This window comes from Ctenopharyngodon idella, chromosome 14 (genome assembly GCF_019924925.1).
Source record: "Ctenopharyngodon idella isolate HZGC_01 chromosome 14, HZGC01, whole genome shotgun sequence".
Classification (NCBI taxonomy): Eukaryota; Metazoa; Chordata; class Actinopteri; order Cypriniformes; family Xenocyprididae; genus Ctenopharyngodon; species Ctenopharyngodon idella.
The window spans coordinates 1766578-1910756 of record NC_067233.1 but is presented as its reverse complement, the minus strand read 5'-3'; the positions used below and the strand labels follow the sequence as shown (position 1 = coordinate 1910756).

Here is a 144179-nt window from a genome sequence, read left to right as displayed (position 1 = left end):
ATAATTCTGCTGTGGGCATTTTACAAAATAGCATATGGATCTGTTAACAAACTGTTTAACCCCTAAAACTTATTTAGGCAGTTGCCTACTAGCCTTAGTCACGTTCACATCAGGACACTGTGGTCTCTAGATCATATGACTCAAAGTAAATTTTGCAAACGAAGGCATGAATGGTACTGAGATTGGAGTCTGTTCAAACCCCACTAATAAAACATTTCCGTATGACTTCATGCTGAAGAGATTTGGAAATGTGTCCTCCTCCCAATTTCTGTTTCATCAGCCTTCTACTATTCTACAGGCTCTTTCATACTGTCCTTATAATGGATAACCCTCAAGAAGCCAGATGGACGGATTATACTTGACACTGTAAAACCATTTCGCCCATCATTACAACCATTTCATTGTTGTGTAAAAATCTTAGCTTCAACATTGATTATATGGAAAGCACAATGGCCTGTTCTCTTCTCATTATGGTAATGTTTACACCACAGACAACTTGAACTTGTTCATTAGCGCAACTCGCAGTCAGATAAAGGTCATAGTTATAATTCAGCCGTCATGCTTTGACTTGACACACCGCATTATATCTGCGCTCATTGTGCCAAACAGTTACTGGAGGAGGAAGAAATTAAGCAAAACCACAGCAGCTGCCAGCTGTGAGATCTTAAATATCAGGTGCTCAGTGTTTGATTCATGCCTGTGGCCTCTAGTTAATGTACATGTCAGGCGGTCTACTCGTTTTATAGCCTTATATTTTGTGGTCGGATTTTGTTTGCCCGAACAGCACAAGTATGTGGAAAAGGCAACCTTTTAAATTCAAGCTTCTCTGAAGCCCCCATACTTTTGGGAATAGGAAACTGTGTGATGTTTCTGTTAGATTCACAGGTTGTAATGTACGTTTGCCTCAAGCAGTTGTTCAAGCATTTATGTGTGTCTAGACTCCAGACGTCTTTTTAGGTGAACATCTTTGAAAGCATGTGCTTTCTCTGCTCCAATAGGACTAATTAGTGTAAGAACGATCAAATGTCTGTCCACCAACGTGATTTGGACCCTTTCTACAGCATTGCATAAAGACAACTAAATAAGCTCAGTCCATTTTCTCTATTTTTACTCGGACTGTAGTGTTCATTGCATTTATAAAAGCTCAACCATTCAACTCTGTTACCAATGTTACTGCAAGAAAAATAACCAAAGATGGGGGAAAAGCATAAATATAGCAGCAATTATTGGGGTTCAAGCTCTTTAAATGCATTAAAAGGTATTATGTTTTATTAAGGAAGCCTGTAACCACCTAGATCATAGATGGAAAAGACCATTTACAGGCAATTTACAAAGGAAATATATGCTTTTTAACAGTTATAGCGCCACCTATTGTCCAATCTCCATAAAATTTGGCATGCTTGTTTAGAATCATATGTCGCATGTTCTCACCAAATGTTGTGAAGTTTTGAGTTTTCGTGTAGGATTTATAAGCTTTTTGGTATATTTGACCACACACATTTTTTTAAATGACCCTGTTATCGCTATCCAAAGGTTAAAGTTCAAAATTTTTTTGATGATTATTGACCTTGAGAGTCCAGAAAATTGTACTGCAGTGGTTTTATTGAGTTTGACCAAAAACCTAGTTCACAAAAGTAGTTTTAAAAAAAAAAATATTCTCAAATATTTACCGAACAATTTGATTGACGGTGGTAGTTCTGAGGCAAAGTTGTTCAAAATGAGGAGATCTAACATATGATATGAATATCATATGCGCCAGATGTTGCGTGATATATAAGGGGTAAAACGTGATATCGTCATGTGGCCAGTCGCTGTGTCCTTTTTTATACGACCACAGACTGAGCCCGTACATCGGTGTACCAAGTTTGATGAAATTATCTCATTACATTCAAGAGTGATAGCCATTTTAGTAAAAGTGGCCACGCCCACATCAAACGTTTTATAGTCCCGTCACAGACGTGAATCGAAATTTTGTCTTTTTTTCAATAATTATTGACAATCAGACTCCAGAGAATTTCTGCACTAGTTTGCAAAAGACTCGTTTTTCAAAAAATCCAAAATATCCGAAAATTTTGGTCAAATGAGGATCGAATCCGAGATGTGCATTTTGTTCGTCTTGAGCCAAGTATTCCAACTATATATGACACTTGAGTCTACGACTAAATTATGAGTTATGAGCGATTTAGGAGTTATGAGCGATTTCATACTTTTGATGACTGTAGCGCCACCATCAGGTCGATTGGGGTGAGTCTTGGTGACGTTGTAGACGGGGTGGTATTACTACTAAGTTTCAAGTCTCTATGACTTACAGTTTAGTCTGACCAATCACTTATATGTCAGAATGCTGATCTTTGAAAATCCTAACAATTACAATAAGGTTTAATATTTAGTTTATTGTGAGTTTCAAGCCCTTTTTTATTTAGGAAGCCTGTAACCACCTAGATCATAGATGGAAAAGACCATTTACAGGCAATTTACAAAGGAAATATATGTTTTTTTAAAGCTTTTTAACAGTTATAGCGCCACCTATTGTCCAATCTAGTTTATTGTGAGTTTCAAGCCCTTTTTTGTACTTTTTTGTGGAAAGTATCAAAGCTGAATACACTTCTTCAGCAAGTTCCAGGAGTAAAATATTCTCAGTCATCTCCTAACTGACCATCTGATCCTCCTTCATTACACCTTGCACAAGTGGACAAAACTTATCAAGGTGTCAGAGATGTAATCGTGGGTATTTACTCTCCGAGTTACATAACCCATCTCCACCCAATCCTAATGGCTTCATTAGAATCATAGATGCATTCGCCACTCCTCTACCTCAGGGAAAACTGTTAGGGCATCAAATTTGTCAGGTTTAGATTAGAACATCATGTTTATGCCAAAGATCTTCACAATTGCAGTGTTGCATAATGAATCATTAAAACACTAATCTTTCAGTATAATTTCAGACAGGTATAGATTGCGAAATTCACTGCAAGTTTTTTTTCCTGCTCTTTTTGTTTCCATCTGTGTTGTTTTTGTTAGAGATTTGTCTGTCTGTGAGGTTGAGAAATACTGTCTGTTTCACCTGACGTGTTTTCAAATGAAAAACTCCTCTGATCCTGGCTTTGCCACATCTCATTTGAAGCGGCGTGACGGGTGACCTGCAGTGAAGGCACGGAGAGATGTGAAGTCTGTTCAGACAGGATTACAAGTGCTGACTAGAGCTTTCAGCATGTCTACTGACACCTACATAGACATTTCTTGAATGATCAGTGCTGTTTCATTCTAGTCCTAAATCATTTCAGGTAAAGTTTTAAAAAGAGACTGGGCAAAAGGTTCCTTTAGAAAGAAAAATTACCAGTTTACTCTTGTGGGTATCTGCTCCTTTGAAAGAAGGTAAATATTGTCACACTTTAGTTTAGAGTCCAGTTCTCACTAACTACAACTTTTACCTCAATAAACTCCTAATTACTGCTTATTAATAATAGGTAAGGTAGTTGTTAAGTTTAGGTATTGGGCAGGATTAAGGGATGTAGAATATAGTCATGCAGAATAAGGCATTAATATGTGCTTTATAAGTATCAGCCAATATCCTAGTAATATGCATGCTAATAAGACACTAGTTAATAGTAGGAATTGGACCCTAAACTAAAGTGTTACCATATTGTAACCCCACATGTGTTTGGTTAACTGATTTTCTCCACCTATACCACTAATAAAGCCATATATGTCTTCAAAAATGATTTGAAGTGGCACCATATTGGCGGTTATGATCACAAGTGTATTCTGATTTCTCCACCAGCAGCAGTCATGGCATATTTGAGCCATGTCCAATTCTGGGCAAACAAGTCAATGTTGTGCCTCATTCCCATCAGAAAGTCATTCACTTTGCCCCTCTTCCGGGAAATAAAAATGAAGCAGTACCCTTGCCCTCGGCCCCCCTCTTCAATCCAGTTATATAACCATCCCACCTTGAAAGGCAAGAGCACCAGTTGAACAATGTGTTCAGTCAGCGGCTCATCCCAAAACCGCCTGAGTGCAGAAATCACCCTGTTTATTTGCCCAAAGACAATACTGTGCTGTTCAGTCTGTTCAGGCGCTAATTATCTCCACTTATCACGTCGTTTGATAGCAGTTTTGGAGTGTCACAAGAACTGTACGAGGTGCTCTACTACTACTTCTGCAGCCCCCTTTGTAAACCCCTTTTGTTGTGACTGTCATTCTCGTGATGGCCTTCTCTGCTTCTGAATGTGGCTGACATGTTGATTTAGTTTGCAGCTGATGTAAGTTATTAGGGCCCAAGCCCTGAAAGGATCCTTAGGATTCTTCTTCTTCCGATTATTCTTTTTGGTCAAGGTTTTGGGGGCTTTTGGGACCCTTAACATGCTCAAAAATTCTTAAAAATTTGCACACAGGTCAGAATCCGTGGCCATTAGAGCCGAGCCAAAGCTGGTACACGGGTGTTGTGGGGGGCTCTACAGCGCCCCCTAGAACGGAATACAGTCTACACATACATACTAGCACGTATTTTTATGAAACTCAGTACACATATACATCTCTTCAGGATGAACAACTTCCACACTCGATGTCATTAGCTCCGCCCAACAGGAAGTCAGCTATTTAGGGTTTAAAAAAACGCATGCTCTGGAATTTGATATACTCCTCCGAGGGGATTCATCCAATCTTGACCAAACTAGGTCAGCATAAAGTCAAGACATTAAGGATGCTAAATTGCGAACGGATTTATGATATCTCGAATGGTTTGCCACAAACTGGCAGCAGTAAGTGTCACTTTCAAAATGCATTAAAATTTGCTTCAAACCTTATCTGTAAAATGTCAAAACACGCCAGATGTAAACCTGTGAAAAGGATTCTTGATATCTTAAATACTGTTTCCATGGAAATGTCAAATTTTAAAAATTTCTTGGGTGTTTTTGAGATTCTTAGCATGCTTCAAATTGCATTAAACTCGACACGCACATCAGAGATGTCGTCCAGTAGACATGGGCAAAGCCTTATAAACGGGAAGGGAGGATGGGCTCTATAGCGCCACCTTTTGACAAAAGTGAGGGGTTACTTTTGTCTACAGTCACCAAACTCTCATCGAGTCGGACAACTTTCTAATTTAGAGTCATTAACTCTGACCAACAGGGCAAAATTTTGTGAACCTAACCAGTACGTTTGGTACTAGTATGCTGGTTCTGATTCTGAAAGTATTTTTTCCATTCATTTCTCCCATATGGATTTAAAAAAGTCTTCATTAAAGCATGCATCCTAAAACACCTTAGCAACCACATTAGCAATGCCCACAACAACCAAGCAACAAGTTTGGCACAAGCAAGCACCACAAAATGTTTATTTAAAGAGTAAAAATTAAGTTGAAAAAATGAAGTAATATTTTGCCATGTAATGCATGTGTAAATCCACCGTCGAGGATGATATAGTTTACCTTGGGGTCCAACCCTTTTCCTCCGTAGGTATCCTGTTTATGTTTCTCAACACTGTAGAAATATCAGGAAATAGCCTCAGATTTACAATCTATTGTAATCTATTGTCAGTAGATGAAACACTGACAGACCAAGACCATTTTAATTATGGGTCAAGCAATTCAAACGCAGAGCTTTTAATCGCAACAGTGTGACCAGTGGTGTAGAAATCTCGTTCCCGTCCATTACGCCACTGAATGTGACCAGTATCAGTTTCCTTCTGAGGATTGTCCTTGAGTCTGCGTGGCATCTGACTGATCTTCTGTGTGTGTTGTCTTGATTCACAGCACAACTGTGGCCTGGTTTCATGTGCCTATGAGAACAGAAGAAAGAGGAAATCGGGTTGGCTGAAGGCAACCGTGGAAGTGCCTGGAAAGGAAGCCAAAGGAAAGGGCGTTATAACAGCTCCATCACAGAGTACAATAAAACCCCAGACAGGTTCATATTCCCTCATAAATCTGCCAAACATCAATATTTAGTCTTTAGTACAGACATATACCTTAGACTGTGTAATGTAACAAAATTTTGTTGGTTGTGCGTAACATCGATTATAGAGTGGCTTCAAACGTGGCTCATTCATTCAGATTTCAGAGTGAGAACTATTTATTTGACAGATAGATAGATTAAAAGTAATGTTACATTATTGCATTACTCCCTAAAAGTAACTAATTTAGTTACTTTTTATGGAAGGTAATGTGTTGCATTACTTTTGCGTTACTTTTTCTTACTAGGCTTGCTTGTTTTTTAACAAAAAAGTTCTGTTTTTGACAAATGTAAAGGCCGTTTCACACCAAGGGCCCTATCATGTGGCCATCGCAATGCAGCACCAAGTGTTTTTTGCTAGTTTCAGCTCCGATGCAGATATTATTTTCACGTCCTGCGCCACGTTGTTTAAATAGCAAATGCATTCACGCCCATCTGTTCACCCATGGGTGTGTTGGTCTGAAAACGAGGTGCATTGTTGGCGTGTTGCTATTTTGAGGAACTGAAAATGATTGCGCCATTGACCAACAAAAACCTGCTCTAAAGTCAATGGCGCAGTATTTTTTTGTTATTTAAAGAGTGCGTTAGTAATATGCGCCTATAGGCGGGTGCTTGTTACACACACAGGGACACGCAGCACCACACAAACATGCCAAATATTAAAAATAAAAGGATTCCTCTCTGGAGAAGCATTCAGTCTTTCCGCTTGCAAATTCCGCCTTGTAAATAGCGAATCCGCCATGGGGCGAGCGCAACTGGCTTTTAAAAGGAATGGGAGATGAGACTCATGTTACATGTTGCATGATGCATGTCATGCCCAAAACACACCCATGACTCATTAAGAGAATAGGAACAACTCTTTTGGACCATGAGTCTGGCGTGCCGAGCAAAATTGGATTCAGACACGCACTAAGTGCACCTGCGCCACGTGCTTCAGACCATGAGCTTAGATCAGTAAAATATGGTTCCCAAAAGTGCAAATGCTAAAGAAAAATGCAAATTCATGCCTATACAGTAGAGGGCGCAGCTCAAACAAATCTTTCAGCTGTGCTGCCATTCTGGATCGCAGAAGAACTTGCGTTACTTATTTGAAAAAGTAACTCAAGATATTTTGTTGTAAATTTAAAAGTAATGCATTACTTTAATACTTACTTGAAAAAAGTAATCTGATTACTTAACTTGTGTTACTTGTAATGTGTTACCATAACAGTGTAGATAGATTTTGGTCATGTTATAAGTGGGGTTCTCCGGCACCGAGCAGCTCAGCAGCTGTCTGAGATACCATCACCACTCTCACTTCAGAGAACAGGTCAGCTCTGCTGAGAATGGTGCCACAGTTTGCACCTATTTTTATGCATCTTTGAATTCCAACAGTACAAGCTGGGTTCTTTTGTATAGAGCGGTCATAACATTTTTTAATATGGGTGGGCGGGGCCTATGGTGCGATGATGTAAAACTATTTATCGATGTCTTGCTCTGGAGGAAGTCAGATGCAAATGTATTTGCCCGTGTGACGTCACAAATCCCACAATATGAAAATGAGCTGTTTTTGTAGATTAAATGTTAGATGTTTTAAGCTATGAAGCTTGCAGGATAGCCTCTTAACACGTCAAGGAAAATTTGTTTTCTCATGTCATGACCCCTTTTAAAATCCCATTGTTATCATTGTGAGAGGGTAGGGTGGATAAAGAACTTGATTCAGACATTCAGGAACAAGACCAAGAAAAGTGACATTTAAGACGTTTTGTGTAGCACACGTGTCTGTTTCATAACTACAAATATTGGGCTAAGTGCAAAGCATTTGTGATGCTGCACGATTTGTAAGTGTTGTTGAAACAGGATCATAAAGCAGTTACATAATTGTTTGGGTGGGAGTGAACTTGTCAGGGTAGAGGGAACTGGCAGGATTTTATCTCAGGGCTGATAGGTGCTTTCCTTTTGGTTTTAATGGGTACTTTCACTACTCTTTCATGATTGCAACATCATATCAATAGACAAAACAACATTAAATCTCTTGCTGTCAATCATGAAACACTAATTAGCCACTGAATGTTTTATGTCAGCTCTGATCTTGATTTTGCATTGCTGGTCTGTGTCCAGTCATGCGACTGATGCATTTGACCACAGCTTTAGGGGGAACCAGGGAGATCGTAAGCGATCTCTGGACCGTCCAGGGGTCAAAGAAGCAGCAGGAGGTCATGATCTTTAACTTATCGAGTATCAGTTTAGCAGACAGTGTGTCTGAACTGTAATAGCCATTTGGTGGTATTACTCTCCTTCTATTAATCAATTTCTTTAATCATTTTTTTAAGGTTTGATATGGCCGTGGGTCATCAGGCTAGTTTTAAGCTGTTTTTGATTGGCCATTGGGCTAGTTTTGTTATGTAGACCTGGCAACCATGATTATAAGTGACATGCAAGTATAACACAACAAAAGTCTTTCTCCAGAACAGAGAGATCAAGACCCCTCTGCTTTGGTTTAATTGCAGGCTTGTTAAATGAACCTGTCCCATTGGTCTTCAGGGCTGTCGAGAGGGTCTTTGATGTCCACTGAATGAATAAAAATGAAGAGGTCCATCCAGAGAAGTGAAATGTTATTTACCTCATCAATCAAGATTTAGTCTGTTAAGGTTATAGCTGACTGTAGCGAGGTCTTGCACAGATAATAAATGAGTCTTGGCTTACCTGTGTCTAAGGAGGGAACTTCTTCCTGTTCACTAAAAAAACAACGAGGGTCACAAGTTAGGGTTGGGTGGCATTAGTTTGACATTTATTTAGATTTGTATATCCTCTGTGTCCTGCAGAATTATTAGATTTACATTGAAAGAAGGACCCAAGCCGTATCGAGAAAAGAATAAGAAATAGACACTTGAGGGTGGACTCTTGAGTAACTTGAGTCAGCAAGCAACCATCCAAAACACCCTGTTTTGGATGGACCCAAACCCAAATTTGGGTCAAATATGGACAAACCCAATCGTTGGGTTAAACCAACGGTTGGGTTTGTCCATATTTCACCCAAACATGGGTTGAAACAACCCAGCATTTTTAGAGTGTAGGGTGTTAAAAACAACCCAAATTGGGTTGAAAATGGACAAACTCAGTAATTGGGTTGTTGTAATTGGGTTAAATGTTTGCTCAACATGTTGGGTATTTTTATTTAACTCAACTATTGTTTAAATATGACTATATGTCTGGCTTAAAATGAACCCAAAATATGTTGGAAATTAAAAATCAGACACATAATTACTAGAGGAAACAATAATAATCAAAAGGTGAACATTTATTAATAAGAAATTGAATAAATGTTTATTTTTTTTAATATTATTGGACAAACCCAACCGTTCATTTACATTTTTAAATTACATTTTTAACCCAACGGTTGGGTTTGTCCATATTTGACCCAAACATGGGTTGAAAAAATGGGTTATTAGGTCGTTAAGTTAAAAGAGTCCACAGTCTAAGAAATGCTGGGTTAAAAACAACCCAAGTTGGGTTGAAAATGTTATTTTAACTCAGTGGTTGGGTTAAATGTTTGCCCAACATTTATTTTTATTTAACCCAACTATTGTTTATAAACTATTGACTATATAACTGGCTTAAAATGAACCCAAAATAGGTTGGAAATTAAACTTTAACTTTAAACTTATTAATAAATGTTCATTTCCAACTGTGGACTCTTTTAACTCCCCATAACCCATTTTTTCAACCCATGTTTGTGTCAAATATGGACAAACCCAACCATTTGGTTTAAAATGTAAAAATGTAAACCAATGCTTGGGTTTGTCTATATTTGACCCAAACATGGCTTGAAACAACCCAGCATTTTTTAGCGTGTACTGCCTGCTTTGACCCGCACTCAAAGAACAGTTGGGTAAGTCATTTCGCTATGTCATGGAGACTATTTAAAAAATAATAATAATAATAATAATAATTGTATGGACTTCCACTATGGCGCCAGAGTTACCATAGATATCACACTGTTTACAGCTGCTCGTGAATAATCAGGAGCTGAAACACGATTATGAAAAATAACCGTTACATTTCCAACACTCGCTAAATGGTAATGGTAAACATGGGCAGTTTAAGACACTATAAATAACCTGATGACTCTAGATGACCTGTGTAACATCTGCTGTATCTCTTGTGTTCGGTGTCAGATGTGTTGAGCAGAGCAATGATCCTCCCCAACACCACATGGCTCTTATTCATAAAGGCCACATGAGGGGTTTATTCATGTGGAACTGGTCCAGCATGTGCCCATGTGCAGCGCCTGTCATTGTTCTGTGTTTTGTGCAATCTGTAGTTTGAAAAAGTCTAGTCACGCTCCATTTTAAGCACTCTTGTCTATTTTGTGTACATACTGTTATACTTTATTAAAGCCCCAGGGGATTTTTGCTGCCAGTTTTTCAGCATGCCTGGTGACAAATGTTAAAATAACAAAAGTCATGCCTAAATGTTATGATTAGTCTAGCAGTGGAAGCTCGCCCAAGGACTTTTTCCTGTTGTGAATCTAATGTTAGTTTTATATGCACACCAGAACACACAGAGATATTGTAATTAGGAATCAGGGACATCAATTTAAAAAGACAGTATTAAAGCTGACCCTATTTACCCTGTTCACATTGTTCTTTTGTATATAATTCATTGTGTTCCCACTTCTGGAGCAGTTTGAGCTACAGTAGCTCGTCTGTTGGATCGGACCACACGGGTCAGCCTTCGCTGAGTCTTGGCCACCCATGACCCTGTCGCCGGTTCACCACTGTTCCTTCCATGGACCACTTTTGATAGATACTGACCACTGCAGACCGGGAACACCCCACAAGAGCTGCAGTTTTGGAGATGCTCTGACCCAGTCGTCTAGCCGTCACAATTTAGGTCCTTGTCAAACTCTCTCAAATCCTTACGCTTGCCAATTTTTCCTGCTTCTAACACATCAACTTTGAGGACAAAATGTTCACTTGCTGCCTAATATATCCACCCACTAACAGAAGCCGTGATGAAGAGATAATCAGTGTTATTCTCTTCACCTGTCAGTGGTCATAATGTTATACCTGATCGGTGTAGATAGACCCCAGACTTTTGAAGAGTATAGGTTTATGACCGTTCTGTTCACATTACGGCAGTGAGGTGTCAGGATCAAAGAGCCAAGGCAGAGATGGAGTTCATAGATCTTGTGCTCAATCTGTGCTCCATGTGAATGAACTCATTAAGACTGAGTTATATGGGGTAATCAAGCATAGCCTGGTTAAATGAAGGCCTCAAGCATGACCTCAGTGTCCCGTAAGTGTGTGTGTTTTTGGTTGAGTGGAGATGACTGTATGATCCCAGCAAACCGCACAAAGAGACGGTTCAGCCCAGCTCTCTCTTCACACTGCTTTCATTATCCCAGTCAGAGATCCTCACACTGTCAATGTCTGGAGTCTTCTTTCAAAAACATTTGAACATCTTACTGATTTTCCTCCATATAGTGGACTTCACTGGGGTTCAACGGGTTGAAGGTCCAAATGTCAGTTTCAGTGCAGCTTCAAAGAGCTCTACATGATCCCAGACGAGGAATAAGAGTCTCATCTAGAGAAACCATCAGCCATTTTCTAAAAAAAATTAAAATTATGTACTTTTTAACCACAAATGCTCGTCTTTTTTCTGAAGTGAACTAATCCTTTAAGGCCAGAAACGCTGGCCTCTGTTTAGGGATTTGGAAAAAGTTGGAAAAGTATGTCTTTTTTGTTTTTTTTGTCAAGCCAGTGTAATGAAGGTGAAATGAAAAGGCTCAGCAGTATCCATCACTGCCGTGGACACACTCATCACCTCCTTATACAGTGACTCATTCGTTAAGCCTAGAGTAAACATCAACCCTACTAATGTCCCGAACAGTCTCTTAGATGACCCCAAAGACAACAGACAGGTGTGGACCATCAACAACAGGATGACAGACCTCAACACCTCCACGCTCCCTGCTGATTTCCTACTCCCAACCCATCCACAAAGCCTCCCGCCGGGACAGATGGGGTAGAGGGAGGGGGTCAGAGCCGAGCACGTCTGTTTCTGTTTCAAACACACTGTTTACATAGCTGCACCCACAGAACCAAGAGCTAAAGATGATCTAAAGTTACCCATGATAACCTAAAGCCTGCCGGATTAACCTTCACGCTGAAGCTCTGGATCGAGTGGGAGTGTACGGCCAGAGAAGAGGCTTTTCCGAAAGCTTCTTTATTTATTTATTTTTCTTCCTGACTTTGGGGTTTTAGATTTGCTGAATGATGGTCATTTAATCTGCCTGTGTTTGAGTTTTGGACCAACGCTGAATTTTCACATCAGATAGCGAGGGGAGGATGGTGTGTGTGTGAGATGTAAACAAGGACACATGGCTCACGTTTAACACATTTCAGCTGTCTTTTCACCTAGAACGCGCCGTTTTGCCAATCCCTTATGATATGAGTTTTAGGAGGGAAAAAACTGGCAACAAATAAATGCTGAACAAATTGTTTTATTTGGGAAAAGATACTTAGTTTATTTACATCTGTAACAAAAAATTACAGATCTTTTTTATTATCTCAGTTTTGTCAAGAAACTCTGAACAAATGGAGGCAGTTTTCACACTTTGAACTTTCACACCGTCCTCACAGAACGCATCTTTGCGTCTAGAAACGCAGCGCTCAGGAATAGATTAAAAAAAGTGAGGGTCTTGAAACCATTTTAGAGACGTGATGCAATAACGGAAATAACATAAATAGCTATTATAGCTATTTATAGCTACTATTTTTGACATGGGAAAAAAAGAGGAAAATCGCACTGGCTATCCGGACACAGCCACAACACAAAACATTTGCCATGCCAACTTGCTACTGTAAACAAAAGCTTGCAACACTTGCCCCACCTCCAAGTTCTTCTGATTGGTCCACTGTTTTGGAACTGATATTGATGAGCGGCGCTGCGTGGAAAAGTTGAAATTCTTTTAACTTGACACGGAGCCTTAAAAACGAGATTAAGATGTGAGATGCGAGCGCAACGGTCAAACACATCCGTCTAGTGCATGTTTAAATGGAAAAACAATGGAAAAGTAGCGCACTGGAATGGAAAAACACGTTCTGTGTGAACGGACCCTAACACAACCAACTTCACACAGACGAGAGCTGATAAAACAACTGAGAATGAGGGCTATAAATATGCAGACTCAAGGGAGAAAACAAGGAACAGGTGGGGTTAATCAATCAACAAATGAGTAACCATGGAAACAAATGACAACTAATGAACAAGAACTATTGGGGCTGTTTACACGACACCCTTTTCGACTAAAAACTCAAAACTTGTTATGTTTTTTAGCCGTTCGTTTATACGACAGCAGCGTTTTGGGGGCCTGAAAACACAAACTTTTGAAAATGGGTTTCGAAGTGCAAGTTTTTGAAAACGATACCATTATCATCTCTGTGTAAACTACAAAAACGCAAATTTGTGAAAACTGTGACGGCATGTGCATGCGTATTAAGTGTTAATAAGTGTTAATAGCAACAGTCTATAGGTGCGTAGTGTTTCTTTACAAAGTGACATCGCCATCTACTGGCCTGGCAGCAGAATACAGCGATTTTTGTCATTTTCGCAGATCCGTGTGAACAGGGAACGGTGTCAACTGTGAAAAACGCAAAGGAAAAACATTTCCGTTTTTAATACATGATGTGTAAACGTGCCCTAACACAGATAAAACAGAAACCTCATGTGACATAAAGTGGCTATATTGTGTTATATAGATTTTATTTAGCATGTACAATGTAATTAAATACATATACATATTTTATTATATTTTAAGAAAAAGTTCTGTCTTCCAACTTTGTCACACATTTTGCTTAATGTGTTCAACTTTAAAGTCTGTGATGAACTTACAGATTTGATGTATTTTGTCTAAATTGTGATAAACACAGTCTAATATTTACAAAATATCTCAACTATTATGATGGCTTCCATCTTACTGAATATACAATATTAAACAAAGTTTACTTGTGTAGCAATAAATATTGTTATTTACAAAAAAAACACAAGCATTTTTGCAAATTCTGCCTCTTCTATTTTATTTGTGCCGAGGAATTTTAGGAGAAACATCTGAGACAAAGCTATTGAAACATCTCCAAACTCTATCAAGGCAACCTGTTCGCAATAAAATGTTCTTCTGGGGAAACAACATGCTCTTCTACAATACAGGAGCACTGAAGGGTCAAGTGGAATGGGTAAAAACACAGTGGCAGTGGACAGAGGAAGTGTTGAACTGTTTTCATTGGCTCCGTCCTGCAGGGTTCAGTCAAAGTCTCTTCATTTTAGCACATTTTCCACCATGAGAGGTCAAACAGAGAGCCAGGCAGGAGGCTGGTTATTGTTGTTAATAATGCTAATTAGCATTGATTGCTGCCTTTACTGTCTACAGCGCTTTACTGCTTCGACTACAGCTTAGTCTCTTCTGTGTGCTCAGCCTGACAAAACAGCTTGGCAATGATAAATTGAGTTTCCCCTCATCTCTGTGCAGACCACCCTTCACTGGCCACGGCTCCCTTTGTGCTCTTTACATCGTCTCTTTTCTGGCCAAACACACTGCAGCTCTTTGGTCTGTTGGTGAGATCAGTGTGAAGTAGCTTGACATAAACACACAGTCTGTAACGCAACTGGCATAAACAGAGTCCTTTCATTTGGACGAATTCACTCAAATGTTTTTAATTAATTAATTTATTTATCACCTGATTTAGCAAAGGAATTATGCAGATCAGACATATTGTGCTTTACTGATCATCATTAACTGTCATGATCACAATTGTACAGAAACATCTTTTTAAATCATTTTAGAGTATCAGTGCAGTGTTTATCACATGAGGCAATTTTGGTGAATAAGGTGTGATCTGTAATAATCCTAATTTACATGAAAAGAAGGCATGTTTGCAGTGAAAACAATAATTACATCATTTATATGTTTATGCAGCAGCTTCAGTATTGCATAAGACACAGGTTCTTGAAATATCACATAGCGCATCTATTTAGTGAATTTGCACTTTATTATTTCTGCATCACCTACTTTTATCACTGAAGCTCTCAAATCTCTTTGCATAAGCACATATTCAGTGTGTCAAGACGCTTTATGTCAGATCTGATGTAAATGATACCAAAATTACACCGAAAATGAAACCGAACATGACAAGTTTGATTATGTGGAAGTGTGCGTGACATCTTCCATGTTTACCATATTTGATGTGCTGTGTGTATGTGCGTTGATCAATGTTTACATGTTAATAAAAGCCTAAATTAACCATCCTCGCATGGTGGTCAAACATGACCGATTTTTGTATTATTTATTTCAATTAAATGCATGTACTTGTACAACTGTTTTAGTTAGATTTTTCTTTAATATTTTGTATTTTTAGAGGATTTTATGGTACTTAAATATATTTTTGCAGTAGTTATAATCCATTTATTTGAGTATACACCTGAAAATGAAATTTCCAACATAAATATTGAATGGATCATAAATCTTTGGACTTCAGTTTAGTCTCTTTTTAAAGACGACACTTGTTAAGAAAAATGCACAAATATACTGTTTTCAATTTTTATATGAAATATATGTATTTTCCAAAACATGTTTTACTCTAAAACTGTGAGAAAATCAAAGTCATAAATCTAAACAAGATGTGTTTCTAAATTTGAGGTTGATATCTCAAAAAATGAGCTTTCAGTAAGATTTTGTTTGGGCGCAGTACCAAACGCTTCCACTAGATGAAATTCATTTCCCATTCTTTCCAATGCTCTCATTTTTATCAGGACCATTTAACCTTTTTGAATCAAGTCCATGATTTGTTTTTTCACATAGCAAGTGCCAAAACCTTTACCAAGTGTTGTACCATTGTAAATAAACAAAATGTAATTTTTTTCAGTCAAAAATAACTAAAAAGCACCAAAGTGTTAAATCTGAAGTGATCGTGTCTCTTCAGAAGACTTGGATTAAACCACTTGATTTATATGGATTACTTTTACAGTGTCTTTATGAACTTTTTGAAGCTTTATTGAGATTTCATTGACTTAATCTGAATAAATAATCTTTCCTTTGATGTATGGTTTGTTAGGACAATATTTGGCCGAGATACAACTATTTGAAAATCTGGAATCTGAGGGTGCAAAAAAATCAAAATATTGAGAAAATCGCCTTTAAAGTTGTCCAAATGAAGTCCTTAGCAATGCATATCCACTCACAAAAATACATTTTTGAAATATTTATGGTAGGAAATTTACAAAATATCTTCATGGAACATGATCTTTACTTAATATCCTAATGATTTTTGGCATAAAAGAAAAATCGATAATTTTGACCCATATAATGTATTGTTGGCTGTTGCTACAAATATGTTGCTCCGTGGTCCATATGTTCATTTTTTTGAGTAAACAAACCCTTAAAATTCAGCTTTCTACTTGTACAGTGTGTGTTTCTCTCACTTTTCTGATCTTGACAGCCTCTGGTCACTGTATGCTTTCAGTATTTGCTAAGCTTTTGTGTTTTACAGAAGAAAAAGGGTTGAGCAAACGATGACGCAATTTTCATTTTTGGGTGAACTATGTGGGTGAACGATTGTTTCAGTGTCATCGGATATCCGCAAAGGTGATGCTTCTGGGAATTCAGGATCAAGCGGAAAGCCTACACCAGTTCGTCAAAGGTGCAACAGCGTCGTGTTTAACCAACATCTTAGCAGTCCGTGCAGAAGGTGGACTGCATTGTTATGCGACAGTTTAGTGCTGATGAATAGAAGGCCTGGGGAAAGACTGGCGATCCGCAAACCCTGGAGGCAGGGGAAGGGGTGGAAATAATGGAGGGTTAATCCCAAAAGCAGTTCCTCCGATGCCCGCCTCCCAGACCCAGCATGTCTCCCATTCAGATCTAAACACAGAGGACCTACCCGGGGTAAAAAGAGCCTCTAGTTTTGTCGAGCTGGGATGGATGCACTTTCTGATGGGAGCGCTAATCTTCCGGGCCCTCGGCTCCAGGGGCCAAGCGAGCCTATACCCTGCCCTATAGGGCACCTCGCCAGCGGCTCCATGAGGATGACATCATCAGCTGGCATGGCAGAACTGGGAGAGGGGTGTAATGAGGTTGATACGGACACAACAGAGGGCGCACAAATGAGTGTGTGTTGCCTGAATAAACAGAGTGTGTCAGCACGAGTAATAAGGGTTTACACGACACAAACCACGTACGCTCGGTTCCCACCTCTAAAATTAGGAGCTTGTTTTGTTTCTGCTGTTTGTCATGTTGATTGTCCGATCGTATGGCGGCAGTATGGCACAGAACATACAGATTTGCATTCCTACAGCACTGAAAAGAATTTTAATAAGCCCAACGTGGAAAACGTGCACACATTTGAAATACAATACGACAGTGAGCTGAGGTAATGAGAGTGAATAATGCGTTCAGACGCTAAATTGACGGGTTTGCGCTCATCAACCTTAAAGGATTAGTTCACTTCTGAATGAAAATTTCCTGATAATTTACTCAGCCCCCATGTCATCCAACATGTCTTTCTTTCTTCAGTCGAAAAGAAATTAAGGAAAACATTCCAGGATTTTTCTCCATATAGTGGACTTCACTGGGGTTCAACGGGTTGAAGGTCCAAATGTCAGTTTCAGCTTCAAAGAGCTCTACATGATCCCAGACGAGGAATAAGAGTCTTATCTAAAGAAACCATCGGTCATTTTCTAAAGAAAAATAAACATTTATATACTTTTTAACTACAAATGCTCGTCTTGCTCTGCTCTGTGATGCTCCACGCATTACGTAATCACGTTGGAAAGGTCACGCGTGACGTAGGCGGAAGTACTGATCAAGTGTCTAAAGCGAACGTCAAAGACTAAGTCAAACGCCCTTTACAAAAAAAGGTAAAACAACGATGTCGGACGATTTTGAAGTTGGAGGAGAAAATGTTTTTCGCTCTACCGCGGTACTTCCGCCTACGTCACACGTGACCTTTCTAACATGATTATGTCATGCGTGGAGCATCACAGAGCAGTGCAAGACGAGCATTTGTGGTTAAAAAGTATATAAATGTTTATTATTTTTTAGAAAATGGCCGATGGTTTCTCTAGATAAGACTCTTAATCCTCGTCTGGGATCATGTAGAGCTCTTTGAAACTGACATTTGGACCTTCAACCCGTTGAACCCCAGTGAAGTCCACTATATGGAGAAAAATCCTGGAATGTTTTCCTTAATTTCTTTTCAACTGAAGAAAGAAAGACATAAACATCTTGGATGACATGGAGGGTGAGTAAATCAGGAAATTTTCATTCTGAAGTGAACTAATCCTTTAAACTTATACCACCTCATAGTAAGTAGTAAGACACCTAACATAAATTGTAAATTAAAGTAATTTGAAATAAACAAATAATAACTTAATCAAGTCACCAAATGCACAGAATCACTGGTTGACGTAGAGTTCAGTGAGTGTTTTTTGATTTGGAGTTGAGGGTGGGAAGGACAGCGTCTATGCAAATGACTGTCTATACATGATCACCCTCCACGGTCCTCCCCGTCCCTGCTCTATACATCGCCTATTTAGTCATGTCCCTTTTGTGTGCCGGCCACGCTTTGTCAGAGACTTTAAAAGACTTCCTTTACGAGGCATTGGTCTTTGAATATTAACTGTGTGATCACTGTTGCCACACAAGGAGTATTCTTCAAACCTTCTGTAAAAACAGGTGAGAGTCTCTTCTCTACCCATTTAATTATACAGAGACCCTTGAATTTGCCCAGTGGTCCACAGCAAAACTCTGGTTTTCTGCCATGGCTGAACATTAAAGACATACAAATTGATAATATGACTTGTGAGTGTTTCCTAGCGGATGATGAAAACCAAACATTCCCATTGACTTACGTTGATGGAAGCCCCTGACCACACATTTTTACATTTATTAAAGTGATAGTTCACCCAAATATGAAAATTCTGTGTCTCTCCAAACCTGTATGACTTCTGTGAAACATAAAAAAAGATGTTTTCAGAAAATTCTCAGTGTTTTTCTGTACAATTTTACAAATAAAGGTTTTCTATTGGCATTAATGGTTTCACCTTTAACATCCATTGAATCTTTCCATTAATCTCCAGGTTCTTTATAATGGAAAATGGTTCTTTAGATTTTTAAAATGTTCTTCATACTAAAAAGGGTTCTTTTAAGAACTGTTCACTGTAAAGTGGTTCTTTGGGGAAACCAACTTTATTTACCAAACTTTATTTTTAAGAGTGAATGGAAGTCTATGGAGTCCCTAAAGGGACATGGTGATGGGGAAAAAATTGAAATGCTTTTGTGTTCGCTTGCAAAAGTATTGCATTCCCCCAAGAAAGCAAACTAGAGTTAAATATAGCAAATATTAATGTTGCATTCTTGTTTGCTCCGACAACAAAGGAAAAAATATTGCAAAACATAGATGGATTATGAAGGTTAGAAGAGAAAAAGATGTCAAATTTACCATCGCTCCCTCTGCAACTGAATTAGAAACCCCGTCGCAGCATGTTTAAATGTTTTATGTAATTTAATGTGGGGCTAATACAACGATATACAAAGTATAATGCTGTAGATCATTTTAAAAATGAAAATATAAAAATATGATGTTACGATACTAGCTACTGCAAAAGTGTCACCGTAGTCTTCATAAACGATACTGTAGTTCATAATTCTGACTGTAGGTCATTAATGGCTCGTTTCCACTTTTACACTGTTGTTTTTCATGTCCGCGGGTTGAAGCGACCCCAAATAACATGATATTTAGCCTCTGAAATGCGAATTTTACCAGGAGAATCCTGCCAAAAACGCAGATTTTACCCCCCGGAATGGGATTTTGAAATGCGATTGGGCTAGTTTTGAGTAGAAATTAGGTGGGTTTTGTTGTAAAAACCTGGCAACCCTGAACACAAGAGCCTTTCCTCAAACAAAGCTTGTCTTCTTCTTGTGACAAACAGCCACATGCCAAGAAGCAAGAACAAGATCTGCTATATGTTGTTTACTGTTCCGGCATACACCACACCTATCAAGTAAGGGTACTGTTGACTGTGGAAACGCAAGCTGGATCAGGGTTTACCATCCCGAATCGTACTGTACTGTACTGTACCGATCGGTGGAAACAAGCCATTATACCGCAAGTGCGTCACAGGAGTGCATTTATAGTCATTTTATAACAGCTTCAGGCCCAATCAGAATACACAGTGTGTTTTATAAATCTAGTTTCACATGTCTTCGTGTGCTTAGATAAAGGTGTAATTAAATTGAGACGGGGTAATTGTGTACATGGGTGTGATCTAATAACACGGTGTGGTACAAAGTCATGACTGCACTGAGAACAAGGCGAATTTAACAGGTGTGTGTACAGGAATAATCCCTTTCATTATGTTTAATGAAATCCCACGTGGAGTCAGAATATGTGTGTCCGCACATGAATAATCAGACCTCCCATGAGCACATGCATCACACCCAAAGGGTCAAGCAGTGTGAGGACGAAAATATTGTGTTTGTTTCACTGGCCTATGCCTACAACATGCATTCATATTTTTTGCTTCACTATCTGAGAGAAACAAGAACATACTTGCTTTGGCAGTACACTGATCAGGATCTGACGATTCAAAGCGCACTGCTTTATTATGTGGGAAATGCGGGATACAATGCCTTCACAAAAGAGAGGAGAATAGGAACTCTCTTTTTATCAGCTTCCATTTCCCAGGCTTCAGTCCAGGAACAGCTTATTCAAACAGAAGTGTATGAAAAAATCCGATAAACTAACTTGCTAGACTCACTTCACAGGTCTGTAATGCTCTGCCTATATTTAGATCTCTGTCTCAGAATCTGTTTCACTGTTTTCTCTTCAATGATGTTTCTCGTCCTCAGTGCATCACCTGTTTAATTGTGAGCCCATTTTCGCTGGTTCTTTGTCTTGTTTTTCCATGAATGCTGCCTCTGGCTTCCTATAGGGACACCTGGGTTCCATTAAAACTCTGTCTGTGATCAAATGCAGGTGTGTCTCTGGCCCATTTCACCAGTCTTCAAACACTTCCAAGAAAACACACTAGATGCAAACAACAAATGCTGTACCAGTTATTGTATAACATTGACTTTTGTTGTAAACTCTTCGTAGGTCTTGCCCATTTGCAGTTAGCAGTTCATGTAGGTTTGTCAAAGAATACGCTTGTGTCAGCGACTTAAACGTGAGTAACAGACCATACATTCTTAGTGTGTTTTGTTGTTGGTCCATTTGGCAAAGAGGGACAAAATGAAATGATATACTTTTCACGTAATGACAAAGAGGACTGGTTTGTACAGATATAGTGTCAGACAGTACGCCCACGGACCGCTCACAGCGCCTGCTGCACGGTGCATGCAAAAGTGGCAAGGTACCAATCGGATTGGAAAGCTGCTCTGCAGGAGTTAGGCTGTGTGAAAACACCTCGCTGTGGACGCTTGAGAGCGCTTCCATTGCTCCGTGGTCCAGTTCTGATGCTCACGTGTACACTGTTGGCACTTTTGGCGGTGGACAGGGGTCAGCATGGGAACCCTGACTGGTCTGCAGCCCGATACGCAACAAACTGCGATGCACTGTGTATTCTGACACCTTTCTATCAGAACCAGCATTATCTTCTTGAGCAATCTGAGCTACAGTAGCTCGTCTGTTGGATCAGACCACACAGGCCAGCCTTCGCTGAGTCTTGGCCGCCCATGACCCTGTCGCCGGTTCACCACTGTTCCTTCTTTGGAGCACTTTTGATAGATACTGACCACTGCAGACCGGGAACACCCCACAAGAGCTGCAGTTTTGGAAATGCTCTGACAGCGAAATGGCAGACTTGATGTTGACTGGCGATTGCTTCAGTTCCATGAAGTCAAGAAGACGGGGTACCTCAGGGTTCAGTTCTTGGACCCCTCCTCTTCTCCATATACACTACATCAATGGGTCCCATCATGCAGGCACATGGTTTCTCCTACCATTGCTATGCTGGTGACATGCAGCTCTTCCTTTCATTTCATCCAGATGATCCCACAGTAGCTGCACAAATCAAAAACTGTCTGGCGGACATCTCGGCATTATTATTATATTATTATTATCACAATATTATTATTGTGAAAAATCTTACTGTGGTTGGTCACTTTACATGTCAACTGAATTAGAGTATTTTTCCCAATAAGTGGGTGGTTCTTGGCCAGAATAGGCAAACATGTGGAGCATGTTTAGTCAAACATCTCACTCAGTGAGGCTACAGTCACAGTAGTAAATTAATAATCTGTCTTTTATCTCTCTCTCTCTCTGTGAAAGCTGCAACACCTAGAGGGTGTCGGTGAACTAATATTTATGTAACCGAGTACATCAAAGCAAGATTAACATGTCAGATTAAGTCTTTTAGACACCTTCTTAGTGCAATTCCATTACCCAAAAATCTCTCTGCTAATATCTGTGTTCATTATATTTTGTCTCAGCAGGAAAACACCATAATTGTAGTGGATGCAGTGCATACATGAATCCTTTTTTTTGTCCCTTATTGCATTTGTATTGCATCTGAACTGCACATTCATAGACAACTGCATGTACACTATATTGCCAGAAGTATTGGGACACTCCTCTAAATCATTGAATTCAGGTGTTCCAGTCACTTCCATGGCCACAGGTGTATAAATTCAAGCACCTAGGCATGCAGACTGCTTCTACAAACATTTGTGAAAGAATGAGTCGCTCTCAGGAGCTCAGTGAATTCAAGCGTGGTACAGTGATAGGTTGCCACCTGTGCAATAAGTCCATTCGTGAAATTTCCTCACTTCTAAATATTCCACGGTCAACTGTTAGTGGTATCATAAAGTGGAAGCAATCGGGAACAACAGCAACTGTAAAATCACAGAGCGGGGTCAGCGCATGCTGAGGCACACAGTGCACAGAAGTCGCCAACTTTCTGCAGAGTCAATAGCTACAGACCTCCAAACTTCATGTGGCCTTCAGATTAGCTCAAGAACAGTGCATAGAGAGCTTCATGGAATGGGTTTTCATGTCCGAGCAGCTGCATCCAAGCCTTACATCACCAAGTGCAATGCAAAGCGTCGGATGCAGTGGTGTAAAGCACGCCGCCACTGGACTCTAGAGCAGTGGAGACGTGTTCTGTGGAGTGACCAATCACGCTTCTCTGTCTGGCAATCCGATGGACGAGTCTGGGTTTGGCGGTTGCCAGGAGAACGGTACTTGCCTGACTGCATTGTGTCGAGTGTAAAGTTTGGTGGAGGGGGATTATGGTGTGGGGTTGTTTTTCAGGGGTTGGGCTTGGACCCTTAGTTCCAGTGAAAGGAACTCTTAATGCTTCAGCATACCAAGACATTTTGGACAATTTCATGCTCCCAACTTTGTGGGAACAGTTTGGGGATGGCCCCTTCCCGTTCCAACATGACTGCGCACTAGTGCACAAAGCAAGGTCCATAAAGACATGGATGAGCGAGTTTGGTGTGGAGGAACTTGACTGGCCTGCACAGAGTCCTGACCTCAACCACCTTTGGGATGAATTAGAGCGGAGACTTCTCGCCAACATCACTGCCTGACCTCACAAATGCGCTTCTAGAAGAATGGTCAAAAATTCCCATAAACACACTCCTAAACCTCGTGGAAAGCCTTCCCAGAAAAGTTGAAGCTGTTATAGCTGCAAAGGGTGGGCCAACTCCATATTAAACCCTACGGATTAAGAATGGGATGTCATTAAAGTTCATGTGCACGTAAAGGCAGGCGTCCCAAAACTTTTGGCAATATAGTGTATATCAGCTTGGTATCTTATGAATTCTGAATAAAAAAGGGTGGACATTTCCAGATACTATTCTGGCCCAGCAGTGCTGAGGGATCTAGGGGCGTAACCTCGCAAATGCCTGTTCTGATGAGCTGTGGCTTTCAGCATGCTGTAGGCTTGAGTTCATCTGGGAGAAAAGCTGTAGATGTGGAGGTGACGGGACTCAACACTTGCTCTGTCACCTGATATCCTCTCATTTCCATGTTTCTCCTGAGTTTGGGGATTCTGTTTTTTTCTTTCAGGCGCTGACCAAAGCTCCAAAGCTCATTGTGCTGTTTCCCATGAGCAGTTCTCAGCTCACTTCATCTTGGGTTCTCATCACCAGAACTGATCAAAGTCTTCTCCAGCGCACAGGAAGATTACAGCGACTGGCTTTACCTTGATAATGGAGCTGATGAGAAGATCAGAGGCTGCACATATGAATGTTCTCAGTGTATGAGAACTGATCCACGATCAGTTTTGCCCTTTGTGTCTCAGAGGAGGGTATTTTTAGCCAAGGATGAAGCTGACCTGAGATCAGTGCTGTTACACTGAAAACACTGACGGCTTTTGTTTCTCTCATAATGGTTTCTCTGTGAAAAACTATCTATCTATCACGTGTTTAGCCAATAGCCAACACTAAATATTTTAATTCGTATCACTTAATTATCATTTAATTTAGATAATTAGCCTATATAACATCGAATCCTTTTTTTGGTCGTGAAATTAGAATCCTACTATGGAGAAGGCCTAGCTAATGAATATTAATTAAGGCACGTTGACGTTTCTTAACACTCCTAGAGCGTCAGGTAAGGTCATTTAATTAATATTTGTAATAATGTTTTAGTAGGACTATCCACTACTTACCAGCTAGGCGAGCGTCGCGTTGCGTAATTAATATTCATGAGCTAATCCTTGCCCGTAGTAGGATTGGTAAATTCCTGTGGGGGAAACCCAATGAGCGTCAGGTGCTGCTGCGCATGCGCGTGAAAGTTGCAGAGAAAGTTTGAGAGTTGTCTTCAGTCTACTGGGTTTGTTAATGGGACTCCCGGCGTTTAGTAAGTGTTTGGAATTGTTTTCTGTTCACAGACACGCGAGAGACTTTCTCACAGTGGACAGGAAATTATTTTACAGCTATTTTATTTTGTTCTAAATTGGATTACATCCGTAATGATACGAAGTAAAACGTAAGTATTGTTTTTTTTGTGTGTTTCTGTATTCCTGCTGCACAGTACACCAGACTGATCTCTGAATTTAAGTTGTTTATAATTTTAAATTTCATTATCGAACAGTATTTCTCATTGTAGCTGTTTCCTTTGCCATTTTAATTTGCAGATATTTATTTTAAAGCAGAAATTTATTTTAAAAAAATCTGTTCTACTCATATGTGCTGGTGTTTGATGATTTTGTTTATATCCAGGATTTTTCAGAATAACAAAGTGTTCAATAAGCAAACAATGACGTTTAATTAAAGACGTTGATTAACTGCAGAAACAACTTTCCAATCCTTTCATAAAGTGACTCAAAAAGCTTTAATCTTTCGTGAATTATTATTTTGACATGCAGTTTTGATCATTTGCTGTATTTTCCTCCAAATGTTTTGTTTAACAAAGGTTGATAGAGCGCGCTCAGGTGGTATTGAAAAGAATTAAAAAGATCTGCTCGCTCACACCGGGCGCGCTCCTGCGTTCAGCCTGCAGTATTGCGCGTGCACATTAGTAGACGTCCGTTGCGTGCCCGCGTTTCAGGCGTCTCTAACGACGAAAGTCGTGTTTTTGACGGCATTTAAAGTAAATTTCTATTCCATTTGTCGGTTCCTTTCTATTTCGTTTTCATTCACATTATCCAGTTGCTGATGTATACCGATTTATGAGTTATAAATGTTTTTTTTTTTTTAAGTGATCAGCAATGATGATGACAAATTGATGACAATTGTGAGTTCTTAAAGGGTTAGTTCACCCAAAAATTAATTTTTTGTCATTAATTACTCACCCTCATGTCATTCCAAACCCGTAAGACATTTGTTCATATTCGGAACACAAATGAAGATTTTTTTTAAAGAAGGCTTTCTGTCCCTCCATTGACAGCGTACACAACTACCACTTTCAATCAGTGTTGCCAAATCTGCGGTTTTCCCGTGGAATTGGGCTACTTTATGACTGTTGCCACGGGTTGTTTTTCATGTCCGCGGGTTGAAGCAACCCCAAATAACATGATATTTAGCCCCTGGAACGCGACTTTTACCTGGGGAGACCCGCCAAAAACGTGGATTTTACCCCCCGGAACGCAATTTTTACTGTGGGTCGCAAAACACGTACGCATGCATCGTGTTGCTCTTGTGAAAGCACGTTGGAGATTAATATTTTGTAAATAAAGTGGTATATTTTTTTTTTTTTTTGCGTAAACAAAGTGCTTCATAAACTAAAAGTTAAACCACTGGAGTCACATATATAGATTACTTTAATGATGTCTTTACCATCTTTCTGGGGCTTGAACATGGTAGTTGCGTAGACTGTCAATGGAGGATACAGAAATCTCTCAGATTTCATCAAAAATATCTTAATTTGGGTGTGGAATGACACAAGGGTGAGTAATTAATGATGCAATTTTTATTTTTTTATTTTTGGGTGAACTATCCCTTAAAATATACATCTACCAATTGCCTTGTCAGCTGATAACTGGACATTTTCTTTTTTTTAATATACACGGGTCAATGACGTGACGGGGCTTTAGGCCTTAACAATAATAATAAAAAAACAAAGGTATGACATCCAAAGTATGTAAGGTTGTACAGCTAGATCTCTTTTATTGAATCCAATTTAATTATATTTTTCTACATATAAAGGTATTTTAAAGATTTTGAAGTGTCAAAAGGTCATTCGGTTTAACCATCCAAAGGCCAATACAGCCATTTCATCTGTGATTAAAAAATCTTAAAATGAAAAAAAAATTTGTTTATTCTAACATGATTTTCTAACATCATATATCAACATAGTGCAAAATGGTATTAAAATTATGTGTAGAAGTCGTTGCTTTGTTATGAGAAAGAATGTCCGGAAAAATGAATTTCATTGATGTCATTCGGAGTAACCAATATAAAGGGACCATTTTGGATCAAGTCATGTGGTCAATATCATGTGACATCATTCAGACACCTGCAAAGGACCACATGGTCGTGAAGCAAAGTAACTAACTCTCTCTTAACTATTTGAAAAATTCATGTTTTCACTTGATCATACGCATGTCCCGAAACATCAGGTCATTCGGTACAACCGCTATAAACATGGAAAATGTTGTAATATTTTAAAAACTTCTAGTAAATATAAAATGTTTGATTGTCCTTTTGCTAGCTAGCTAGATATCAGCCTGTTAGTATTGTTTAAAAATATCGTCATTCGGTAAAACCAAAATTTTGGTTAAACCAAATGACTTTTTTTGGTGACACATTTGGTCCATCCTGTAATAAATGACAAAAGCAGTGTTAATTGATTATGAAAACCACATAATCTAATTGTTAACACTTAATAAAACTTCAAAATTAATTATATCTCCATTATATTTACACTTTTATAAACCTTATTCACCACATAAATATCCAACATACATGATCCTCCTTGAATACTGTTTTTAAAAGCATCCCGGATGCGCCCGATGAAGTTGGTTAAGAGGATGAACAGTGTCTAGACAAAGTTTTAATTGTGTAACAGTTTAGGTCATCACATAATTCCCATATTTTCATTTACGTTATATCATCAGTTTTGATTACTAAGTGTGGAAAGTGGTGCAGACTCTAGTATTTGGAAGTACATGGATTACAGCATGCTCATGTTTTTGGCAGCACAACCTCTTGTTTGCTCTGCCAGGAATCCTGAATCTGTGTCATCTTCACATTTTCTTTTTTTTTTTTTTTTCTTTCTGTTATTGTCCTGTGGCCTCATTCACATTAATTAACCAGACTGCAGGAAGGAACATCACGTAGGGTGTGTAGATACTCGGAGCGCAGCACATGTGGCAGGAGCTTCTCAGAGGAGGAAGGAAGCACAAAGGGCTTGAGCGCTCTCACGTGCTGGGATTTTACACTTTGAAAGTGTAACCTCAGGTTAAACACTTCGCTGGCAGCAGCACCAGTGCTGAACACTCATTACAGACACCCTCGTGTTAATTGGGGGACAAGAGCTGCCAGGTGCCTGAGCCCATAAGGCTCACTTTGGGTTGACCCATGGCTGTAAACAACCTCATTGTGTTGATCGGAGCTTGTGTGTTTAAAGCACGCAAGTGAGGACGAATTGCATGATGTCATCTTATTACCGTAAATGGCTTTGGATTTGAAGATGATTTCTGGGTAGTTGACAAATCATTTTTAGGTTGAACTGTATTGGATACGCATGCATGTTTTTTTTAAGTATATGAACTTTCTATTCATTCATCAAAGATTTCTTCAAAAAATGCATCACAGTTTCCACAAAAATATGAAGCAGCACAACTGTTTTCATGTTTCTCGAACAGCAAATTAGAATGATTTCTGAAGGATCACGTGACACTGAAGACTGGAGTAATGATGCTGAAAATTCAGCTCTACTTTTTCTTTTTTAATATATTTAGTTAAAGGGGTGGTTGATTATGATTTCACGTTTTCAACTTTAGTTAGTGTGTAATGTTGCTGTTTGATCATAAACAACATCTGCAAAGTTACGACGCTCAAAGTTCAATGCAAAGAGAGATATTTACTTTTAAAGAATTCTCTGTTTAAGGACTACAACAAACGGCTGGTAGGGACTACAACGAGCTTCTTCCCGGATTAGTGACATCACTAACCCTAAAATTTACATAAACCCCGCCCACGAGAACACACAACAAAGGGGGCGGGGCCATGTTGGGCTGCTTTAGAGAAGAGGAAGAGTTGTTGTAGTAGAGTGTTGTTGACATGCCGTCATTTTACACCGGACTGCTTCACAAACGAGGGTCAATTCAACACAAAAGATTAACATGACGGCACATGCTAGTGGATGAGCTGAATCAACTCCACAGCAACTACATAAATTTATCCACTAACCATTCAGAAACGTCTAAAAGTTGTAACTTCTTCCTGAGTCTCTCCATCAGTGTCGACTCCGGTTTGAACAATGTAAGGCTGAACACTTTCGTCATTTTGTCTGCGTGAGATTCTCCAGCTTTGTTGTTGTTGAGCGACCGAAGCACGAGCTGTTAAAGCTCCGCCCTCTTCTGGAAAGGGGGCGGGAGCAGCAGCTCATTTGCATTTAAAGGGGCACACACAAAAACGGCGTGTTTTTGCTCGCACCCAAATAGGGGCAAATTTGACAAGCTATAATAAATGATCTGTGGGGTATTTTGAGCTGAAACTTCAGACACATTCTGGGGACACCAGAGACTTATATTACATCTTGTGAAAGGTGCATAATAGGTTCCCTTTAATATATTTTTTTAGCAATAATTGGTGTGCTGTATGTTAGCTTTTATAGAGTTTGCAGTGTAAATGAAGTTGTTTCAGTCTGTCGATCTTCTGTCCCACTGCAGATACACATCACAACCGTGAGGAACTCGAGCGAACGGATGTCGTCTTTCTCCTGGACATTTCATTTGTGCTATATCATTACTTTGATGACACCCAAGAACAGGAAGTGAGATTCATGGCCACCGTCCCCATCCCGCCACCCCCGATCCCTCCTCCTCCTCCTCCTCCACCTCCACCCCCTCCTGCCCCAGCCAGCGGTCTGACCCGCGCAGACTCGGGCCGCAAACACCGGCTGCGCAATCTCAACTGGGAACGGATCCCCAAAGAGCGTGTGGAGGGCCGTGAGAGTGTGTGGAGCGGCTCTCTGGATGAGGACAGTGACCTCTCCATCGACCTCAACTCTCTGGATGAGCTCTTTGGCCAAAAAGAGGGCGGCAAGCCAGACCGGGCCAGTGGCTTTCGGCGTAATTTGCTGAGGTGCGGGTCTCCACAAGAGATGAGTGTGGACAAAGTAAGAGCACTTTTTTTTCATTATCTATCACATTGAAGAAGCTATGGAAGCTTCTTGCAAAACTACATATTTTCAAAACAAATTTATTGGTCTTGTTGAAGCCCTGTGTCGTTATGTTGGTTGTAGTAGAGTGTTGTTACCATGCCGTCATTTTACGCCGGACTGCTTCACAAACGAGGGTCAATTCAACGCTGGATTTGCACAAAAGATTAACATGACGGCACATGCTAGTGGATGAGTTGAATCAACTTCACAGCAACTACATAAATTTATCCACTAACCATTCAGAAACATCTAAAAGTTGTAACTTCTTCCCGAGTCTCTCCATCAGTGTCGACTCCGGTTTGAACAATGTAAGGCTGAACACTTTCGTCATTTTGGCTGCGTGAGATTCTCCAGCTTTGTTGTTGTTGAGCAACCGAAGCGTGAGCTGTTAAAGCTCCGCCCTCTTCTGGAAATGGGGCCGGGAGCAGCAGCTCATTTGCATTTAAAGGGACACACACAGAAAATGGCGTGTTTTTGCTCACACCCAAATGGGACGAATTTGACGAGCTATAATAAATGATCTGTGGGGTATTTTGAGCTGAAACTTCACAGACACATTCTGGAGACACCAGAGACTTATTACATCTTGTGAAAGGGGCATTATAGGTCCCCTTTACCGAATGTTCTTGTTTTTAAAAACAGCTGGATGGAGCACAACAATGGAATACATTCTAGTTTCATAAATATTACACTTTTTTATCTTTACTTAACGCTCATGGCTCAAGATGCTGAAAAAACAGAGAGATGCAATTGCCAAAGACCCCCATATGCATGCTTTATAGATTTCGAAAATATGTGCAGTAATTGTCTTCATTGTTGAAAGCAATGCATTTTTTTTTTGCAAAACTTCACCTTGCTACTTTTTTGATAAAGGTATAAGCTGCATGATTGTCTTTATTTATTGTTGAAGGCAATGGACATCAACTTTTTTGATGAATTTGTCTGGATTTGTGAGCTGATTTCCTTTATTTGTATTTGCAGGTTACACTGCTTGACTCAAAACGCAGCATGAATGTTGGGATATTTCTGCGGCAATTGAAAATGTAAGTTTTGGTTTAATTTAAATATATTAGCCAGACCAATTATAAGGGCATCATTTGGTAAATATTGTGTAAAATAAGTCTTCATTTCATTTCTACAATTAATTGTATGACATATACATTGGTATTATATTGGCAACCCTGCTCTATAGATATTTGCATTGGCCATTTAAAAAAGAGGGAGTGATACAGCCCCATTTGTTGCAAACAGGAAATGAAGGTGTCCTAGAGGAAGTGTCTTAACACTTTAGACGGGCGGTAGCTGCAGCCTGTGTTTATTTTTGAGTCATTAATTGCCGTCAGACGGAGGATGTGTGAATGAAAAGGGCCCTTGGGGGCAGATGACAAGTGTTCAGATGTCGTCCAATCAGAACAGCTGGGTTTGACGGTCAGTGAAGGTGGTCAAAGGTCACACCTGTTTTGCGCCCAAATGAGCCGTGTTGAGAAATGAAACCTGATCTCTGAAGCAACTTTTCAAAATATGCTCTGAGATTCATTTCAAATCACGCATTTCCAAAGAAATGTGATCCATTCCAGTGACACAGAATGAAAGCAGCAAAGACAGGAAATCATAAGCCATCAATCATTATTCATCCCTTTCAATGTAATAGCCATTGTTTTATGAAAAAAGGTTGGTGTTTTCATGTCGGCACTTGCTCTCTGAGTAAATATATGGGCGCAGCAGTTCCCATTAGAGTTTGAAAAGCTCTTCCTTGGGACTGATATCTGTCAGAACATGCAGACAAACACATTTCCCTGTGTGTGTAACCCCACATAAGTACACACTTTTGAAGTGTAGGAGTATGAATTATACTCAGCTGTGGCCAAAGCAGGTCTTTGTTCTGTAATACTTTTTTTTTTTTTATTATTTAATTTTGAACACCATTAAGAAACCATAAGAGCCTTCAATACTCTCTGACATTTAACAATTACTTGTCATAAAATTAAACAAACTAGTCGGGTCTTGCAAACCATGAGACAAGCAAAAGAACCAGATGTGGACATGTCCACATGTCCTTCCATTCTTCTGGCTTGAGGAACCAAGTGAAACTGGATCTACAAGCAACTACGACCTCATTTAGGTCAACAAGACCAATGTCTTTTGTGGATTTGTCAAAAATCATACAGTAATGCATTTATGGGGCTACGGGGGGCAACTGGAGAAATGTTAAAATGCATTGATTTGACATTGCCGTTTTGTCTAGGGGGGGTCACAATAAAAACCAGAACCCTTGACTCTTAGTCTTGATACAACTTAAGAAACTACAAGATATTCTGGGCTATTTTGGACCAATTTCTCCCCTTCTGACAATCCTAGGTAAAGTCCCGATTATCTTGATGGTTCTACAGATTTTCCTGTGGTGCGAGGTGCGTTAAGAGTGGACGTCTGAGTCGCCCCGAACTCGAATCGGGTGTAGTGACAAATTGGGTCCCCCCAGAAATCGGGTCCCCCACACGATCCCATTGGTTCAAATTGCTTTTAATAGGTTATAAATGCTGTTTCAACTACGTTATAGTGACCATTTATGTCTGTATTAGTTAGCTTATGTACTAGCATAGCATACAGATACCCGATTAGCCTGATAGCTTAGTTTATACACTTACCCTACGTGTATTCACAATCATCTTAAATGTAATTGTGTTAAATTTAGTAGGGATGCACCGATATGAAAATTTTGGCCGATATCGATAACCGATAATTCTTTATATTTGAAAGCCGATAACCGATATATTGGTCGATAAATCTAAATCCAAATTTTTATATAATTTTTGAGAGCCTGATTAAAAAAACAGAAGTCTCACCATTAAATCCATGTCCCAAAAACATGATTATAATGTTCTCATTATAATATTATGTAGCTTATATGACAGACCTGTGCTGCACATGTTGTAGTCATATTTCAAGACATTCATAACCATCACTTCAGATGTGAACAGTGCTCATCTGAAGTGTCTCAGCTGACGGAAATAATCCATTATTTATCAGCTTTAATATATCGGCCAAATTTTCTTATCAGGCCGATAACGATAACATTAAAAATGAACATATATCGGCTGATACCGATATGGTGGCCGATATATCATGCATCCCTAAAATTAAGTGTATTTCAAATATTTCAGTTAAAAATAAAACAAATTAATGTTTAATTATTCACTTAATAGGCCATTATAATTATTATTTTTTAATAAACAGTTAATCAAGTGTAAGAAATTACGTTTAATTGGTTTTATTATGCGCTAATTTGTTTGGGGAGACCCGATTTCGAGGGAGGACCCGATTTGTCAAGACACCGGTCATGTTTACTCTAAAGTCACGTTTGATGCGAGAGACTTTGCAAGATTTTTTTTCTGTTGTTTGTGAATTGAATCTTGTTAGTGTGTGGTGTGCTTTCCTGGTCATGTTTATGGTCTCTCATTTTGAACATTTTTATGAGATTTTAAAAATCTTTTAGTGTGGCCCCAGCTTAAGAGTACTAAATGTACTACAGATGGACAGAAAATGCTTGAAAGTGGTGTAATTTTCGCAGTTGTTTCCTCTTCCCTCAGTGCTTCTCGGGAGATCGTGGAGGATGTGAGACGAGGAGCTGGAGAGCGTTACGGAGCTGAGAAACTGGCTGAACTCTGCAAGCTGCTGCCTGATAATGAAGAGGTATCGTGTCTCTGACACACACCACACTTCAAAGAAACACACGTCTGTCCTTCCACATGTTAGAGAGAATGCGACGTGATGCTGCTTGTTACTCCACATTCAACACGTTCTGTTGGACTCTATAGAAGAGTGCTGAATAATAAAAGTCTCTGTGTTTCCTTTTGTCCAGGAGGCCAGGTTGAAAAAGTTCAGCGGTGACCGTAGTTTACTGGCAGAGCCGGATCTCTTCATTCTCTTACTGGTGGAGTTACCCAGGTAAGAGTTCAGGACTGAATGATCCAGTATAAACACACAATCACTGAGCGCTGATTAATCCTCATCATCATCATCATCACTAGCTTTCGCATGCGTCTGGACGTCATGATCCTCCAGCAGGAGTTTGACCCCGCGGTGACCTCTCTCTGTGTGGCGGCCAGATGTCTGCGGGAGGCAGCTCGAGGTAAATATTCAGCCAGCTTCCTCTCACTGAATTGGTTTGGAGCTGTTTCAGCTCTGAAAGCTTTAGCTCACCTCCTAAATCAAGCTCACATGTGAGCCACAAAGTATCAGAGATCTTGTGCTTGACTTTTCAGGAGTTTTGCTGTTATATTTAATGGGGACATATCATGAAAATCTGACTTTTTCCGTGTTTAAGTGCTATAATCGGGTCCCCGGTGCATCTACCAACCTAGAAAATGTGAAAAAGTTTTGGTAAGCCTTTCTCTGGATCTTATTATAATATTACCACCCCTTAATCTGCATGTTTCCACCTATGGCGCTGCCATTTTGTTTTCGCAAGCAAAAACAGTGTACCAGTTCTAACGCCATGGCAAAAGTTCGAGCAAAGCATGCTAACTGTTCTGTCGTTGGCTGCACAGACGAGCACTGAACACTATTTAGAGTCTCGTTAGCCTGAAGTTGACCCTGGCAAGCTCGATTGCTAAAAAAGGAGCATTTCTGTCCGAGTGATATTTTGGAAAAAATATTAGACCATTCACAGCATTTGATAGCAATCATAAACGTTAGCCTGGTGTGTATGACTCTGTTTGACAAACAGGTACACTATGGTGTCCATGCAGGATTTGTACAAAAGATAGACGGCACATGCTAGTCGATGAGTTGAATCAACTCCACAGCAACTACATAAATTTATCCACTAACCATTCAGAAACGTCTAAAAGTTGTAACTTCTTCCTGAGTCTCTCCATCAGTGTCGACTCCGGTTTGAACAATGTAAGGCTGAACACTGTCGTCATTTTGGCTGCGTGAGATTCTCCAGCTTTGTTGTTGTTGAGCGACCGAAGCGCAAGCTGTTAAAGCTCCGCCCTCTTCTGGAAAGGGGGCCGGGAGCAGCAGCTCATTTGCATTTAAAGGGACACACACAAAAATGTTTTTGCTCACACCCAAATGGGGGCAAATTTGACAAGCTATAATAAATGATCTGTGGGGTATTTTGAGCTGAAACATTCTGGAGACACCAGAGGTCCCCTTTAATGGTGCGAGTGGAAGCTGCTGAAGGCTTTGATTTGATTGTTTTGTCAGTTCATCAGTGCTTGATGCTCATGTGTTGTTTGTGCAGAGCTGCTGAGCTGCCCCAAGCTTCACTACATCTGCGACTGGTGCTCAAGGCGGGGAACTACATGAACGCTGTGAGTCTTTGATCTGCCGCTTCATGCTGTTTTTGATAAGCAATGTCTTCGTATGAAGTCAGTCTGAGGTCTCTTGTGCTCTCAGGGTGGTTACGCTGGGAATGCTGCTGGATTCAGGATTTCCTCTTTGCTCAAACTGGCCGACACCAAAGCCAACAAACCAGGCATGAACCTCCTCCATTTTGTTGCCATGGTAAGTGTTGTGATGTCACAAGAGCCTCGCTTTCAGTATGCCTCTTCAAATGAAAAGAAACTACAAAACTACGATTTTTTTCCCCCCCTTACTACAGGAGGCTGTAAAGAAGGATAAAGACTTGCTGATGTTTCCCAGCCGCTTGAGTCACGTCGGTCCAGCTTCAAGGTCAGGATACAAACGAACCTTTTGAGAGCATTTAAGCTAGAAGAATATCAGTGGATGAATGTCATGAAGCCTGTCTGGGTCATAATTCACCCCAAAATCAAAAGAAAAAAATTATGTTTTACATTTAATGTAGAAAATAATGGTTTTAAAAATAGGCTTTGCTTGTTGTGACATCATTTTCATCAGTGAAGTTTCATCAGAAACGTCAATGCTCAGGTTGTGTTTGTGGTCAGGTTGTCAGAAGAGTCTGTGGTGGAGGATCTTTCTCGACTACAAAGCAGAGTGTCAGATCTCAGAGTCCGAGCTCAGGCCGATGCTGAAATCCAGCTGCAGACCAGAACGTTTCTAGAGGTGTGTGTCTGTCCAGATCTTATTCACAGATGCTGATGTTCCTGTTCAGCGAGTAAGTCCTTAATTTCTTCCTTCAGGGTGCTGAGGTGAGGCTGAATGAAGCTCAGGATGAGCTGGAAAGCTTACAGAAGACCAGCAAGGCTCTGGTGGAGTTCTTCTGTGAAGATGACAAGACCTTCAAACTGGAGGAGGCCTGTCTGATCTTCCACGGCTTCTGCCATCGGTTCCAGAGAGCCGTGCGGGTGAGCGGCCTTGTAAATAGAAACTACCAAATGAAGTTTAAAATGACAAAGTACTTGCCTGAACCTAGAGCTGCAAAAATCTGAGTCTGAAAGTGTTGTTACAAGCACACGCAAAGTTTACCTTGACATTTTCATGTAAATGTGATTGATAGCAACCACTTAACTGATGTTTAATTGGTTAGATTGTTTGGTAATATTATTGAGAATATAAATATTCTCTACTATCCAACAGGAAAACTATGGAAGCTTGTTTCCGCCGCTGAATAAAAAAAAAAAGTATTTGCGACTTTTTATCTCACAATTCTGACTTTTTTTATTATAATTACCGGATATAAACTCGCAATTCTGACTTTTTTTTTTTCTTGCATTTCTGACTTTTTTTCTCGCAATTCTGACTTTATAACTCGCAATTGCAAGTTTATATCACGCAATTGTCTTTTTTCTTATAATTGCATGATATAAACTTGCAATTCTGACTTTTTTCTCACAATTGCAGTTTATATCTCACTATTCTGACTTTATAACTCGCAATTGCGAGTTTATATCATGCAACTCTAAGAAAAAATAGTCAGAATTGCGAGGAAAAAGTCACAATTACCTTTTTTTATTTTTATTTTGTGGCAGAAACAAGCTTCCATAGAAAACAGCAACATTTGATCTGTAAATGCCAATCATATTGCAAGATTTTTCTTCAAATCAGAAGAACCATAATTTCAACTATACAGTCATTCAGATGTTTAATGTTAAATTTGAAATGTTTCATGTACAGTATTTTAAAATATATTAAAGAGCTAGTTACAGATAATGGCAATAAAAGGCATTTTAATAAGCAAAAATAAAGGTTAAAAGGCCAAAATAAAGGCATGCATTTTACTTAATAAAATGTAATAATTTTTATTAATCTCCATCAACAGTATGTGGTAATGTATACTACATTTACTTGCATGTATTAAACATTTTTATACATGAAAATCTTCCATGAACATTTTAAGTGTTAACAGTTACAGAAATCAAGTTCACAAATCTGACTTGTTTCCTAACAGGAAAACACAGAGAGGGAGTTACAAGAGCAGCGGCGCGTGGCACGCGAGCGTGAGAATGTGGAAAAGCGTCGTTCCCTGGCTCTGTGCACCGGACTGGAAGCGGAGCGCGAATCGAACGACCTGGAGCACGCACTACAGAGGAGCTTAAGTTACACGGGGAGCCGCCGCAGCCTGCGCAGACTCTCGCAGTACTTCCTCCGCTCCAATGAGAGAAACATGACATCTGACAACCAACAGCAACCAAACTCAAACCTTCATCCCGAAGGATTCAGTAGAGACTCCATAAGACTACATAAGAATGATAAGGAAACTGAACTCAAACAAGCTCAGTGTTTTAGCACAGATTCAGTGTGTGGCCTTCAACAAGATGCAATGGACTCACCAAACCCTAAGAAAAGCCATTCTAGGTTGAGTACAAGGACAGTCCCCAGTGATAACACTTTTGTTGCTTTGGGAAAAACACGTATCACGTCACATCAGCAGGGGGCAGTGAATGTCTTGCCACTCACAGGACTATCCCCTAACAAAGTTTTGAAAGTTGAGAAACTGGTTCAAGACACCTCTGAAAGGCTGACGCAGATAGCGACAGATGCCTCGGAGGATGCTGAGAAGAAGGATTGTGTAAATGGCAAAGAGGCTCTGTCTCAAAGAAGAGGCGCTCCACAGACAGAAGCCGAGACAGCCACTAGTCTATTGGGAGAGACGTGGACAAGTGCGTCCTCCCCTGCTAAAGCTAGTCCTCCTCTTACCCAGGAGCCGCGTAGCCCAGAAAGTGGGCATGTTTACCCGCGGGTTGGAGAGACGCTGGAGTGCCACACGCTAGTGAAGGGCCTACGCTCCTACGAGAGCCTTTCGCCAACTGTGACACGACCAGCCCCAAATCACTGCTCCAAATGGAAGAAAGAGCGGGAAGCTGAGGAGCGAGATGGCGCAAGCTCACCCCATGCGAAGGATGATTGCCGTCTGGTAAAGACACCCACTAGAGGACCAACTAAAAGACTGCTGGTACCCCGAGGAGGGCCCCCAAACTGTAGCGGGACTCCAAGAGTGCACACGAAGCCACAGTCGACTCCTGCCGATAGCTTGTCGACTAGTCACGTATCGCGCCCTTCCCCTGTGCGTCCCACATCCATACGCACATCGCTAATGACACGCTTCACTGGTGTCCAGAATGAACTCAAACGCAACAGCAGTGCAAGGCAGAAGGTAAACACCCCGTCTGATACGGGGAAATTAAAGAGTAACACTGCCGAGAAGTCGAAGCAGGATGAGGACAAGCATCGTGAGCAGTTTGTAAGAGGCTCACCACTTCGTGTGTCCAAACGGCTAGCGCCCAACTCTGAATCCCCAGCTTCCCGCACCGTACACAGTCCCACCGCTGCTACGACTGCAAAGACAATCCGCACGGCCATCATAAGTGCAGCCAAAGCCAAGACAAGCAAGACCCCCGGCACTAGAATCCCAGGCCCCAAAATTCCCAGACCTGCCGCCCAACCCATGTGGAGATAGTATCTGGTTTCTTGAACTCTTGAGTAGCAGTTGATTGACATTTTCTGTGCATTTGAACTAAATTAATATACGTGCGAATGGTCAACTGTTGTCTCCTTGCAAATAAAGGAGCCATTCATTCAGTCTGCCCAGAATGGACAGTCCACAGGGCGCTGTAATGGATCCTAGCAGAATGACCGCTACTTTCAGAGTTCTCCACTGATTCAGGTCACTTTGAGTTTCGCCTCCCATTTCAGGACCTTGATGGAAACTGTCGGGAGAGTCTCACTCTTCGGCTGCACGCTCTACCTCTGAACACTCGAGTGCCCTGTGCAGGTAACAGCGCACATCAGAAGGGTTCCTGCCAGAACCTTCTTTCATATGTGTTTTGTTTGTGATGTTAGAATGTCAAAGCGAATAGAGCTGCCCTGGTCAAACAGAACACTCGTGTAACTTCTGTGGTCCGGTTGATTTTAACTTGCCCTTTGATTCAGGTCAAACTAATGGTGTACTTAAGTTACAGGTACAAAATAATGATGCAAAACTAATATGTAATAATTCAAGATCCCAAAGCAAATATGTTGAAGTAAAATTGTGTGTGAGTTCAGTTTCCATTTGTACATGTTGAGCTTCTTCAACTTTGTTGCACTTTACAGATGAAAGAGATTTAATGCTGGCAGGTCTCTGTGATAATCTGCTGTACTTGTGTGTTTTCTGTATATGAAATGTTAAATTAACAGAATCAAAAACATCCTTTGTAATATTTGTATTTGTAAATAAGAATTTGAAATAAAGGAAAGTCTGTTGAGATATTCTATGCTTCTCCTCCTTGTACTAAATAATTCTTTTAGTGTACTGAATTGTTGGTGATTTTAATGCTGGCTAATATAATGAAGGTTAAGCAATAATCACAAATGAGGGTAGATTTGAAAAGAAGCACTGCCATTGAGATGCATCGCTGTTGAGCTTGACCTTTACCCTTAATGTCCTGCTCAAAAAGTCTCTTAAAATGCGCACACTATCCATCCTAAATAGTATGCGAGTTTACAATAATCGTGCGTATTATGTTGAAAAGAGTATGCCAAAAGTCTACTATTTCTGGTAGATTTTCGAAGTGTGGATCTGTGCACACTATAACGGCTAATATTGCCCACAACCCATTGTGCATTGGAGGAGGATTTGGTTCAGAACTACAAACACGAATAAAGTGTTAAAAAAAACTACAAACATGGTGGGTGTGTGTGAGCTATGGTTAAAATGAGAGGTTTAGATAAAGGGTTTTGAGTGATTAATAATCAACATTTAACCTAATAAAAAAATATGTATTTAATGGTATCTCTGTTATATTTCATCTGAAACAACAATGTGGACTTTTATGAAGATCTGTTAGGTCATTAAATGAAATGTAAAGGATTTTAACTGTGATAAGATGATTGACAGGCCAGTTTATGTTGACAGGATGCGTGTAACTATGCGACAAAGCGTCCCTTAAAAGATGCGATTTAATGGCGTTATAGTATGTCCCAAAGCTTGTCTCATCTCACTCAAAAGTATGTACTTTTTCTTAATATTCTTCGTAATATAAGTAAGCGAATTGGGAGGTAGCATTAGTGCTTATGGAAGGGCAATATTCTTCAAATAGTCCTTTTTGGCTGCTCAAATCGGATTTAAAATTGTCTTTTGTGTCACTCTTAACACGACACACAACGATAATGTCAAAACTGGTGACAGAAATGCCTAAATGGTTCAGACGTAGGCCGTGTAAACCTCACTCCCCTGATCTCAAGAGGCGCTCTAGACGCTAGAGACAGCGGTCTTTAGCCTCCTTGTTAGAGTGCCCGCCTCCCATGCCAGCGGACCCGGGTTCGAGTCCTACTTAAAGCAGTCGGTTCGAACATGCGAGGTTATAAGTACATAGTGCATAGTATATAATATGTCAATTGGGACGCAACTTATGTCTGAATTCACAGTATTCATAAAACAGTAGGCTAAAAGTACCCAGATGACCTACTACTTCCGGCGAGATTCGGAAGTGCAGATCCAGTGAACACTTCACTCTCCCAATTGGCCAAAACCTAAAAAATGGGTAGCTTTTGACATGACCGACCCGAGTTCGAATCTGCCTTTTTCCGAACTCATTCTTCACCCTTTTCCCATCGCATATCAGCTCAGAGAGGCGTTTATTTTAAGTAAAAATGAAGAAAATATTTAAATATAGTGCCTAAAAGGTACTTAATAACGAGAATAAAGTGTTTATTGTGTAGGGTTTAGAACAGTAAGGACAGTAATGTTCCAATAAAGCAGCATCCATTTATGATTTTAATAAATATAATCATAAACACTGAATAAGTTGTTATTATTGCATACTGTTTTATAATGTACTACAATACACAGTGGTGCAAATTTGTACTAAGTATAAATAGCATCTAACAACTATTTGCCATAATAAAATGCTGATTTTGTGAAGTTTCATGGAGGTGGTAATATGGCAGCTACATGTTTGTTTCTCTTCTCACTCTATCAGTGACTTATGCCAAAAAGATAAGGTCAGGGGGGGACAAATGAACCAGAAGGTCCTGAAACTTCCTCTTATTTTGCAGTCCTCATTAACAGCTCATTGTTTTGTGGCCCTCGGTTGCACTCAAAGCCCCCTGTACCCTCATCCGCATCTCTTGACACAGTCACTCCCAACTTGTAAACGTTGCCATGGTGATGCTTCAGGCATGGTCAAGAATCCACAGCTGAACAGTGGGAGACGGAATGGGGGAAGATGCTAGTCTTGGGGTCTCAGTGGGAAAGGTCCTTTTATAGGACATAATGACGCCAGAACTCTTGGGAAAGGCAATAAACCGCTGCTGTATGTCTGTGTATCCATGTCATTCAGTGCGTCGCTGGTTTGATCAGTCTTCTCAATGACATCAATATTCTGTGGGAAATGTAACGACGCTTCTGGAAAAGTCACAACTAGAATGTAAGAGGCATTAGACGTCTCTGAACTCAAATACAAATGAGTTTTGATTCATAATATGTGCTTGTCAAGCATGTCATTTTTTGTGTGTCCAATATGTTGTTTTGACTTAAAAAATAAAATAAAATGTCTAGATCATCTAGATATAGATCTAATAGACTTTTCTTAAACAACGGTTAAAAAGGCTAAATGTGATGTTAATTTTTACAAAAGCAATTTGTTTTAAGGATGTTACAGAAATTAGATTTTTGCTACCTAAACATGTAGCCCAAATATAAGAATTTTCTGAAATAATTTAAGTTGCTGATTCTAATAAAAGTGTTTTGAAGAAGGATCTTCCCCTGCTTCATGACACGAGGTTGTGTTTTCACTCTAACGGAAACGCGAGATCTTTTCGGGATCATTATCAGACAGTTAAAATCCGATTAAACCTGGATCATTTCCATTACGTAAACACAGATGTTTTCTTATCAGACTTTAAATTGTTAAAGCAAAGCTTTAGCTTTTCAGTTCATCCCAGTTAATTTACCTGAAGTAAGCGGTCTTCTCTGACGGTTTGTTCTGTGAGGACGCGCGCTGATAGAGGAGCATGTTCATTGGCTGCAACCAGATATTATGGCCAATCATAAACGCAGAATATCCCGCTGCATTTAAAAAAATAATAATGATAATTTAAATGCAGCGGGATATTCTGCGTTTATGATTGGGCAATTATATCTGCAGGTTTCTATCTTTAATGTACTCGAAATATTTCTATCTTTACTACGAAATCCATATATATTTTTTTCTGAGCTAAAATTAAATATCATACATTTTTACCATGATTTACAATAGACACCCACTAAAATGTCATTCAGTGTAACAATCTATTTATGCCATATTAAAGACTAATTACTTTTACCCTAAATGCTAATTTTACTTTGCCACTACTATCCAAGTTTTTGCCCATTTGTCAGAAAGAATTTTTTACTCGTTTAAAATGCAATCAAATTTAGCATGCTTTTATAGCTATATTTTACAGGTCAGAATAAGTATGTTGTTTCAATTTTTACATAAATATAAGACACTGAATGACAATGGAACATTATTTCACACACATTTTGACATTTTATTCTCCCAAAACTTATCTGAAACCTTAAAAGTAGACGTTTTACTTGCATTTAATGTGCTTTCTATGTATGTAAGATTTCTGTTGATGCAGACATTTAAATGCATAACATCCCCTCGAAATCCCCCTTCACAAAAAGTACACTAATATTCTAAAAAACCAGTAATGGTTTTATACAAGACCATTTAACAAACAGTACAGCTAGACTTTGAGTGAATATATGTTGCTACTGTGCAGCTTCTTATCAAGATAACAACCTAACAACCCAAATCTAAAGGTACAGCGCCATCTACTGTCTGAAAATGAACAATAATGACTGAGTGCAGGCAATGTTTCCACACATGTACCCAGTATTTAATTAATAGTTACATTTTTGATTTGATTAGCCTATGGAAACTGCTCCAGCATTTTATCCCAGAACATTATGGCCATATGCGGTGGATTCTCAATACGCGAGCTTAGAAATGCTAAATAAATCAAATAATATCATTTGTATGTTGCAGGAAGTAATGAACAATTATAGGGTTGATGCAGGGACTGGTCTGTGTCCGAAAATATATTTGTACATCACATCTGAACGTACTTCACCAAGATAATTTGGACGTTGATAAAGTCATCGCTGCAGTAGAGAGCGCGAAAAAACCTTTGAGTTTGCGAATCGATTCGAATGAATCAGTTCATAAGAGCGAGCGGTTCATTCGCGAATCGGACGTCACGCTCGCTCTTCTTCGGTGGTATTGAGCAGCGCTATAAATACCGGCGCACTCCATTCTGCGCTCCCTCATTTGGCGATGTCGCAGTGGAGGAGAGACAGAACATATGAAAATGAGAAAATCAGATGGCTACAAGAAGGTAAATCTTTCTTATAACAAGTTTGTAGTTACATAAGTGTTTGGTCAAGGTACAATTTAATAGATCACGTTCGAGCTGTGGTGATAACTTTGGCGCGCGCGCGGGTTTCAGCAGCACGTGGTGGTTTCTTCGACTTTTTTTTTTTTTTTGGCCATGTGAAATTCAGATACTTTAAAACTATTTTAGAATATTCTCTTGTGGAACTTGTTATTGAAACTCCAGTGTGTATAAACAACACTGCTAATACAGTAGCATTGTATTGATTGTTTGTTGGTCTTTTATTTTCAGGTGGCTGAATGTGGTACTCTGAGCAGATGAAGACTGTCCAGCTGATGTAAGTATGCTCTTCCTCTCTGTGTTTTTGAGGACCCAGCGGTAGTCAGCTGTGCAGGCCAGCCCATGCCTGAGCTAGTGTTACTCTGCTGGAAGAGAAAGCCACTGCCGTCTGTGCTCCATCAGGATTGGCTGTTTTAGTGAATCCTGCTGTGCAGCACTGGCCGTGCCGCCTTCTGAGAGTGGACTGTGCTCACTACATGAGGCAGCCCTAGTCTGGGGGCGAACACTCGCGTCACATGTGCTTCAGGTAGATGCAGACTTGATTCTGAGTTTCTAATTGATATTATTGTTACAGGTCACACATGACCCCAAAATACCTTCATCCCAATGGCCAGGTGTGTTGAGAAAGGTGAGTGTTTAGTTTTGACCATTTAAAGTCGGCATGAAATCAAAATGGCCCCCATTTCATTAATGCACAATGTTGGTCTTATTGTGGATCAATGCATGTGTTCTGAAATGTTAAAGTGCATTTTGCTTAGTCACATTAGGGAAGTAAAATGGGTTCAATTTCTTTCCTTCTCTGCAGGAAGAAGGTACAAAGAGTTGAAGTCCATAGAGATCATCCTAGTGCAGGTAAGCTTTATTCAGCGCTTCAGTGTTGTGATCCAAGTTGATACCATCATAGCAGAAGCATTTCTCTGTTGTGATGTCTTTAAATCTTGGAAGAGGATCTGCAGGGTTGGCACTGATTTTTGTTGGGTCGGTCTACAAAAATCTGACAAAGAAGCCTGCTACACCTAATTTTGTTTACTATTAATGTCATAATTTGTGTTTGACAGTGCTTTCTTTCATTGTAGGAAAGGTGAGTGAACTTGCGGAATTAAGATCTGGTCCTGCCCTGTTTTTACTTTAAATTATCAGTGCTTCGTTAAGTTTATAGAAATTTCCAAAAATTGTATCTCTTTAGTTTATGTAAAAGTGTGATACAAATGACATTTGCATGTGTATATGTAATATTTCAGCTCTTTTTAATAAATTTGTTCACACACCTGGTTTTTGTTCTTATGGGGTCTGGAGGGTAGATTAAGTGTTTCAGCTTAAGGCTACAACAACAAAATGTGAAGGATAAAGAGGGTTTGAATGCCCTGTATTTAAATAGATTGGGTTTGTTCAAACATTCAGCCTTCATTGTCCACATGTACACAATACACCTGTTATTACACCCAAATGTAATTTGGCTTCATTTGAGTCTGAGCCTGATGTACCAAGAAAATGGTACTATATTTCTTCAGATCTGAGGTTGTTTGTTTGTTTGTTTGTTTTTTTTTTTTTTGTGGGTTTTTTTTTTTGTTTTTTTTTTTTTTTTTAGGGCTCAATTTGAGCACCTTTTTATGGCGTGTTATATAAACACTGTTAGACCATGTAAGTTCAATAATGTGTTAGAATTTGTGACTATTTGAGGAAAAAGGATGGTACAAGTATGTAGTAATGGGGAAAAACAAATCTTTTAGAGACTTTGAATCAATTGCTTTGCAAAATGATTCTTTCGAATCGCTCGAAACGCCACACACTGGCCAGAACAGTGTAAATGCAGCAAAAACAGGCCAAACATGCACAAACTTTTTACAAATCGGTTACAAATGTTTTATTGAAGGTCTAATCTATTAAACAAGAAATAAATCTAATACCATTAAATATAAAGAATTATTTTATTAAATTGTAGTCCTTTATGGAGAGCTTAATCAGATCAATAAGAGACTTTTAACTACAACTCTTCCTTTATTATACAGGTGTGTCAAATGTCTACAAATTTATCAAATCGATCCGAGCTCAGGTTAAAAAAAAAAACATACTGACTGGTTCAGAGATCATCGCCCCCTAGTGGGGAACCATTGAAATTTCGAAACGGTGACGTCACCGTCGACCGTTATGACGGTTACGCCCACTGAGTGGCAGCACTGGTTTTCAGCGTGAATGCCGCAAAAAACACACAAAATACATCCAAAACGAGAAAGAGCTTTGCGACTGACTGTACAAATAGCCTCGACACAAAATCTGAGGTATATTTTTACAGACTGCTGAAAGCTACAGAAAAAAAGAAGCAAATAGGTCGCTGCAATTCACAGAAACAGCTGGACTTCAGGCAAAGAAACATGGATTTGCAGTTATCATTTTGTCTCAAAATGTTGGCTTTTGGGGTAAAATCATACCCTATATATTGTGTTGACAACTCATCAATTATTTACCATCTTATATTCTGCATAATTGGGTGTTTTTAAATGAACACTGACAAAAACTATACAAGTTTTAGGGCTGGACGATATGACAAAATATATTACATTGATATTAGTGATCACCCGGATTTAGACCTACCTATATTGTAGTTATTTAAAGAGTTCACAGGCAGATTTGCTTTATGTATTTCCCCGGCGTCGAAATCAGGCACATATAAATGTCAGGAAACGCGATTTCTGGCTGTATGTCAGTATCCACGGATTAGGTTTCTTTGACATGTCGTAAGGAACACTTTCGAGCCCAACCTTTAGTGTAATCGTTTGTTTTACTCGCGTTTTCGCAGTTTCCTCTATTAAATCCAGTCATCCAGCAGCTCTTCTGCCACTCAGTCCAGCTGAGGGAGCGCGTTCCGGCGGGAAAGTGACGTCTACGCATACCCTCTATACTGAAATCACGTGACTTTGGCAGTTTGATAACGCTCCGAATCTCTGGTTCGAAACGATTCGCAAAGCAGGTTTCGAAGCCTTAAGTAATTGCAAAAGCGCCCATAACTTCGTTTCAAAATTATTAGCCTTATTTCATATGTACAGTGTTGCATCAAATGAATGTTTTTAATGGAAAAAGTTTCCATTTACCCCATATTACTGTGACAACATAACCCACTACAAGATTAGTGTTTGTTTTTAATAATAAGCTATTTTCCAAAGTGCAATAACAGTAAAATGAGACATTAATTACTAGAGAAATGAGAAGTGTGAGTTATTTGTCTCCCTCTACTGGAATTACAAGGAACATCAAATGCAAGTGTTGTTGTATGAGAAAGAGGACAACTGTGCTTGTGTTCATGTTTGATCCAACTACTTGTCTGTGTACAGCAGAATATTCTTATTGGTCTTTGATGTCTGAATGTTAATGTTATTTTTGTTTGACTGTGGGTAAAATTTCTAAATCGTTTTAAATAGTTGAACAGAAAATGATGGCTGTATGACATTTGAAAAGCCAAAGCTGGTGAAAGGTTAAAGTAAATTGATCAGGAAGGAGTTGTTTGGAACATATGGGATATTTTTCTTTATTTAGATACAAGTACAATTGTAAACATATATGAGAAAGAGATGTATCTCGCGTATAAACATGTATATATATATATAACCCCAATAATAAAAGTTGAGCAAGCTCAACATGCAGGCCTACAAATGGAAACTGAACTCACATATAATTTAACTTGCTTACTTTTAATTTTAACATCGGAAACGTGAATTGCTACATATTAGTTTTGCGTCATTATTTTGTACCTGTAACAGCAGATCTGATTAATGTAAAATACATATTATTAAGTGACTGAAAACTGCCATACCTGAATTTATTTTTTTGCGTTTATTAGCTTCTACAAATGCACCACGAAGATCAATTTTGAGGTAAAAATCTAACAAATAATACCAGATTCATCATAACAGAGGTCCTAGAGTCGCTTTTCTTGTATGAAAGAAGTACAAATTACTGTTTTGCCACATAAAACCGAAAGCCGCCATTTGCTTTTTCATATCAAACTATTTCAGTGTTAACCTGAGAGACTGTATTTATCATTATTTTGAAGAGAATAGTGCTCCAAACAGTGGGCTTTGTCTGTTTGGATTCCCGCCACAGCTTTTTAAAGCGGAAAAAAGAGCACTTACGTGATTTTACGCGCTAAACTCTTGATGTGATCTACACACTATCGGACTAATACAAGTAAACGTTTCCTATGACTTGAAGATCGACGAAAGTGGGCGGGCCTATGTGGGAAACACGTCACTAGCACCGCCCCTCAATTGTCATGTGACCTCGATGTTGACGTACTCTGCTGTGGGACATTGGCGCGGTTTAATCCAAACCCGGCAGCTGTTCGTACGTACGGTTTCTTAATTTTCTCTTGAAGCAATGTCCGAACATCGAAGATACAGATGCGAAAATGATTACAAACCTGATGAGAACAGGTAAGAATTTTAAAACTTGCTGGGTGTGGTTGTTTTTACTTTTTATGGTGTGTGACTTTGAAGCTGCACGGTTTGCTAGCATAGCAAGACACTAAGCTATTGTCTACATTTAGTCTGTTTTGGTCTTTAAATCATGCGTTTTTGCACTCCTTTTAGCTTTTCACAGTTTTTTTATATCCCTAACTCTTGTCGACACCTTTATTCAGCGACTGAATGAGGTGTGAAGTTCTCCCGCCTCGCGTTTGGACTGTAAATGAGTAGTTGGCGCCATCAGAACATCAAGATTTTACCACAGCATTCACCTCTCTCAATGTGCACTTTTTATTTATTTGTTTTTATGTTGTAGTGAGCAGCTCGATATCGTGTGTGTTGACAGTATAATATTTTGCGTCTCCTTGAAAACAAAGGCTAACTTAGACAGTAATATTTGCTAGTTTTGGTTTAATAAGTTGATTTTTGGGTGCAAAAAGATGTTTATAATACAGTAGATTTGTGTATAATATGATTAATGTTTTTACATGAATTCATTATTTACAAAAAATAAACTGCTCCTATTTCTAATGCATGTACAATGTTAAGATAATGTGTAAAATTCATTCTTCATGTCTTTTGTCTTGAAGGAACAAAGGCGCTTCAAGATGGTCCCATTGTAGGAAGCGTGGTGCCGATGGTGTTCTGAGGAAATCTAATGCTGAAGAAGAGCCGTCCAGAGATCAGAGATGTTCACAGAGCTCACGCAGACCAGAAAGGTAAGATTTCTCATCTTGCGTTTAGTGTCTGACTCAAATCAGACGCCGCTTTCTCAAGAGGATTTGTTTTGAAGTGCTGTGGTTGACATTTTGTTCAGTGTGTATCAGATGCATAAATTGAATGAAATTGCATCTGATCTCATCCTGGCATTCAAATGATGACTGAACGAGCCATTTTTGTGTGCAGTTTTACAACCCCAGAGAGTGGCGGACCCGTGTCCAGAGTGAAAAACTGGGGCGATGAAGTGGAGGCCGAGGAAATGCGATCAAACGTCCGGCGTGATATGCATCGGTCAGTTGCCTCTCTTGATTTTTAAGTATAAATCAGATTTATATTACATACATGACCATATTTCTTGGCTAAATATCGGGTTAGTTTGTGAATATGAATGCACAGGCGTAATTGATTCTCTTTTTCAGATACAGAAGAAGGATTCTTGCGGCTGATTTTCCTCAAAGAGACAGAAAAATCTCATCTGGAAGGTTTGTGATTGTAACATTTTCTGTGTTTACATCTCCAAAAAGCTGGTGTAACTTTTCCATGTTAAAATACTTTTTGCTCTCCCAGTTTAATATGCAGATAAGTAAGCCGTTCATTAGGGATGTGACGGTGAGGAAATTTTTCCACCAGTTAATCGACGTGTGACAACACTGGATCTGGGATCTGGAGTTGGAATCTTATCGCTTTTAATTCGCTTACGATGCGCGTCTACTGGCGCAGAGCGAGCATTTGCTATTAATTCCTATGGAAGCTCAACTGAAAATGCTCTCTTTGCTCCACGCACCATTGTGAATGCCGTGCACATTTTACTTTCGCTTTAGAATTAGCACCCATTCGGGTGCGGCAATTGCTTGAATAGTGGGTTCATTATTATTCTCACGAAAAACACAACAACAAATCAGTACAATGACAAACTCGCCTAAATATTTCACTTTGAAACCAAATCTTCCATCATCATCTTGTCAGTCAGGAGTGTGGCGAAAGTGACTCCTGCTGCTGATCTGTCCCGTGACTTGAGCAGACACGTTCAGTTTTTAATTGAAGTGTCTGTTCTCTAACTGAACTTAATGATTTGTATTACTATAAAAATCAAAACGACAGTGATGTAGGGCGGTGATGTAATCGATGTTGCGGCACCAACTATCGCAGCAAGCCTACCATTCATATTAGGGCTGTAGCTAACGATTATTTTAGTAATCGAGTAATCGTTCGATTATGCCCTCTCTGAGCCAGAGACAGATGCACTCAGTGCTTGGCATTTATCACAACTATTCAGTGTTTCAATCACATGATGTTTATTTTAGGTTTCAGATATTTAAATACACATAAGTACTAGTAACAATACATTTAGAGTTTGTAAAATATACACTGATGTCTATGGAAGCTGCAGTAATAATCCTTTCCATTATAATTAGACGACGCGTTATATTCATATCAGATACATATTACATACTGTGAGTAAGGCAAGCAACTATAAAGTTTACCCTGTTCTTCTCCCAATTCACCGGACGCTTACATCCATCCGTGTATTTCGAAAGAAGTGGAAGAATTCAAGTGTAAATCCGACAGATCTATTCTCCTGACCGCGGCATAAACAAACATGGCGCGCGCATATAGCTCAACTAACGCGATCATTATAAAGGTGCTTGCACAACAAAACACATTCACTTACACATATGGCTTAAAAATAAATATATAATAGCAATAACACAATAAAAATTGATTCAAGTAAAGTATGAAAAACAAGTAATGGTTTTATTGAACAAAACTGTCAAAATACATAATGTATTGAATTGTACAACTAATGTTCTTTATGTATTATAAGAAATGCCTGCAGAGGGCGCCAGTGGCCTGATGGTTTTTACACTCTAAACACGATCTAATCCTTGTTTAATATTGGCTTACAACATTTATTTCAACTGTCCAATTAATCTTTAATATTTGGCCATTTCTTTACGACAGAAATGCTACAACCACAGTAATTTATTGAACAAGAACATGTGGACTTAAACGAGGGCTTAAACTTATTATATACATACATACTGTATAATATATTCTCCTGCGTTTGCTAAGGTTTACAGATGACTTACCATACAAATCTGATTAAATGTCGCACATTGCGTTTCCAGATGAACATTATATGCAGAGATCCAAACTCACAGCATATGCAGAGATGGAGTTTGAGACGCGCCACTCATGTAAATAACAGTTCACATTTAGCAGCATTTACTGTGAATGGAGCCGCATGAGACGTACGTGGATAACCTACACGTATATTAAACCTGCAGCACATACATTTAATTAATTCACAGCCTTTGTAAAGTCACAATAGCATTATGCTTTATTATGATTTTTAAACGGGTTTAATATCGTGCAGCCTTAGAAAACGGTCTAATAATGCGTTTCATGGATTCTCATCTGTGGAAAGCGCCACTTCCGGTATTTTACCGGTTACTCGACACAGGCAAATTGAAATCGAGGATTTTTTTTAAAATCGAGTATTCGAATTTAATCGAGGAATCGTTACAGCCCTAATTCATAAGTTGATTCCTCTGAAGAGCGTAAATACTAAGACTGTGTTCTCAAAACATCGCTCAGGGGTGTGTTTCCCAAAGCGAACTATGGTCGCAAGTTCCGTCGTTACCGATAGAGTTCAGTGGGACTTACGACCATGGTTCACCAACAATGCTTTCGGGAAACACCCCTGTTTGAGCATCTTGACCAGCTCAGCAGTTCTCTTAACTTCCCTTAACCCAATATACTTTGGTGTGACATAATTTTGAGCAAAATTCAGGCCAAAACAAAGTTTTTGTGTTTGTTTTGGGAGGTCGAAACAGCTTGCTAAAGCTAATTTTAACAAACAAGTGTATTCTATGACAAAGATTGGTTCAGTCACTCCATATGTACTTTAATGTTTAAATATTTATAAACTTTACTATGTACTTGCCCATTTCATCGTGTCCGCTGTGCTCTTGCTGAGAGAGCCCGCCCACACTCTCTTCTGATTGGCTGTGGTTTTTGATTGATTTTATCGCTTCTCGTTTTCGCGTCGCGTCTAGTGTGGACAGTCAAATTGCTCGTCGCTGGAATCTTATCGCATCGCGTCTGGTTAGGACACGGTGTCAGTGTCTCTTAATTATAATTACAACTTAATTTTCTACTATAAAGCGGCTCTCCGGAGTTTTTGTGTTTTTATTCGTGGCCGTCTGACCTCGATGGACTGAACAGAAGAAATGAACCAAAGGAGATTTATACTTCAAAGAAGGTGGAGCCTCAGAGCCACACCCACCTATTACATCATCACCATAGACCAATGGTATTTGGAAGGTGTTTACCAGATGGAGTGAACTTTTCTGGAAAGTTTGCTTTTTGCAAGGTGTTTCGAACTCCTAAAACAAACTTCATTTTCACCTGATTTTGTTCGAAACAACGTCACACCAGTTTGTTCTTCGATTTCACTTCAAGTATATCAGGGCCTTTAGGTGTCACTTGTACAGCAGTCTTAACCCAAGCTTTTCTTGTTCCCCCAGTTCAGACTCCAGAGACTCGAGAGATTCCAAAGAGTCTCCTGCTAAAGGCGACATGGAGACAGACGAGACCACGCTCGTAAGACGACAGAAACAGATCAATTATGGGAAAAACACGCTCGCGTATGACAGATACATCAAAGAAGTTCCCAAGTGCGTGAGATCATGGTTGTTTTTTCTAAATAATTACATGTATTAACCTGCTACCTTTCGGATAGTCTTATTCGTAAAGTATTTAAGATTGTTTTAACCCTTATTTTAGGCATCTGAGACAGCAGGGTGTTCATCCAAAGACTCCAAACAAGTTCAAGAAGTACAGCCGGCGCTCCTGGGACCAGCAGATCAAGCTGTGGCGGGTCAAGCTTCACGCGTGGGATCCTCCTGCGGAAGAGGGAAGCGACCTGCAGCAAATGTAAGCTTCCACAAAACAGTCATAGTTTCCTGAAGGAAAAGAACCCCATTACATGTAGTGTTGTAGTGGCAACACAATGATTAGTTGTGGTTTTAGAGATTCCAGTGTTCATTTACTCTGTTGTTTTTGTAACAGAGAGGAGATTGACTTTGATGAAATCATGGACTTTGAGTTTGATGTGGAGTGTTCGGCCGATACTGAATCTCAGTGTCCAGCAACCAGTGCACCATCGCTGTCTTTGACGGAGGTAAGTTTCCCAATTTACAGTTCAGTTCCCAATACTGAAGTAAATATGATCAGTCCCACCAGGAATTCATACCATTTTTGTCAAATTGTATTTAATTTTTTATAATCATGTCCTCTTGTGTTGCAGGACTCGTTCACAGGAACCCCTAAAAAGATGATGAAAATCGAAGACGCTGAAATGTCCTGAGCAGCTACACTGACATCACGAGGCTCCATGAGAGAAATCCTGAGCAGCTGAATTATCTTAATGCACTGTTCGTCTCACTGTTCGTTTTGAGGATTATTGTGAAACGCTTCCAACAGGTTCTGGTGTTTTTGTGATAACACAAGTTTTGACAGCTTCTTAAAGAGAAGGTTTTGTCTTCATCACTGAATTCACCATGTTCTTTCCACCTTTTCCTTTTTTGGGTCTTGAAAAGAAAATGTAAATGTGTAAATTTTGGAATTGTTTAACTTCCTGTGGTGGTAATCCAGTGCTCAGCGGACCTTCTCTTGTATTTATCAGTTTGTTGAAACTCACAACAAATTTGCAATGTTAAGTAGTTTGTGATTTTAAATGTTTTTGTTGTTTTTGTTTTTTAGAATTATTTTTTTTTTTTTGGACTTGTTAATTTCTATTTTATGAAGAACTTTTTGAAAATAAATATTAAACTGGAATGACCAGATAAGTTGTCAGTTATTTGTCTCACTGTACACACGTTTATTCACTCATTTACTTATTTTAATGTTTTTTATTTATTCTGTTTATTTACTAGAATCCAAACACCGAAAGTGCCGAATCGCCCCCGGAAAAACACGAGATATTCTCCATTCGTTTTAACTAATCGAAAAAAACAATTGAGATTCGGGAACCTCTGATTGGTGGATCTCGGGTCCGGTGGGTCGTAACCTGACACAAAAGCTTGTGCTTTCTGTTTTTTGCACGATGATAAATTGTATTTTAAGTAATTAAGTAAATTATCCGGTATATGCTGGAAACCTTTCGTGTTTCTGCCCTAAAACTGGATGGGCGTCACAGACCATAAATCACAGACACCCCAAAATCGTAAAAAATTTCCGCCATTTTGAAGTTTCTAAAAAACCTACTTTCTAAAAAACTGAAAGCAAAGTCTTCACCAAAATAGGCACACAACAGATATAGATATTGCTGGCAAAAAGTAATCAAAAGATTTTTGATTAGTCCAAGGATTTAAGTTTAAAATTGGTAAGCATCTTCTTTGGTGGACGTCCTAACATATCCTGTAATATGACTACTTAAAAAAACATGGCCGGCAGCAGCCAATCAAATTTCAGCGGCCATTAAAAATTGATGTGTGAAATTAATATGCGTACCAATTTTTGTGAAAATTAGCCTAAAGGTGGCGGGGCTATAATAGGCTAATCAAATTAGAATCAAAATTCTCGTTTCTTCTGAATCATCGCTTTAAGCCCGAACAACAAAATAAATCAAATTTTTATGATTATATAAAGACTTTATCCACTTTTTCGAGCTCCTGCTAATCTATAATTTTGCGCACATCAGCTCTAGATGATGCATACAAAAAGTTATCAAATAATCTAATAAACAGTTTAGGATAGGCCTATATATATTTTACATTTGTCAAGTATTACTTATTATGCCTATATCTTGTGTGCACAAAGTTCAAACTCCTCAAAACCTTGTACATGGGTCAATGACGTGACAGGTCATTTTTTTTGTCCAAAGGCCTTAACAATATTAATTAAAAAACAGATATGACATCCAAAGTATGTAAGGTAGTACAACTAGATCTCTTATTGAATCCAAAAGGTTTTAATTATATTTTGCTACATATAAAGGTATTTTAAAGATTTTGAAGTGTCAAAAGGTCATTCGGTTTAACCGTCCAAAGGCCAATACAGCCATTTCATTTGTGATTAAAATATCTTAATGTAAGAAATGTATATATTATTTATTCTGGCATGATTTTATAACATCATATATCAACATAGTATTAAAATTATGTGTAGAAGTCGTTGCTTTGTTATGAGAAAGAATGTCCGGAAAAATGAATTTCATTGATGTCATTCGGAGTAACCAATATAAAGGGACCATTTTGGGTCAAGTCAAGTGGTCAATATCATGTGACAGGACGTGACATCATTCAGACACCTGCAAAGGATCACATGGTCATGAAGCAAAGTAACTAACTCTCTTTTAACTATTTGAAAAATTAATGTTTTCACTTGATCATACGCATGTCCTGAAACATCAGGTCATTCGGTACAACCGCTATAAAACATGGAAAATGTTGTAATATTTTAAAAACTTGTACTAAATATAAAATGTTTGATTGTCCTTTTGCTAGCTAGCTAGATATCAGCCTGTTAGCATTGTTTGAAAATATCGTCATTCGGTGTAACCAAAAGTATCATTCGTAAAACCAAAATTTTGGTTAAACCGAATGACTTTTTTGGTGACAAATTTTGTAAAAAATGACAAAAGCAGTGTTAATTAATTATAAAAACAACATAGTCACATTGTTAACACTTAATAAAACTTCAAAATTAATTATATCTCCATTATGTTTTTTGTTTTTTTACACTTTTAAAAACCTTATTCGTCAATGACCCATATACGGAGTCATTCTGAGCTTAGTTTAAATGAATTTATGATGCTTGAGAGGCAGACAGCAAATTCTAAACTATCAGACATTTCAACCTCTGAAACGTCGCCTTTTCCTAAACTTATACCGAGGTTAATAAATATAAAAATATTTTGATTAAAGAACTTTGACTAAACAACTTTATGCAACAGGCGAATGCATTATTAATTATAGGCTATAGCCAATAAATGAAAACTAAAACGTGGTTTCCACTGCTAACTGATTAATAATAGGTAGTAAATGATGCCTAGTAAATGAAAAACAACTCTCTCTTTATCACTTGACAGCTGAAAGTGGTAACATAATCAAATCGGTAAAGCCCAAAACATTTGGCTTGTTCCAAGTGCAAACCGAAGATTATTAATCTTTTATTTATATTTTGCTGTGCCATAAACCGCAGAACACCACTACACACTACTCGTGAACATTTGGCCCTTCAAATCCCCTCGTGACGCGAGCGTTGCGTTTTTTTCCCGGGCTTCGTATGTTTAGTTCGACTTTTAAAAAATGCGTTTCGATGCTCTTGCCTATTGTTCCATTTTAGAACGCATCGTTACTCGTCTTAATTAGCGCCAGCAGCAAATAAAGACAAGACACACTTGCAGAATCTCCGATGAGGCGAGTAGAAACAGTCGCGTGAGAGTCGCTAATCTTCAGAGAAAACTCGCGCCAGTTTAGAGCGGGAAAAAAACGAGATTACAGAAGCGTATCCAGATTTAACAGTGTCCCGATTTGACAAATCTACATTGGACATCATGTCCGTGACTTTGTGTTCCACCTGTAAAGACGGTGTAGACATGAGCCAGGAGGATCCTGTAGAGAACAGCTCAACAGGTGAGATCGAAATTACTTTTGAAACTGAGACATATCTATACAGATCATGTTGTCCCCCCAGTATGAAGCGGAAGGCGCAATGGTCTTTTCTTCTCTATTGTATTGTATATGGAGTGAAACGGCTTCTCGAACAAGAACAAATGTAGGGCGGGGCTTGATTTTGTCTGTGGGGAATTGATTGGATGTTTGTGGTTTGCTATTGGTGGATCTCATGTGAGTGACAGGTTGCCCCGCCCTCATCATCAGAGACAAGATGTCGCAGAGAGAGGGAGGCGAAGTAATTCTGATTCAAGATTACGAGGAACATGAATTGAAATCAATAATGATGTGCACAGAGAGAAATCATTTACACAGTGGTGACACAGAATATTGTTCAAATTACATTTAGAACATTTATTTGTTTTTTTGGCAATTAACGTTAAAAACAGCTATGAATGACAGCCAATCAGAATCCACTCAACTTTAAAGAACTTGAGCATTTGAAGCGACAGAGGCCATGTCCCAAATGCTACCGTAAACACTAGCAGTCTTCCTACGAGTCTGCACTTTCGTGATGTAACGCCGCTTTGACAATGTTGTTGTGCGTTGCTGTGAACGCTAAAGCATCATTATAATTATCTTTATAGTATCACCACACTTGAACTTGCAAAATTTCTTCCCACACTTGCATGCATGAATGGAAGTTAGCGGCGCTCAAAGACTAGTGTGACCATATGAATATTACGGTAAAATGTTATTTAAATTTAATCTGTGGTCAGAGATGTTTCTAATATTTGTGTTTTCCTTTATTTTAGAAAAACTTACAAGTCCCCACAAGGCAGGAATCTGTTTATTCTTGCACAGAGCACAGAAGGCTGTGGAGAACGGCTTCCTCCGCTTCTGCTGTCAGGACTCAGAGGAGTGTTTTGTGCCTCCACCTTCTAAGCCACATTACGCAGGTTTAGAGTCCACAGAAACACAGACTGAAGACACTACACCTGGCTCGGACGTCACGTGCATCTCTGAGCAGCGAACAGAGAGCCTTAGCGTTCAGAGCAGATGTTCGGACTTTGTGTTGCCGGGTGAAGTGCCTGTTGAGACTATTCCACACGAGACCGGAGCCAATGTCACTACACTGGACATCACGTCCATCGCTGAGGACAATGTAAAGAAGACTGACAAACGCATACGTTGGAAGAAGACCCGATCATTCTTCCGGAGAGCCCGTGAGGCTCTGAAGCTGCCGTTACTCTGCAGTGGCGTGGACGCGGTGGAGTCTTTGGTGCCTCTAACAGACTCGACAGACTCTACAGAAGCTCAGTGTGGCGACTCTACACAAACACTAGACCTTGAGGAGCTGAGCGATGGGATGTTATCCGGTTCGGAAAGCATCCCAGAGACGGTGCTGCCAGGTGAAGTGCTTTTTGAGCCGGCAGAGGCTTCAGGTATGGAGGCCTAGCTTGTGGAGATCATTTAATTTGAGGTCAGAAATGTTCCTAATAATTGTGTTATCTGCTCTTCTTTGTTTTAGAAAAACCTAAAGAACGGACTATGAAGGAAAAGATCTGTTATTGCCTTAAAAAAGCTTGGACGGGTATAAAGCAGCACTTCCTCTTCTGTGCCGTCACCTGTGCCAGATCCCTCAGACTAACAGCCGACTCAATCTGCAAGTGATGCTAATGATGAGACATTATTCAGCTGTCGTGGTTTGAGCACACCCAAAAATAAAAAATTATAATCATATAATTTACTTTACAGCAAAAACATTCTGATCCCTGAAAGAGCTTGTCGTATTTTGTAATAATCCTAAACTGAGTGAAAGAATAGCACAGGGTATCATAATCTGAATTTTTAAAATGGATTTGCAGGCATTCTTGTTAGAGACCAAAAAGTGGCCTTCATATACACCGATCAGGCAAAACATTATGACCATCTTCCTAATATTGTGTTGGTCCCCCTTTTGCTGACTCCTCTAGACCCCTGAAGGTGTGCTGTGGTATCTGTAGATGTTCGCAGCAGATCCTTTAAGTCCTGTAAGTTGCGAGGTGGAGCCTCCATGGATCGGACTTGTTTGTTCAGCACATCCCACAGATGCTCGATTGGATTGAGATCTGGGGAATTTGGAGGCCGAGTCAACACCTCAAACTCGTTGTTGTGCTCCTCAAACCATTCCTGAACCATTTTTGCACAAAATGGCTCTGTACTGGCCGGCTCCTGCGTCAGTCCTTATTTTTGTTTCAAAAAGTATTCTCGTCTGCTTCATAACATTAGGGTTGATCCACTGCAGTCACATGACTGTTTTAATGATGTCTTTAGTACCTTTCTGGACCTTAAACATGGTTGTTAAATTGCTGTCTATGGATGAGTCATATACCTCTCGGATTTCATCAAAAATATCTTAATTTGTATTCTGAAGATGAACGAAGGTGTGGAACGACATGAGGGTGAGGAATTAATGACAGAAATTTCATTTTTGGGTGAACTAACCCTTTAAAGACACTAGCACTTCAGAAGCACTTCTGTGCCACCTAAAGTGTGCATTAGATGTGTCTTTTATCTTATTTAACCCTAGTAATCGTGATAGTTGCATTGTTTCTTTGTGCTGCTGAACACAAGGAGATATTTTGAAGAATTTTGGTAATCACACAGTTAATGGTAGCCACTGACTTCCATAGTAGGAAAAAAAAATACTATGGAAGTCAATGGGGTCCATCAACTGTTTGGTTACTGACATTCTTCAAAATATCTTCTTTTGTGTTCAACAGAACAAAGAAACTCATACAGGTTTGGAACAACTTGAGGGCGAGTAAATGAAAGAATTTTCATTTTTGGGTGAACTAACCCTTTAACTATACATGTACTTACAATAGGGTTAGGTTTAGGATTAGTGTCAGTTGCATGCAATTATGCAAAATTTATAGTAATTACTATAGTAACTACTGTACATGTAACAAACACACTGTAAAATGAAGTGTTACTCTTTAAACAGCCACATATAAACCACATGTGGGATTAATAAAGATCAATAATAACGCTGGAGCATCAAGTCATTTTCACCGCCTTTATTTGATTCAAACTAATTAAAGTACTGGAGAGATGTGCAATGATTGGTGGGTAAGCTTTCCTTTCCACTTCCTGTGAAGTGATGTATCCATGTTCCCTTATTCCCTGTGCTGTCCACTTCGCAGGGCACTTACGGTCGACTGGAACGCACTTGAGGTTTTTAGTGGTGCATTCTCCGTGGTAATATTATTTCTTAGACTCAACTTTTGACCATTCTTGTGTAAGACTCCCTTGTGTAACTTATTTCCGTTGTGTTATCTGCACATCATAGACACACCAAGACAAAATAAGAACTAGTCCTTGGACACACTTATACACTCGAACATCTTATTATATTTCTTAATATGCCATATATGGTAGGGGTTGATCTTTGAGCACTGTGATTGGACGGTCTGGACATCATGGAGGATTCTGCTTTAAATATGACCCTTCTTCCTTAATAAACTAGAGAATGTTATGGTACTACACTGTCTTTGTTCTGCTCGATCATTCTCCCGCAGCGCCCGTTTCCAACTGATGACTGAGTTATTAAAAGCTCACACACCCTTTATGATATTCTGCTCTCTAGTTATGGTCTGTGTGCCTCCTTCAAAGTAAATCTTCACCTATTTTATCTCGTTTTTCCAAGATTCGAGGGAGAAAACAGAACCAAACAGAACAGCTTCAATATACAGCATTTATTAAACCGTTACACATTCAGGTTATAATGAATGAGACACGAGTACAATAATGCTGACTAAAGCTCTGTCAAGCTGAAATATGGTGCCATTCCTGTGTCACTCCTGCAGATGTTTATTTAACATGGGCCTTTCTTCACAACGTAGATGTGTTTCCTTGATGATCTAAAAAAAGAGTGAGATTAAATTGAAGATTAAACTCTAAAAAAAAAAAAAAAAAAAATTTTTAAACCTACAGTACTTTGTTTAAACTCACTGGCTGGCAGCACGCAGCAGGCATTCATTCCCGTATGTTCTTCCATCAGATCCACACACGGGTGAATAGTGCATCGGGCACACGATAAGCTGGTGACATAAACAGAAAATAACATTTAAAATAACAGTTATTTGAACATGGAGGGAAATAATTCTACAGTCTTTATATACTCACCTCTCCATCAGATATGGTCACTGTTTGTGTCAAGAAGAAAAAACAAGGATTAAAGTTTATCATGATATGGAAGAGGAAATAACATACACGTTAATTAATTGTTTTGTCCATCCAACCATCCCTTAAATCAAACTTAAAAATGTCTGAACGTGACTTAAATCTTACACATTTTTCATTTGTCCTACTTTAGCAAAGGTGAATTAAGACTTTGAAGAAGGTGCAGACTTTATCGAAACAATAAACTCTTCATTATGAAGCAAGACTGTTAGTATCAGTGTATATTGCAGGTTCTCATGTGACAAATGATCCTAATATCAGTTGTTTTTGTGAATGAAATTATTATATTACTCACCTAGGACACAGAGAAGGACGATGACTCCACGTACAAACATTGTTCCTGACCTGAGAGTGAACTCGCTAAATCTGACAATATGATCAGTGATAAAATGATTCCCGTATTTATATCAATACTGTATCCACCTCTTAATGTGGGAGTGGACCGTCCATCCCACCGATTCATCACACACACACACACACACACACACACACACACACACAGAGGGAGGTTTACTACGCACTTTTAGTTTGATAGATTTCTTTAATTTAGCTGTTAGGTGTGTGTGATGTTGATTGATTGATTGTTTGATTATGATCACCTGAAGATTTATAGCATTTTGTATATAACCATTGAGAACAAGTGAATTGTTACACTGATGTTTGCACTGTTTTTATCTCCAGTTTAAACTTAATGAAACTATTTTTAGACTGCAGACCTTTTTCACATCTATAAATGAAAAAGACAAATAAATAATCACTTGAGTTGGGTGACTATGGATAACATATAGGGTACAACGGGGCTAAAGGCACACCTTAAGAAAAACTGTGCTTTTCACTACTCTCAAAGTATATGATTGCAGGAAAAATATATATGTTTGTATTGGACATTGATGGAGCAATGTATTTTGTGTGAAAAAAAATCATAAAGTGGTAAATTTTGTTTAAAAATCTTATAAATGTATGAGGTGGTGAGGGGAGCCTTTTACCACACATGGGGTAAAAGAAACACAGTATTTATACGAGTACTTTAGCTAAAATAATGTTTTTATTTTGATAAATAAAAGAATTCATTTTTCAATAAATATACTTAATTAAAATAGGTCTATGTGATATATATTTTTATATATAAAATATAAATACAGAAACAAAATTATTTTAAAAAGTAAAGATTCTGAAAGCATTGAAGGAGATCCCATAATAGCCTAATATAGATTTACAGTAGTAACAATAAATTATATTTTATTATGATATGATTAATATATTTTAAAATATGATTGTTTCATTATAAATATGGGTATTATCTCTAAGATGAATACCCAATTTGATATATGATATTTGCCATCTGAATCTAACCATGTCATGTCAAGAAATGGAAAAGTTAGTCAGCTATTCATTATCATGTTAATTATTGTGCCTTTTGCCCCAACAGCAGGGGCGCTTTTTACCCCAAATGCCATACTTTTACATATTCTTCCGTTATTGAAAAACTGTTGCTTGAATTACCTCGAACAAAACTGAAAATCATTAAGAAGACCTTTGTCTGAAAATACAAACATTAAATTAATGGATTCTTATTTGCTACTTTAATCTACAACATTTTAAAAAAACATCAAATATTAGATCAAATTACCTCAGAATCAACTTTGCACTGCTGCCCGCGATCGAGTCAAGGATCAGACAAATTTGCACATGCATTTTGAAAAGCGGATATTTAGGAAAGTGCTGCGGCAAGTTTTTGTGCCATCTAGTGGTTTAGAGGAAAATAAAATCAAAGGCGCCTTTTGCCCCATTGTACCCTACAGTTTAATCTCTCTGATTCTGCCAAATCATTCAGTTCCTGTAAAACTGCTCAACTGTTTTCTTCAGCGCTTCTTTAAAGAAAATGTTCTGTACAAAGTACAAAAACGTTACACATATTATTAAATATTTTTTGCACATTTAACAAAAACAAATATACAAAAACACGCAGTTTTTGTGTGTGTCCCTTTAAATGCAAATGAGCTGCTGCTCCTGGCCCCCTTTCCAGAAGAGGGCGGAGCTTTAACAGCTCGCGCTTCGGTCGCTCAACAACAACAAAGCTGGAGAATCTCACGCAGCCAAAATGACGACAGTGTTCAACCTTACATTGTCGGACACTGATGGAGAGACTCAGGAAGAAGTTACAACTTTTAGACGTTTCTGAATGGTTAGTGGATAAATTTATGTAGTTGCTGTGGAGTTGATTCAACTCATCCACTAGCATGTGCCGTCATGTTAATCTTTTGTGTTGAATTGACCCTCGTTTGTGAAGCAGTCCGGCGTAAATTGACGGCATGTCAACAACACTCTACTACAACAACTCTTCCTCTTCTCTAAAGCAGCCCAACATGGCCTCACCCCCTTTGTTGTGTGTTCTCGGGGGCGGGGTTTATGTAAATTTTAGGGTTTGTGATGTCACTAACCCAGGAAGAAGCTCGTTGTAGTCCCTACCAGCCGTTTGTTGTAGTCCTTAAACAGAGAATGAGCGTTGCAACTTTGCAGATGTTGTTTATGCTCAAACAGCAACATTACACGCTAACTAAAAAGTGAAATCATAATCAACCACCCCTTTAAAATATTTAGACAACAGCAGTTTTATAAATGATATTTTTGCATAAGTAGAGAAACAGTCCTCAAGTTCGACTCACAGACTCACTATTGCATTAAATCAACAGCAGTATTTGATGTTCTTTAGTGATTATGAGTCATGAATGATCACCTCAAAGTTGTACAGAAGTATGAAATTATCTTCTACAATGTAATAAAAATACATTTTTAATGTCTTAGTTATAGCCATAGGCCATCAAAAGTCTGTTTAAAACCAGCTTGTCCTGTTTGTTGTAAATATTTAGGGTAATGATTTCTTTAGACCATGGGACGAAAAGTTTGTTCTCTGATATGCCTTCGAGATATCACGCCACTGTAGAAGATGATGATTGGCCCGTGCAGTGGGAGTAATGTTGTGTTCGACTGTTTATCAGTGTAATCCTGTGATGTTTTAACGGCTTGGCATCATTTGAAAAATTGTTTTTGTGCCATTGGACTTTGACTACATGATTTGAAAGTTTCCTCAGTTTCTTTTCCCCATCACTCAAAGGCTCTACTAGAAGTCAAATTAGACCATTAAATCAAACTTTGACATTACCATTGAAATTCACACATCAATCCATCACCCATTTCTCTTTGAAGCAAAAGGTAAACATGCACAATATTCATATTACCTCACTGAATAAGGTCTCGCTGTCCTAGCTAGAGTTTACTCTTGATTCTAGTGTCATTACAAACAACCGCCAAGAGTTTTAATACACCTTTGTGTCCGTTTGTTTGACAGATTCAGCTGAGAAATGAGTATTTAAACTCAAGACAAAAAGTACAAAAGCAACGGCTTGCTACATAAAAGGATTTATTTATGAATTAGAACACTTTTAAAAAAAGACACACAAAACAGGGAACAACTCCACGTACAAACATTGTTCCAGACTTGAGAGTGAACTCGCTAAATCTGACGATCAGTGATAAAATGATCCACCTATTTATATCAGTACTGTATCCGCCTCTTAATGGGAGTGGACCGTCCATCCCACCAATTCATCACACACACACACACACACACACACACACACACACACACACACAAACACACACACAAAGGGAGGTTTACTACACACCTTTAGTTTGATAGATTTCTTTAATTTAGCTGTTAGGTGTGTGTGATGTTGATTGATTGATTGTTTGATTATGATCACCTGAAGATTTATAGCATTTTGTATATAACCATTGAGAACAAGTGAATTGTTACACTGATGTTTGCACTGTTTTTATCTCCAGTTTAAACTTAATAAAAATATTTTTAGACTGCAGACCTTTTTAATATCTATAAATGAAAAAGACAAATAAATAATCACTTGAGTTGGGTGACTATGGATAACATATTCAGTTTAATCTCTCTGATTCTGCCAAATCATTCAGTTCCTGTAAAACTGCTCAACTGTTTTCTTCAGCGCTTCTTCAAAGAAACTGTTTTGTAAAAAGTACAAAAATGTTACACATATTATGAAATATTTTTGCCCATTTATCTGTCTTGTCTAATCCAAGGCTGTTCATTTAATGATTTTTTTTTTTTTAAATTATGATGTATAAATATCTGCTACAAAAACAAAAACATGCCGTTTTTGTGTGTCCCTTTAAATGCAAATGAGCTGCTGCTCCCCGCCCCCTTTCCAGAAGAGGGCGGAGTTTTAACAGCTCGCGCTTCGGTTGCTCAACAACAACAAAGCTGGAGAATCTCACGCAGCCAAAATGAGGATTGTCAGTAACGGTGTTCAGCCTTACATTGTTCAAACCGGAGTCGACACTGATGGAGAGACTCAGGAAGAAGTTACAACTTTTAGACGTTTCTGAATGGTTAGTGGATAAATTTATGTAGTTGCTGTGGAGTTGATTCAACTCATCCACTAGCATGTGCCGTCATGTTAATCTTTTGTGTTGAATTGACCCTCGTTTGTGAAGCAGTCCGGCGTAAAATGACGGCATGACAACAACACTCTACTACAACAACTCTTCCTCTTCTCTAAAGCAAAGTTTACACTACAGGACTTTAAACATCGGCAGATCGCTGTGCTGTTCAGACTACATGACTTGCTGTGGAGTCTTGAAGTCGTTGTGTATGTATCACAGATGTATAGCTTTTCTCACCATGTCATCCACTGATATTCGGATTCTCAAATATGTGCAAGTAAGTGTTTTGTCATTTAAAAACCTATATAATGACCTTGATCTTAATAACATGAATTCATCCATTTGTCCAGACCTGAAATACATGTGGCCGGTGAACTGGGAGAACAATAGAGTGAGTGAGCTTTATAGTTACTTACTCAGTGTGTATCTGATATGAATAAACGTCGGCAAATTATATTTGAATGGATTGTTATTGCTAGACATCAGTGTATATTTCATTGGCTGTTGCGTCGCGACACGTGACACCACAGGATATGGAGTCGGCCGACAGCTCCAGATATTTAGCATGCTAGATATTTGTCTGGCGTCCACGACGCGCCAGCGAGCCTCTTTGATGTGTCGTTGAGTAGTTCACACATAAAGATTGGCGAGCGCTGATCACTCGCTGATTTTCCCCCGATCACTGCCTGACCTGTCGGCGAGCTTGTTATCAGGCTTAAATCGGGCTTAAAATCCTGTAGTGTAAACTTGGCATAACACTCCCTTTGTTGCGTGTTCTCGGGGGCGGGGTTTATGTAAATTTTAGGGTTTGTGATGTCACTAACCCAGGAAGAAACTCGTTGTAGTCCTTAAACAGAGAATGAGCGTCGTAACTTTGCAGATGTTGTTTATGCTCAAACAGCAACATTACACACTAACTAAAAAGTGAAATCATAATAAACCACCCCTTTAAAATATTTAGACAACAGCAGTTTTATAAATGATATTTTTGCATAAGTAGAGAAACAGTCCTCAAGTTCGACTCACAGACTCACTATTGCATTAAATCAACAGCAGTATTTGATGTTCTTTAGTGATTATGAGTCATGAATGATCACCTCAAAGTTGTACAGAAGTATGAAATTATCTTCTACAATGTAATAAAAATACATTTTTAATGTCTTAGTTATAGCCATAGGCCATCAAAAGTTTGCTGTAAATATTCAGGGTAATGATTTCTTTAGACCATGGGACGAAAAGTTTGTTCTCTGATATGCCTTCGAGATATCACGCCACTGTAGAAGATGATTGGCTCGTGCAGTGGGAGTAATGTTGTGTTCGACTGTTTATCAGTGTAATCCTGTGATGTTTTAACGGCTTGGCATCATTTGAAAAATTGTTTTTGTGCCATTGGACTTTGACTACATGATTTGAAAGTTTCCTCAGTTTCTTTTCCCCATCACTCAAAGGCTCTACTAGAAGTCAAATTAGACCGTTAAATCAAACTTTGACATTACCATTGAAATTCACACATCAATCCATCACTCATTTCTCTTTGAAGCAAAAGGTACACATGCACAATATTCATATTACCTCACTGAATAAGGTCTCGCTGTCCTAGCTAGAGTTTACTCTTGATTCTAGTGTCATTACAAACAACCGCCAAGAGTTTTAATACACTTTTGTGTCCGTTTGTTTGACAGATTCAGCTGAGAAATGAGTATTTAAACTCAAGACAAAAAGTACAAAAGCAACGGCTTGCTACATAAAAGGATTTATTTATGAATTAGAACAATTTTAAAAAGGGCACACAAAACAGGGAATACTTCATCTCAACATTATAATCATTAAAAAGAAAGAAAAGCAGCAGGTGGTTCCGGCCTTCATGTCAGAACCCAAATATACATGACTATTATATATTTTCCTCAGCATTCTCCCATCCTGGAGATCACCGTGTTCACCTTTTTCTCCCTACAACAAGACAGCCAAACAACAAGTTTTCAATAAAACACTAATAAGAACAATACGAGCATTTAAAGTGAAAAATTATAAACTCAATTTACATATTATCCAGACACAGCATGCACTCGTTTGGATAAGTCACTCCATCAGTTCCACACACAGGGTTATATTCCCGAGTACACATGGGAAGGAAGTATTCAGAGCACTTTGGCTGTCAAGAGAAGCAGACAGAATGCATTAAATACATGTAGTGGTTAAATATTATATAATAATGAAGAAGTTATAATCATCAACCCACCACTATAGAGCCATCAGGGATCACAGCTGCACTTGCCATAGCTGTTTATAAGAACATAAAAATGAAACACACAAAAACATAATTAACCACGTGATATGAAGAGTCTGCTTTATAATTATTGTGGTTTGAAGGATTAAAGATAAAAATATCGTTTGTTATAAAACACGTCTCAAAACATCAAACTTTGATGGTCCTTATTGACAAAAACAGTTGTAAACTCACCTGCCAAGCAGAACACTAGAAAAATCCGTCCCAGCATGATTGTTTGTATACAGCGATGTGTTGACTATGTATTCAATCACTTTCAGGTGTGGTGAGAGCCTTTTATTGCTGTTTTTATTACGGTTTATTACTCCCACCCACAGAGAAGTTACACATTTACAAAGTGCGTCACACTCAATTCCTACTACGCCCAAGGCTTGGCTTTTGAATATTCATTACGCTGCCCGACCTTCTGCCTCACTGATTGGCTGACAACCAGACGTGAGTAAGTGGGAGGGTGTCAGCGTGACGGATAACAACTAAGGATAATACTAATGAATATTGATTGAACGCTCACTAAGCAACGTCAACAATCATAATCGACTCGCATGTAACTGTAATACGCACACCCATATACAAATAATTAATATATATAATTATATTAACGATCTGTCAATTTTACACTAGAGCGCGACTTTTATTTTGAAAATGGCGGACTCCTCACTGCTACGTTTGCTAGCTGTAGCTTTGTTTACATTCGCACCAAAGACACTGAGATGAGTGCACTTCATTCCCACACGGAAATATACATTTTATACTATACCAGTAATTAATAAAACGTTTTTCCATTACAGCAGGTGGATGAGGAGGTACGTGTTGTGTCATTTGTCCTATCTAACGGAGAAAAGATTCACTTCAGATAGTCAGTCAGATGAAATGAGAAGCTCTATGTCACTAGCACACTGTATGATCTATCTATCTATCTAAACAGCAGTTGCATAACTATAAAGAAGTAACAGTGAGTAATGATGACATAGAGGAGCAACTATTTCTCAGTGATGGTTGTACTGATCCATACTTTCATCCTCTGTTCATTCTGTTTTAGGGTTATGTCAAGATGGACCAAACAATGCGGGATAAGCTCTCACAACTGGTTGAGGAGTTGACAACCTCTGGAGAACCACAGTTGAATCAAGACAAAATGAAGGAAGTGAAGAAAATTTGCAAGTACGATGGAGAGTTTTGTTCACAAACAGTTGCTTCCACAAATTGACATTTCAGACAGCCGTGCCATTATCACAGTACAATGCTGGTTAGTTAAATAGTATTTGTCACCAGCTCTGCCCAAAGCCTTTCTTTGGAAATAGAGAACTGATTGTCTAGTCACAGGATGATTGACTGGCCTTGCCCAGCATTTATTTATCAGTTATTAAGGTACACACAGTACATTTATAAACAAGTAGTTTAAAATCAGCATGTGCCTGTGTGTTTGTATAGTGTTTTTGTGTCCATAATGCAGCACTGGATGACCATATGCGCCTCTTCTCTTTTTAAACCACAGAGTTTCCAATGACTACATCGATCATTTCTACCACTTGATTATGACCCAGCTGAACCAAGAGCACGCAGAGATCCGTCTCTCCGCCTTCCAGATGGTCAGCGAGATCTTCAGCCGGTCACATCACTTCAGAGGTCTTCTCATCACAAACTTTCAGGAGTTCCTGGAGCTTACAGTCGAGACCGACGCCGAGCAGCCGCTGCCTCCACCCAAAGAGGTGGCGAGAAAGCTCAGGACTCTTGCCATTCAGACAGTGCAGTCATGGCACGCCATGTACGGAGAGGCGTATAAGAAACTGTCACTGGGATATCACTTTCTTAAGCAGATTAAAAAGGTATTCATCTGGCTGCACCTCTCTTTCATTACAGTATTTAATAACATCAGTTTGCACCCTGGAACACGTCACTGTTGTTATGTAATTGGGTTGATGACATGACGGGTAATTTTTTTGTCCAAAGGCCTTAATAATTAAAAAAAACAAAGATATGACATCCAAAGTATGTAAGGAAGTACAACTAGATCTCTTTTATTGAATCCAAAAGGTTTTAATTATATTTTCCTACATATAAAGGTATTTTAAAGATTTTGAAGTGTCAAAAGTGTCGTCCAAAGACCAATACAGCCATTTTATTTGCTATTAAAATATCTTAAAATGTAATAAATGTATATATTTTTATTCTGGCATGATTTTATAACATCATATATCAACATAGTGCAAAATTATGTGTAGAAGTAGCTGCTTTGTTATGAGAAAGAATGTCCGGAAAAGTGAATTTCATTGATGTTATTCGGAGTAACCAATATAAAGGGACTATTATGGATCAAGTCATGTGATCAATATCATGTGACATCATTCAGACACCTGCAAAGGACCACATGGTCGTGAAGCAAAGTAACTAACTCTCTCTTAACTTGCTCATTCGCATGTCCCGAAACATCAGGTCATTCGGTACAACCGCTATAAAACATTGTAATATTTTAAAAACTTGTACTAAATATAAAATGTTTGATTGTCATTTTGTTAGCTAGCTAGATATCATCCTGTTAGCATTGTTTGAAAATATCGTCATTCGGTAAAACCGAAATTTTGGTTAAACCAAATGACTTTTTTGGTGACAAATCTTGTAATAAATGACAAAAGCAGTGTTAATTGATTATAAAAACCACATAATCTCATTGTTAACACTTAATAAAACTTAAAAATTAATTATATCTCCATTATATTTTTTTACACTTTTAAAAACCTTATTCGTCCCAAATAAAGAGTTTAGCTGTATAATCAAAGCTCATGAACAATTGAAGAAGAAATAGTATTTTATTTCGTTTTCCAATATTATTGTTCATTTCTACACGAATATTGCGTGTTATAAAGAATCAATACATTTTAGACTATGAACTGCAGATTATGCGACTAATTTTCGTGCACTTGATGTTATCGGTTAACAAAATTTGTCACAAAAACACATTGTGTCTTTCTCTCAGGTGGATTTTCAGGATGTTGAAGCAAGAACACTGGCGGAGAGAAAGAGACAAGAGGAGAAGCAGAAGAGATTGGAACGAATTTACAAAGAGAAGCTTGAAAAGGCCAAACAGGAGATGGAAGGTAAACATTTTTATGTTCACAAAATGGCAGCTCTACTAACAAAAAATAAAGCGTCCAAAAGTGGGTTTTTAGGTTCCATTCAGTGATCAGTTCTTAAAAGAACCATTTTATTTTCTTAGCCTGAAGAACATTTTAATAATCTAAAGAACTTTTTCCAATGGAAAGATTCTATGGATGTTAAAGGTTCAATGCAAATAAAGAGTGTAGAAAAAATATTAGCATCCACTGACTGTACTTTCATTTATGACATACTGAGGCGATACTGACATGCTAATAAGACCGAAGACCTGTAGTTGACCTGACAAGCAGGTCAGCAGTAGGATGGAAGTGCTAGTTAACGTCAGTGATATAGCTGTGATAAGTCAACACAGTGAACTCTGTTTGTACAGTATGCTGCTGAGGACGTGCAGTTCTTCTGATAACTCGGCCACGGGTTTTGTCCCAATGTCTATGAAAGAAAAAAACGTTTGTCAAAGACAATCCGTCCATCTACACATAAGTACTTGTTACCTTTTAAACATGAAAATAAATTAATAAAATTAATGAGAACTAAAATAATAATAAAATAATTATAGAATTATTTATACACTACCGGTCAATGTCAAAGTTTTTTAGTCTCTTCTGCTCACCAAATCTTCATTTATTTGATCCAAAATACAGCATAAACAGTAATATTGTGAAATATTTTTACAATTTAAAATAACTGTTTTCTGTTTGAATATATGTTAAAATGTAATTTATATCCTGTGATCAAAGCTGAATTTTCAGCATCATTACTCCAGTCTTCAGTGTCACATGATCCTTCAGAAGAACATTTCTGATTATCATCAACTGTTGCGTACATTTTTTTCAGGATTATTTGATGAATAGAAAGTTCAAAAGAACAGCATTTATCTGAAATATAAAGCTTTTGCAACATTATAAATGTCTATACTGTCAGTTTTGATCAATTTAATGCATCCTTGCTGAATAAAAGTATTAATTTCTTGAGCATCAAATCATCATATCAGAATGATTTCTGAAGGATCATGTGACACTGAAGACTGGAGTAATGATGCTGAAAATTCAGCTTTGATCACAGGAATAAATTACACTTTACTATATATTCACATAGAAAACAGATATTTTAAATTGTAATAATATTTCACAATTTTTACTGTATTTTGGATCAAATAAACACGGCCTTGGTGAGCAGAAGAGACTTCTTTTAAAAACATTTAAAAATCTTTCCGTTCAAAAACTTTTCTACATTATATCTTTATATATTTACACACATTTATTTTATATAAATTAAATTTTTAATGCCATTATCCAACTTCTCCTCTGAGGGGCTGTTAACATGACATCATTTAAAAAAACAAAACAAAACATTTTTTATTCATTTTGGCCGTTCATTTACACGACAGCAGCATTTTAGTGGCCCAAAAATGCAAACTTTTGAAAACAGGTTTCAAAGTGCAAGTTTTTGAAAACGATACAGTTATCGTCTCTGTGTAAACTACAAAAACGTGAATTACTGAAAACGGTGACGTCATGCGCATGCATGTTACATGTTCAGTCTATAGGTGCATAGTGTTTCTTTACAAAGTGACATCGCCATCTACTCTAATGTTTTAGTCATTTTCATGGATCAGGGACATAAAAAAATAAAAGAATACATAAAAATTCTTACATATAGTCCCTTTAAGGGCTGGCAATATGTTCACAATGCACAGTAACATTACAGTCATTGAGCCAATGGAGTGGAAGTGCACTATCGGCTTGTCCAAAATTTTGTCACATGTGCTCGCTGAGTAATTAACTTCAAATTCCTGGAAGTGGAACTACTTATCCATGATAAAGAGCTGGTGACATCATAACACTGAAGCATCTGCGTTGCCATGTTTGTATTTCCACACATTCTTGATAGTAAAGTAAACATTACTCATCCAATCTCTGTTTTTGTATCGGAAGTCTGGCTGTACCGCAGAATTTCACACATATAAATAGTTGTTTATGTAAAATTACGTTCATCGTCATTACAGTATCAAACATCAGATCAGCTGACAGACGACACATCACACCGACAGACTCGTATTATAGCATTTGTTGTACCAGTTTCTGGGATTAAATCACTTTCTAGTGCTTTAAATAATATTTAAAGAATATTTAGATAATGTGCATGTAAACTTTGTGTACATTTTAAATTCCATTACCTGTATTACTATAAGTCTAAGTTTACAATAAAGCATTTTAAATTTTTTACTGAATATGTTAAGCTTCCAAAGCTCCGCCAAGATTCAATATTAATCAATATCAGTATTGTTAAGCAGATCATTTTTATGATGGTTAAACATCGAGGGACAGTTTCCAGGACATGCGGTAAAATAAATGAACCATATCCTGGAAAAGGTAATCTTAGATATAATATTGTAAAAAAGTAATTTCAATTAATAACTTCTTGACTACAAAGATTTGGCCAAAAGTAGTTATTGACTTGCTTGAAAAGTAAAAGGTAGGTCAAATAATATATTTACTTTTATTTCTTTTTTAAGTTTTCTTTTTCTAAGTTTATTACTTATTATTAAAACATTGATGTAATTTTTCAAAACTCTAACACTTTTCCCTTTTAAAGTGATATATTTATGTGTACCATAATGAAAAGTATATCACATGTTTTGTACTATATATTTAATAATTCATTTCTGTGAAAGCCCTTGAAAAGGTTCTGAACATTGGACAGCCTGTGATGAATGAGTTTTGAAAAATGATATGTTATTTCTGTAATTAGTGCCAGAGTAAGTATTTGCAAACACATTGCATTCTCATCCCAGATAAAATGCTTGTTTTCCGTCTCTTTCATTTAGAAATGACGACTGGGATTGAGGAAACCTTGACTGAGATGAACAACTGCATAAAACTGCTTGCAACCGATGACTTAAACCTGTTTAACGAGGAAGCAGCAGTTTCTAATACGGGAGCCGAGGACAAATCTGACCAGCCCTGCTGCAGTAAAGACCTGAGCAATGAGCAGAACGGAAAGATGACAGAGAAGAAGAACGATGGAGGGCAAACAGACGAGTCTAGTGACGAGAGTGACATGGAGCAAGTTCCTGAAGAGGATGCGTTTCTCCGCAGCACTGGTTTAATGTCTTACAAATATCAGCTGGAGCTCGATGTGTGCACAGGTGCGTCTGACTGATCGTGTTCATAGCCGGTCTGATGATATGTGCCCTCCGTCATGTCATAGCATGGCATGGAATTGGAGCTCATATTGGGAGGTTTTGTGAATAACCATCTGAATCATGTCTGCAGATTTAAAAGTGAGAGAGACAGAAGAGAACGAGGCGTTGGTGAACACAGTGAGGGATCTCCATAGACTCGTCACAACCAGACACCTGCCTGTGGTGCAGTCCTGGATCCAGGTAAACCCTTCGACCTCTTAAGGGAATCATTCATCCCAAAATTAAAAATCTGTCTTTGTTTATTCAGAAGGAGATGTTCAGCAGAATGTCCAAGCTGCTCTCTTCCACAAGACATTTTTATTTTTGCATTTTTAGTCCAATTTAATGTAAATTTGTTTCTAAATTGGCCGTCTGACCAATCACAGCAATGTAGACCAATCACAACAGACTGGGCCCTCTGACCAATCAGAGCAGAGTAGGCTCTCAGAAAGGCAGGGTTTAGAGAGACTGAATCCTTTATCAAACCATTTCAGACACTGTGAGAAAAGAGCTGATGCTGCAGTGGATATTGTGAGAAAATTAAAGTGTTTTTGACCTTGGATGAATGTAAACCTGTTTTAGGAGACACCAAAACAAAATTAGGAACCTTTAAAGTAGCATTATATGGACACTTTAACTTTTGGTTGTCTCTTTCTTGAGATACAGTATTCCATGCAGTGTGCTCTGTTTTTCTTTCATACATCTCATAAATGTACTATTTACCTGTATGAAGTTGTTTATTGTGCGATTTTTAATGTCTTTTACAGGTCTTTACAAAGGTAGGCGTTGAGGAAGAACTGATGAGGAGAGCCACCGAGTTAAAGAAGTCACTGGATCATGCCTTGAGAAAACATGAGGATCTTCATATAGACTACAAGAACAGAGAGAGAAGAGTGGTGAGATTGTTCTTCCAGACAGATTTGGGGGTTTTTTTTGCACTGATTTTGAAGGAAAGTCTGCCATTTTAAAGGGTTAGTTCACCCAAAAATAAAAATTCTGTCATTAATTACTCACCCTCATGTCGTTCCACACCCGTAAGACCTTCATTCATCTTCAGAACTCAAATTAAGATATTTTTGATAAAATCCGATGGATCAGTGAGGCCTCCATTGACAGCAAGAGAATTAACACTTTCAAATGCCCAGAAAGCTACTAAAGACATATTTAAAACAGTTCATGTGACTACAGTGTTTCAACCTTAATGTTATGAAGCGACGAAAATACTTTTTGTGCGCCAAAAAAATAAAATAACGACTTTATTCAACAATATCTAGTGATGAGCGATTTCAAAACACTGCTTCATGAAGCTTTATGAATCTTTTGTTTCAAATCAGTGATTCGGAGCGTGAATCAACAAAAGATTCGTAAAGCTTCATGAAGCAGTGTTTTGAAATCACCCCTCATTTGATATTGTTGAATAAAGTCGTTATTTTGTTTTTTGGCGCACAAAAAGTATTCTCGTCGCTTCATAACATTAAGGTTGAACCACTGTAGTCACATGAACTGTTTTAAATATGTCTTTAGGACCTTTCTGGGCATCTGAAAGTGTTAATTATCTTGCTGTCAATGCAGGCCTCACTGAGCCATTTGATTTCATCAAAAATATCTTAATTTGTGTTCTGAAGATAAACGAAGATTGTGTGGAATGACATGAGGGAGAGTAATTAATGACAGAATTTTCATTTTTGGGTGAACTAACAATTAAAAAAAGTTACACATAGGTCCATAGAGGACAAAAATGTCCAAGACCAAAAACTGTCATAAAAACTTGTAGTTTGGGAGTAAAAGTTTAAAAAGTGAAACCCAAAAAAAGTTATAGAGGTTTAAATTTATGAAAATGATCTATGAACATAATTTTATATAAAATATATATTTTATGAAACATGTTGAACTCTAAAACTGCTAGAAAATGAAAGTCATAAATCTAAATAAGTTGTGTTTCCAATTAGAGGTTGATATCTCAAAAAATTAGCTTTCAGTAAGATTTTGTTTGGGCGCAGTATCGAATTTTCCCATTAGATGCCAGCAAAACTCCACTGGTACACACAGTGGTTGGATTTGTCATTTGCAGTAGAGTTTTTCTCTTTCAAATATTACACACACACAATTTTTTTTATTACACACATACAAACCTCACTCTGACCTCCACACCAACACAACCACACAATTATAGTTGCATAATTTATCCAATTGCGAGAGGTCCCGGGTTCAAATCCCGGACGAGCCCCCAATTTCATGTTACGCCCTGTCTATAATATGCGGAAGCAGAAATCATGAATAAAGAGAGTATTTGCTTTATATGCCAAACCTAAGAAAATGGCACTATTTGGTAAAAAATAGTACAAATTTTAATTTTGAAGCCTTGCCAGCAGAATGAAAGTCTATTAACAAGACTGCATCGTTTTATAGTTAAATGACCCTGGGATTAAAAAAATTGCAGTTTCAATGAGGACATTTTTGTTCTTCAGGTCCTGAGTGGATAATAGATTTATTAAAGGAAATGAGGGTGAAATAGTAAAATTCCAATAAAAATACACACCTGTGCCAAAATTTATGCAGTTGGCATTAATACAGGCAAAATGATCAAAGCAACAAAACTGAAAAAGACAAAAATGTCAATAAAGTCGCACAAGGGTTAAACAGTGCTTAGAGTACTAGACTCCCTGTAAAACTGAGCGCCTCCTACATTGAAAGCATCTGTGTTGTGTGGTTCTGGACCTTCAGTTGACTGACAGCGGTTTTCTATTTGTGATGTTATATCAATTTTGATAGCTACATTTTAAATTTTGACCTCTACATCAAAACCAGATCGTAATCTTTCCTACTTAAAAAGGACCTGTTCGTCTTTTAGTGTGTAATGTTGCTGTTTGAGCATGAAAAAGCTCTACAAGGTTCCAGTTATTCTCTATATCAGTGTCACAAACACCTCCATTGTAGTCTTGAGTTTCTGTAATATCCCCAGAAGAGGGCGCCCTTTCCTCACACATTAGTTTTGTCTAAATAGTGTGCTTGAGAAGAAAATGTTTGCTGGTCACGAGATCCATGTGTACTACGAGATGAGAACAGTTGAGAATATTTGTGTAGTGTACATTTTTGGATTACACTGTTGTTTGGTCGAACATCTTTGCGTCGACACCAGGAGATTCGCTCCAGGCTCACGTGCTCATGGAGATTTGCTCACTCTAGGGTGGAATGGCACACAGCGAGCAGTTAGAAGACACATCATTATGACACATGTTATTTAACTGGGCGAAAAGAACAGACAGTGTAGAGAGAAAGGAGGGGCGTGACATTGACAAAGCACTTGACGGCACGCCAGAGAGGTTTATCACTCTCCATGACGACTTTCAATGCAAAAAGTCAGTGCTTTGTGATAAAGAAACAGCTAAAAGGCTTTTATCATAATTAGTTTTTCCTTTTTACCCTTAAAAGCATTCCATTACTTTATTCCCTGTATCATTGCTCTGACATGGGCAAAATTGCTTTCAACTCCTGCTGACTGAGAAAGGTGTAAAATGACTATTTATAATTTTTTGATGTGCCTTTAGCACACCATAATGAGTTTCAGGTTCAAAAAATAATAAACAATTTGTGTGAACTAACTTCGTATATCCACTAATATCACCAGCTGGTTACATTGAGATGCTGATGAAGAAATGTGATGACAGTGTGTAAAATGTGTAAAGCAATGACAGTCATACATTTGATTGTGACTTTAGTGATCAAATACATTTTTGGGAGCAACTAGCTCACTGTGTGAAACTGCAGTTTGGTCTCTCTGTGTGTTTATAATCATATTAATAATAAGGTGTACTCAGGATACCTAATGCATGACAAAAATGTACTCAGTATCTGAACTCCCAGCACATGAAGGCCCATTATCCTGAATTATCCAGTGTTTAATCATCACCATGTTAATCACCATCACATGCTGGTATTTTTAAACACAGTGTAATTAAATAATTAAACATAGTGTTGGTAGTAACTGATTACATGTAATCAGGGGCCAGTTGTTCAAAAAGTTTAATCTGGATCAGAATGATCTGGATTTGGAAATCCTATGTTTTGCTATCCAGGATCAGGTAATCCATCTTACTTTTGTGCTGGTTTTTCAAAGAAAAATTGGATTGGATCACCCTGATTCAGATACACACTTTTCCAGATTACTAAATCTGGATTACTAGTGCTCTACGGAGCCCCTGAAGGGACATGTTGATAGAATGTAGTTTACAAGCAGTGATTAAAAAAAAAAAACACTTTGAATGAAATATAATATTTTTTACAGCTGTTTGGGGATTGTTTTATTGCACCAAAATCTCTTTTTTACTTTATAGTAGGCTACCCAAAGGCTAAATATTGTCTACTTCTAATTTATTACTTTTAACAGTTAAACCTATTAAATGCAAAATATAAAAATGTGTGTATGTATATTACATGATAAATGTTTTAAAGTTTTATTACATTTTTGTTCCTGAAATCCACCCTTCTGATGGGATCAGTATAATCCAGATTTTTTTTTTAAAACTAAAAAGTACTAAAAGTTTGTGATCTAATCTGATTTCAAAATCCTTTTTTCTTTCTGAACAATCCATTTTCAAGATTTTATCCCATCCGATAGCCGAAATCCGATCAGATTACTTTTGAATAACTGGCCCCTGGATTACATAATCAAATTCCAAAAATTTAGTACTTGTAATTAGATTATATTACATTTTAAAATGCTCATAATCAGATTACAGTTACTTTTTATGGATTACATGATTACATATTATTCACACAATGGCAATAAATTATAAACCCCTTTAGAGTTATGTCAAAAATAATCAAAAAGTAATCTAGGTTACATTACACAGCAAAATCCCCAGAGTTAAATCAGCTCTGCTCAGAGTACATATGGTCCCTCTCTATATAGTTTTAAAGTAACACTGAAGCAGAGTTAATGAAGTTAATGAGATAATTAAGTGATTAAGTGATGTTTGAGCATTAGTGATGAACACCTGCTGTTAACAAGCAGAATCACTGAAGAGAAACACAAGAACTACAACTGACTTCCAGCCACAGCCTAAGATGAACTCAACTGAAGACAAAAGACATTAAATCTCTTAAAATCTGATTAAACAACTCCACAAACAGCATATTATCTCATTAAATTTAACTCTGCTTCAGTGTTATTTTAACTCTATGTAGAGAAGCACCATATGTTCTCTGAGCAGAGTTGATTTAACTCCGGGGATTTTGCTGTGTACTTGTAATCAGATTATATAACATTTTAAAATCCCCATAATCAGATTACAGTTACTTTTTTATGGATTACATGATTACATATTATTCACACAATGGCAATAAATTATAAACCCCTTTAGAGTTATGTCAAAAGTAATCAAAAAGTAGTTAGAATATATTAACTAAAATTAGTAATCTAGATTACATTACTAACTACAATTTTCGTCATGTAAGTTGTAATCAGTAACTTCAGTTTGCAAGTAATCCACCCAGCACTGATTAAACATTAAATGCAGTTAAAAAGTTTTTTAATACTGTGCATGTTCCTGTGCTTACTGTTGGTGCACATTATTATTCCAAAACAAATAAATTCCAGGACAAAGATGGGTTAATTACTGAAAACAATAACATGCTATATATATACATATACATACGCAACATAATGTGCTTTCAAAATGAGATATGACAGGAAACTTCACTCCAGACTGCCTAGAACGTGTCCTCGTGACAAAGCGCATTTCATTCTGTTCTCCGGTCAGCTTGCCCGCTAGTCCATACACCTGAGTTATTGGTTTGCCGTAATAATTTGCGAGACCTTCCCCGTAAGAGAGGAGATTAGCATATAAATAGCAGATGCACAGAGGACCATCACAGCTGAGTACATTTAATTTTTGGTTTATAAGATTGAATGGGTTTTTAAACGCATAGCTATCAAACTTGGCCAAAGACAAATGAAGTGTAGGGCTCAGTTGTCCGAGGCTATACCTCCTCGGCTCATTTTTTAAAAGGATAACAGACTTGCTTAAGGAGTGTGCCTGGCCGACGCTTCCCTGGGCACAAAGTAATTGAGATTGCTTACAGAGTTAATTAGACCGTACAAAATATATTGGAGGGCGCGAGGAGCACTTTAGCCCTGCTGGAATGTGTTTTTCCTCGTAAGTGGGGGACATTTAACCGGAAACTCATTATCTGGACTGGTCTCAGGGTAGAGGCCGGAGGCCACCGCGTGATCAATAGAGTTCACTGCAGATGTCTGCCTGCTGTCCACTCGTTGTCTACATATTCTACATTATTCTAATATGTACATGTCTGCTGATGGGTCCAGTCAGAGAGCTTAGAGACTGTGTTATTATAGTTTTTATTATTCTATGGCAGCCCATTGAACCGTATGGTAAACAGTTGTGAAATTTGGCACACAGATAGAGGACAGTCTAAACATTAGCATCAGCTGTTTTGGAGTCTCTAACTCAATCCCTCTAGCGCCACCAACTGTCCAAATTTGCACTCATGTTTATGCAAATAACTTTTGAACCGTAAGGGCTATTCGATCCTCAAAATTCTTTGGCTCAATATGGTAGAAATTTTTTCCACCATTTTAAATTTTCAAAAAAAACCCAAAAACTACTTTTCGAACTTTTTCTAGATGGTTCGTCACCAAAATTGTCTCAGATCGTCTTCAGAACATGCTGGCAAAAAGTTATTAAAAGCTTTTTGATAAACCCAACCGTTCTCGAATAATGTGCGAAGGAATTCGATGAAGAGCACGCCAAATTGGATGCAAGGCTATATCTCTGCAACGCTTTAGTGAATTGAGTTTAATTTTGATACATGTCATCACAAGCATGACTTGAGGCTATGTGCAGAATTTTGGCACAGCACCACCTACTGGTCAGGAGATATGAATTTTTTTTTTTTTTTTTGCTTATAATTTCTGAATAGTTTGCCCAAAAATCAAAAATAAAACTGGCCTTTTTTTAATTCAGTGCAGTCGAATAATACCAAATTTTTCCATATCAGCCATTTTTAATTTTGTTGTATAATGCTGTATTTTGGAAACGCATTAGTGTATCGTTATGAAACTCTGTATGTGTCATCAGGACCATGAAGGTACTTTCGGAATAACCACATTCTGGTCAAAATGTATAATGAAATAAAAAAATAAAAAATGCGAATAGCTGTTGATTAATTTTGCGTATTCTAATGAAACTGGTGTTAATAGATTCTTTGGGTAATGCCGAGAACAATGATACCAATTATGACACTTTTGGTAGAAATTGTTGTCCACCATTTTGAATTTCTCCTTCATCTCCTTGAACTCCTCCTAGACGGCTGGTCCGGTTTTCACCAAAGTCGGCTCAGATCATCTTTAGACCATGCCGGCAAAAAGTTATTAAAAACTTTTTGATCGACCAAACCGTTCTCCAATAACGCGTCGATAAATTTGATGGCATGGTGCCAAGCTGATTCTGAGGCTGTAACTCTGCAATACTTTGGCATATTGACACCAAACTTTTTATGTGTCATTGTCTCCTCACGTTGACCACACCATAATAATTTACAGACAGCGCCACCTATTGGTCAAAAGTGATAAATGATTCATATCAATAGTCATAAATGTGATTTTTCAGCCATTTTGACAAAAAAAAATCTAAAAATGTCTTTAATTGTTGCAGTTAGTCTGATGCTTAAACTAAACAAAATTAAGAAATGTTTGGCAACTAGCTGAAACTAGCTGTTTATTTTTTATAAATATGTTTTATTTTATTTCAGTTAACATTTATTTTATTTCAAGTAACAAAAATGTTTTTTATGGTTTTGATTTTAGTTTTAGTTAACTTTACTAACGCTTGTTAAAGGTACAATATCCCAGCATTTACATTTACATTTCTAAATGTTTTTTATCTTGTTAATTACACATTTTTATACCCATTATAAACTCTATAAAAGCATTGTGAAAATGCAGTAACACAAAAAGCACAAAACATTATTAATGTTAATTGAATAAAATATTCAGTTATTGATAGCAGATCAGTTTATATTAAATAATTTACATTTTATTTTAAGTTTATACTAAATTATATTACTTAGTAATAGTAAATAAATGTAGTCTATACATTCATTTAAATATGATGCTTATTTTATGATTATTACATAATTTGGTTCTTTTCAAATCATGTTTTTTTGGCATGTTTCAGTATATAATCATTAAGTTGATATTGTATTGTGAACTATATGAAAGAATCAAATTCTCTATATCTTTTGTATTATTCTTTGGAAACTTTTCTGGGCTACTTTACCTTATTGTCAGGGGTTTTGTTTTCCTCACACACAAATCGTGGCGGAAGCCAAGAGAATGAGTGTTTTAAATGCAAAAGAGACACTTGGAGGTGGTCTTCTTCTTCAAATGTCAGCAACACCTGCGTCAGCAAAAACACACTCATTCTCAGTGTCCACACGCTCCAGTCCGAGAATTATAATCCTGCCTTTGCAGGTTGACAGTGCTGATTTTATCACAACAGAATTAAAGTGATTTAAACATAATGCCTACAATTTCCATTGTGCAAGTATTTTTTAATGTACTTTAATCTATCAAGGAAGTAACTGCATTGGGTTAAATAAAGACAGGATGAATAAACAATCTGTTCTTCATCTGGTCGCAACAAGGCATAAAAAGGTCTAGGTGAGATTGAAATGATGTTTAGAGATTGTAATTAGCTGCAGAATGACTGATTGATGTTTCAATTTAAGTAGAATGTTTTGTTGGCAGCGGTTTTCCTGTTTCTCTGTTTCCCTGTGGACTCTATTGGCTATTTTCAGTGCTGTTTACATGTGTTAAATACTATGAAAAATGCGGAAATCACTAATTAAAGGGTTAGTTAATCCAAAAATTCTGTCATTAATTACTCACCCTCATGTCGTTCCAAACCCGTAAGACCTTCGTTCATCTTCAGAACACAAATTAAGATATTTTTGATGAAATCCGATGGCTCAGTGAGGCCTGCATTGACAGCAAGATAATTAACACTTTCAATGCCTAGAAGGTACTAAAGACATATTTAAAACAGTTCATGTGACTACAGTGGTTCAACCTTGAATGTTATGAAGCGGTGAAAATACTTTTTGTGTGCCAAAAAAACAAAATAACGACTTTATTCAACAATATCTAGTGATGGGCGATTTCAAAACACTGCTTCATGAAGCTTTACGAATCTTTTGTTTCGAATCAGTGGTTCGGAGCGCGTATCAAACTGCCAAAGTCACGTGATTCCAGTAAACGAAGCTTTGTTACGTCATAAACGTTTCGAAATTTCAATGGTTCACCACAAGGGGGCGTGGCTTTGGCAGTTTGATACGTGCTCCGAACCACTGATTCGAAACAAAAGATTCGTAAAGCTTCATGAAGCAGTGTTTTGAAATCGCCCATCACTAGATATTGTTGAATAAAGTCGTTATTTTGTTTTTTTGGCGCACAAAAAGTATTCTCATCGCTTCATAACATTAAGGTTGAACCACTGTAGTCACATGAACTGTTTTAAATATGTTTTTAGTAGCTTTCTGGGCATTGAAAGTGTTAATTATCTTGCTGTCAGTGCAGGCCTCACTGAGCCATCGAATTTTATCAAAAATATCTGTTCTGAAGATGAACGAAGGTCTTACGGGTGTGAAACGACATGAGAGTGAGTAATTAATGACAGAATTTTCATTTTTAGTGAACTAACCCTTTAAACTCTGAAGTATCAACAGTGGGTGAAATATGCAGTTTTGTGTGTAATAAATGCAAATTTTTAGCCTGACTACAGTTGTTACAGTGAACATACTGATCATCCTGAATCTGTCCCAATGTGTGAAAGGAGACTACAGGGCTTGAAAATGTGAGGTGTAGGGATTATTTCATTTCATAGCCGCAGAAAGCGCACAGATACGTGTGTGTTCGTGCTCATTTCTGAATCAACGCCATCAGTGCACGTAATTGAGACCTCATGCAAAGACAGTTTATACCTCAATCTGGAATTGTCAACATAGCCCGCCTGCAATAATGAAAAATAAAAAGCGAAAGCAAAGCAAGCTAGAATCTTTAGTACTTTATATTGAGGTCGTCACAGAGACAATTAGACAGAATAAATGGAAAAGGAACGCTGGAGTCGAGCGCTTTAGCAGTGCCCTCGAAAAGGAAGGGCACACAGATTATATAAACCATTTTATATCAACGACCCCCATATTTAAAAACTGGCATTCTGTTATGCATTGTAGCGCACGGGCCGCTTAAGCACCTTTTGAGTAAATTAAAAGGCATAAATTCTGTTTAGCACTAATGCAGACGTCGTCGTCTCCCCAGGCCTGAACGGAGGAGGGGGAAAAGAGCCTTGAGTTGCTTTTCACCTTTCATAAATTCCAGGCTGGGGATTTCTGTACCTTAAAAGAAAAAAAAAATCATTTGCAGCCCGGTGGCTCATTGCTATTCAGTGTAGATTGATGGTGGTCATTTACCCGGCAGTGGAAGTTAAGTGCTGCTGTCACTCTTGAAGAGCATAATTGGGAGGTTCCACAGGTCAGTGGCAGTGACAGTTTTCTCTTTTGATTAGTGTTAGAGTGATAACAAAACTTACAGCGCCAGTGATGGATGAGACGGCGGGAGAGGGAATGAAGCTCACCTGCCGCCTGCTTTCCATTCGTCTTCGGCACTTAAAGACACCCACAATATGATTATACAGCTTTATTTTTTGAATTAGTTGTGTTTGCTAAATCATCATTGAACACATTTAGAGTTGGTAACCCTATGTATTGAACTTTGGCGTGTAACTATCCACATTGTTTGTGGTACGGATACAGATAATAGGCCTCACATATAGTGGTTGATCGATATGTGTGTTTTTTTTTTTTTTTGTTTTTTTTTAAGGAGTAATAAAAATACCATCTTGGTGGCTCATAGTAATGCTGACATAAAATGTTTTCTCACAATTGAATTGTCGCCAATAAGACATACACTACCAGTCAAAAGTTTGGAAACATTACTATTTTTAATGTTTTTGAACTTATGCTCATTAAGGCTGCATTTATTTCATAATAAATACAGAAAAAACAATAATATTGTGAAATATTATTACAATTTGAAATTATGGTTTTCTATTTTAATATACTTTAAAATATAATTTATTTCTGTGATGCAAAGCTGAATTTTCAGCATCATTACTCCAGTCTTCAGTGTCACATGATCCTTCAGAAATCATTCTAATATGATGATTTATTATCAATGTTGGAAACAGTTGTGCTGCTTAATATTATTTTATAATCTGTGATACTTTTTCAGGATTCTTTGATGAATAAAAAGTTAAAAAATATCAGCATTTATTTAAAATAGAAATCTTTTGTAACAATATACACGACCTGTTCAAAAGTTTGGGGTCAGTAATTTGTTTTCTTTCTTTTTTTTGAAAGAAATTAATACTTTTATTCAGCACGGATGTGTTAAATTGATAAAAAGTGATAGTAAAGATTTATATTGTTAGAAAAGATTCATATTTTGAATAAATGCTGTTCTTTTTAACCTTTTGTTCATCAATGAATCCTGAAAAAAGTATCACAGGTTCCAAAAAAATATTAAGCAACACAACTGTTTCCAACATTGATAATAACTGAGTATCAAATCATCATATTAGATGATTTCTGAAGGATCATGTGACACTGAAGACTGGAGTAATGATGCTGAAAATCCAGCTTTGATCACAGAAATAAATTATATTTTAAAGTATATTAAAATAGAAAACCATAATTTTAAATTGTAATAATATTTCACGATATTGTTGTTTTTTCTGTATTTATTATGAAATAAATGCAGCCTTAATGAGCATAAGAGACTTCGTTCAAAAACATTAAAAAAAGTAATGTTTCCAAACTTTTGACCGGTAGTGTATACATTATTGTTTGCTTATACTGGCGGACAAAAGTTTGGAATAATTAAGAATTTTTAATGTTTTTGAAATAAGGCTCTCATGCTCACAAAGGCTGAATTCATATTTGATCAAAAATACAGTAAAAATTGTAAAATATTACAGTCTAAAATAGCTGCTTTCTGTGTGAATATATTGTAAAATGTAATTTATTTCTGTGATGCAACGTTGAATTTTCCAGTCTTCAGTGTCACATGGTCCTACAGAATTAGAAATCTCTCGTAAGATTATAAATGTCTTTACTGTCACCTAAATCAATTTAATGTGTCCTTGTTGAATAAAAGTATTAATTTCAATTTTTTCTTACTCCAAACATTTGAATGATAGTATATCACGGTTTCCACAAAATCTGAAGCTGTTTTCAACATTGATAATAATCATAAATGTTTCTTGAGCAGCAAATCATCATATTAGAATGATTTCTGAAGGATCATGTGACACTGAAGACTGGAGTAACGATGCTGAAAATTCAGTTTTGATCACAGGAATAAATTACATTTTACTCACATAGAAAACAGCTGTTTTAAATTGTAATAATATTTCACAATTTTTACTGTATTTTTGATTAAAAAAATTTAGCCTTTGGTGAGCAGAAGAGACTTCTTTCAAAAACATGAAAAAAAAAATTCAAGAGTATTTTAAATGAGTGCTTATTTTACACAATATTTGCTCAAAATTCACTGAAAATATTTTTAAATCTTAAAAAAAGTAAAATTTTGTTCATAGTGTAAAATCAAATATGTCGTATACAGATTAATAAGTGTAACTTTCTTCAAACCATGAGACGTATTAAAGCTTTCCAGCTTACCTTGACCATAAACACACTTAAGATCAGAGAAACCATGACTTCTCTTCTAGTCAAGGCTTTTAAAGCCTGGATCTGGTTTGGTCTGGTCTCTTTAAGACGGGTTTATCTAGTTCCTGGTGTTGAGCTGATCTCCTTACAGTGATTGCATGATGTGAAGACAGAACTGGAGAGCGAGACTCGTATCACCTCTCTTTTGTAGAACAGCCTGAACAAAGATGTAATCAGTATCAGCTCAACCTAAGACTAAGACGGCCGGTATAAGTGCGTATCCAGCTGTAGCTTTTGGGAATGTCCCGTCATGTAGCCTCACTTTCTGAAACACTGCAAATTATTACGGTCTCCTTTGCGTGCTGACAGATGCTGGAAAACGTATTTAACATAACAAGCACTATTTTATACAGTCACAGTTAGCTGGGACAATACTCAGATAGACTATACCACTAGAAAAAAATTGGATGTGGTCGACTGGAAATTCTATTAAGGCTTTGAATTAAAATGTTAAGATGTCCCACGTTACTGCAGAGTTTGCCGTTCGCAGTGCTGTAAATCTCGGTTATATCCTGAGGCCACAGTGAATATCCCATCTGAGCGTTAATCAGCCGCCGGAGAATTACACACATCCTTTGTAAACTGTCAAGCATTGTTTGGAGAACCACAAAAAAATAGGAAATGTTTTGCAACAGCAGTTTTTACAGCATGCAGTTGTTGGAGTAAAATAGACACGTTACCATCTTTATTAAGTGTTATTTATTATAATGTCTTTTAACCAACTCTCTTTTTTTTCCGAGCTAGATGAGAGCTCCTGAGGATGGAGAAGACGATGACGAGGATGATTTTGTAGACGTGCCGGAGAAGGAGGGATATGAACCTCATATTCCTGAACATCTGCGGGCAGAGTACGGTGAGTTTGTTCAGGTGCATAATGCAATAAGACCAACGTGTTTCTCACTTAATCCAGATAATCTCTGGTAGGATATCGCCACACACTGCTTCAAAGCAGATATGAGCCTCTGGGGAAGTCTGTTTGTGGACTTACAGGCAGCAGGGGATGTTAAATGTGGAATTAAGAGTGCAATGGTGAGTTGAGTTGAAAAGGTTCGCCGTCGAACGGTTCAAAGCACAAAAGGAGAGTTTGTTTTTGGAGTTAAGGTGTAAAGCTTGAAGCGTTTGTGCTCAGAGTGACGTACGACTTCTGCTGATAGTTGTGCTTTTGCGTCTTCAAAAAAAGGTAATTTGACTGTGAATTAAAACCCTTCTGTTGGATTTGGGTCCATTTTGACCCAGAATAGGTACATCATTTAAATTAAAAAAAAAAAAAATCCATAGTTTTTCGTATGAAGATGAAATTTTATAAGTATGTTAAAGGTGTAGTAAGCAATTTCTGAGAAACGCTGTTGATATTTGAAATCACCAAAACTAACACACACCTATCCAAAAGGATTACACCCCTATCTTGATAGCTCCGCCCCCAAATTCACAAACACGCCATGTAATACAGGCACCTCCCCCCTAATGAGTGTATACGCCCCTTACTGCTGATTGGCTACAAGTGTGTTTTGGTGCTCGGCCTGATCCACTTTATACAGCGTTTCTCAGAAATCGCTTACTGCACCTTTAAGACTGTCAAAATAATTATTTTTTTTTTTTTTTACAAAAAAATTAAGAGATATAACCATTTAAATGAAGTCCGTTTTGACCTGAAAGTGAACTGTGGCTTTACACATGAAATTATGCTGATTTGTTTTCATCTGTTTGTTAGATTTGTCTCAAAATAATTCTTTAGCCTCTTTTTACACTCACACACACATTTTTTTCCTTCCCGCTGGTGCTGCTTTTAGTTTATTAACACACATAATAATTCTGAAATTAAAATAAATGACAAATTATTGTCTTAATGTGTTTGTAGAGCAAAGTTCATAGACCAAATAGTCTAAATTTGAAAATGGAAAGAGTGTTTGGAAAAGAAAAAGTCCACATTGATCACTTATTGATGATCCACTGCAGCATGAAAAGGAGATTTAAGCTGTTTATTATCATTTTTTTTCAAGTGAAAGTAAAAGTTTATGCAAGTAAAATGAATATAATTTTTTTTAAACATAATATTGATGTTTTGTTATACAAAGAATATGTAGAATTCATAAATTTAGACTGTTTTGTGCAATCCTTTGAAGTCATACTGATAATTCTCATATTATATATTCCTATACATTTCAATTAATGATATACTCAAGTAAAATTTCTCATAAATATTGATTAAAAAATATATCTTTTCGTTCAGCACTGGTTTTTGCTTTAGTTCTTGAAAAATTTGAATTTCAAAAAAAATTTATTTATAAAAAGGAGGTAAATTAAGTAATAGCATGGTAAAAACATGGTAATATTCAAAAACGTTTGTGCATTCTCGCATTAATGAGAAGTTTCTGATTAGATACAATATCTTTTTAGTCGAAAAATATTAAATTATGACTGTTTTATGAGGTTATGTTCCACCAAACAGACTCGGGAATACAACAGGTTTATACAGTTTTTTTGAATGCATTAGGAGGTTAAATTGCCTGATTCATATCTTATTAACAAATATGTTGTATTATTATAAAGATGAATCTCATCAAATTTGTCAATAACATTTATTTCCAGGTCACTACAAAATCAAAGAGAAAAAAATTAAATTCCATTTTTTTTTTAAGACCGTGAAATCTATTGTTTTGCATTGAGACATTTTATGACAGTTAAGCACTTTCCCCCTAAAGTAGCTTAAATTGCAAAGTATTTACACATCATGGTAATATTAGGTATTTGTTGTGCTGCCTTTAATTTGTTGATGTATGAGGATAATTTGGTGTGAAATGTGAGAGCACAATAATATCACATCCACTGTAAAACAGCTGCACATTTAATAAACTCTGGTATCTTTTTGAAAGGTAATAAATTGCTTTAAGCCTTGTTTAAATCAATTATAACCTGAGGCCGCCAATACAAATCTGTTTTGACAGCTGACTGTTTGTACATGCAGAAGATTCTTGTCCATCTGGGCAAGGACAGCTCTATTGACAAGAAGCCACAGGCTAAAGACAGAGGTCAAGCTATAGGTCAGACACCAGCTAAATACCACAGATTATATTTGACCTCAAATCCTGTCCCGTTTTAAATTTACTGTCATGAAAATAATCGATTACACTAGCTAATGGGATTCATGCAGTTTGGAAGTGGTTTAGTAATTTCTAAATTTTCCTGCTGATGTATGATGAACTTCACACCGGACAGTAATTATGGGATGTGATTTCAGCGCCCTGTCCTGTTCTCTTTCTTCATTCATTTCCTCTCAGCATCTCTAAGCAGGCACTAACTGAAGATTCATTAGGATATAATTTCTACAACTTCACAGAGCCAAGCTGCTTTCTGCAGTAAAGTATGTAATGATCAGTGCACTGGCCATGCCAAATTAACAATGCACTGCTGTTAATGAGCGCCCATTAGCTTAGAGCGGTAATTTACACCTGCCTCTGTGCGCTAAACTGTTCACAAACGAACGAGGGACGTGCTGAAGTTTAAAGCGGTCATGACAGGAAATTTTTTTTATTACTTTAAAATGTTCTTTGAGGTTCTACTCTGGCTCCGATATTACGTGTGCGCGCTCGGTTGTGGAGTGTGGGCACCAACTGGCAGAAACATAAATCGGCGCATATTGTGAAATATTTGAATGTGTTTTGTCGTTTCAATCATGTCAGATGATCTATAACACGCAACGGGTGCTGCCAATGCAGTTGAGAGAATTGTAAGAAATGTCAGATGACCTGTGTAGGTCTGGGGGCGGGGCAAGTGCGTTAAATGCGTTAAATTTTAACGTGTTATTTTTTTCCATAATTAATTAATCTAATTAACGCATGAAATTCACAGCCCTAATAAATATATATATATATATATATATATATATATATATATATAAATATAAAAAATATAAAATTAACCCCAATTCCGGAAATGTTGGGACTTTTTTAAATTTGAATAAAATGAAAACTAAAAGATTTTCAAATCACATGAGCCAATATTTTATTCACAATAGAACATAGATAACATAACAAATGTTTAAACGGACAAGTTTTAAACTTTTATCCACTAATAAATGAGCTCATTTCAGGTCTCTAAAAAGTTGGCACGGGGGCAACAAATGGCTGAAAAAGCAAGAAATTTTGAAAAGATTTAGCTGGGAGAACATCTAGCAACTAATTAAGTTAATTGATATCAGGTCTGTAACATGATTAGCTATAAAAGGGATGTCTTAGAGAGGCAGAGTCTCTCAGAAGTAAAGATGGGCAGAGCTGTGAAAGAGTGCGTAAAAAAATTGCGGAACAATGTTCCTTAATGTCAAATTGCAAAGACTTTGCAAATCTCATCATCTACAGTGCATAACATCATCAACAGATTCAGAGAAACTGGAGAAATCTCTGTGCGTAAGGGACAAGGCCGAAGACCTTTATTGGATGCCCGTGGTCTTCAGGCCCTCAGACGACACTGATTGTGTCAATGACATTACTAAATGGGCCCAGGAATACTTCCAGAAACCATTGTCAGTAAACACAATCCGCCGTGCCATCTGCAGATGCCAACTAAAGCTCTATCATGCAAAAAGGAAGCCATATGTGAACATGGTCCAGAAGCGCCGTCGTGTCCTGTGGGCCAAGGCTCATTTAAAATTTACTGTTTCAAAGTGGAAAAGTGTTCTATGGTCAGACGAGTCCAAATTTGACATTCTTGTTGGAAATCACGGACGCCGTGTTCTCCGGGCTAAAGAGGAGGAAGACCTTCCAGCATGTTATCAGTGTTCAGTTCAAAAGCCAGCATCTCTGATGGTATGGGGGTGCATAAGTGCGTATGGTATGGGCAGCTTGCATGTTTTGGAAGGCACTATGAATGCTGAAAGGTATATAAAGGTTTTAGAGCAACATATGCTCCCCTCCAGACGTCTGTTTCAGGGAAGGCCTTGTGTATTTCAGCAGGACAATGCAAAACCACATACTGCAGCTATTACAACAGCATGGCTTCGTCGTAGAAGAGTCCGGGTGCTGAATTGACCTGCCTGCAGTCCAGATCTTTCACCTATAGAGAAAAATATGTCAAAGACGACCACGAACTCTTCAGCAGCTGGAAACCTATATCAGGCAAGTATGGGACCAAATTTCAACACCAAAACTTCAGAAACTCTTAACCTCGATGCCCAGACGTCTTCACACTGTTTTGAAAAGAAAAGGAGATGCTACACTATGGTAAACATGACCCGTCCCAACTATTTTGAGACCTGTAGCAGGCATCAAATTTGAAATGAGCTCATTTTGTGCATAAAATTGTAAAATTTCTCAGTTTAAACATTTGTTATGTTATCTATGTTCTATTGTGAATAAAATATTGGCTCATGTGATTTGAAAGTCTTATCATTTTTTCAAATTTAAAAAACGTCCCAACATTTCCGGAATTCGAGTTGTAAAAAGTATATATAAAAAATATAAAAAGTTGATAAAAAGTTTATCTATTAGTCGATGTTTTGCTCTGGAGGCGGGCATATGCAAATGCATTTACCGGTGTGACATCATAGATCCCACAATATCAAAACAAGCTTGATTAAAGAAATGCTTTGTTTATAATGAGGAGGACATTTAAGCTCTAAAACTTGCAGGATGTTTTAATCGTAAAAAGACCTCTTATATGTCAAAAGATCAAGGCAAATTTGATTTCTCATGTCATGACCTCTTTAATACTTACGCTTAGGGGTCTGTTCTAGTGTTTAATCCTAAATATGAGCAATAGTACTGTTGATGCTTACCTTAGCAAATGCCACTAGCAATCTTGTACCACAGTGAATCAGATCTTTTCTTGTACCACAGTGAATCAAATCATTTCTTTTCTATTGAATCAAATGCGAAAAGCATTACGTTTTTTTTGGTGCACCACATGCAGAAGAATATAGATTGAAAATGGAAATTGTGCATTAAGAGCGCAACCATTCACAGTATAATTTAAAAACTCCTAAAACGGGACGTGGGAAATATAATTCTGATTTACTGCCAGGTTAACTCCATCATTTCAGATTTATCAATCAGCGCAAGTTAGCATCAGCCGTTTCATTTAATATTACATCAACCTGTCACAGGACTCCAGCTCATCTCTGGCTAATCTTTCCCTTTCTTTCTTTTCTTTTTTTCAAAATCACTCCGGCTCTCTCATCCATAGAGAAACCCTTTCATTCGAAAAGTATTTTGTCTGTTCCTCTCCTCCTTTCTCTCTCTCTCTCTCTCTCTCTCTCTCTCTCTCTCGTCGTTCCTTTCACAACAGAGCTTTTATCTATCCCTTTATCCCAGCATTCCTGTCAGGACGTTATCTCTCTCAAAATTTACATTTTAATTACAAGGCCTGCTGAACTCAGGAAAATCAATAACGCCACCATTGGCAGCTCAACTCTATGTCTACTGCTGGGCCTCTCTATTTCCTCTTATTGATTTATCTCTTTAGCACCTGCAACTTTATTGCTTCAGACAAATAGCTACCATTTTGGTCAATTTGAACAGAAAAAGAAAGGATTTGGTCGTATTTCATGATTCCACACACTCGAGTGCCGCTATAATGCAGTAAGTCGGTGAAAGGGAGTGAACCTGGATTAACTGTATACACCAGAGGATTGAGATCGGGATTGTAAGAATCCAGCCATACGTTTCTCATCCTGTCCTTAACATATTTTCTTTGGAGTGTAACCCACTCTTTCTGCTGAATTAAACTAAGGCATCACTGTTACTTTTGCTTATATTTAGGGTTAGTGATTTGTTGAATCAGCATGTAACTTGTGCTGGGAAGACCTGAACTAGTTAAGATGGGAAATCTGCAACACAGTAAACAGATTGACTGGCACAAAATATTTTGAAAATACACAAATATCAAACTTAAATGTATTCAATAAACAAATTACATTAGATTTTTTTTTCAAAGACTTTAAGGTCCTACTGTATATTAGATGTCTTTAACTACTATGTACTTGCATAAAACAAAAAGTTGGGTACAGATAGGACGGGTAAGGTTAGGACAGATTTGGTGGTATGGGTAGTTTAAAGATGGGTTAAGGGTCAACAGTATAATTATAGATGTAATTACAGATATTAATTACAGCTGTAATTAATGCAGGTTTTTTTTTATATATGGGTCAATGAAGTGACAGGTCATTATTTTTGTCCAAAAGCCTTAATAATAATAATAAAAAACAAAGATATGACATCCAAAGTATGTAAGGTAGTACAACTAGATCTCTTTTATTGAATCCAAAAGGTTTTAATTATATTTTGCTACATATAAAGGTATTTTAAAGATTTTGAAGTGTCAAAAGGTCATTCGGTTTAACCATCCAAAGGCCAATACAGCCATTTCATTTGTGATTAAAATATCTTGAAATGTAATAAATTTATATATTTTTTTATTCTGGCATGATTTTATAACATCATATATCAAGATAGTATTAAAATTATGTGTAGAAGTCGTTGCTTTGTTATGAGAAAGAATGTCCGGAAAATGATGTCATTGATGTCATTCCGAGTAACCAATATAAAGGACCATTTTGGATCAAGTCATGTGATCAATATCATGTGACAGGATGTGACATCATTCAGACACCTGCAAAGGACCACATGGTCGTGAAGCAAAGTAACTAACTCTCTCTTAACTATTTGAAAAATTCATGTTTTCACTTGATCATACGCATGAAACATCAGGTCATTTGGTACAACCGCTATAAACATGGAAAATGTTGTAATATTTTAAAAACTTGTACTAAATATAAAATGTTTGATTGTCCTTTTGCTAGCTAGCTAGATATCAGTCTGTTAGCATTGTTTGAAAATATCGTCATTCGGTATAACCAAAAGTGTCATTCGGTAAAACTGAAATTTTGGTTAAACCGAATGACTTTTTTGGTGACAAATCTTGTAATAAATGACAAAATCAGTGATTATAAAAACCACATAATCTCATTGTTAACACTTAATAAAACTTAACCCAATGGATATATAATTATTATTTTTTTTTTACACTTTTAAAAACCTTATTCGTCAATAATAAGTAATGTATGTCAAATAAATGCATCTGAAAATATGTAGATTTTGTACTTTTTAAAACGATATTTGTTGATAAGCAATAAGAACAGACCCGGGTCCTCACCCACATGATCATTTGTCCATGTATAGTGGTCAGGTGTCTCTTAAACGGTCTTATTAGGAATTCACCGTACTTTCAAGTTTTAATCTGGGAAGCTTTAGTGTGAGTCTTAGATCTTCGTGTCACTCTTAAATCCATCTTAAGCCCCTGTACACTCCCGCAGGAACCCCCTCAGTCCACAGGTGGATGTTGTGGAAGATCACAGTGTAGATGTGGCGCTCTGAACATAACATCATATTGTTTTTGTCATTCTTCTCTTTGTCTCTCACAGGACTTGATGAAACTCCCTCAACATCAACCTCTGAGGTCAAAGCAAAGCCGTCAAAACCTGTGGTCAAACGTCCGGTTCCTCTGGTGTCCTCTAGCCTCTCTCGACTCAAGAGGAAGATGATTGATGAAGAGCAGGACCCCACCTGTGCTGCTGCAACGCTGCGTGTGCTCAGACAGAGGCTAGATTCTGCCCCGTCCACCAGGTGATCATGCCCTGTTTGATCAATTAACAGACTGATGTACGGTAGGGCGGAAAAAAAATAATAGTATAGTAGAATATTACTATACTATGATCAAATGCTCAAATAGATTAACAGAACAGAATACTTTCAAATATTTTTTAGTAAAATCTGAGAAAATACAGATTCTATATTTTATGATTTAGAAAACATTTTATAACGTTTTTCCATTTATATTAAAGGTGCAATGTATAAATTTTAAGAGGATCTATTGACAGAAATGCAATATAATATACATAACTATGTTTTCAGTGGTGTAAAAAGACCTTACATAATAAACCGTTATGTTTTTACTACCTTAGAATGAGCCATGTCTATCTCATACACCGCAGGTGCCCTTACATGTTAAGTCGCCATTTTGCGCCGTCATATTTCTACAGTAGCCCTAAACGGACAAACTGCTCTACAGAGCGTGTTTGTTTGACTGGCTACTCTCTGCTGTCTCAAACGATGACATCTTTGTCCTGTGTTGGCCACCGTAGCTTCTCTATTTTGCAATTCGCAACCTCACCGCTAGATGTCGCTAAAATTTACACACTGCACCTTTAAAATATTCATTAAAAATGTATAATGGTTGCACTACAGTATTTACAGTATGTGCACTTATGTGTACTTACCTAAGAAAGTACTGGTAATATAAGGTAACTACAGGGGTTTAGTGGTTGGTTCAGGGTTAGTACCAAGTTATTACCCAGTTATTGTAATTAATATTATAAGTACATGCAAAACAGGACTGTAAAATAAAGTGCTACCAATATAATATTTAAAGGTACACTATGTAATTTTTTTTTTTTTTTTTTAGACCTGATGGGATGTTTTCTTGGGAAAAACAACTTGTCCAAAAACAACAAAAACAATGTTCTTCAGCAAAATGTATGCAGTTTTGTTTTTTAACCGCTTAGAGGGCCAAAAGTAACATAGTGTACCTTTTAAAAAAAATAAACATTTTTCTTTTGCATTGTTGTTTTGATGTTGTTCTCTTTTGATTGTTTTGATGTACTGATTTAAAGGGTTAGTTCACCCAAAAATGAAAATTCTGTCATTAATTACTCCCCCTCATGTCGTTCCACACCTGTAAGACCTTCGTTCATCTTCAGAACACAAATTAAGATATTTTTGATGAAATCCGATGGCTCAGTGAGGCCTCCATTGACAGCAAGATAATTAACACTTTCAATGCCCAGAAAGCTACTAAAGACATATTTAAAACAGTTCATGTGACTACAGTGGTTCAACCTTAATGTTATGAAGTGACGGGAATACTTTTTGTGTACCAAAAAAACAAATAATGACTTTATTCAACAATATCTAGTGATGGGCGATTTCAAAATACTGCTTCATGAAGCTTTACGAATCTTTTGTTTCAAATCAGTGGTTCGGAGCGTTAATCAAACTGCCAAAGTCACGCCCCCTAGTGGTGAACCATTGAAATTTCGAAACACTTATGATGTAAAGAAGCCTCATTTACTGAAATCACGTGACTTTGGCAGTTTGATACATGCTCCGAACCACTGATTCGAAACAAACGATTTGTAAAGCTTCATGAAGCAGTGTTTTGAAATTTTGTTTTGTTTTTTTGGCGCACAAAAAGTATTCTCGTCGCTTCATGACATTAAGGTTGAACCACTGCAGTCACATGAACTGTTTTAAATATGTCTTTAGTAGCTTTCTGGGCATCTGAAAGTGTTAATTATGTTGCTGTCAATGGAGGCCTCACTGAGCCATCGGATTTCATCAAAAATATCTTAATTTGTGTTCTGAAGATGAACGAAGGTCTTACGGGTGACATGAGGGTGAGAAATTGATGACAGAATTTTCATTTTTGGATGAACTAACCCTTTAAGGGTATGTTTACACCACAACAATGTACTAAAAACTGAGAAGCTTTTCTTTTGAGTTTTTCACGTAGAGACGACAACGTCAAAATGATCCTCGTTCACACGGATCCATAAAAACGACTAAAAACGCTGTATTCTGCTGCCAGGCCAGTAGATGGCGATGTCACTTTGTAAAGAAACGTGCCTATAGACTGAACACGTAATACACATGCACATGACGTTACCGTTTTCACAAATTCACATTTTTGTAGTTTACACGGAGACGATAATGGTATCGTTTTCAAAAACGTGCACTTTGAAACCCGTTTTAAAAAGTTTGTTTTCAGGCTCCCAAAACACTGTTTTCGTGTAAATGAATGGCCAAAATGCATACAAAGTTTTTCTCAGTTTTTAGTTGAAAATGGTGTTGTGGTTGTTTCAGTGTGTCTGAGGCCGCGGTGAGCAGCAGTGGTCAGGAGAAAGCCTCTGTTAAGGCCCCTGTCGTCCCGTTTGGTGTGGATCTTTACTACTGGGGAGAGGAGCAGCCCACCGCCGGCAAAATCATCAAGTACTGAAACATGCGTTCATCAGTCTCTCACTGAAGTATGAATGGATTGTGTTATGTGTGCTGTGAAGTGGCCACTAGGGAGCACCATTGTATGACTTCACATCAGTTCCTGTTCACATAAATTAAGTGATGAAAACATTGATCTGGAGATTTACTGTTTAACATCATGATACAAGATTTATGTGTACAATATAGAGTTCTCCTGCAGTCATGGAAAACTATCAGGAAATCATAATTTCATGTCATGGAAATCAATGACAGTCATGCAAAAAATGCACTTTGTGAAGGCAATTTCTATATGATGATGAACACTGTGTGTTCTTTCAGTAAGACCTGGTGTTTCTCTGGTTTTTAGGCACACATCACAGCACCAGTTCTGGGTGCCTCACGAGGTGGAGGAGGAAGTTGAAAACAAGGAGCTGTCTGCAGAGATGAAGTCGAGATATATCACATTCGCTGGGAAATTCACACCTGTGGAGCACAAGTGCAAAGCACCAATGCCAGATGGATCTTTGTGTGAACGTCAAGATAGAGTAAAGGTCAGAAGAGCAACAGCAATGCTGTCCTATTGAAGAAACACTGAGAATTTTTGTTTGGTAGAATGGTAGAAACTTATTCTTACTTCATGGTGTAAATAAATAGATATGAGCAGGACTAAACTACTGAAATTAAATGGGATGTAATTTCAGTGCCCGTTCCATGGACGCATTATCCCTCGGGATGAGCTGGGCAGGCCTGTTAACTCAGAAGATGCACTGCGATTGGAGAAGGAGAAGAGGAAACGCGAGGAGGAGCAGCCAGGTTTGACAATTCATGCTACCTGTTTAACTATATCTCAACAGTCAGAGCACATTCTTTTGACGTTCTTCGTGTAACACGAAAGATGTTCTTGAGGTTTTGATGTGATGACAGGTACCAATGGTTACCAATTCTGTCATCATTTTTTTGGCTTGCTTTCTTCTGTGGAACACAGAATAAAATATGTTGAAGAACATTTCAGCTGTTTTTGTCAATATCAAGTCAATCAGTTCCAAAGACTTTAAAGATGGTGTTCTTTGTAATTTCGGAGCTTGACAGTGTTTATATACATCCGTTGTATGGAAAAGAGCAGCATGAGCATTCTTCAAAATACCTCCTTTTGTGTTCCTTAGAAGAAAGCAACAACATGAGTAAATGATTGTCCTGTAAATTAAAAAACTGATAATTCTAATAATTATTTTATTTTACACTGCAACTTACATCATTTAAATTTTTTGTATTAAATTCTCACATTCAAATGTTCAAATCCTCAAGCTTTTATATTAGAGGAATACTGGTGTAATTCTGTAAACTTCTGTCCACAAAATGTTGCAAATGTGTAAAATGAAGTTAACCAAGCGCACATTGCATTTCCAAAACACACATTAAACTCACTTTTTTTTTATTTATTTTGATGTGACATTGAATTTTCATCATGAACCTTCATTTGCCTTCATTTGTCAAAAATTGATCACACACCAAACCTGAAAGCTTGATAATCTTCTTTCATTTTCCTTCATGTTTTGAAGATCCCAAGCCCTCTTATACTGTCAAAAGCCCTTTAGTAGCCACTGTCGAGGCCAAATCCCAGACATCCATTACCCACAGTCGCGTCCTTATAACACGCGAGCGGTCAGCAGACCAATCAGATGTCTGTGGGACTCCAGGAAGAGAAGAACTGATGGAATCCCATCCGAGTCATCATCAATACTCGGATAATAGGACAGGCTGCATCTCACTCTGCCTCTCAGCTTTTCTCTTTCTCTCTCTGGCTTCTTTTCTTGTGGAGTCGGGTGCTAAAAGCCAATTAAGTAGCGTCTCCATGCTGTCACTGGAGCGTCGGATGTGCTTTCTTTGGCCACAGTTTACTTGTTAACAAACAGTTATCTGAGGCAACTGACTTCGGGGGCCCGCTGACCACTGGCTTGTGAAATAGCATCTTTTGTAACTAAGTAAGCTATCGATCCCCGCGACTCCATCACGCCCTCTGCCCGTCGACATGCCGGTTGTCAGGGTAACGGCAGGACACCCCACCCGCTGCCGTGTGCTGGTGATGTCCATCAGTTCCCTGACTGAACACTTGCTCCCCTGCTGCGACATTGATTTCTGCTTCAGCCCTCCCAAAATACTTCTGCTGCACGTGATTCTGAACACTGTATTTGTTCAGTGTTTAACGCAAGTTTCTCGTTTGTCATTATTTGGCTTGATATTGCTCATACTTGAGTTTAAACAAACCCCTAATCTACAGTATGTGTGGCCTCAGATCTAGTACTTGCGCTGGTACTTGCAATTTGATAAAGCGAGTGAAAAAATTCATATTGATTTACATTGAAGGAGGGACCCGAGCCATATCTGGAGATCAGGATATCATACTCTCAGGGGGAAAAGACGGTACAAAAGCTGATGTCACTGATGCACAGTGATGGGTAGTAACTGATTACTTGTAATCTGGATTATGTAATCAGATTCCAAAAATTAATTACTTGTAATTATGTACTTGTAATTAAGTTTTAAAATGCTTGTAATTAGACTACAGTTACTTTTTTATTGATTATGTGATTACATATTATTCACACTATGGCAGTAAATCATTCATAATTGATCAATTCTCCCTACTTCTTCTTTTTAATGTTAAAAAAGCATATCACTCATATACATTCAGAATGTCTTCTAGTTTTGTAAAATTGCACACACAGAACAGCCACTAGTCAGGCGGATGTAATTACATAGAAAATTGAGAGGCTACAAAGCATTTGACCACTGTATCAGATTCCAAAAATTAAGTACTTGTAATTAGGTACTTGTAATTAAGGTTTAAAATACTTGTAATTATTTACTTGTAATTAAGTTTTAAAATACTTGTAATTAGGTACTTGTAATTAAGTTTTAATATACTTGTAATTAGGTACTTGTAATTAAGTTTTAAAATACTTGTAATTAAGTTTTAAAATACTTGTAATTAGGTACTTGTAATTAAGTTTTAAAATACTTGTAATTAGGTACTTGTAAATAAGTTTTAAAATACTTGTAACTAGGTACTTGAAATTAAGTTTTAAAATACTTGTAATTAGGTATTTGTAATTAAATTTTAAAATACTTGTAATTAAGTTTTAAAATACTTGTAATTAGGTACTTGTAATTAAGTTTTAAAATACTTGTAATTAGGTACTTGTAATTAAGTTTTAATATACTTGTAATTAGGTACTTGTAATTAAGTTTTAAAATACTTGTAATTAAACTACAGTTACTTTTTTATTGATTATGTGATAATATATTATTCACACAATGGCAGTAAATAATTCATAATTGATTGATTCTCCCTAATTCTTTTTAATGTTTTTGAAAAAAAAAAAAGCATATCACTCATATACATTCAGAATGTCTTCTAGTTTTGTAATTGTAATTGCACACACAGAACAGCCACTAGTCAGGCGGATGTAATTACATAGAAAATTGAGAGGCTACAAAGCATTTGACCACTGGATCAGATTCCAAAAATTAAGTACTTGTAATTAAGTTTTAAAATACTTGTAAATAAGTTTTAAAATACTTGTACTTGTAAATAAGTTTTAAAATACTTGTAACTAGGTACTTGTAATTAAGTTTTAAATTCATCACGGCTCCTGTTAGTGGGTGGATATATTAGGCAGCAAGTGAACATTTTGTCCTCAAAGTTGATGTGTTAGAAGCAGGAAAAATGGGCAAGTGTAAGGATTTGAGTGAGTTTGACAAGGGCCAAATTTTGATGGCTAGACGACTGGGTCAGAGCATCTCCAAAACTGCAGCTCTTGTGGGGTGTTCCCGGTCTGCAGTGGTCAGTGTCTATCAAAAGTGCTCCAAGGAAGGAACAGTGGTGAACCGGCGACAGGGTCATGGGCGGCCGAGGCTCAGCGAAGGCTGACCCGTGTGGTCCGATCCAACAGACGAGCTACTGTAGCTCAAACTGCTCAAGTTCTTTGATGTCGGTTTGGTGTATCATAGGTTTTTTTAGGTACTTGTATGAATCCTTTAGGGCTACATAAGGTACAGAGTTGTATGTTTTGAAAGGGTACCGTCCCAGTGACAGATTTTGTACCATTTATTTTGAGAGTGTAGAGTCTTGAGGGTGGACACTTTTGACTTGGCTCTTTGTTTTCAGAACACACTTTTTCAGGAAAGGCAAGTATATGTTGTATCTCAAACCTCCCAAAGAGCAATATATTAATGTGCTCTTCACGACATCTTATCGTAGCATTATTGTGTTTAAATGTGTTTTCTAGAGGTGATCAAACAGGCGGCTGCAGCTGTTGCCTGTGATGCTCATGTGTGCAGATGCGAGCTGTTGACAGAGTGGTGATCCCGGCTGCACAGCTCAAGTTAAACACACGCAGGGCCCCCCATCATCCTCACCGCGGGAATGAGGCCCCTGAAGGCTTGACTTAAGCGGGACGGATCGTAGCACTCATGGAACGGGGGCCTTTCACCTCCATAAATCCTTATAGGGACGACCAACTCCTCCATATTAATTTGAGAGGCATTTGAAAAGGCTGTTTGTTGCTTGCATGCCTTTCACTACAGACTGATGAAGCGCACTGCTCTGTGCAATTAAACACTTTGGAGATTGTAAATAATTTAACGGCGACCGTTTTATCATTGCGAGATATGCATGTATCAACAGTAAGGGACACGCTTAATGAAGAGTTGATGATTTTGAGTCCCGAGCCCCACACGAGAAAGATTTACGAAGCGTTGGTACTTGGAGAAATCAGAAACTCTCGAGAGGAACTGATACTATTAAACATGACAAATAATTCAAATATCCCTGTTTTCATTAAAAGGATGGATTGCAGCGCCTTTTTAAATATTCTTTTCTTTTTTGTCTCTTTTAATTACTTGAATTATCTATCTATCTATCTATTGGTCTATCATCCATCCATCCATCATCCATCTATCTATCTATCTATCTATCTATCTATCTATCCATCCATCCATCCATCCATCATCTATCTATCTATCTATCTATCTATCTATCTATCTATCCATCCATCCATCATCTATCCATCCATCCATCCATCCATCCATCCATCATCTATCTATCTATCTATCTATCTATCTATCTATCTATCTATCTATCTATCATCCATCCATCCATCCATCCATCATCTATCTATCTATCTATCTATCTATCTATCTATCTATCTATCTATCTATCTATCTATCCATCCATCCATTCATCCATCCATCCATCTATTCATCTATCTGTCTATCTATCTATCGGTCTATCTATCTATCGGTCTATCTATCGATCTATCTATCTATCTATCTATCTATCTATCTATCTATCTATCTATCCATCCATCCATCCATCCATCATCTATCTATCTATCTATCTATCTATCTGTCTGTCTATCTATCTATCTATCTATCTATCTATCTATCTATCTATCTATCATCCATCCATCCATCCATCATCTATCTATCTATCTATCTATCTATCTATCTATCTATCTATCTATCTATCTATCTATCTATCTATCTATCTATCATCCATCCATCCATCCATCATCTATCTATCTATCTATCTATCTATCTATCTATCTATCTATCTATCATCCATCCATCCATCCATCCATCCATCTATTCATCTATCTGTCTATCTATCTATCTATCTATTGGTCTATCTATCTATCGGTCTATCTATCGGTCTATCTGTCTATCTATCATCCATCCATCCATCCATCATCTATCTATCTATCTATCTATCTATCTATCTATCTATCTATCTATCTATCATCCATCCATCCATCCATCCATCCATCCATCCATCCATCCATCCATCTGACTATCTATCTATCTATTGGTCTGTCTATCTATCGGTTTATCTGTCTGTCTGTCTGTCTATCTATCTATCTGTCTCTCTCTCTAGCATTCATTTTCTTAAAAAGAAATCAATAATTTTATTCTTCAGAGATGCATTAAGTTGATCAAAAGCGACAGTAAAGACATTTATAATGTTACAAAAGATTTCTATTTCAAATAAATGCTGTTCTTCTGAACTTCATTGAGTCCTGAAAAAAATTTATCTTGGTTTCCACAAAAATATTAAGCAGCTCAACTGTGTTCGACATTGATATTAATAAGAAATTATTCCTGACCACCAAATTTTATATTGAATATCCAATCCAAGGCTTGTCTATCTCTTTCAACACTGTTGAGTTAACACTGCCATTACTGTCACACATTACCAAAATCAGAGGTTGAGGCTGTGATATTATATTTAATATTTTAACACAGATGAAACATACTTAGAATTTGAAGATCCCTGATTGAAGAAGCACTCATGAATGTCAGAATCGTGTGCTGTGTTGTTGACTGTTGATGTCTGTATTGTGGCATAAAGTGAGATCATGTCAACCTCTCTCACATTGGTTCAGATTGGCGAGACCCAGAGCTCATGAGGGAGATCGAGGCAGCGACTGGAGAAGATCTGGGCTCGTCGAAGACCTACGGGAAGGGAAAGAAGGGCGGCAAAGGAAAGTCAAGGAAAAAGTACCCAAACCTCACAGACTTGAAGCAAAATGCCAACACCTCTCGTTCCAGACTAGAGAAGAAAGTCTTCAACAAGTAAGTAGCAGTAGATACTTGATGTTCAAGATTCAAATGTAAAAATATATATGGAGACAATTGAAGACAGTTTGTATTGAACAGTGGCGATGTATTTCATAAGTAATGAGTGATGTTTGAATAAAGAATCTGGTTTCCTCATAGGAGCTCCATGAGACGAGTGACGGAGGTCATGAACAAGATGGACAAGAGGAAACATGAGAAATTTGCAAATCAGTTTAACTACGCTCTGAACTGAACCTTCAGCCGAGATTATTCTGCAGCTTCCAACAAAACTGTGCCTCAAATGAAATACAAACTTTGTCGATTGTCTTTTTTAATTCCTGTTATTTTAATAATTTATTATTTTTTTTGTATCTGCATAATTAATTTAAATTTTGAATCCAGTGTGTTTTTTTACCAACTTTTGTGATTGTTTGCTAGTATTTATATGGTTCAGAATTTAAAATATTAGTGTGTTGTCAATGTCTGTCACTGTCATATTTGAATATTAATACATTTCTATGAATAAGACAACTTATTTTTCATTTGAGGGTTCCTTTGTTGTAAATAAATGCCCCACAGCAAAAAAAAAATATATATACAGTGTGTGTATATATATATATATATATATATATATATATGTATGGACCAGAAAACCAGTCATAAGTCACATGGGTATATTTGTAGCAATACATTATATGGGTCAAAATTATCGATTTTTCTTTTATGCCAAAAATCATTAGGATATTAAGTAAAGATCATGTTCCATGAAGATATTTTGTAAATTTCCTACCGTAAATAAATCAAAAATGTATTTTTGTGAGTCTTTATGCATTGCTAAGGACTTCATTTGGACAACTTTAAAGGCGATTTTCTCAATATTTTGATTTTTTTTTTGCACCCTCAGATTCCAGATTTTCAAATAGTTGTATCTCGGCCAAATATTATCATATCATAACAAACCATACATCAATGGAAATATTATTTATTCAGCTTTCAGATGATGTATAAATCTCAATTTCAAAAAATTGACCCTTATGACTGGTTTTGTGGTCTAGGGTCACATATAAACATATATATGTATATGTATATATATATATATATATACTGTATGTATGTATATGTGTATATATATATATATATATATATATATATATATAGGATTTTCTTTAATAATGGTTCTTAAATAATTTAATTAATGATGAGGTTTGCATGTTCTTAGTCTCTCTATTACAGTTTCCTCTTGATCATTAGACCTGCTGAAACATTAACTGCACAGCTATTTATTAATATAATTTGTGTAATAATTATATTAATATATAATAATATAAAGTCACAATGTGACTGTCTACTATTTTAAAACAGTGGAAGAGTGGCTGTGCTAGTTTATATAATGTGTTGAACATTTAAATGTCAAATTCAACAGGAAAACAGCATTGTAGAAAAATATGACATTTGGAGTGATAGAAGGAAACAGTGTCTTTGAGCAGCTGCGTTGATTTAACAGAGACATGACGTGTGCAACGATAAATCCTCTCCATCCATCATCTGCTAACATGATCCTCACGCGCGTTATTCTGCAGCGGGAATCAAAATAACTTAATGTATAGAAATATGAATAAGATTATTTACAGACGGGCGACGAAGAAGAAGATCAAAGAACAAAAATCACCTGTATTTGTATCCGTGTTTTCATGTGTCAACAAAATTATATTATTTTGTTATTTCACGTTAACATCACGAGCTACAATGTGATTATAATAATATTTATAATATCTAATTATAAAAAATCGAATTGTAATAATGATAATAATAATACGTCGTTAATATAATATGTAAACTTGTGAAATGCACATCACAAGCTACAAAAACAAAACACTGACCATTGTGATATTATTATTAACTATTATAAATATAAATAATAATAAATTTGTGAAATGTCGCTTTCGCTATTTAAAACTATATGGAAAAACAAATGCACCAAACGAATTTAGAAAATTTTTAAGAAATCTCAAACAGCCACTAACAGTATTATCCTGTTAAATATAATTGATGAAATGAATTGTATTACATATATAATGTAGTATTTTATGTCATTCAAATATTAAGGAAGCTTGAAAAACGATTGAAAATCATGCGACATTGAGCAGCATATTTGAATGTTTAATATCTGGAAAAGTGCGCAGATTTCAGAAACGATTTAATAGAGACCCGTGTTACACATTTACAATCTGATGAGTTTTATTAATACACGGAAAAATATTATTTTAACGAATAAACTGTAAATACGAAATACTTTTCAACTGTCATCAGCTGACATCCTTATTGATATTTAAGCAAATCAATAAGTCGATTTAAAGAGGAAATGATGTCTCATTAGTGCTTCGATAGAATATCAGCGGATGTTTCTAAAACAAAATAAGAACATAAATATTTAAAATGTAACATTTTCTACATCTACGAATTCGAATTTCTGAACGTTCTGTGACTGAACTTTATTCTTACATTTCCTCTAAAACTGCTAAAGATTTTATTGCATTTTTAGGTTGAGTTCAAGTAAATTTAATCAAACATAATCTTTCCATAGAAAGAGGGAAAATTTTCTACAGCCTAAAAATGATATGAAATTATTACCAATGGAAGCAACGCGATTTATTCCTGCTTTTCGTTAAAGTTAAAGCGGTTTCTCAGTTTCATGCAAAACTTTAGTTACAGCTGATCTTTGTCATCTGTCATTTTATTTCAACCTTTTAATTGTGAGACAAACAATTAAATAATAGCATATTCTATGCAGAATTAAATGTGGCCCACAGTAAAAAACAAAATCAAGATAAACTTTTCTATGTTTGTACACGATTCCAGTCCAACAATCTCATTCTTCGTTTTTTATTCCCTACTACATTTGCATTCAAAGTTAATGTCTAAACACATTTCATAATAACTGAATATTTACAGTTTGACCTAGAGAAATATTCACATTTTATCAAAATGAAGCAATTCGATTCGTAAACTTTCTGGGTTTGCCACAGTGCAGCGAGGTTGAAATACATGTCGCATTTATAGCGCTTCAAGTCAGAAATGTTCCCGTGATTCTGTTCTTATAAGTGCGGCGCGTAAAATGTCGGCGCTCCGTAAGTCTGCGAGCCCAGCATGAAGGGCGACAGAACCGCGTGACCCGGCAGAAAGGGCAACTGCGTGGTGCAGACGAGTCCCCCGGGCGCGTGACCCGGATAGCTGGTGTGCATGGACAGGTGTCCGCTCATGGGAGGAGACGGACTCAGAGGACTCAGGCTGCCCAGCCCGTTGCTCGCTCCGTTCGGCCCTCCTCCGCTCCCGCCGGTCGGCGCGCTCGTGTCCGCGCCCGGGTTCTGCTTCTTCCACTTGGTCCGGCGGTTCTGAAACCATATTTTCACCTGCGTCTCTGTCAAGCTCAAGGACAGCGCCAGGTTGAGGCGCTCGCACACGGACAGGTATCGCGTCGACTTGAACTTGTTCTCCAGAGCCACCAGCTGCTCGTACGTGAACGCAGTCCGCGCTCTTCTGGGCTTGCCAGACTTTGAGTCCGAGCCGGAGCGCTTCCGTTTGGGTTTCACCGGGTGGTTCTGTCCGTTTGTTGAGGACTGTTGAGTCTGGTCTGGACTTTTACTCATGGAGTCGTCGTCCTCGTGCTGCCCGAACTCGGCGTCGTTGTTCCCGGTCTCCTCGCTGCACAGATCCTCCTGCAGCTCTCCGTCCGACTGATTCCCGCGGGTGAAATCAGCCTCACACTCATCTGACCGGAACACGAACCCGTCCTCTGTGGAAACACAAACACCGCCGTCAGATGACCTGCGTGTACAGGTGAATTCACACACACTGAAAACACACCAACTATTTTATGAATTATGGAGGGGAAAAGAAAGGCATTTTAGTAAAAAATGCTGGGTTAAAAACAACCCAAGTTGGGTTGAAAATGTTCTTGACACTAAGAAAATATGGTTCTTTTCAGAATTGTTTACTAAAAGATTATTATATCCGCCATTTTGGAACCTTTATTTTTCAGAGTGAAAACACTCAAACACTCTAAAAAAATGCTGGGTTAAAAACAACTCAAGTTGGGCTGAAAATGGCCAAACCCAGCGGTTGGGTTAAATGTTTGGGTTAGGTTTTATTGAACTCAACTATTGTTTAAAAATTACTGTATTGCTCGCTATTGCTTATTACACATTTATTTTTATGACCTAAATAATTTATGAGACTACATGGAATATTTGCACGCTTATTAATTCATTTGGATCATTGTGATTTAAAAATTAAAAACTTTTGTGACTGGCCAGCCAAAAACACCCATTTCACATTCATGAACATTTTGCATTACAATTTTTGATAAACAAAAACAAAACATACATTTCCATTATATAATTTATTGCTTGCTTAAAATGAACCCAAATTTAACATTTTAAACAATAAAAATGTATTAAATTGCTTGTTCACCTTTTGATTATTATTGTTTCCTCTAGTAATTATGTGTCTGATTTTTGGGTTCATTTTAATCCAGACATATAGTCATTTTTAAACAATAGTTGAGTTAAATGAAACCTAACCCAAACATTTAACCCAACCGCTGGGTTTGTCCATTTTCAACCCAACTTGGGTTGTTTTTAACCCAGTATTTTTTACAGTGTAAATGTAGTTATTAATTTAGCCTTTTTTCACTCTTAAAAATCAAGGTTCCGGACAATTTTTGGTTCGCTAAAGAATCTTTAAACAATTCTGAAAAGAGTGTGAAGAACATTTGAACCTTTTGTGCAAATGGAGGTTAAAAGTTCTTCATGGAACTGTTGATGCCAATAAACAACCTTTATTTTTTAAGTGTAAATGAAACATTTTAAAATAAATTCTTCCATTTTCTCCTTTAAATCGGCTGTTTAACATTTCTTTGACTGTGATGTTGATTGGTTAACGCTGAAATTGTTTTCTTAATTATTTAAACCAAAACGCAGGCATCTGTGCTAGTTTAACTCAAACATTATGTTAGGTAACTAGTTAAAAACACACAGAATGACATAATTTTTTCACCTGAAATTAAACTAATGTTTCTGTTGTGTTCATATGAAGTGAACAGACGCACTTCCTCTGGCGTGTCAATTCATCTTGACATCTTAAATCACAGCGTGTCCGACTAATCGATAACTCTCAATTTACTCCACCATTTAAAGCGGCTGTTAAAAACAGCACAAACCTTATCAAATTATTGCAGCCTACAATTACTGTTTATTGAAAATTGCGTTCGCGCGCCGCCTCCGATCAATCATCGAGGTTGACACATATTTGTCCTTGCAAATGCAGGCAGAAGATAAGATGATCCTCGCGAAGACTGTTTTCAGCATTTAGACTCGAGACAAAGCGCTAACATATCTAAAGAAAAACAATTAAATGCTTTCGATTGCGTTTAATTTAACGCAGGTCGCCGCGTAAAGACGCGGATAATGAGGAGGATCTGGTCGATATCCTATTATAGAAATGAGTATATCTCTTTCAGGCAGCTTGAAAACTCTCTCTCAACATCTAAATTATGGGGCTAAAATTCGGATAATTACAAGATTAAAACCTATTATACTTATTAAGCGAGATATCGATCATGGGTCTCAAAAAACTAAAAAGTGCTCGGACTAAACACAAGATCTGTTTTAATGTAGTTTACCTGACACACACACACACACACACACACACACACACACACACACACACACACACTTAAAAATGCCAAGTGACAAACATTTAACAAAAAAGTTTCACCAAAACTATCATTCTAATAAACCCACTCGAGCAAACACTTAAAATGGCCGTTTCCGAGGATTTTAATGACTTCAAAACTAGTTTAATTCGTTCAGTAAATAAACTTTAGTTAAAGTCCTTCTTTTTAAAGATGGCGGCTTAAGTTGCATTTGTTAACAATAAAGAAATAATTGTTATAAAACTTACATTTTCTCATAATAAACAGTCAAGTATTTGACACGACCTTTCAATCTAATAATCAACAATATTTTATTATTATTACTCGTTTATTTTTACGACCTAAATAACGATATGAGACTACATGGTGAAAAACCTGAAAAGCAGCTAAAACACCCATTTCACATTCATGTACATTTTGCAATTTTTAATCGCAAAACAAAACATACATTTCCATTATAGAATTTTAAACTAAAATAAAGTTCTTTGTCAACTGTGTACTGTTTCGCTGGCATCGTTCTGAACACACACACAATATTAAAGGGTCACTTACTTAAAATCCCTGATGTTTTTTTACACTCGTAGTCCTCTTGGTAAGACTTGTGCTCGATCGTGTGATTCGAGTCATCGCTTCTGTTTTCCGCTCCAAACATGAACTCACAACCTGTCCTGTTAGGCGCTTGCCTCTTACTAGTAAATTTATTGGGGTCCAAAATGTCCAGAACAGAGAAGGAGGTGGTCCGGTGGACGGTAGGCGGCGCGCCCGCGGGCGCGGGCTCGTGCCTCGGTGAGGACTCTCGACTCTCCGCCGGTAGCGCGTCTCTCCCTCCGGCGCAGTTAAACACCGGCAGTTCTCCGAGGTGCTTGTCGTCCATGCCGTCCTGCGGAGCGACCACGATCACGCCGGCCGCGGGAGGCACGATGGAGTCGCCAGCCTGCACCTTCTCCCGGTTCATCGCTCTCCAGAGGGCTGACTTCTGCTTTCTTTCGCCGTTCTTTATTCAACAGGAGTCATACTGCTGAGAGGACATCAAATAAGTGGGATGTTGGTGTCGGTGATGCTGATGTCCCCCTCTGCTCAGGTCCTTTTTGGGTTTGAACCGTCCCCTCAGGACACCCCGGCGTTTATGTCACACGCGCACACACGCGCGCGCGCCCAGCTGGCTCCCCTCCCCTTTACACTGCTCTGATCACCGCCAAAACTTAAGACACAAGCCGTGGCTTATTTATGCATTCATATTCCACTGTGAGTGGTAATTGGCTACAAATTAATCCCATGCCTCTAATAGCCTATTATCTCCGTCTGAGTGTGAGAGAGTGAGCGATGATGCGCTGCTGATATACACAGCTGTCAGATCACAGTCAGAGCACTGGACTGGAAACACACTAAATAGGCTTATTTTTCCTTACTTTCTGCCTCCCATCTCCCAGGATAGGATCATCAGAGATGTTAACGAGAAAATGGGCCATAATGCACTTGACCACAGAAACCAAACATTTATAGAAACGAATATTTAATATATATATATATATATATTGGAAAAATACATGCATTCTTTTTCCATCACAGTTTTAAATTATCACCTTAATTTAAACTTTGTTTTCTATATTAGTTTACAAAAAACAAAAACAATGAGCACAAGTTTTTGAACATTTAACAACCTTGAGCACTCTAAAAAATGCTGGGTTAAAAACGGACAAACACAGCAAATGTGTTCAAGGATTAGTTCACTTCAGAATTCAGATGTCCTGATAATTTACTCCATGTCATCCAAGATGTTTGTGTCTTTCTTTCTTCATTTGAAAAGAAATTAAGGAAAACATTCCAGGATTTTTCTCCATATAGTGGACTTCACTGGGGTTCAACGGGTTGAAGGTCCAAATGTCAGTTTCAAAGAGCTCTACATGATCCCAGACGAGGAATAAGAGTCTTATCTAGAGAAACCATCGGACATTTTCTAAAAAAAATAAACATTTATATACTTTTTAACCACAAATGCTCGTCTTGCACTGCTCTGTGATGCTCCACGCATTACGTAATCACGTTGGAAAGGTCATGTGTGATGTAGGCGGAAGTACCGATCCAGTGTTTACAAAGCGAACGTGCAAAGACTAAGTCAAAACAACGATGTCGGACGTTTTTGAAGTTGGGGGAGAAAATGGGATGGAGTTTTTCGCTCTACCGCAGTATTTCCGCCTACGTCACGCGTGACCTTTCCAACGTGATTACGTAATGTGTGGCACATCACAGAGCAGTGCAAGACGAGCATTTGTGGTTAAAAAGTATATAATTTTTTATTTTTTTTTAATATAAAATATCCGATGGTTTCTGTAGATAAGACTCTTATTCCTCGTCTGGGATCATGTAGAGCTCTTTGAAGCTGCACTGAAACTGACATTTGGACCTTCAACCCGTTGAACCCCAGTGAAGTCCACTATATGGAGAAAAATCCTGGAATGTTTTCCTTAATTTCTGAACTGAAGAAAGAAAGACATAAACATCTTAGATGACATGGGGGTGAGTAAATCAGGAAATTTGAATTCTGAAGTGAACTAATCCTTTAAATGTTTTCCCAACCTGCTGGGTAGTTTTATTTAACTCAACTATTGTTTAAAAATGACTATATGTCTGGATTAAAATGAACCCAAAATAGGTTGGAAATTAAAAATCAGACACATAATTACTAGAGGCAACAATAATAATCAAAAGGTGAACATTTATTAATAAGCAATTTAATGAATGTTTATAGTTTAATTATTATTGATTAAACTTATTAATAAATGTTCATTTCCAACCTATTTTGGGTTCATTTTAATCTAGTCATATAGTCATTTTTAATCAATAGTTGTTTTAAATAAAACTACCCAGCAGGTTTGGCAAACATTTAACCCAATCACTGGATTTGTCTATTTTCAATCCAACTTGGGCAGCATTTTTTAGTTCACATGAAACAGCAGCACAGAAGTGTGATTCCTCTTTAGTTTGTTTCACACAGGCGACATGCACAAGGTCAGTTCGTCACAATTACTCGAGGCAATGATCCTTTGGAAGCGAGGAATTAAAACTTGCACAAAATAATGGGTAAAACACTCGTCTGTGAGGATGAAGATGATTATCCCATCATGAGCGGACCCGTGGGAGTCCGGATGAAGAGCCGCAGCATCACAGCACACAACATTCAACCTGATCTTTCACAGGCTGTTATAACAGGCATTTCCATGAGTGTTTTTCCAAACTCTAGGCTAAATTTGCACACACTTCCATACAAACTAATTTTAACGAATGCAGATTTTACAGCATGAAACCTAAACTTCAGATCCGTCTATCCATGAAAACACAAATCATTTGTCTGTTTTACCAGCTGATTGGGGAACTGCTGTTGTAATTAGAAAATCCTCCCAGCAGCCCGTTGAATGATTTTGCCAATTTAATCATATTATGCACAATAATTTGCATGTAAATGGTCCCATTCACAGACGACGAAACACAAGTTCTGTCTACATCGTGTGAGAAAATCACTGACGATAACATATTCATTATTGACAATTGAATAACCAAGACACTTTCTGACGTTAACACAAATCACTTACATATTCCAGATCATTTGAGCGATCTCATTCGGTCTGATCGAGCTAAAACTCGACGCTTTCTGTTGTTTTAAATAACATTATCAGCTAAAACAAGATCACAAAATCTTTTCAGGAACTGATCATTTATGTAATGCAAATATTGTAGCAGATGAAAAGCTATATTTAAGGCTGTTAGGGCACTAAATGATGTTATTTTGACTATTCCAGCTCTAAATAACACATTTGTTTTTCTGCTGCACACTCTTTGTCAGTTTACACAGTATAAAATAATGGCGTTCCAGTGCTCTGAGAGCAAACACAGCTTTAGTCAGAAGCAATCTAATGATTTTAAATGAGCACGGAGTAGTAAAAGCCTGACAATTCTCCATCACAACAGCAGATGATGGTTAAAACGACTAGAAATCAATATTCTGACCGGGTGTCTCCCGCTGATAAGAGGTGCCAAGACAATGTTGACTATTAAACTCGACAGCTTGAGATATTACACTATTACTTATGCTATTTTTAATAATCTATAATATTTGGGCTATAATTAATTAATTCTATGGATCAGATGATATCTCAGTGTGGGATGAGGTCGAAGGGGTCTATTAAGACTGGTAATGAGAAAGGAGAATTTCAATCTCAGCGCCGAACGGACAAATATACACCGGCTGAGACGAGAGACGAGAGGAGAAAATAACAACTGAGCTTTATGAATTATGCTACGTTCATGTTGTTAAGCAGAAGGAAATAAAAAAAATAGAATTTAAATTACATTACAGTTGAGGTCTTGTTCATGATAATGAGTGCATAATCTCATTTTACAAGCACAGTTTCTCTCATCTCATATTAGATCTGATTGTGGAAACCCATATTACTGATATAAGACTGCTTTGGTGGTCGGTTAACGCCACCAGAAATAAACACTATGATTTCCAGGCTTCTTTTCCTAAAATCTTAATGTTAATGAACACCGATAGAGAGACATCTGTCCTGTGAAGCAGCAGCTGCTGCAGTGTTTAATCTGGCCAGAGGAGGGCGCGCTTCTCTTCAACCTCACACAACTCAGACTGAATAAGATCCACATGAATTACAACTAAACACACTCCTGGAGTTAGGCTCATTATTAGCGGTATAAATGTCAACGTTTTCTACAAAAAAAAAAAAAAAAAATGTAAATGTGAAAACTAAACTAAAAAAGGTTACATTTTATTTCTATGGTCCACTATACTAACTACTACATGTCAACTAGCTCTCATTAGACTTGAAGTAGGTCAGAAATAGAACGGGGCGTCTGGTAGGAGTTTGTCGTGTCCAGTGTAGACAGCATCACTCATTATAATGGGTTTGTCGCGTCTCGCGCCGCTCGCGTCCGCTGAAGACATGTTGACATGAAGTTACAAAGTTACTTACAGTCAGCAGAATGTCTAAAGTGGACTACTGAAATAAAGTGTTACCCAAAAAAAATCAAATTACTGAAATCATTTTATCATTAACAATGCAAATAATTGTAACTATAACTGAAGTCACAAAATGATCAGATTTATTATGTATTATGGCACACTTCACACCAAAATGACATGAAAAATACACTTTTTGGGGTGGGTGAGATTTGTAATGTTTCTTTAAAGAAGTCTCTCATGAGCTCCGAGGCTGTTTATTTGATCTACAGTAAAAATTGTGAAAAATTTAAATAAAATAGCTGTTTTCTAAGTGAATATATGCTAAATTTCTCCTCGGATACGATGATATCTGCCGATAACAATAGTTTGGGGGTTTAAATCAATGATAATTATAATTAATCAATATTTTTTTTAATTATTATTTTTTGAAAGAAATGCAAATATTTATTCTCTCCATTTCATCAACTTGTTTCAGAGTAACTGGTATCAGTTATAAACAAACACATTACTCAAATTAATATTAACACACATCAACTAAACTCTGAAGATTAACTTTCTGAATGTTATTAATTCATATAATTACAATTAATATTGAACATCAAACTGGTTTCTTAGCATTTTCTTTACACAAAGCACAAATTCAGTGCATTTTCCTGCCTTTTTTTGAATGACAGGATATATCGGCCCTGATTTTTAAATTATCGGCTGATAGTGTGAAAATTTGCTTTTATCGGCCGATATCGATTATTGGCCGATATATCGGTGCATCTCGAGTTAAAATGTAATTTATTCCTGTGATCAAAGCTGAATTTTCAGCATCATTACTCCAGTCTTCAGTGTCACATGATCCTTCAGAAATCATTCTGATATGATGATTTGCTGCTCAAGAAACATTTATGATTATCATCAATGTTAAAAAACAGTTGTGCTGCTTCATATTTCTGTCGAAACTGTGATATATTTTATTTTTTTGTAATACAATGTAAACTTTACTGTCACTTTTGATTTAATGACCTTTAATGGTTTATATTATGACATTTTCAACGACAGTTTTGAAAATTAATCATATTTTCCCCACAATTCTCATTACAGTAATGCATAAAAAAGTTTTCTCTTTGCTATAACGCAGAAACATTTAGAGAGATGGTTTAAAACGTGTTTACGCATATGAGAAAATAGCATTGCATCATAGTATTTTTATCATTAATTCTGGTAATGAGAATTTTAAGGGGATATTTGTGTAATTGTGATGAAAATATTCACAATGCAAAAAAATATTTTTCATTTTCATTATGCAAAATATATGTGATCTGGACATTTTTTCTTTTCCTTTTTTTGTTTCACCATATATAATAATAATAATTATAAAATTATCAAATTATCAGTATTCTTTATGATCTCCCTTGAGGACAGAGAAAGCAGGAGACAAACGCTGGGACGATGTGTTCAGGTGAGAGGCTCTGCTCTCGTGTCACGCGGAGGTTACGGGGCCTCAGTCAATATGCAATACGGCCGTTCGGCTCGCTGATAAACATTCCCCGGCCAGTGAGTCGAGGGGACGTATTGATGACAGTCTGGATTCTTCTTACTTTCGCGGGTCTGTTTGTGGGGATTTATGCAGGGCCGCTCTGGTATCTGCTGCTGCACTTGCAGATGGAGCTCTAAATTGTGCACCGCAGCCGACAGAAGCTGTTTAAATGCATTGAAACCAGGAGTCCTATAAGCTAAATGAACACACAGGGTGCTGCCTGTAAATCCACCATACATACACACTTATACTGAAGAGCATTCACTCCATCTCTTGATCAACTGTCTATATTCATTTGATCAGAGAGAGCACCACTGCCTCACACAGATGAAACTGGCTTCATCCATAAAACCTATTAATGTGATATTCTGATGGTTAAGTGTTCAGGCTTCATATTGGATATGATTCTAGACTTATTTTGTATATGTTTAAAACAGATGGTTTGGATTATGGGCAGGATAATGTAATATAAGTCTCTTTCACAAGATGTAATATAAGTCTCTGGTGTCTCCAGAATGTGTGTGTGAAGTTTCAGCTCAAAATCCCCCACAGATCATTTATTATAGCTTGTCAAATTTGCCCCTATTTGGGTGTGAGCAAAAACACGCCGTTTTTGTGTGTGTCCCTTTAAATGCAAATGAGCTGCTGCTCCCGGCCCCCTTTCCAGAAGAGGGCGGAGCTTTAACAGCTCGTGCTTCGGTCGCTCAACAACAACAAAGCTGGAGAATCTCACGCAGCCAAAATGAGGAAAGTGTTCAGCCTTACATTGTCGGACACTGATGGAGAGACTCAGGAAGAAGTTACAACTTTTAGATGTTTCTGAATGGTTAGTGGATGAATGTATGTAGTTGCTGTGGAGTTGATTCAACTCATCCACTAGCATGTGCCGTCATCTTTTGTACAAATCCTGCATGGACACCATAGTGTACCTGTTTGTCAAACAGATCCATACACACCAGGCTAAGGTTTATGATTGCTATCAAATACTGTGAATGGTCTAATATTTTTTCCAAAATATCACTCGGACAGAAACGCTCCTTTTTTAGCAGTCGATCTTGCCAGGGTCAACTCAAGCTAACGAGACTCTAAATAGTGTTCAGTGCTCGTCTGTGCAGCCAACGACAGAACAGTTAGCATGCTTTGCTCGAACTTTTGCCATGGCGTTAGAACTGGTACACTGGTTTTGCTTGCAAAAACAAAATGGCGGCACCGTGGGTGGAAACGTGCAGATTAAGGGGTGGTAATATTATAATAAGATCCCCTTCCTACGTCACAAGGGGAGCGAAATCTGAGCGGCTCGTTTTTTCACATGCTTGCAGAGAAACGCTTACCAAAACAAAGTTACTGGGTTGTTCTTTTTCATGTTTTCTAGGTTGGTAGATGCACCAGGGATCCGATTATAGCACTTAAACATGGAAAAAGTCATTATATGTTCCCTTTAAAAACATTCTCCTTAAGAAAGAAGATCATACGGCAACAATAGGATGGGTGAGTAAATGACTTAATTTTTAATTTTAGGGTGAACTATCCCTTTAATAATCTAAATTTGAATTTCAACATACATATATACACTGTTCATATATTGTACTTTAGTGAAATTCTTGGCTGACTTTTATATTTCACACTAATAACGGTCGCAGGTGGACTGGAAGAGTGGAAAACTGAAACATTTACAAAAGTCTCTTTATAGCGGCAGATTATCATTATCTCCAATTCTAGAGATATCTGCGAGTCATCAGAGACATAAAGACAGAGTCTTTTTACCAGTAGATAAAGTCTAGACTACGGCAAAAAGAAAACAGCCAACAAAAATAAGTTGTCTTCACAGCTTTGCTGGTTTCAAATAATTGGTTTCCTCTTTTATTGTCCCTGCCAGCTGAAACTACCATTAATCCCTTTTATTTGGCTACAATGTTACAACCTGTAAAGCATCGCTTTACTGCTGTCAGCAAAATGACATTTGGTGTGCAGAATGTGCTTTACTTTAAAACTAGTGAAACAGATGTATAAGTTACGGCGTAAGGAGAGACTAGCAAATAAAATGTGCACAAGAATACATGACTAAACAACGGGTTTCTTGGTGCTGTATGACATACAGCAGATGGGCTGTTAAAACCAGAGTATGGAAATTAATATTTTTGAATAGTCATTAGTATTGCAGTGTTGTAATCTTCATTCACAAATGCTTCCCTGTTCATGTCAAATTCAATCAAGCCTCTGAATAGCTCTGACTTCAGGATGGATAATTAAGACAAGATGTTCCACTCTGGAGCAACTGTACAATATTCACAACTTGTTCATGAGCTCTTAGTCAATCATTAATGGCTCCTAATAACTGTTCATTTGGATAAGCTGATTGAACATTGGCGAATAATTGGCAATTTGGGTCATGAAAGCAAACAATATGAAATGAAGGCATTCATTATTTGTATATATATACAACAGAAGATGTTTCAGTTTATGCAAAGACACATTACAGTATAGTGTATATTAGATGTATAATGCTTTTTTATATATTACATATTTATTTTGCCAAGTCAAGCATTTGATAATGAAAGTTAGTCAACATAATATTTGCTTAATAAAGATTTATAGACATTTGCATACTCAAAAAAAAGCCTTGATGGCATGCATTTGTTAAATCAAGATGATTGTTCGTCTGTTCTACCAACCCTCGCTGTTAAGTAGACAGACAAATTATTACCAAAAATAAAAATTCATTGTAACGGAAGCAGTAAAATCCTAATATATCTGTGTTAATCACCGGAGGCTGGCAATTACTGGACTCATTTATGTTTCTACTGCCCTGCACATATTTTCACAGCCATTGTTAATTAAGACAATGCTCATTGAGAGCCTAATTAACAATTAGCATAAACATAATTAGCGAGTGGTGACATTTCACTCGTTACATTGTTGAAATAATTTTTAGAAATTGCCCTCAGAGAAATACTGTCACGCTTGCATAATGGCTGCACTTTGTCAAAGCGAGCAAGTGACGGCCACGGCTGTGTTCTCCCTGTCACTTTCCATCCGGGACGCTTTATTTTAAGATGGCCAGCACTGGCATTTAACTTACACCAAGAGAAAAATCCCTCTCGCCTTCTACGTGAAATCATTAATTGTACATGGAACCAGGATTATAGGATTCAAACCCCGTGACCAAAATCACAGGTTAGAGAAGTTCAGCCAGTGTCATCATTCTTTCTTCCAAACCCATGTGACTTTCTTCCATTTTTATACAACGACAGTTCATACACTCTAAAAATGCTGGGTTTAAAACAACCCAAGTTGGGTTGAAAATGGAACCCAGAGATTGGGTTGTTTTAACCCAGCAGTTGGGTTAAATGTTTGACCAACCTGCTGGGTAGTTTTATTTAACTCAACTATTGTTTAAAAATGACTATATAGCTGGATTAAAATCTAAATGAACTGGTTTCAAGTCAAAAATTGTATTTAGTATTGCTGAATCAAAATACCCAGCTAACAGGGAACGTTCTCAGAACGTTCTGACAAGGTTCTCTCAAAGTTATGAACAAACATTCTTCCAATAACGTTAAAGGGGTGGTTGATTATGATTTCACTTTTTCAACTTTAGTTAGAGTGTAATGTTGCTGTTTGAGCATAAACAACATCTGCAAAGTTACGACGCTGAAAGTTCAATGCAAAGGGAGATATTTTCTACAACAAACATCTGGTAGGGACTACAACGAGCTTCTTCCCAGGTTAGTGACATCACAAACCCTAAAATTTACATAAACCCCGCCCCCAAGAACACACAATAAAGAGGGTGAGGCCATGTTGGGCTGCTTTAGAGAAGAGGAAGAGTTGTTGTAGTAGAGTGTTGTTGACATGCTGGGATCAGCAGCTCATTTGCATTTAAAGGGACACACACAAAAACGGCGTGTTTTTGCTCACACCCAAAAAGGGGCAAATTTGACAAGCTATAATAAATGATCTGTGGAGTATTTTGAGCTGAAACTTCACAGACACAATCTGGAGACACCAGAGACTTATATCTTGTGAAAGGGGCATTATAGGTCCTCTTTAATATAATCTTTATTCAATGTTATCTGGTCTTTAATAATGTTTTTAAAAGATATTATTCATACATTCATGGAATGTATTTATGGAGTGTTTTAGTTGGATGTTCATCTAATGTTATTCAAATAGTACTATTTATTACTTGTTTCAGAACGTTCAAAGAACATTCAAACGTAACGTTTGAAAAATGATAAAATGGAATGTTCAAGAAATGGATGTTTTGAATGTTCAGAACATTCGTTTTCATAGCTTAATGGGAACATTACCAAAATGTTTAAAGAACATATTTTAGATATCTGGGTGAATACATTCATTTACAGCAACATTTAAATCAGGTACAAACAGCTCATTGCATGTTACCACTTTTTATAATGTAGAAATTTCATCTGGCACTTGAGGGTGTCGGGCAAATGATTTTCATGTTATCTGTTGCAGTCATCACTTTAGGAGTCTCCTGCGTTTATGGACAGACATGCAGAAATCTGTTGTGGGAAGTCTGTTCTCGTCCAACAGCACGAGGAGATTAGCTGACAGTCAACATTCAAGCATTGACAAAATCTGTATCTGCCAGAGGTAAACTGTTTGTCTTGGAGGTATAAGACACTTAGACAAGACAAATTTGCTTCAGGAAGACAAAGTACAACGGGAAAGTTCTGTAGTCTGAGAGGAAGCCTCATTGTCACAGAAGATAAGTGAGTGCGAGTGGATTAGAGCTCTCGGGAACAGATCTGTTAGTCTTTCACAGCAGGATTTCATTCTGTCCATCTGATTCATTCTCCAACCGCATTTCACTCTGCCATCACTATGAAAAGAGAAGCCGAGAGTCTGATAGCCGGTCTGAACTTGTGTAAACAAGTGTGGACAAAATAATGTTCATGCAAATATGCGAGTTCAAAATGCAGTTAAATATGGCCGTGTCTCATCTCTGCGAATGAGAGTTCATTGCGGGTGACAGGACGATCTGTTTCTGAGTCGATGAGACTGACTAAACTGCTCTTGCCCTATTGCATCTGTTTATCAAACATTACCTCTGCCTCAAATGAGAATCTCATGTGCTCAGAGAATCATGATTGCTGTAATAAGGAAGGTGCAAACTAGACGAGAGACCATCATAACCTGACGTTTGATTGACAAACTATGATATGCGTTGTGACAAAAGATATCAGTCTGTGTAAACAACACGCCGGCAAGCTGACGGAAATGATCCAATACAGTCAGAAAACACTTTGAATGTCCACCGGAGAGAAATTTCAGCTTTTCCGAAGTAGGGAAAGAAATGCCGTTCGGACGGCCATTTGCCGTCAGATAGTCGCTCCTGTTGGTGGTCTGAAAGTGTTTGCGCGGGCAGGAAAACTCAGTCCCATCTTAAGCCCACTGGCAAATTTCTAATTTCCGTTTGGTGGGCGAGCTGTCTAATTGCTATTTAGCTTCGCCAGTCAAGTAATTCGGGCCAATGTCTTAAAAGCAGCCACTTGTAGTTAAGCCTCCATGCCAAAGGCTCGGCTGAACAATAGTGACATCTCATCAGGGCCCCAGGCTCCTGGACAGGAGTGCGAATCAGGTCCCTCTCCTCTTGAATGGGCAAGCAATCTTCAGAAAATTAAGTCTGAAAAGCCAGGGAAGAGCTGTGCGATTCATCACGACAGACTCTGTCAGGCAGAGGGCTATTAGAGGATCTGGCACTGCCATGTTGTCATCTGTGCAACAACTGCATCAGCGGACTGATGTGCATAGCAGGAACAGGAAGGACGGCTTGCGTCGAGCTTCATACAACCCATGATGTCTCATTTGTCAAGCGGGGAATCGTTTCACCGAAATCGCTCGCTAGCGTTTCTGCTAACCGATGGCAAATGATCTTCTAAAGACATCTGATGAAAAGTGCTGCTCATGTAACCTATGTGTACGGCTAAAAACGATAAAAGCTTTACAAGATCATCATTTAGGAGACTAGCTTATGTGAAATGGTTATCATCACATTCAGAAATTCCAAAACAGAGGAAAACTTAAATGTAAGCTTGACAAAACCAACAATATGAATCGTATTTGATGCTTAAACAATTAGTGACCCATCTGCATTTACACTAGAGAAACAATCCAAGGTAGACGAACTGACACGGAAAAGATCAGGCCGAAAAGGAAGTAAAAACGTCATGATTTGTGATGGACGCAGATTTTGCTTTCTGCACCATTTTTAAAGGCCAGCATTGGGTTGAGTCTTCGTCCTCCATTGTGCCATTGAAAAGAGTCATGTGATCATGGTTGACGTCAATTGCCACTGTTGTTTTTTCAATGACATACACTCTAAAAATTGCTGGGTTAAAAACAACCCAAGTTGGGTTGAAAATGGACAAACCCAGTGATTGGGTTAAATGTTTGGGTTAGGTTTCATTTAACCCAACTATTGTTTAAAAATGACTATATGTCTGGCTTAAAATGAACCCAAAATATGTTGGAAATTAAAAATCAGACACATATTTACTAGAGGCAACAGTAATAATCAAAAGGTGAACATTTATTAATAAACAATTTAATGTTTATTGTTTAATTATTATTCATTAAACTTATTAATAAATGTTTGTTTATTAAACATCTTAATAAATGTTCATTTCCAACATATTTTTGGGTTCATTTTTAGCAAGCAATACGGTAATTTTAAACAATAGTTGGGTTAAATAAAACTACCCAGCAGGTTGGGCAAACATTTAACCCAACACCTGGGTTAAAACAACCAATTCGCTGGGTTAGTCCATTTTCAACCCAATTTGGGTTGTTTTTAACCCAGCATTAACCCAGCCAGAAAATCTGATCTGTCCATTTACATGGCAGACGCAAACGCACGTATCTGATTCATATCCGATTTATTTCCACATACACTCTAAAAATGCTGGGTTAAAAACAACCCAAGTTGGGTTGAAAATGACAGCCCAGAGTTTTGCAAAATGACATTGCGCTGCCTGTAGTACGTTTTTTAAGGTCATAACAGTATTGTGAAGCCAGTGAAAATAAGTTGATAATCTGCTTCTGTAAAAGTTGTTGGTGTTTTACTGCCTCTAGTGTTCATTTCAGCTGGAAACTGCAGTGAACTGTATGTATTGGAACATTTTTGTCAAAATGTAGTCGGATGTATTTCAAATGAGCCTGTGTTGAATAATAAGCTAAAATTTAATAACAGTATTTATTTGTCATACCAACATAACACCAAAAAAAATCCTTGAATGAGTGGCGAGTCCCAGTCAAGGTCAACTAACCTTCCCCGTCCTTACCGGATAACTGGACGCTGATTGTGGATAAAGCCGTCTCACTTATCCCTAATGATGCCTACCGCAGATCCGCAACAATATTCTCATTTTTTAAGTCTTAATACATCAATTTAGCGTAATGGAAGCGTGAACATGAGAAGCTCTATATGTCACGGTGGGAGAAGTGAATGAGGACTGCTTAACAATAAAAGAACCTTGGCTTAGCTGGGTGGGTTAAAGAGGCCCTGGGAGGAAGAACCTATTGATTTTAATTACACTGAACAGCCCTTGGGGACACAAGGACTTTGGCTGTTTATTTAGCCATTGCCTCTCACTGTGATTGTACAGGCTGAGATAAAATCAGTCTCCTAATTATTACCATAATAAGCTTGCGAAAGCCTCCAGGCCTTGTCTTTTCTATTTAAAGAGAAATCACTAGGAGGAAGAGGAGGATGAAGCCATCAACCAGCATTACCAAACGGTTTACGTTTGACTATTTTAATTATTCTTTTTTTTTAAAAGCCTATACAATTGGTTTGATACCTTTTACCACACAATAACATCTCACAGTGTTTGCACACATTGTATTGTACACAGTTACACACAAAGGCTGGTGCTAATCGGCTGCTTTTCCACGCTATTTGAGTGAAGTTAATGCAGGTTAATAATAAAATTAAAAGAAATAATGACATATTTACATCTCATATCATCTGTGTACTGTTGCCTTATAACAAGGCAACAACTTCTGCATTTGTATTACATTCCAAAGAGCTCTGTTATCAGACCCACAGCGGAAGATGAAACCATATCCGTAACGGCTGGGCCGGAATGGAACGGTTAAGCAATGAGAACGTTGGCCCGATGGTGGAAAAGCAGCTTTAGTAGCTGGAGACCCCATGTCATGGACGACTCTTGTGGAGTATATCAAGATTTCTGTGCCCTGTGACTGGACAAGGTTTATTCCATGAAGGTTCAATTAGATCCAGATCTGATAATAGTTTGGACCAAGGTTAGATGGCAGCTGAGATTGTACTTTGGAGAAGGCTGAGCAAGATTAGTTGAATCTGAACAAAGCTAATGTTTGTCCTCCTCACTCGAAACACCCGCAGAAATGTGACGGCGCGTCATAAACAGCACGGCCGACTCGTTTAGAGGGGGAAATAAATGGTTCACCATGAATGAATTGGTGCGGATTGTGTTACTGGACAGCAAAATCCCCAGAGTTAAATCAACTCTGCTCAGAGTACATATGGTCCCTCTCTATATAGTGTTAAAGTAACACTGAAGCAGAGTTAAAGTTAATGAGATAATTAAGTGATGTTTGAGCATTAGTGATGAACACCTGCTGTTAACAAGCAGAATCACTGAAGAGAAACACAAGAACTACAACTGACTTCAGCCACAGCCTAAGATGAACTCAACTGAAGACAAAAGACATTAAATCTCTCAAGATCTGATTAAACAACTCCACAAACAGCATATTAACTCATTAACCCTTCACTACCATTATAAAGCTCGGAAGAGCCAGGATATTTTAATATAACTCCGATTGAGTTCGTCTGAAAGAAGAAAGTCATATACACCTAGGATAGCTTAAGGGTGAGTAAATCATGGGATAATTTTCATTTTGGGGGGAACTGTCCCTTTAATACTCAGCACTTTTCCTAGGTCACTAATCAAATGTAAATAAAACTGATTTAAAACATTATAAGGTTTTGCTGTTTGCTAAAGAGGTGATTAAAATAATAATTAAACATATAACAGATATTAAACATATATGTCATATATACATACAGTATGTACACCCCCCATCCCACACAATATCTTATTCAGTTATCAGTTTAATACCCACATAAACCATTACAACGCTCAATGCAGGACTGGTGCAGTGGCTTTTGGTTGTGATGGAATCCCGGCCCTGCATGGAATAGAATATTTCAGGACCGCAGCACGTAACCTTTAAATTCGGCAGCGGCAATAGCATTCCCCTGACAGGCTGGAAACGCTGTCCCTCGGTTTTCCTCAGCCACCATGCCTAACAGAGTGAAATTGACCTGTATTAAGGTCCTCTCACTCCGGCTAAATTATTTGATCATAGTCCCTGACAGTTGTTTGGGTCAGTAATTGCTTGTTTATTGGAGGAGAGGGGAGCTGGTCAATGGTGGGCTGCGGGACAGGTGCGGAGGGCTGGCAGACAGGTCCCAGACCAGCGCTGGCCGTCGCAGATAAGACACTCAGCCGGGTCGGTGCCTCTATCTCACCGCCATGAGCCTGGTAATCTGCCGCTTTTTGCCATCGGCATCCTAACCCACCCCACACATCCAGACACACACGCATTCTGTCTATACGCCTGAAATGTACCTTGCAGAATTGCATTATTTTCCACTTGTCCAGTTATTCTTAAATGTCAATTTCATGGCGGTCTGTTGGGGAGATTATGATGACATGGGAGCGGACATACGGAGCATCCGTGTATTTTTCTGCTAGGATAGTTAGACAGTTAGGTGTTTTGAGACAATGAAACCGATACTGCGGTCCATCCAAAGTCGGAAGTGGTAAATTTCTACATTTGATGCTCAGAAAATGGTGTGCGAAGAAACTGTATAGTGCTAGAATTTGGTCAACGATTATCAACAGCAGTGTTTTACCTCATTGGCTTAACAGGCTTTATTATGTATGACAGGAACTTTGACTAATTAGTGAATTTAAAATTCAGACTGGTCCAGGCTGGTTTTGGCTATCTAGTATTACTGTGGTTTAGCTGACGCATATGGTTTTACCAGCAAAAGTAACCGGTGAAGCTGGTCGACCAGCATTATCTCTCTGCTGAAACTGGTTATCTGAGGGAATCTTCCTGGTTTAGTTCACCCAAAAATGAAAATTCTCTCATCATTTACGCCCACTCATGTCATTTCAAATCCACATGGCTTTCTTTCTCCTCAGAACACAAAAGAAGATATTTTGAAGAATGTTTCAGCTCTTGTTGTCCATATTATGAAATTCAATGTGATCCAAAACTTCCAAGGGTCCAAAAATGACATAATGATAGCTTGATATTAACCCTTGTGTGTCCTTATTTGTCTGTGTTAATGCCAACAGCGTGAAAGTGTGTATTTTTATTGGAATTTTACTATTTCACCCTCATTTCCTTTAATGGACAAAAATGTCCCCATTGAAACCCATTAAAACTGCAATTTTTAATCCCAGGGTCATTTAACTATAAAATGATGCAGTCTTTGTTAATAGACTTTCATTCTGTTGGCAAGGCTTCAAAATTAAAATATTTACTATTTTTTTATCAGATGGTGCCATTTTCTCCGGTTTGGTGTATAAAGCAAATACTCTCTTTTTTTTACTGTTTTCTGCTTTTGCTGTATTTATAGAACCAGTTGGAGTAATTATGCAACTATAATTGTGTGGTTGTGTTGGTGTGGATGTCAGAGTGAGGTTTGTATGTGTTTACTAAAAAAATCACAAATCCAACTACTGTGTGTACCAGCGGAGCTTTACTGGCATCTAATGGGAAAAATTTGATTTCGCCCAAACAAAATCTTACTGAAAGCTCATTTTTTGAGATATCAACCTCAAATCTGGAACACAACTTGTTTAGATTTATATCTTTGATTTTTTAGCATTGTTTGTGCTCAACATGTTTTATAAAATATATATTTTATATAAAAATTTGCTCATAAATCATTTTCATAAACTTAAACCTATATATAACTTTTTTTTTGCTTCACTTTTTTTTTTTTTTTTAAATGTTTTTTACTTCAACAATAATCTACCAAGGGTCTTCTTTAAAATGAGATCAAACTTTAGTCTGTACTCCCAAGCTTCAAATTTTTTCAGAGTTTTTTTGACATTTTTGTCATCTAAGGACCTCAAGAATGTGTATATATATATATATATATATATATGGATCAAACATCAACCCTCTTTGGTTCCTGCACATCATGGCATTTGGTCTATTGAGGTCTGATGTTTGTGTCGCCATATTTTCATTACAGAATTTTCATTATTGTGTGATTCCTTTCAAAAACCCGCTGAGGACACCAGCACATCAGAGTCCCATTTTGGGAACCAACATCAAAAACCCAACGTTTGCTGTCTGTGCAGCAGGAGAATGATTGTGTATATTTTCCAGTTGTTCATTTTAGCAGTGCCTCAGCACATTAGCAGCAGGTATCCGCACGCGAGACGTCTAATCCCGAACTACCCGTCACTTGGCTAGACTGACATATACACCCTTCATGCGTTTGCTGGAGCGTAAAGCAGGCCGGCCCCCCGTGATCTCGCTGCTGGAACTCTGGGATCATTCAGAGCAGGGGATACTCTTAGCCAGTGCTCTCCAAACCTCCAAGCAATTGAAGAAATACACGGGTTTGCCGGAACATCCACACTAGTGTCGACCTCCGACAAGAAAGCCAAGAATCCTGCAAGCACCTCCAGAGCACAAACATGCACCACCCCATCATTCACAAACACTGCATTGTATGCAACACATGCAGATAGCGCTGGCTTTTGGCTCCCTGACATCAATAACAGCAGGTTATCAGGTTTGGTGGTCTTGACGGCCTCACTGGGGTCCCTGTAAACAGCCGGCTCATATCCACGTGTTCCTGGTTAACAGGGACCCTCCCTACCCCTCCTCTGTTCCACCGCACTTATAGTAGCACCGCGGGCAATTTATCTAAATCTCCCCTCTCCTTAAACAGTTTTATCAAAACTGGCGGTCGGGCGGCTGGCGTATGGCGGTGGCCTCAATCCTAAATGCAGCAGCGCGGATTTTAATTTTGGAAAGATTAATGTCCTTTCCCATCCTAATGCTGCAGGTCTCAGTTATCTGCCTTGATGTCTATCAGCTAATTTCTACAGTTGGGTTGGAAACGACCCACATTTGTCTGCGGAAAACACAAACCGCAACACAGGCCGAGCAGAGGAAAAAACGAATCTAGCCATTTTACCAAATTTCCTCTAAATTAGAAAGTGTCTGCCTCACTCGGACCATACACTTAAAAACCTGAGCAGGAACCTTTTTCATTACTGAGGCGCACATCCCAAGGGGATCCGGGAAAAACAGGTATTGGCCATCGAGGAAAACACAGAACGGAAAGAATGGAAAGGAAAGATATACGCTGCATTTCAAGGGATACGTGGATGTTTTAACCCTGTAAAGCCTGATGTATGAAATATTAGTCTGAAAAATTATTTTTTTCTAAATAAAAAAACAAATCTAAAGCAAGTTTGCATATGTGTTCTTGCATATTTGATTCAGTACATTTTGCTTTTTTTATGGCTCGTATAGTGTGATATAGTGAGAATATGAAGCTTTCAGTTTTATTCTGAAGCCCAAACAAAAAAAAACCCACTTTGATGCAGATACTGATATTCATATGCCAAAAAATAAGAAGAAATTGATACTTTATATGGTTAAAATAGACAGCATAAATAAAACCTGAAGGAAAAACAATGATAACACTTTAGTTTAGGGTCCAATTCTCATTATTAACTAGTTGCTTATTAGCATGAATATTATTACACTCTAAAAATGCTGGGTTAAAAACAACCCAAGTTGGGTTAAAAATGGACAAACCCAGCGATTGGGTTGTTTTAACCCAGTGGTTGGGTTGTTTATACTCAGCGAATGGGTTGTTTAACCCAGCGATTGGGTTGTTTTAACCCAGCGAATGGGTTGTTTTAACCTAGCGAATGGGTTGTTTTAACCCAGCGAATGGGTTGTTTTAACCCAGCGGTTGGGTTGTTTTAACCCAGCAATTGGGTTGTTTTAACCCAGCAATTGGGTTGTTTTAACTCAGTGGTTGGGTTGTTTTAACCCAGCGATTGGGTTGTTTTAACCTAGCGAATGGGTTGTTTTAACCTAGCGAATGGGTTGTTTTAACCCAGCGGTTGGGTTGTTTTAACCCAGCAATTGGGTTGTTTTAACCCAGCGGTTGGGTTGTTTTAACTCAGCAAATGGGTTGTTTTAACCCAGCAATTGGGTTGTTTTAACTCAGTGGTTGGGTTGTTTTAACCCAGCAAATGGGTTGTTTTAACCCAGCAATTGGGTTGTTTTAACTCAGTGGTTGGGTTGTTTTAACCCAGCAAATAGGTTGTTTTAACCTAGCGAATGGGTTGTTTTAACCCAGCGATTGGGTTCTTTTAACCTAGCGGTTGGGTTGTTTTAACCCAGCGGTTGGGTTGTTTTAACCCAGCAATTGGGTTGTTTTAACTCAGTGGTTGGGTTGTTTTAACTCAGCAAATAGGTTGTTTTAACCTAGCGAATGGGTTGTTTTAACCCAGCGATTGGGTTGTTTTAACCTAGCGAATGGGTTGTTTTAACCCAGCGGTTGGGTTGTTTTAACCCAGCAATTGGGTTGTTTTAACCTAGCGAATGGGTTGTTTTAACCCAGCGGTTGGGTTGTTTTAACCCAGCGATTGAGTTGTTTTAACCCAGCGAATGGGTTGTTTTAACCCAGCAAATAGGTTGTTTTAACCCAGTAAATGGGTTGTTTTAACCCAGCAATTGGGTTAAGACAGTTTTATTTAACTCAACTATTATTTAAAAATGACTATATGTCTGGATTAAAATGAACCCAAAATAGGTTGGAAATTAAAAATCAGACACATAATTACTAGAGGCAACAATAATAATCAAAAGGTGAACATTTATTAATAAGCAATTTAATAAATGTTTATTGTTAAATTATTATTCATTAAACTTATTAATAAATGTTCATTTCCAACATACTTTGGGTTCATTTTAAGCAAGAAATACAGTAATTTTTAAACAATAGTTGAGTTAAATAAAACTACCCAGCAGGTTGATCAAACATTTAACCCAAATGCCGAGTTAAAACAACCCAATCACTGGGTTTGTCCATTTTCAACCCAAATTGGGTTGTTTTTAACCCAGCATTTTTTAGAGTGTAGGATATTGGCTGTTTATTAGCACTTATTAAGCACATATTAATGCCTTATTCTGCAAGATCATATTCTACATCCCTTAATCCTATATCCTATATCAATACCTAAACTTAACAACTAACTTACTAACTATTAATAAGCAGTAATTAGGAGTTTATTGATGCAAACGTCGCAGTTAATAGTTGAGAATTGGATTGTGACCACCAAAAAAAAAAAAATGTTTTGAAACACAGGTATTCCTGCGACGTGATGTGCTATACTTCATCTAAAACTATTTTAAATAGCATTTTGTTAATTATTTTATAATTATTATGCATGCATGATAACCTAACATTAATTGAGGGACTACTATATTTGTGCTTCTAAAAATTCCTCTGACATGTAAATAGTGAAGGCCAAAACCGATGGGAAAACACTTTTCCTTGTACATTTTAACTTAAAATATCTTCCCAACTACCCATTTACAGTTCATCTAAAGAGTTCTCGCGGTGTGAAAAATGATCATAGCCTCTTAGTTTCCTAATAGTTAACTTATGGTTCAAGTTCAAGCCTGGCTGAATCATACAGGTACACCGTATGCAATCCATTTTAATTATTATACACTGTTAGTTGCACAGTCAAGAGTAAAATTAAAATGGCAATCACAATTAGAAAATTGCAGAGTCAATTACAACACATTAGCCAGAGCTGGCGACTGGGGTGAAGAAACGTTCACCGTTCCATTTGGTTTTTATTAATTAAAAAAAGGCACTGAGCTCAAACTACACCTGCAGAAGAGATGCTACGATTATCACAACTGAATTCATCTCCGATACTGCTGGAGTGAATGACACAGCCGTTCACAGCCGGCCGGGAACGCTCTCTCTCTCTCTCTCTCTCTCTCTCTCAGAGCACCTTGCCGTGTGAAGGTTAATAATATGTCTGTGATGTATAAGTGTTGGCATGCACTCCTGCTCCTTCTCTTTGTTTCTGAAAAGCGCTTTATGTTCGCGGCGCCCGCCTGGACGCATTATGCTGACTGCAGACTGTACCCTGGGGAAAAAGAGCCCCTGATTGCGATTGTTCTCTATTATCATAGGATGGACTTTGCATTTTCGCTGTCTGAAATGAATTTGTAGTGGCGCAGAGTGTTTTTTGTGATGGCGCTAGCATACAGCGTCGCGGGGAGGTGGGGGTCAGCGGCTTCTTTTATCCGCCACATAATAAAATTACCGCGCTTACACACCGGCCTCTGCATTCTAAGATATGTTTAATTCCCTAAACATGAAGAATTAATTACATATCTGCATTTAAAAGGATTTCTTCACCACGCCGAGAACTTAAAGGCCTACGCCGAGCATGTCGCATTGATATTACCAACAAAAGAAGAGCCGTGTAATAGCTTTTCTCTTTCTCACAGGGCTGAAGCTTTAATCTCGCAGCAAATTTACTTGGATATGGCTGTAAAAGAGCATGCTTGGCTGCTTTCTTTTAGTTCAGCTTCTGAACTGGAAAGTGCAACATGAGAGAAATCTGATGGTTTCTCAGGAGTGATGTGGTCAGTGGTCAGAGGAGGACCTTGTGTCCCGCTGACGGCCCGAAATGACCTCCGTGTCTCAGGCTGAGCAAACCCTGCTGCCGCCAGACCTCCAGAGAGACACGACGCTCATGTCACAATGAATCTGAAGTTCACGAACTTTATAAAGACTGCAGCAGTTGCATGAAAGCACATAACTGGTAGTGTTTGCTAATGCGAGAATTACTGGAAACACTTTAGGGTTCAATTCAATTCAATTCAATTCACATTTATTTGTATAGCGCTTTTCACAATACATATCATTTCAAAGCAGCTTTACAGAGAATGCATGTCAACATTACAATTTGGAGACTGCAGTTAGCTAATAATGTAATAATTTAGGCGATTAACATACAATCACTGTTAGCAATTTAATTGAAGGTAGAAGCAAAGAGCTCCTGGAAAAATGAATTACATATTAACAATAATTAGGACATATAGAAATTTGCGAATGTGCGTGTTGATCCAGATGTTGCATCTTCTGAAGTCCTCGCAGGAGTTGGCGCCGTCTCTTCCAAAGTTTTAGTCTTATTTTAACAATTCTCACTAGTTAAACCCAAAAATGAAAATTCTGTCATTAATTCCTCACCCTCATGTCGTTCCACACCTGTAAGACCTTCGTTCATCTTCAGAACACAAATTAAGATATTTTTGATGAAATCGGAGAGGTATATGATCCAGAAAGGTACTAAAGACATCGTTAAAACAGTCATGTGACTGCAGTGGTTTAACCTTAATGTTATGAAGAGACGAGAATACTTTTTGTGCGCAAAAACAAAACAAAAATAACGACTTTATTCAACAATCTCTTCTCTTGTGTGTCATTCTCATTCGTTGTTTACGTCCAGCGCTTCCAGGTTCTACGTCAGAACGCTGACTCATTATTGGCCGGCTCCTGCGTCAGCATCACACGCGTGAGTCACGTGATCAGCTTTGGCCAATACTGAGCCGGCATTCGGAGGTAAACATGGAAGCCTTCACTGTGCTCACCTGCGTAAGGATAATGACAGGAAGAGAAGAGATTGTTGAATAAAGTGGTTATTTTTGTTTTGTTTTTGCGCACAGAAAGTATTCTCGTCTCTTCATAACATTAAGGTTGAACCACTGCAGTCACATGACTGTTTTAACGATGTCTTTAGTACCTTTCTGGACCTTGAAAGTGTTGATTATATTGCTGTCTATGGACGAGTCATAAACCTCTCGGATTTCATCAAAAATATCTTAATTTGTGTTCTGAAGATGAACGAAGGTCTTACAGATGTGGAACGACATGAGGGTGAGTGATTAATGACATAAATTTTCATTTTTGGGTGAACTAACCCTTTAACAACATCTGCAAAGTTACGACGCTCAAAGTTCAATATTTTCTTTTACAGAATTCTCTGTTTAAGGACTACAACAAACGGCTGGTAGGGACTACAACGAGCTTCTTCCCGGGTTAGTGACATCACAAACCCTAAAATTTACATAAACCCCGCCCCTGAGAACACACAACAAAGGGGGTGAGGCCATGTTATTGCAATACAGTACATAACACAAATGCAATAGCATGTCATAAAAGCAAGATGACAACATAAACTTATTCTCTGGCTCTGTAGGATCTTACAACAGTTCCCACATGAGCGATTTACAGATTATCATGACAGAATATGAATATTAACTCCACATTGGCTATATAAATTCATCAACTAACCATTCAGAAACGTCCTGTTGTATTCTACATGTTGTCACTTCTTCTTGAGTCTCTCCATCATTGTCCGACTCCATTTTGAACATAAAAGGCTGAACACATTTTAAGTGAGTCTGCGTGAGGTAATTGGTGCTGCTAACACAAGCTCTTGAAACTCCGCCCTCTTCTTGAGAGCAGCAGCTCATTTGCATTTAAAGGGACACACACAAAAACGAAGCATATTTGCTCACCCTCAAAAAGTGACAAATTTGACAAGCTATAATAAATGATCTGTGGGGTATTTTGAGCTGAAACTTCACAGACACATTCTGGAGACACCAGAGACTTACATTATCATACATCTTGTGAAAGTTGTATTATATAACCCCTTTAACATTTTTTTTTTTGTCAAATCAACATAGATAACTAATGTGCTTCAGATAACAAAATATTTTGAGTTTCTGTCGATTAACCCCAATCGCAATTGATTTAATCAACAGAAACTCAAAATGTTATGTTATCATTAATTATCTATGTTGATTTGACAAATCAACAAATCATGAAATTATTTTTTTTTTTACAGTGTACCAGTGATGTCAGTGGCCAAACGCATGTGAATCACTGACACCCGCCATTTTTAAAAAGTCGCGTAAACACACAGTTTACATATACTTACTTCACAAACATGGAAAACAGCGCTGATGTACAGGCACTTCTCAAGCTTTACACTAAGGAGGAAATCCAACATGACTTTGAAGGGACACACCGAAACATGATTATGGGCATCAAAAGTAATTTTTTTTCGTATACTGTTTACTTTCTTTGTTTAACATTTCTATCTATTAGCGTATTAGACAGGACTGTTAAACAGATCGTAAACTAATGAAGACAGAGAATGGGAGCACTGTGTGTCAAAATTAAAGTCCCGCACAACAACCAGAGCACAGGACGGAAGTGACGGCGTACGTCACTTCAGAGTTCCTACTGACGGTGCGAATGTAACCAGGAAAATGGCCCTAGGGGAAAATGTAGTTCTCAGGGGACCGTCCGGGTGACTAAAGTCACTAATGGGGTCCCAATGACTTTCGACGTTTGCAAAAATAATTCATCATTCTTCAAAATGTCTTTGTGTTTTGAAGAAAAGAGAAAATCACACACATTTGGAACAACTTGAGAGTGAGTAAATGATGACAGAATATTCATTTTTGGGTGAGCTATCCCTTTTAAGCGCTGGGTTATTTGGTAAAGTGCAGGTTAAAATGCATTCAGGGCTTTAACAAAGCTTGGGGTAATAGACTAAGTCTGCCATTATCCATTCAGCAAAAGTAATAAATTACTCGGCCAAAGCGTCTTATATACACCACCAAACCAAGATAACAGCTCAGTGGAGGAAATGAACTTCAGCTTTTGTTGAAACATTATGATTTATGTATTGGTAATAAAGCTATGTGCTGTTGGTGTGTGTGCATCTATCTTTGTGTTTGTGCAAATGTTAATCTGTGTGTGTGTGTGACGCAGTGATTTTGAACATTTTATGTAGCAGACAGCATATTCAGAATGTACATTCATGCAGAATACTTCAATTTAATGTCGAAAAGAGTTGCAGATCATTCAGGATGTTGTAATTATTTACATTATTTGATTATATATGCATGTATATAGTACCAGTCAAAAGTTTGGACACATTACTATTTTTAATGTTTTTGAAAGAAGTCTTTTCTGCTCATCAAGGCTGCATTTATTTGATTAAAAATACAGAAAAATACAGTAATATTGTGAAATATTATTACAATTTAAAATAATGGTTTTCTATTTTAATATACTTTTAAAATATAATTTATTTCTGTGATGCAAAGCTGAATTTTCAGCATCATTACTCCAGTCTTCAGTGTCACATGATCCTTCAGAAATCATTCGGGTATATTTGTAGCAACAGCCAACAACACACTGTATGGGTCAAAATTATCAATTTTTCTTTTATGCCAAAAATCATTAGGATATTAAGTAAAGATCATGTTCCATGAAGATATTTTGTAAATTTCCTACCGTAAATATATCAAAAATGTATTTTTGTGAATGGATATGCATTGCTAAGGACAAATACTGCTTTTCCATATCATAATTAACATGTTCTCTTTGTATTAAGGTCACTGAAACTAAAAAAAGAAGGAATACTGACCCTTGTGTTTAATTATTGCATCATTTCTGAGTAAAAACATGAGAGAAAATCCATAGAGGAGAACAGCAGACTCAATCCGGCCCTAAACCAGCCTGTTTAGTGTGGTAATAAATTGACTTTAAAGGAGGAGCTTTCATAACAAACAAATTTTAGGGTCTTCATATCACATTAAGAATGAGTCCAGCTAAATCTCATCAAAGCGGCGGCTCGCGCTGCCAGGGGACTCTGGCTAATGGCTGGAAGTTAGAAGAGCTGCAGTCAATTGACCCAGGGGCAAATCACTTGACCTCCAGTCCTCCACGCTCGCTGTCATGTGAGAGACCTCTGAAATGGTGGCATGCACATGCAATACATTTATACAGACTCACACATGCTGACCCGGTACGTGACAACACACTCAGAGACATGAGAAAACGGCTGAAACTAAAAGCTCAAAGCGATCCATACACTCGCGGCGTCTGCTATCTGCTGCAGGTCTCCATGCAGAAGGTCACGGGACGACACAGACAGTGAAATTAATACCATGTAGCTGGATTTATATTGAAGCGATATCAGAATGGTGTTATTAATATGGAGTCAAGCATCAGGGTGAGATTATTACAGCCAAACTGACCCTGAACTTACAGCAGAACAGAAACGTTTCAGAGTTTGTGATTTAGACCAAAATTTAAATTAATTTAAATTAATTATTTGATACAACACGTCTTTACATTGTATTATATTTATACCTGCATGTCATTACAGCTGTTATTAATGTATGTAATTATTTATCTATAATTACACCTTAACCTACCCATACCACCATAACTGTCCTAACTTACCCGTATCCTCCTCAACAGAAGTCTCTTCTGCTCAACAAGGCTTCATTTATTTGATGCAAAAACAGTAAAATTTTGAAATATTTTTACAATTTTAAATAATTGTTTTCTATTTGAATATATTGTAAACTGTAATTTATTTCTGTGATCAAAGCTGAATTTTCAGCATCATTACTCCAGTCTTCAGTGTCACATGATCCTTCAGAAATCATTCTGATATGATAATTTGCTGCTCAAGAAACACTTATTATTATTATTATCAATGTTGAAAACAGTTGTGTACAATTTTTTCAGGATTATTTGATGAATATAAAATAAAAAAACAGCATTTATCTGAAATATAAAGCTTTTGCAACATTATAAATGTCTATACTGTCACTTTTGATCAATTTAATGCATCCTTGCTGAATAAAAGTATTAATTTCTTTAATTTATTTCCAAAAAAAAAGGGGTCTTACTGACCCCAAACTTTTGAATGGTAGTGATAATGTTGCAAAATCTTTCTATTTCAGATAAATTCTGTTCTTTTGAACTTTCTATTCATCAAATAATCCTGAAATAAAATTGTACATGACTGTTTTCAACACTGATAATAATCATAAATGTTTCTTGAGCAGCAAATCATCATATTAGAATGATTTCTGAAGGATCATGTGACACTGAAGACTGTGGAAAATCCAGCTTTGATCACAGGAATAAATTACAGTTTAAAAATATAAAACAGTTATTTTAAATTCTAAAAATATTTCACAATTTTGCTGTATTTTGGATCAAATAAATGAAGCCTTGGTGAGCAGAAGAGACCCTTTTAAAAACATTAATGTATATAGTAGTTAAAAACTACTAATATAAAGTAAACCCCCTTAATGATTTGAAATAGATATTAGAAATAAAATAGAAATGTGGCATAAATTTAAACACGAGACATTAATGATATCTCAAATCATGTGTCTTGTTAAAGAGAGATACATTATAAATTTTCTATGCGATTGCATTTATGATTATGGTAACACTTTACAATGAGGTTCATTAGTTACTAACAACATTTACTAATACATTATTAAAATTAAAAGTTGTATCTGTTAATATTACATGATATCAATATAACATGAACTAAGAGCAGTTGTATTTTTATTAAGTTATGTTTACAAAGATTAATAAATACTGTAACAAATGTATTGATCATTGTTAGTTAATGCATTAATATTAACTAAAGGGACCTTATTGTAAATGATTTTCAGTTGGTGGGTGATAAAACAGATGAAAATCGTTCAACAAGACCTGCATTTGGTTTACAAATACAATATAAGCCATATGAATAAACCCTCAAACCGTTTACAGTTCAGTACAGTACAGTCTGCTGCCCTCTAGTGGAAGATGTCAATGTCAAAACACTTCACTCATCTCAGACTGACCTGCTCAAGGACTCACTGACACGTTTAAATGCTTTGGATATCATGGGCATTGATCTTCTGAAGTGCCACTTGACTGTTTAAACATGTTTGCCAATTAAAGAAGTCCAGATTTGCTGTGCAAACAAAATGAAAGTTCAATCCCCCAGCTGTTTGAGAGAGTTACTGTAAGGCAAGGTTCACACAGCTGCCAGACAGAGCAATGAAGGAGTGATTATTAAAGCTGTAGAGGCTACAGAAACAGTCAAGATGTTGAAATCAATAGAAAAGGTGGTAAAACTTGTGAGCGGACACCTGAGACCGAGTCTGTTTAATAGCCATGTGTTACAAACGGGAAGGGTAAGCACTTTCATAATCTGGCAAGCTCTTGTCTGATTGGCTGAATCAGTATGCAATGGTTTTTATCAGCTGGCTGGAAACAAAGTCATAGTACATGATAATAACTGTACTATTTAAAGTAAAACGCACCCATAAATAACACTTAAAGGTCCAGAAAGGTAGTAAAGACATCGTTAAAACAGTCATGTGACTGCAGTGGTTCAACCTTAATGTTATGAAGAGACGAGAATACTTTTTGTGCGCAAAAACAAAACAAAAATAACGTCTTTATTCAACAAATTGATCTCACCTGTCATTCTGCTACGCTACTTTTGTTGCAGCGCTTCCAGGTTCTACGTCCGAATGGCAGCTCAGTATTGGCCAAAGCTGATCACGTGATCAACACGACGCACGCGTGTGATGCTGAGGCAGGAGTTGACCAATAATGAGTCGGCGTTCGGACGTAAACATGGAAACACTGCACTGCGCCAACTGCGCAACAGACTGATAGAGAAGAGATTGTTGAATAAAGTTATTTTTGTTTTGTTTTTGCGCACAAAAAGTATTCTCGTCTCTTCGTAACATTAAGGTTGAACCACTGCAGTCACATGACTGTTTTAATGATGTCTTTAGTACCTTTCTGGATCATATACCTCTCGGATTTCATCAAAAATATCTTAATTTGTGTTCTGAAGATGAACGAAGGTCTTACGGGTGTGGAACGACATGAGGGGGAGGAATTAATGACACAAATTTCATTTTTGGGTGAACTAATACTTTAAAAACAAAATGAAGTGTGATTGGTCACTTTACATGTCCGTCAAATGTCCTCTTCTTGTCTAAATGGCCGTTTCTTGACCAGGACAAACTATGACTAGAGTTTATGCTGATAGTTTTGCCAATTAGCATGTCTTATTTATCTACTTTCAAAGACCTCATGGCATCTGCAAAATCCATGTAAATATAATCATGACAATAGATCTATTTTTGTCAAAAAAAAAATCTGCTTTAAGCTGCTGATAAGTATTATTTCCCAATAGGTTTAATTGAAAATCAAATCTTGTTGCTCATCGTAAGGTCGGTGGCAGCCTTCGTCATGCCTGGTAATCCTAGCGGTCGTTAGTGTGCCGTAATCAGAGCTAATCATGCAATAATGATGCCTGCCTGGAACAGAGGGATTTCCTATCAATTAGGCGACACACCGGGACCCTGATGAAACGAGAAGAGCCAGATTCATTAGCTGACTGTCACAGACGCACAAATTCACACTCAGGGATCTCTGAAGAGGACAGAAACTGATTTCTGTTTAAAACAACATAAACATTCTTAAAAAGGGGGTAGAGTCTGCAAATACAAACATATTAAATAAGAATTGTGTGCTGTCCAAATTGAAAATATTCACTTTTATGGGAGTCTTTAAAGAGGATCAGTCTTTAGTGTGTAATGTTGCTGTTTGAGCATGAAAAAGATCTGCAAAGTTCCAGTTATTCTCTATATCAGTGTTTCTGAACTCCCTGAAACGCCTCCATCTTGAGTTTTCTTCACAATATTCCTCATTTAAATAATTCATGCGCAGAATAAAGGGGCGGGGCCTGGTTGAGTTAGTTAGTAGTGTGTTGAACCTGGCGGTTATGGTAAGGGGCGGGACATTTCCCAAACACCAATCACAACACACTGCTCCAGCCGACCAATCAGAGCACATTGTGCTTTTCAGAAGGAGGGGCTTCATAGAGACAGGAACTAAACAGAGCGTTACTGACAGACTGGGAAGAGAGGAGCTGAACAATGGAGAATATGAGGAAAATAATCAACATTCAGTCTAGTAGAGCCCAAAAACAACATCAAGACTTTGTAAGAGGCCATCTCTCACAAGAGAGAACCAACAAAATATTAATAACTGATTATGTTGTAGTCAATGTGTGCTTTTTCCTGTCAGCTGTTTTTCTATGCTGTTAAACATAGTCAAATAAAACTGGTAGCTGTAGTTCTGTGTGCTGATTTTTTTGGAAACCGTGACCGTTTATTTTCCAGGATTCTTTGCTGAATAGAAAGTTCAAAAGAACAGCATCTTTTGTTAGGTAAATGTCTTTCCTGTCACTTTTGATCAGTTTAATCCTTCCTTGCTGAATAAAAATTAATGTTTTAAAAATAGTGAAATATTTCTGACCCCAAACTTTTGAATGGAGTTCATCTTGAGTGTGTCGCTCTCTTCTGAAGTGAAATGACTGGAGCCCAGCATTTAATCTGAACAGAGACTTTAAAGAGATCTCATTTGTGACTTTCCTATATTCTGCATCTCCTGGTTTGTCGCTGTTAACCCGCTGCAAACACACGCACAAGTGCCAAACAAGCAGCGAAGGCACACAAAGAGACACATGGCGTGGCGGTCTCCAGCATGTGCAATCCCTCACGCAGCGCCGGCCCGTGCCATAGCTCTTTCGTGAATCACTGATCCCGTGTGTTCCAGTGGCCCGGCACCGCTGGTCCCCCTGCCAGTAGATACAGGCTATTTAAATGCTCCATTGGAGAGAGATTAAAGTTTATGCAAGGTCACTGGGGATGTGATAATTATAATCACAGGTTTTTGGCTCTGCAATGACAGCCATTTGTTATTTTCACTTGAGTAATTCCCGCAGCCCGAGGATGTTGACAAGCGTGCACTGATTTAGTGGCCTGCAGTCCCCTCTTCCCTCCGGAGCCCCCCTACACGCCGCCCACCCCTCCGCCACCAGCCCGCGCGCAACCAGACCAGAGCCAGAGACTGACACTCCCTCTGGGACCGCGGCGGCGTTCGGCCCCCCGCCTGGAAGAGACCTTTTGTAGGGCACTAGATCTAACGTCCCTAAATATGGCGTATTACATTTGTTTTGTTCGAGTTTATCAGTCATACAGCCACTGTGTTGTCTGTGTCAGGTTTATTTCTACAATGCTTTATATGATACAGATTCACAGTAATAAACAGGAAAATAACAGAATCAAACTAGAATCAATGATTTTGACCCTACAAGTTTGATTAAATCATCAAAATATGAGGAAAATATTTCATTTTTTTAAAAAAATATTTTAAATATGAGGGAAAAGCAAAACACTAAACTTGGTTAAGGTATTTATCTGATAAATACCTTACAGCTAAAGTTTTTATTTTACTTTGCAAAAACAAAAACAGGAAAAATGTGTTACACATAATTTATTTGACTGACAGCCTGGCCAAAAATGATGTCTGCACAATATGACATGTTTCATTGCGATATTATCACAAATAAAACAACTGACTCCAAGCACAAACACCGCAATGCTTACAAAATCTTTAACATGTTTTTGATAATATGTAAATAAACGGTGAAAATGTACATTTTCCTGGCCGGACGTCACTCTAAACGACATTAGAGTCATTATTCAGCTCAAGTCAGGTTCAAAGTTGTTGTCAAACGATGGTGTCAGTGCAGTCAAATCAATAATATAACTGAATATTAAAGGGTTAGTTCACCCAAAAATGAAAATTCTGTCATTAATTCATGTCGTTCTACACCCGTAAGACCTTCGTTCATCTTCAGAACACAAATTAAGATATTTTTGATGAAATCTGATGGCTCAGTGAGGCCTGCATTGACAGCAAGATCATTTACACTTTCAATGCTCAGAAAGCTACTAAAGACATATTTAAAACAGTCATGTGACTGCAGTGGTTCAACCTTAATGTTATGAAGTGATGAGAATACTTTTTGTGCACCAAAAAAACTAAGTAACGACTTTATTCAACCATATCTAGTGATGGATGATTTCAAAACACTGCTTCATGAAGCTTCGAAGCTTTTGTTTCGAATCAGTGGTTCGGAGCGTGTATCAAACTGCCAAAGTCACGTGAACCATTGAAATTTTGAAACACTTATGACGCAACAAAGCCTCATTTACTGAAATCATGTGACTTTGGCATTCCGAACCACTGATTCAAAACGCTGCAGTTTTGTCGTCTGTCACTTTAAATGCTCAAGCTCTTTAAAGCAGGATGGATTCTGATTGGCTGTCAATGTTTTTAATGTTCATCAGCTGGAAAAATTGTTATATTTATTGTTATATTGGTGCTGTGGACTCTGCTATTATTATACATTTAGAATGATTTTTTGAAGTATACCTTTATATTTATCATTATAGTTATCATTATCGTTATCGCTCTTGGTGTGAACGGATCTTAACCCTCTGGTGCTCTTCGCGTGTCGATCAAAAATGACAGAATTTATTTTTTCAGTGAAATGAATGTACTATATTTTAGTTTGATAATGTTTTTTATTTAATATTTTGATTTTTTAGTTGATTTTGTGGTATTAAATTATATTTACGCTGTAGTTATAATCCATTTATTCACTTTTTAAGCATAGACCTGAAAATGAAATTTCCAACTTAAATTGTAAACTTTTGAATGTTTTAGAGCACAGACTTAATTTTGATCTCTTTTCAAAGATGAAACTTGGCAAATTATTGCTGAAGTGAAAAAAGTTTAAAAATGTTAACTTAAAAAAAGTTATAGGATTGTTATGAAAAATGCACAAAAATACTATTTTCAATTTTTATATGAAATATATATTTTACAAAACACATTTTACTCTAAAATTGTGAGAAATTCAAAGCCAAGTTGTGTTCCAGATTTGAGCTTGATATCTCAAAAAAATGAGCTTTCAGTAAGATTTCGTTTGGCCGCAGTACCAAACGCTTCCACTAGATGAAATTCGTCTCCCATTCATTTCCAAAGCGACGAGGAGCACAAGTGTGAATATTTTTTTCAGGACCATTTAACCTTTTCAAATCATTTTTTTTTTGTGTTCACATAGCAAGAGCCAAAACCTTTGCCAAGTTTCGTACCATTCCGATGAAGTAAAAAATTCTAAAAAAACCAAAACATAATTTTTTTCTGTCAAAAATGACCGAAGAGGGTTAAATAACACAGTAGTGTATGCGGTACAGTCAGGCCAGGCGAACAAATCCCCACCACATTTACCACTTACTCTCAGCCTAATTGCGGAGCCACTGTAGCATATTTCCCAGTCAACAAACGGAGGACGACCTATTTGCCATCCAGCAGAAAGAAAAAGCGTGAGAGAGTCGAAGAAGAAGAAGAAAAAAAAAACCCTCATTAAGCATTCCACTCCAATGGCCTTAATCCCAATTGGATTTGTGAGAAATCTGAAGGCAATGCAATTGTGCAATTTGCACACAAAGTGGTCTGAATTGATCTAAAATAAACCCTCAACTTTAAATGTGCAAAAAAGACTAGCAGATAATTACATCATTTAGGAAATTGATCGGCCAGGAGTCAATGCACGAGCTTTCGGAAACTGAAGATAAATGGCAACAGTGGCCGTTTTAAGGGAGCCATTGACGTTGACGATGACCAAAAAGAGATTAAATATTTCAAACGGCACAAGAAAGGTGAGGACGAAAATCAAAGCGCTTCGGGGGGACAATGGAAGACAGAATTAGGGCCAACAAAAGATTTCATTAAGCCAAACAAGGCTTAACTACAAAATCAATATGTCATAATTAAAGCTAGAGCCATGCCTTTAGAGCAAAGAAAGAGAAGAGTTAAAAGGGACTTATTTGGCCTAAATGATGGCCAGGGTTATTAAGATCAGACGATAAAAGTATTTCCTGCACAAAAGACACTACTTAATACATACTATATATTTTCTTTCCAGCTCCTTTGAGGCTGGGCCTTCCTTTCA

At 37.7% G+C, this 144179-nt stretch overlaps 5 protein-coding genes, 3 long non-coding RNA genes and 1 other non-coding gene across 11 annotated transcripts; 7 read left to right on the top strand and 2 right to left on the bottom strand.

Annotated features, from left to right (window-relative positions):
• The first annotated feature begins 24693 nt into the window (after positions 1-24693).
• fhdc2 (FH2 domain containing 2) lies at positions 24694-39382 on the top strand. The gene is given in 13 exon segments (XM_051859764.1): positions 24694-24922; positions 29271-29719; positions 30746-30807; positions 33352-33454; positions 33624-33709; positions 33793-33893; positions 35013-35039; positions 35042-35082; positions 35168-35275; positions 35373-35443; positions 35677-35794; positions 35872-36036; positions 37080-39382. Coding segments are annotated over 12 exon segments (2727 nt in total). The 5' UTR covers positions 24694-24922; positions 29271-29383; the 3' UTR covers positions 38589-39382.
• Positions 39383-43385: 4003 nt separating this feature from the next.
• Positions 43386-44181, top strand: LOC127494139 (uncharacterized). The gene is made up of 3 exons (XR_007924808.1): positions 43386-43495; positions 43784-43829; positions 44127-44181. It is a non-coding gene; the product is annotated as an uncharacterized LOC127494139 (long non-coding RNA).
• Positions 43864-44059, top strand: LOC127494894 (small nucleolar RNA SNORA74). The gene has a single exon (XR_007925007.1). It is a non-coding gene; the product is annotated as a small nucleolar RNA SNORA74 (small nucleolar RNA).
• Positions 44182-47813: 3632 nt separating the features above from the next.
• On the top strand, positions 47814-53582 carry slbp (stem-loop binding protein). 2 transcript variants are annotated; one of them, XM_051859776.1, is made up of 8 exons: positions 47814-47979; positions 48600-48728; positions 48916-49020; positions 49155-49211; positions 52260-52409; positions 52519-52668; positions 52804-52915; positions 53042-53582. In XM_051859776.1, the coding sequence occupies exons 1-8, from the start codon at positions 47924-47926 to the stop codon at positions 53099-53101; spliced, it is 819 nt and encodes a 272-aa protein (XP_051715736.1). In that variant the 5' UTR covers positions 47814-47923; the 3' UTR covers positions 53102-53582. The 2 variants fall into 2 exon arrangements, with proteins under 2 accessions (XP_051715736.1, XP_051715734.1); XM_051859774.1 differs by having other exon boundaries at positions 49149-49211.
• Positions 53583-57172: 3590 nt separating this feature from the next.
• LOC127494496 (uncharacterized) lies at positions 57173-58117 on the top strand. Its single transcript, XR_007924896.1, has 2 exons — positions 57173-57796; positions 57883-58117. It is a non-coding gene; the product is annotated as an uncharacterized LOC127494496 (long non-coding RNA).
• A 2806-nt stretch (positions 58118-60923) lies between these two features.
• On the top strand, positions 60924-66933 carry LOC127494216 (uncharacterized). The gene is made up of 2 exons (XR_007924828.1): positions 60924-63791; positions 66601-66933. It is a non-coding gene; the product is annotated as an uncharacterized LOC127494216 (long non-coding RNA).
• Positions 66792-67721, bottom strand: LOC127494215 (trypsin inhibitor ClTI-1-like). The gene is made up of 4 exons (XM_051859936.1): positions 67516-67721; positions 67294-67334; positions 67097-67206; positions 66792-67004 (listed from the first exon to the last, which is right to left on the bottom strand). The coding sequence occupies exons 1-4, from the start codon at positions 67550-67552 to the stop codon at positions 66959-66961; spliced, it is 234 nt and encodes a 77-aa protein (XP_051715896.1). The 5' UTR covers positions 67553-67721; the 3' UTR covers positions 66792-66958.
• Positions 67722-67957: 236 nt separating this feature from the next.
• On the top strand, positions 67958-104682 carry uvssa (UV-stimulated scaffold protein A). Of its 2 annotated transcripts, none has more exons than XM_051859934.1 (14): positions 67958-68144; positions 68381-68502; positions 68837-69167; positions 70316-70436; positions 73283-73603; positions 73731-73840; positions 74407-74535; positions 87191-87299; positions 94860-95061; positions 97357-97482; positions 97838-98021; positions 98172-98283; positions 103914-104103; positions 104248-104682. In XM_051859934.1, exons 2-14 carry the CDS (start codon positions 68393-68395, stop codon positions 104339-104341), a joined length of 2139 nt encoding a protein of 712 aa, XP_051715894.1. In that variant the 5' UTR covers positions 67958-68144; positions 68381-68392; the 3' UTR covers positions 104342-104682. The 2 variants fall into 2 exon arrangements, with proteins under 2 accessions (XP_051715894.1, XP_051715895.1); XM_051859935.1 differs by lacking the exon at positions 67958-68144 and adding an exon at positions 68275-68293.
• A 2273-nt stretch (positions 104683-106955) lies between these two features.
• On the bottom strand, positions 106956-111010 carry nkx1.2lb (NK1 transcription factor related 2-like,b). The gene is made up of 2 exons (XM_051860048.1): positions 110354-111010; positions 106956-107881 (listed from the first exon to the last, which is right to left on the bottom strand). Exons 1-2 carry the CDS (start codon positions 110754-110756, stop codon positions 107184-107186), a joined length of 1101 nt encoding a protein of 366 aa, XP_051716008.1. The 5' UTR covers positions 110757-111010; the 3' UTR covers positions 106956-107183.
• Between the last annotated feature and the right edge of the window lie 33169 nt (positions 111011-144179).

What these genes read in the sequence shown, in the direction of transcription:
- uvssa (XM_051859934.1), top strand. Translation starts at nt 68,393, where the DNA reads ATGGACCAAACAATGCGGGATAAGCTCTCACAACTGGTTGAGGAGTTG. An exon ending in TGGTGCAGTCCTGGATCCAG is followed by an intron (nt 73,841 to 74,406) that starts GTAAACCCTTCG and finishes TGTCTTTTACAG; the next exon opens with GTCTTTACAAAGGTAGGCGT. An exon ending in ACGCGAGGAGGAGCAGCCAG is followed by an intron (nt 98,284 to 103,913) that starts GTTTGACAATTC and finishes ACATTGGTTCAG; the next exon opens with ATTGGCGAGACCCAGAGCTC.
- slbp (XM_051859774.1), top strand. Translation starts at nt 47,924, where the DNA reads ATGTCCGAACATCGAAGATACAGATGCGAAAATGATTACAAACCTGAT. An exon ending in TACAAACCTGATGAGAACAG is followed by an intron (nt 47,980 to 48,599) that starts GTAAGAATTTTA and finishes TTTGTCTTGAAG; the next exon opens with GAACAAAGGCGCTTCAAGAT. An exon ending in GTCCGGCGTGATATGCATCG is followed by an intron (nt 49,021 to 49,148) that starts GTCAGTTGCCTC and finishes TCTCTTTTTCAG; the next exon opens with ATACAGAAGAAGGATTCTTG.
- LOC127494215 (XM_051859936.1), bottom strand. Translation starts at nt 67,552, where the DNA reads ATGCTGGGACGGATTTTTCTAGTGTTCTGCTTGGCAG. An exon ending in TCTAGTGTTCTGCTTGGCAG is followed by an intron (nt 67,335 to 67,515) that starts GTGAGTTTACAA and finishes TCTTATAAACAG; the next exon opens with CTATGGCAAGTGCAGCTGTG. An exon ending in TCCCTGATGGCTCTATAGTG is followed by an intron (nt 67,207 to 67,293) that starts GTGGGTTGATGA and finishes TTCTCTTGACAG; the next exon opens with CCAAAGTGCTCTGAATACTT.
- nkx1.2lb (XM_051860048.1), bottom strand. Translation starts at nt 110,756, where the DNA reads ATGAACCGGGAGAAGGTGCAGGCTGGCGACTCCATCGTGCCTCCCGCG. An exon ending in AAAAACATCAGGGATTTTAA is followed by an intron (nt 107,882 to 110,353) that starts GTAAGTGACCCT and finishes GTGTTTCCACAG; the next exon opens with AGGACGGGTTCGTGTTCCGG.